At 42.9% G+C, this 121,896-nt stretch overlaps 2 protein-coding genes and 1 long non-coding RNA gene across 5 annotated transcripts; 1 reads left to right on the forward strand and 2 right to left on the reverse strand.

The window, feature by feature from the left end:
* Positions 1–60,811: 60,811 nt before the first annotated feature.
* On the reverse strand, positions 60,812–64,646 carry HSBP1 (heat shock factor binding protein 1). The gene is made up of 4 exons (XM_036390450.1): positions 64,565–64,646; positions 63,668–63,734; positions 62,984–63,103; positions 60,812–62,108 (listed from the first exon to the last, which is right to left on the reverse strand). Exons 1-3 carry the CDS (start codon positions 64,607–64,609, stop codon positions 62,985–62,987), a joined length of 231 nt encoding a protein of 76 aa, XP_036246343.1. The 5' UTR covers positions 64,610–64,646; the 3' UTR covers positions 60,812–62,108; position 62,984.
* A 23,414-nt stretch (positions 64,647–88,060) lies between these two features.
* Positions 88,061–114,913, reverse strand: KCNG4 (potassium voltage-gated channel modifier subfamily G member 4). Of its 3 annotated transcripts, XM_036390621.2 has the most exons (5): positions 110,722–110,765; positions 107,681–107,728; positions 104,358–104,516; positions 102,710–103,509; positions 88,061–90,452 (listed from the first exon to the last, which is right to left on the reverse strand). In XM_036390621.2, the coding sequence occupies exons 4-5, from the start codon at positions 103,457–103,459 to the stop codon at positions 89,667–89,669; spliced, it is 1,536 nt and encodes a 511-aa protein (XP_036246514.1). In that variant the 5' UTR covers positions 103,460–103,509; positions 104,358–104,516; positions 107,681–107,728; positions 110,722–110,765; the 3' UTR covers positions 88,061–89,666. The 3 variants fall into 3 exon arrangements, with proteins under 3 accessions (XP_036246514.1, XP_036246513.1, XP_036246511.1); XM_036390620.2 differs by lacking the exons at positions 107,681–107,728; positions 110,722–110,765 and adding an exon at positions 114,786–114,913; XM_036390618.2 differs by lacking the exons at positions 107,681–107,728; positions 110,722–110,765 and adding an exon at positions 114,786–114,913 and having other exon boundaries at positions 104,358–104,723.
* LOC129046814 (uncharacterized) lies at positions 103,738–121,450 on the forward strand. The gene is made up of 3 exons (XR_008508585.1): positions 103,738–103,809; positions 119,322–119,491; positions 120,815–121,450. It is a non-coding gene; the product is annotated as an uncharacterized LOC129046814 (long non-coding RNA).
* The last annotated feature ends 446 nt before the right edge of the window (positions 121,451–121,896 follow it).

Below are 121,896 nucleotides of genomic sequence, written 5' to 3' on the forward strand. Positions count from 1 at the left end.
GGCTGGAAAAATCTCTAAAGGATGGAGTGAAATAAGTGAGGGCCACAACCTCAATTTACAGCACACAAAATCAGAAATGGAAAGGCTTTTTGGGAAGGCACTGATTTTGTGAGTCCTGGTGTGTGTGTGTGTGTCTGCCCTTGTAAATGAGTGTGTAAATCTCTGAGGATGTGCAGTGGTGCTGCCCTGTTGCAGTAAGGTAGAAAAATCAGAAAGGATTCATAAAATCAGGCCTGCTCTCCTAAAATCAGTGCTGGCCTTGTCAAGCTGGCACTTTGCAGGTTCCCATGTGAAAGCAATGCTGGTGTGAGCAGTTCATTAACATTACAATCTATTCCTGGGTAAAAAAACAACTTACACCTGTATAAAGTGGTTTTACACTGTCAGATAGAAAAATTAAAACTATCTCTCACAAACAACTTTCCCTGCAGGTACACTGAGAGTTTGAGTGACCAAGCAATCCAGAATAACAATTTGTTACTGACCAATAAAGTAATTGGCAGGAAAGCTCCTGACCAATTGGAGTCCCACAAGAGGTCTGTAAAACTGGATAAAAGGAGTTTTGTGAATAAAGAATGGGCCTTCTCCACCATGAAGGAAATGGAGTCTGTGTGATTTATTCCTTTACTACCCTTCCTTTTTCCAGGGGTCAGAGGGTGGAGCTGATGGATTTGGGGGTTTCTCTGCAGGCACAGAGCAGGATTTTCACTTTCCAGCTTTCCAGAGGGCAGTGCTGCAATGTCCCTGATGAGGCTGTGGTGAGGTGTGTCCACATGGCTCAGGTGTTTCCATGGGAAACCCAGGGATCTCCTTCCAGCCTGTGGAATATTTACATCATCTTTGATGTGTGTGGATCAGTGTGTCCACATGGCTCTTTCCATGGGTAACCCAGGGATCTCCTTCCTGCCTATGGAATATTTCCATCACCTTTGATGTGTGTGGATCAATGTCCCCACATGGTTTTTTCCATAGGTAACCCAGGGATCTCCTTCCTGCCTATAGAATATTTCCATCACCTCTGATGTGTGTGGGTCAGTGTGTCCACGTGGTTTTTTCCATGGGTAACCCAGTGATCTCCTTCCTGCCTATGGAATATTTCCATCACCTTTGATGTGTGTGTGTGTGGATCAGTTTTCATGGGTAACTCAGGGCTCTCCTTCCAGCCTATGGAATATTTCCATCACCTTTGATGTGTGTGGATCAATGTCCCCACATGGTTTTTTCCATGGAAACCCAGGGATCTCCTTCCAGCCTATGGAATATTTCCATCACCTCTGATGTGTGTGGATCAATGTGCCCATGTGCTCTGCTTAGGAGTGATTTATGGGATAGGAACTGGAGGCTGATCCAGTGAAATAATCTTGTTTTACATATTAATTGCTGTACTATTTGATGTTTCCTTCAAAGTAGAAGCTTTTATCAGCAGTTTTAAGTTGAGTTTGGATGGATTAACAAAGATTAGAATGGAAGTTGGAAGGAAATATGAAGTGTAATACGTTGTATAATGTTCGTTCAGGACAAGAAAACACTTAAAAGATTAAGTAGCAGAATAACAATGAATGATATGATCTTTTTAAAATTAATAGAACTGTACTTTTTATCTTCAAAATACTCAATAAGCCAATGTCTACATTATAGATAGGCTGTAAGAAGAAATGCTGAAGTTTGAAGTTTCAACAGGAATTGCTGGAGTTTTCTGGAAAGTTCATTCAGAGCATGAAATTATTTGTGTGACACAGAGGGAGGAAGAAGGCTCAGGGCTATGATTCTCTGGTGGATGTTTTGTTAGTGCTTAGTGGAAGTGTTTGTTATATTCTCCTCTGCTTCCCTCTCTTTGCCTGTGAATTCATCACCTGCAATTGAAGTGTAATTGAAGTGTAATTCATTCTGTGGTCGCTGTTTCCTCGTGGATGCTGAGGAGGAGATGTGTGGGAACAGAAAAATTCATTTAATGTCACCTGCCTGGGTCAGCTGTGCCACTGAACAGGGACAATGTGGGCAGTAACTTCCTTTTTTCTAAATGCTGGACTTGCTCTGTGTACAGCCTTCCTCCCTTGACTACTGCTCTGCTCTCCTTAATGAAATATTTATTTGAAACCCCTTTCCCATTTGATTTTTTTGCTTGCATTCTAATGAGACGTGACAGGGGGATAGCAGACTGCTAAAGCATGGAGACCTGTAAATAAAGGAACTGTTCCATCTTATTAAATTTGTGAGGGGAAAAAAAAACCAGAGAGACCTGTTTCATATGCTATTAGATTATTTCCTCACAGTCACAGGTATTTTGGTGACACTGGTTCAGATTTAGTGGCTTTTTAATGTATCAAACTTAATTTTCTCACTGCAGCTCTGTCAGTCATGAACTAAAGTTTTCTCCTTTGCTTTTTAATTATTCCACGGATTAATATCTTGAAAATGGGCTCATTTCTATGCCTTAAATTAAGCTAGCTCTGTTTCAGCTTTTTTTCTCAATTAATCCTGTAATTAAGACCCATTAACCCATGGCAGAGAATAAAATAAGAAAGTAGAAACAAAAATTAAAAAGTGGAGGAGAGAAGCACCTATTTGGCTTCCTTAATCATAAATTGCTTAAAATTCTTTCTGGAACAGCCACTAGAAGGGAATTTATTAAGGAACTTGACAGTTTCTATGTAGTTTTGAGAAGAACATAAAGTTTTCAGACAATAGTCCCATCAGGGATGCCAGTTGTAAACAGTCTGGATGTACCCACTTAATTACATGAAAACCTGGCACGGTGCTCTGGGGAGGAATTAAAAACTGCTAAACCTGCATCCCACACTGCAAGTGGGATATTTCATCAAGTCAAAAGCTTCATTGCACCCTCTAGCCAGCCAAGTGAAATCCAGGCTGTTAAACATTTTATTAGGGCTGGTGTTCACTCCTGCCCATATATCAGGGCATGCTAACAGCAGCAGGAGGGTTTCTTTCGCCAGGGGAGGGTGGGACTCTGCTGGGTGAATTTTCCTGGGCATTTGGGGTGGTTTCTATGGGAAGTGGCCTCGAGGAAAGCCATGCTGGAGCTCTGAAGTGGCCCTGGCTGAAATGTGTGAAGAGGGTCTGGATGCTGCACAGGAAAGAACAATTGGTAAATGTGCACCATTTTTATTCTTTTAACACTGCCAGGCGCCATTAAGTGCATTAATGTAAAAATATGAGGGCATTGTAGTAACTCACTGACACACAGACTGTTTTTGCTCAAGCCCAAGGACACAGCTTAACAAAAATAGAGGAAAAACATGAGTTTTGCTTAAAAAAAAAAAAGAGAGGAAAAAACACGGGTTTTGCTTCAAAGCAAGCTCATATAACTGAAAAATATAGGGTTCCTCCTATGATGTTTGTGAAACCGGCTGTATTATTTATTTTTTCTAATGTTTTTGACCACTTTTAGCACTCTTTCCCTGCTTTGGCAAGCAAGCTTGGACACCGTGTAAGTTTGTGCTGCATTTCAGGTCAACACAGCTCTTTATTGGCTATAAATAATTTGTGAGGTATTCAGTGGTTTGTGATGCCTGCACTCGAGGGCCACCATAAAAGCAGTTATGCACATAGGATGTCAAAAATACATTTTTCATACTTTTGGGATCTCCTAGGCCATTGCTTAGGGATTATTGCACGCCTGTGTGCCATAAAGTGAAATGATAATCCTCCTCCTGAAATGTTTATCTCAAAACGCACTAAATTCAGGTCAAAACCTTTCCAGACATTAATGATCATTACCAAGTGTCATTGTCTTCAGCAGCTCAGCACAGATAAGCTTTAAATGGAAAATTAATGGCTCTTTTGTAAGCAGAGGCCTCAGCTGAAGCGGCTTGCAGAGGCCACGTGCACTGGTGGCACCCAGGGTGACTTCCCCAGGTTGCTGCCACCCACCCCAGGTGACAGCAGAGCTTCAGGAGTGCCAGTTGTGGTATTTTCTGGGGTCCCCCATGGCAGGGAGGAATGAATCTGACTCCATGTTCTCAAAAGGCGAATTTATTATTTTATGATCTATATTGTATTAAAGAATACTATACTAAAGAATAGAGAAAGGATACAGAGAGAAGAGTAAAAGATAATAATGAAAAACTCATGGCTCTCTCCTCAGAGTCAGCTTGACAGTGATTGGTCATGAAGTTAAAACAATTCACATGAAATCAATCAAACAATGACCAGTTGGTAAACAATGTCCAAACCACGTTCCAAAGCAGCAAAGCACAGGAGAAGCAGATCAGATAATTGTTGTTTTCATTTTTCTCTGAGGCTTCTCAGCTTCCCAGGAGAAAAATCCTGGCAAAGGGATTTTTCCAGAAAATGTGACAGTGCCAGGCAGTTGTTGAAAGGACCATGGGGCAGCTGTGAGCAGGGCACCCCCAAACCCCAGCTGAGTCTTCCCCTCATGGTCTGAGCCCGTCCCCAGGTCAGGCTGGGGCCCACAATTAGCACAGGGTGTGTTCACAGTTCATTAATTACTAGAGCATGGCTCAGTTTGCTCCCTGAAGAAGCAAGTCCGCAATGTTTTATCTTCCTCTCATTTGGTGCCTTTTGGAATCCCCATCTTCCTCCAAGACTCTGCAATAAGGAGGTCCCCAATGTTGCTCTTTGTTTGTGTTTCTAACCTGTTTGAACTTCAAATGGCCTCTTGTTTCTTATGTGCTACAAAATACAAATATGAATACAGAGGAGGGGGGAAAAACACTAATTACCTCAGCTGGACAATGATGAATTCCACACCAAATATCCTCTGACTTCTCACTTTTCAAGGATGAATTGTTCCAGTTATTGCTGCCCCTAACATGTGTCCACATGAAATGTGGCTGAGTTACATCACGGCAAAAATATTGGAATTTTCAGTCCAAAGGATAACTAAATTTAGATCTGGTGTATCTCTCAGCCCCCAAAACTTTAAACAGGGATATTTGGGGTTGGTTTTCAGGTATTTATTGCAGCTTTCTTAGTTAGAAACAAACAATATCTGAGCAGAAGACGATCACCCCAAAGTCATGAAAATTCCTGCAGGCACCTGTGTGGGAATGGGCATTGTTCAGAACCTTGGGTAGGTTCTGTAATTCTTTGGAACAGTTTTTCTCTGCCCATGCAAATGACTGATAGTTAATGATTTCACTGCCGTGGGTCACTGGGATTCTGCTGTGTTCATTTATGCACAGGAAATCAGCTCCTGATAAGGAGATTTGTATCTTTTGTAAGCGACCACAGCCTTGGCTGAATTGGGGGTTTCCTGCAAAAAGTGTCATTTTGATCTATGAATCTTCTCTGTAATGAGAGCAGAGAATAAAGGCACCACAAGAAAGAAACTAATGAAAACAAAAATCCAGCTGTAATGAGAGCAGTAGGAAGAGCAAGCTTTAGGTAATTCTGCCTTCAAAAAACTGACAGTTTAATTAAAATTCTTATTGGGAACTCTAGGTAATATAGCTTTGCATTTAATAGGAATATTTTGCAAAACAAGTGTGTGACTGTGTTTCAAAACATAAATTAATTGGTTGCTGGCTAGAAAAATGAGATGAGTGGGTGTTTGAGCCATCATCCTGCACCATTTGGTGTCCTGCCATGCTACAGGTGCTCCCTTGACATGGCCAGTTTTGCAAAATTGAGCTATTTCGATGTTTTCTTACTTCTAGTGAAGCCTTATGTCATGACAGGAAGGAAATAAAATATGACAGAAAGGTAATTAGTTTTTTCATTGCTATTGTCACAAATCAAAGGTGTACATACTGTCTTAATTTTTAATCAAAGTGGGGTGAGTTCCAGGTAGGGTTCATCTGGGATGAAAAATGCAAACCTTTTTGAAAGGGAATGTTGATATTTTCTCTTGAAACCTCACAGACAGAAGAGTCTGGGCTTATCTTTGCAAAGTCCATGCAAAGCCTGGTGTCTGTCCTGCTTATCTCTTGCATGTCTTGGTGCTTCAGAATTCCTGCCAATCTTTATTTTCCACCAGCACGAGTGGGTGAGAATTAATCCAGCTTTACAGGCAGGCTGAAAGAACAGAGGCAAAGTGATTTGCTCAAGGTCATTCAGAAGATTATTGGCAGAGCCAGGATTAAAACTTGCTTTTTAAATCCTGAAAGATGAGTGTTTTTAAGAGGTCCGAAGTGTGGATGTGGGGGTATCTCTCATGAATTGCAGCAAAATTGAAACATTTTCTTTTGAGCTCGTCTTGTCCACAGCAAACCATGTGGGCACACAAGAGAAAAAAAAATGGCATTTTTCATTCTCTTTTGGCTTTCCTCTTTAAATTGTGGTGCTTCAAGTCAGCTGTTGGGGCCAAACTCTTCAAAGCTTCTTTTCTTACACCCCCCCTCCTTGGAATTCATGTTTGCATAAAAGGGGAAGGCAAAACCACGAGCCTGCCTCATAATTCACAGTTCTGCATGCTTTATTTTTAACCTTGCTATAAATTGCTGCTGGGAGAAGATTAGAGGGGATGTGGAAATCTGAGGGCTTTAAGAAATGGCTGTCGGGAAGTCTGCATTGATAATTTCAGTCGGCTCTCTGCCAGATACCATTTGATTCTGCTGGTGAGCTGCTCCCAGAAAAAAAAAATAAAAAATCTGAATAGTCCTAAAAAAAAAAGGGATGCAAGAGATGTGTGTCATTAGTGAGATGATTGTTGGTGTTGAGCTGCAAGGGTTAAAAGCCAGTGGTTCTCTGGGTGTTTCCTGCAGGGGTTGGTTTTTATTTATGCAGTAAAACACGGTGAAGATCAGGAAGCTAAATGAGGGGAGAGAGTTGATTAGCACTTGGTTCTGCTGGTTTGCCCCTGTTTTTCTGTGCAGGAGCAAGAGTCTGTATTCTGGTTCAGAGTTCAAGCAAAACTCCTGGTAAAAAGGAACATAAAAGCTAAAAAGAGTGTAGAGATGATTGTTAAACAGCTGAGCCTGCCAAATGTCTGCAGAGTATCTGTGAGAGCATTAACAGAACAGTGCTTGGGCTGCTTTGTTTTAAAATTTTATTGCACTTGTTTCACACTAAAACCGCATTCAAGGTTCCAACTTTAAAATGTTTTGTAATGAATCCTTCTTGAGCAAACCTTTAGAGCAGAGTTCATTAAAAAGCTCCAAACCAGGCTCCTTCTCACCCTCCAGTGTTCATTCCTGTGGACTCCATGATGCATTTTAGCCCTTCCTTGCACAAAGAGCTCTGGAGCCCAGTTCCTTCATCATCATGCTGAAAGTTCCAATTTTATGTTGTGTCACCAAGGGAATTCCTTGGTTTTCTGCTCTGCTGTGCCACAGAATTTCCCTTCTTAGGAAAACCAGAAGCAATCTAGATGTTTCCAAGTATCACCAGGAAATCAAACGAGCAGTTGACAGCTCTTGCTGCTCAGGAACACCAGTGCTGTCAATTTTTTGAGAATATGTGGCTGTTTCCAGCAGTAGAAACTCTTGGTAGCATTAAGTGCCTTGAGATTTTTATTGCATGTTGGAGCAGAGTGCAGCCCAGACATGAAAACATCTATTTATTCATGGCACCTGTAAATCCCTGTTACCCTCAGGCTCTGCAATAGCTCATGGAAAGTCCAGGATGAATAAATATTTCTGTGCAAGTGAAGAAAGAGCTGCATGAAATATCTGTTGGTTAATTCCTGGGATGGAATACTTAGGACTGTTGATAAAGAGAACTCCAGGAAGAGCTATTCATCTTCAAACTGATCTTTTGGTTATAATTCTGTGTCTGTAGGAACTCTGCTAGTTTGCAAAAATAGTAACATCAGCAAAGCTTGATTGTGTCAATAACTTCCCGGGGATTCCACAACAACAATTTAATTAAAAGGGCGGCGATTTGAAGATTTGGCATGAAAATACAGGAGTGCAGAGTGAGCTGGATCTGTAAATTTTTTGAACAATCAGCTGTTCCAAGTTGCTGAACTTGAGCAAACTGCACATCTGGCATCACATCTCTGTGTAAGGGCTTGTTTGTCTCCTGATGGCTTATTAAAGCAGCAGCCTGAGCTTAGGCCTTGTCCAGCTGGGCTGGGATGGGGACAGAAATGTCCCTCTGGAATTTGGGGTGAGACATTCTGGCTGAGCACTTCACAGACCATCCCAGATTGGAAGGAGTTGCACAAATCACAGAAATATGAGCAGCATCTGTGACATTTAACCATGGTGAATGGGAATGGATGTGTTGACCCTGGAAGTCCAAGTGTCCAAGTCCCGGTGCAAATCCCTCTGGATCAGACCTGACGTGCACCTTGCATGGCAGAACTTTGGAACTCTGCAGCTTGGATGAGCTGTGCTTTAGCTTCTCAGCTGCTCATGGTCTGCAGAAATGGTTTCTTAGCAGAGGGTTTATTTCCTGAGAGGTCTGGAAACAAAACCAAATTGAGGAGCCAACAGTGAAGCTTAAACTACAACAAGTCTTTAAGTGTGTCAGGTGTCTGGTTCCTACTTTGGATAGAAACACTCCTTAGGCTTAGGAAAATTTGGATAAAAAGTAAGAAAATAAGTGCACTAAAACATGGAACTGCACTGAGCTGCATTTATTGGCCAGTGTGCTTATGTCATATTTATTGAATTTATAGAATCCTAGAATCCCAGCCTGGTTGGGGTTGGAAGGGACATTAAAGTTCATCCATTTCCACCCCCTGCCATGGCAGGGACACCTTCACTGTCCCAGGGTGCTCCAAGCCCTGTCCAGCCTGGCCTTGGGCACTTCCAGGGATGGTGGGTCCTAGAATTCCCTGGGCTTAAATATTTTCTCACAAGCCTTCATTTCCCCATCTCTGAAAAGAAACTCAACCTTTCTGTCCTTGTAACTCCTGACACACATTAAAAACTTTTCCTGGGTTCTTCCACACTGTGATGGAGAATTTGACAAAAGAGAAAAGAAGAAAAGGTGGAAAAGAAGATTACTAAAAAGAAAAAAAAACGTTCTTAAATCAGAGACCTGTCAATAGCATCATGCAAACTAAATTTAACAGCTAATTTACTGGTGACAGAAATATAATCCATATAATTTATGCATCTAATATAATCTGTCATTTGTGTTTAAGGAGGAGAGCAAGGCAGCATCTAATAAAATGTAGAAGAAAAATGAGTTTGTGAGGTGAGTGACAGAAATGTTCATTACCTCTGTTTTTTCCTGTGGCGTTCCTCTCTTTTAAAGCAGGAATCTTAAGAATTTGATCCTTATGAAGTAGAAAATTACTACTTGAAAGGACATTTTTTTCCTTCCCCTTTCTTGTCAAAACCTAAAATTGTTCCAGTTCAAAACCAATCAAAGAAGAAACAGAAGATTCTGACTTCATCCCTGTCCAAAGAGAGCAAAGAGAAAAGAGGCCAAGGGCTCCTTCAGAGATGAAAGACCTGTGGAAGTTAATTTGAAATCACCCTCGGTTATTCAGGCTCTGCATTAGGTGCACACAGGTGAGTGAGAGAGGTTTGGATGTCCTGCAGCCTGTGCTGGGTGAGAGGAACCCCAAAAGCTCAGACAGAACCCAGAATATGGTGCTCTGACATTATCCTAAAATGATTTCATACTGGGGTCGCATTTCGAATCACAAAGCAGCGGTGGAGAAACTGTGGGATAGTGAAAAGCACTCCAAGGAAAAGCTGAGGGGAATTCTGGATGGATTTTCCCATTGCTTTTGAATGTGGCATGGGATAATTAATGATGTAAAAGTCCTAAAAAGCAACACCCCGTGGCTGCAGCAGCACAAACTGAAGGGTTTTCACCCCATCCCAAGGGCAGGTCAAAAATTTTGCTAATCAGAGATTAGATCTGAGGTTTTTCATTGGCTGCAGAGCAGGGAAGTCAGAGGGCTGTGAAAATACTCCTGGGCTCTCACTGGCACTGGCTGATGGGGTCTCTGAGGTCTCTGGTGTCGAGGTGACCCTGAGGTGTTGGAAAGCCTCTTTTTCCCAGCCCTGAGATTGAAGAAGAAGACAGAATTCCTTGGCTCTGGTTCTCAAGGTTGTTTATTTTCTCTTTCCTGTTCCATTCTTTCTCTGACCTGCTGAGATCTGTCCAGCAGGTCGGGTTGTGGCACAGTCCCTGCCCTTGGGGTGGTGTTGGCTTTTTATACTAAGAACTACCTGTGCTTTATTTACAATAATTTTCCAATGCCTATCCCCTATGTTAGACAGTCTGGCTCTACTCTAAACCAATCCAGAAGTGCCACCATCACAGCAGAAGATGGAGGAGAAGGAGAAGGAGAAGGAGAAGGAGAAGGAGAAGGAGAAGGAGAAGGAGAAGGAGAAGGAGAAGGAGAAGGAGAAGAAGGAGAAGAAGGAGAAGAAGGAGAAGAAGGAGAAGAAGAAGGACAGGACATGCCCAGATTCCTCCATCTTGCTTCCCGAACCCCCATTCTAAATCCCCAAAATTCCACTTTTTCACCCTGTGACAAGTTAGCTATCATTCTATTCCAACTCCTGTGGTTTGTAACTCCTCACACAAAGCTGGGAATTGTTTCCATGGGCTAGAATCAAAGGCACAGGCGTTTGTGACTCCGTGCCAAGGTCTCTGAGCCCCCTGCCAGGGTTTTGAGTCATCCAGGGCAGCCAGAGCAATGTCCAGGGTTCCCACAACTGGCACGTTCCCTGCTTTGGGGTTTTGGCTCTCTGTAGGTCCAGCAGCCCCACAAAGCTGCTCCCTGTGCTTTCTGTGCAATCTGAGCCCCATTAATGTCACATCTGAGGGAAGGCACCGCTCCTCCAGTTCAGAGCATCTCAAAACAAGGTAAAATAAGGAGCTTCTCTGCACAATTGCGTGAAAGCAACTTCCTGAAAAATATAAATCTGGTGTAAAATCCTTCTGGCTGTGGCAGGCATTAATTCCTGGAACAATGTTTGCTATTTATTGCACGCTGGCATTTGGGAGTTCAGAGATACTGCAGTACATTGCAGGCAATGTGATATTTATGTGATGTGATAAACACATTTATCCATAGGCATTTCTCTATTAGATTAAGACAAACTGTTGATTTATAAAAGGAAAAATGTGGTGTTTGCAGAACAGACAATGGAGCAGACAACCTCTGGCTTTTTGTTTATTTCTGTTGTAATCTTATGATATTATTCCTTTAAAGCAGAAGGCCAGCTCCCTTGCTAATTGTATTTATGATGTTTAGCAATAACATGGAATAAATACAGCATATTTTCCATAGGTTATTCTTCTAGGGACATGAAAACTCAGAACTTGTGTGGCAGTTTTTAAAACTAATACTTCTGGCTAAGTACTTTTAAAAAATTTAAATGCCTCAAACACTGAAATATTTAAGCTTGAATAAACACCAACTTTAATCACTTTTATTTGAAATAAAAGGACGAAGCTGGAGATGCAGTGTTTCAGCAAAATTATGGCTGGATATTTCCCTTCAAGCAGTTTTATTTCAGATGTTACTTTGGGGAAAGAACTTATTGCTTTTGATTTGCACAATCCTGTTTTTCTACCCCTATAATCTGGTTTTCTGTAGGGCCTTTTAAAATAAATTCCACAAAAATCATCACTTCTGAGCTGGTTTCCTGCCTGTCTCAATGGCCATTTATTATTATTAAATGTGTATTTTTTTATCCAACATGGTTTTTAACATCCTCAGTGAGGTTTGGGGTTATTCAGTTACAAAAGCAGCAATTTTGAAGCTGGGAATCCAAACAGGGACCTGGAGGAGCAGAAGAAAAAAGTGACAAGTACAGTGCAATTATCAGTACCTGAAACCTTTCCAAGAACAGCTTGTCACAAAATAAAAAACCCAGTTTTTCCAGAATAGAAACTTTCCACGAGTCCATACCCACTTCAGGAAACTGTAGTTGTAGATAATTAATAATTAATGGCCTATTAACAGAAGATATCTCCTGGAGGGAGGATTGGTGGTGGAAGAGATGAAGAAAAACTGCCCAATGAGCAGAAAATAACTGTTAAATAGAATATACACCCCCATTTCCAGCCTGAGACAGGGGGTGAGCAGGGAATGGCTCTGGCTGGAAACTACAGGGAGGGAAAGAGCAAGGAAAGCAATGGTAAGTACACATCAGAATTTACATTCTGCCTGAGCACTAAAGCACCCAAACGAGCAGAATCCAGCTCCAGATTCTGCAGCACTCAAGGTAAACATATGCAAACTGCCACTTACAGCATTCACTTGTCTTTTGTTGACAATATAATCTCTCCTCTAATTGACAATCACAGTTACACTTAAAAACCCCGTTTGAGCTCACTTACCTCTCTGCAAATTTATCACTGTGATAAAAGCTATCAAAACAATAGCAACAGTTAGATATGCCTCATATCTAATTATTTCCACAGATTTAAATTGCTTTCTCTAACTGAAAGTAGCAGATTTATGCCTTTTTTTCCCCCCCAAATGTCCCCATAACAGCAGATTTCTACCACTTTGCTTTGTAAGCAGAATTCAAACATGGTAACACAGAATCCTGAAAGTTTCATTAAAAAGTGAGATACCTCGTTCTTCTGATGCTCTTTCTTTCCACATATTTATAGTTTCTTGCAAGGAAATGTAAGGAGGACATTCACATGCACTTTCCTTACATTGGATTCATATGTGGTTTCTTATTTTTCACTGTGGTTTCTTATTTTCTATTTAGAAAAATAGAGAAAGAAGCATCAATACCTTGAAGAAGCAGAATTATTAGAGAGAGAATTTATAACCCTGCATGGGTTTGTAGATGTCCCTTTTCAGATCTGCTTGTAACTGACAATTTGAACTAAAGGCTTAAATACATAGTAGAGAACTTTTTATTTATTAGGGGAGGAAGGCTCAAGAATAATCTTGACTCAACATTAAAGTTGATGTTCTTTAGACATTAAAAATGGGCAAGTGGAATTGTTGCACTGAAATCCATGTGACTATTGACCCAAATGCATAACGAATATAAATGATTTTTAAAATATAAATTATTACTAATTTTTTTTAAAATATGTATTTGTGGCTATAATTTTAATGAGTAAAGCCCATAAGCCTCTTCTCACAGGTAAGAGGAGTCTGGAGGAGAGGAAACTCCCTCAGGCTGTGCTGGGAAGGTTTAATTTAAATATATTTCCATGGCAGGAGTTGCCAAGCATTGGAATGGGCTGTGTGGGGATGTGGTGGAGTCACCAGACCTGGAAATATTCCAAAAACATCTGGGGTGGCACTTGAGGGCAGGGCTTAGGGGTGACCCTGCTGGTGCTGTGGTGATGGTTGGGTTTGATGATCCTCTCCTGCCCTTACAACCTCTGGCTGTTATTTCATTGTTTTTACATTCTTGTAAATTCTGTCCTGTCCATGACAGGCCAGACCGGACAGTGCTGAGGGACCAGGTAACTGCACCTTGAAAATATTTTGCTGCCTTTCAACTAATTTTGCAGTTTGGATTGGAGATTTCTTAATCACTGTGCATATTAAATTTACAATTAAATGTTTCTCTTCCTGTATCAGCCCTCAGCTGCTGGGTCAAGGCTGAAAAGGCAATAACAGTTACAAAATTCCAAAGTAGCTTTAATGGCCAATGGGCAGGAGCAAATTTTTTTGTGACTCACATAAAAATCAAAAGATTGAGGCAATAGAATTCTTTTACTTCTGAATTTGCAGTTGCAAGATCAGTGCTTAGCACATAGTGGGAGATGATAGTCTTTCCATGTAATGGTGTTTCATTAGCTTGCCTATTTATTCAAATTATGCTTTTACTGTTATAGAACTGTTCTGTTTATGTTTACATTTTATAGTCCTATGTTTACTTAAGAGAATAACTGGAAACCATTCCACAGATGCAGCAGCACTGAAAACCTGCCACAATGCAGTGAGAAAGTGCTTCGTTAGTAAATAGCATTTAATCAAAACCATTCAACTGTTAGGGAGAAAAACCCCACACACTTTTATGGAAATTGCAACAAATAAAGAATGTGCTGCTGCTTCTTGGCTGGGATGCAGTTGGGGAGTCAGTGCTCATGTTTTTCAGTGGCCTTGATGGGTGGTTGAGTGTCTGCAAGTGGCTGCTGAGGCCTCTGAAAGGACGTTTTAGGGAATATTAATATCATTATTAATATATGATATAATTTACAATAATGTAATTTATTTTTATAAATTATAAATAATTTATAAATGTATATAATTTATATATTTATATATGAATATATAAATTTATATATATTTATATATATAATTTATTTTTATAAATATAAATTTATAAAATTTATATTTTCATTTATTTTTATAAATTATATATAATTATATGTAATATATAATTATATATATGATAGATAACATATCATTATATATCATTATATAATATATAATATATCACATATAACATATACTGTTGTTGTGTTATGTATATTATATATAATAATATATAATATATAAATATCTATAATATATAATATTATATGTTATATCTTATATATAATATTATATCTTATTATAATATTATATAATGTTATATCTTATATAATATTATATGTTATATAACATATACTGTTGTTGTGTTATGTATATTATATATAATAATATATAATATATAAATATCTATAATATATAATATTATATGTTATATCTTATATATTATACATTACATATTATATCTTATATCTTATATATTATATATGTTATATATATTATTATTATTATTATCATTATCATTATCATTATCATTATCATTATCATTATTATCATTATTATCATTATTATCATTATCAGCTGAAACAGCAGGAAGCTGATGTGCTGAAATATTCCACCCCAGCTTCTGGAGAAACCCTTGGTTGATGTTAATGTCAGAGGGCTTCATGATGGGGGAGAATAAAAAATTAATGAAGTGCAATCCTTCTGCAGAGTAGCAGCAAACCCCAGAGTGAGGAAGACAAGGCAGAGGAGATCCCTGCCTCCCAGGTTTGGATTGCTCAGTGGCTCCTCAGCATTTGCCAATAAAGCTGGATTTTGAGGCTGTGAGTCGGAAGCTGGGGCACAGCCAGAGCAGGCTGTGCTGGGGTTGTATTTGCTGGGAATGGCCCGGGATTGGTGCATCTGGCTCCATGTGCTCAGCAGGCTAATTCATTAATTTATAATCCTAGATTATATTAAAGAATACTATCCTGTACTAAAGAATACAGAAAGGGTACTTACTAAATGCTAAAATGATAATAATGAAAACTCCTGACTCTCTCCAGAGTCCTGACACAGCTTGGCCCTGATTGGCCAAAGAGTGAAAACAACTCCCAGCAGAACGCAATGGAACAATCACCTGTGGGTGAACAATCTCCAAATCTTCCACATGAGCACAACACAGGAGAAGCAAATGAGATAAGAATTGTTTTCCTTTTCTCTGAGGCTTCGCAGCTTCCCGGGAGAAAAATCCTGAGCAAAGGGATTTTTCCAGACAATGTGAATGCCACGTGCTGGGTCGAGCTTTGGGAATGGTTTTTCCCCGGGACACCCAAATCTCCAGTTTTCTCCTGGTGTTTTGAACCCTTCTGTGTGAGGGAACAGGGATTGTCATGGTCTGTGCAGCAGGGAAATGGATTGTGGAAGCAGGAATGATTCCCCATTTGTGGGAGCAGTGTGGTCATTCCAGGTCAAGCTGCTGTAATTCCATAAATTGTCTCCTTGGCTCTGTTCCTGCTGCTCAAAGGGGTTTTTCTCCAATCACTGAGAGGCTTATGCAATGTTTTCTGTTTAAGGACCTTGAGAACTTTACCTGTTTTAGAGCAAGATGAGTAAAGATCATCATGCTTAATAAAATAATTATGAATTTAGTCATTAATCTTGCAAGTCTGCCATGTTCTCATCCATAAGGAGGGGGAAATGTGAAAGTGTTAATTGATATTTCTCATTAATTGACAACATTTGTAGATAAATCCCAAAATATGAATTTTGGCCAAATCCAGACATTTCTGCGTTATTGGTAACTGAGTTCAAAAGGTCTTCATTTTACATTTTGGCTTACTGAGTCTTTTCAAAGAAAACTGAAAGTTAAAAAGCTCATTTTTAAAATGTATTTAAATTAAATACCATTCTTTCAGCTTCAGGGTTCATAAATGTTTTCAGTCAAACCAGTATCTATTAGAAAATATTTAAACAGACATTACAAAAGTAAGTATAGAAAGAATTAATTTGCAACATTTTATCATAAAGGCATTTGCAAATTGCTTCCTACACTACTCGGCTATTTATAGTTATTTGTTCTTTTTCCACTGGAGCAGACTAAAATTCTCCTTTGCAGCTTCTTGCTGTTATCTGTGGAATGAATTGTGTTCCCCACACAGCCCCCACGATCGATGCAAATATGCTTGGATTTTTTTTCACCAAACAATTACCCCTAAATACCAGAGTTCATTGCCAGGTTAGTGCTTCTCCTGCTGCTGATTCAGAGCTGGAGGACTCATTTGTAACCACTTTCTTCTGGCATTCTCATTCAGGAGTTGAGTGATGTGATGCCTCCCTATCTGTTTATTTCCAAACACAGTGAAATGTTTGACTCCATCACCTGAACACAAAAATCCTTTTTTTCCCAATTCTCCGTGAATGCAGTGCTTCTGCTTGTGATGGGATTTGGGTTGTGAGGTCTCTTAAAAAGAGTGGAAAGCTTTGCCACTATTTGAGGAGCTTGGCTTAAATTCAGAAAGGCTGGTGAGGATGTTATAAAAAAATCAAACAGCACCAAAGTGTATTTTGAGTTAAACTCTGTAAAGTCACTGCAAAAGGTGAATTTGAGAAGAATTAACTGATGCAGCTAAAATATTGGTAATGTTTATTTAAGACACATAATCACAGAATAATTAGTGTTTGAAAAGACTTCCAAGATCATCCAGTCCAACATGTTCTTTGTCCTTTTGGAGGATACACAAATAAATAAACAAAAAAGCAAAATAAGGAAGTGTGCACAGAGAAAACAAGGGCTTGCTCATCAGCCTCTCCAGGTCTTCCAGCAAGGATGAGAATATCTGTGTCCTAGTGCAAGTGGCTGCTATTTTCTGTTTTATCAAATAAACTTCTGAGAGAGTTTTAAAAAGAAATTTGCACAGTGTTCGGGGAGATAAAGTGCAGCTCACTGAACTCAGAGCACTTCAGAGACCCCATTCAATGCCTAGTGAGGGGAATAAGAAAACTGTTTTCTTATCTCAGAGGAGGATCTTGGCTTTTTGAAGTGAAAAGTTGCCTTTTCCCCAAGTGAGGAGTGACTTCTATCAGCCTCCAGCCTCACTGAGCTGCTTTCAGGGCTGCTCTCATTACAGATTTACTCCTCACGTATTTCCCTTTGTTTCATGATGTTTCTTCTGTGCCATTTGCAATTAATGTCTGGGCTGATCCCCAGATTAATGAGTTGCTTTAAATGCTTACCCTGTGGACAACATCCCACCTGTATTTATTTGGTTTGGATTTTTGCCTGGAGCAAGTTATCATTCAGAGGGTGTTCAATCCCAAGTTATTTTCACAGACAGGAACCAAGGCAGAGACTTTCCTCTCTCTTTAATATCCTTTATTTATTGTTTCACAGCTGTGAAGGGACTGGTTCTACCACGTTTTTTGAATGAAATGGAGGTTGTTGCATTAAATCAATATCAAATCTGATAGTCAGCAGTCAGATCAGTTCTTGGAAACTCAGCATGGACAAAGGCTCGACTTAGGAATTTTTTGGGTTTTTTTCACCCCAGAATTATAATGAAGAAGACAAAAGAATGTTTTTAATCCTGGATCAGTTGCATATCAGTCACTTTTCCAAGCTGTTTGTTCTCAGCAGCTGAAGAGCTCACTTGTGAATTCCCTGTTCTGACCCCTTTGTGCTGAACCCCTCTGTATTTATTTGGCAAAACTCCCAAATGTGACACACTAGATCACCCCTACAGACTCGTAGAGGCTGGGAAGTGCCCATTTACTCACTTTTATCTGCCCCTAAACCTCTCTGTGGGTGTTGCAGGGATCAGAGCTAACCTGCCCCGAGAAGCAGCAAACGTGGCCAAGGCTCAGAGCTGGGGATAAATAAATAAATCCACGTCTGCACTCCACATCCATGCAGGCTCAAGGCAGAACTGCCCAGCCTAAACATCCTCCTGCAGGGTATTTGATAAAAACCTTCCTCCCTCGCTGCTTGGGGAGCCCAAAAAATGAGTTTGTGAGAGGCAAATCAGCTCCCAGGGCAGTGGCAGAGTCAGAGTCCGGCTGTGGCTGCTCTGCTGAAATCCTTCCCCAGCAAAGCCCTCCCTACTAACAGGGGGACCTGGGTCTGCAGCATTTTTCTTTCCTGTTTGGGTGATCAGAAAGTTCACAGGGAATTTCACAGGCTTGCTCAAGGTTGCTCAATGCCTGCCCACCCGCTGGGATTTAGTGTAATAATCAGATTAAACAAGTTCTGGATTGAAAAATGATCAAGCATTTCCCGCATTTGGCTCCCCAGGGTTTTCCAGGGCTTTTACACTTTAATTAAAAAAACCCTCACCATTTTATTTAAGTAGAAACAACCTACAGATCTGTGCTGCTGTCCCAATAATTGCTTTTTATTTTAAGCAGGCATTTTTCTGTAGTTAACCTTCTGCTATGCACATTAAAATGAAGTTCAGAGGAAAACTTCTGTAGTGATGGTGGCATCACAGAGCTTTGAGCATTAATTTGCTGCATCACCTGGAGGAGCAGTATTTATTTACAGGGTTTGCCTCTTGTGGGACACTTTTCTGAGGAGTATTTGAATAATTTTCCTGGTAAAAGCAACAGCTGTAAAAAAAAAATCACCTCAGTGCCAATCACAGACATGTTGTTAATACATAGCAGTGAAGCATTAATTAATTAATTCATTCATTCATTTTGAATTATTTCTCTTTTCATGCAAAGATATTGTTTGGTGATCTGAGCATAATCCTGGAAGCTGTGGTTTTCTGCAATACTGGAAATGTCACTGTCACAATCACAGATTGGAAATCTGATTTTCTGTATTATTGCAGTGCTTTATAAATATTCTGTGCTTTATGATCATTGCAGTTCTTTATAAATATTCTGTCTCCTATGAAATGAAGATCCTCCCTCAATGCTCTCTGCACTGAGAACAAATATTGAGGCTTTTAGAAATGAAAGGTTTATCACATTTTTTGACTTGGTGTGGCATGAAAACCTTTGAAAGCTGAATTTGACAGAGGGACAGTAGGGAGTGGAGTGAGCCAGGAAGGGCTGGGATTGTTTGGGGCAGGGATTGTTTCAGATCAGTGCTGAAATAAGAGACAAATTAGCCTGAAATCAGAGACAAAACCTGCCCTGGCCTTGTGCTTCACTGCAACATTCACAAAACCCAGGAGAAATAATGATGTCATGTGTAGTGAGAATAATTCCCTTTGCTATTAAAGCTGCCCTGGGTGATGGTTCAATGTGATAAATGTCTCTGTAGGTTTTTTACTTCTCTAAGGTGGAAATCAAGGAGCACTCAGGGTGGCTTTTGGCTTTTCCTGTCCTGTGGATTTGTCTTTTGGGAGCCAGGATCACATCCCGTCCCTGCCAGAGGGAATAAAGAGGGAAAACTCTTTTTTTGTTTTTGGTCCCCAGGGAGGTACTTGTGTGGTTGGTGGCTCTGTGGAGAGTTTGCCTGCTCTGCTCTGGGTTCTGTAACGAGTTTGGGAGCACTGATGGCTTCAGACAGGGTTTTATTGGGTGGCAGGGTGGCCTCTGATCCAGGTTTAGCAATTTATATCATTGACATTGTCCAACAGATCCTGCTGAATCGATTAGTGAGGGTGTATTGAAAAAGAAAATAAATGCATTCCTTCATTCTGCCAAGGGAGGTGTTTTCTGCTCCAGAGTAATAACTGACAAAAGGGCTGGGAGTGGGACCAGTGGAAGGAAAATTCATTATTTGAAAGGTTCTTGGAAGCTTTCATAGGAGTAACCCCCATTTTAAAGATGTGGCAGATCCATCCTCTCATACAGGTGGAGAAATAAATGAATTGATGGGATTTAATCAAAAATGTCAGTGGTCAGTCAAACAAAAGTTCTGCACCATACTTGATATGTGAAATATAAATTGATATTGATTTGGGGGGGTCTTGTACAGAACAGTTCCCAGTTTTCTGATTTTCCCCACCTTTAATAATCTTTGAGCACTTTTAGAGCAGGTATTTTGCATGAACTTAGCAATTGATTCAAAGTTAAACAAGAGGTGATGCAGGTAGAGAGAAAAAATTAAAATTTTATTAGGTTCAGCTGCATCAATCCTGATATATTTCCCACTTCATCTTTCTTTCAAGTGGAATTAAAAAATGCAGCTGTTCTTGACTAATTTTATTATTTTATAACTCGCTTCAAAAATTTATATAAACTTCAGATGCTCAGCATTTTTTTGCAAATGTTGACCCATGACTGGTCAATTTAAATTGCAACAAGGTCAGACCTAACCCCCATAATTCACATCATGAAATGCCTCATAAAATCTGAAAAGCCACACATCAGGAAGTGCAGAGGGGGCAGGATCTTCCTCAGCTGTTGGAAAAGCAATAAAAGTGCTGCAGTATTTCTCTGTGAAGGAGCAATAATGAAACCTTTCCAGCCAATAGTCTGACTTGGTTTTAAAGATTTTAAAGAACATTCAAGTTACTTTATAGTAAAGGCATTTTCTGCCTGTATTACAAACATAACACAGAACTGGAGCCCAGCCTGGATAAATAACGTGGGGATAAATCTGATATTTCTGTACAATCATCTCTGCCAGGCTTGGATTTCCACAGCTGAGTCTCTGTGACAGGGAAGGAGGATTGGGATTGAAAGACAAAAATATATTGTGGGTGAACAAATGCTGCCCAAAGTGCTCTGTGGGGTTTGCAGGATAACAGCAACATTGGCTTTATCAGCACCTTTGCACTCGAGGGGCTTCTCAGGCCACGCTGGAATCATTTTGAGCTGATTTTCTTGGTTTTTTCAGCTTGATTTTCTGCCTGCAGTTAAAACTGTGGTTTAAGAATGAATGTGGCAATTTTTTGGTGAAAATTGTTCTGAAATTTTATTAATTATGACCTGCGAGTTTTATTAATGCATTACATGTGTATGACTTAATGACCTAATGCCATCTCCACTGACAGCCTGCATTAATTTGGCTTTTCCTGAGCTGGTGCTGCTTTAATTGAGATCATCTGGGGCCCCTATTGCTCCCCAAGGATAAAGCAGACAAAGCTCTAAGAATATTTGTTGCCCTGTGATGCCCTGCAGTTGCCACAGCACAAAATAAACCCAGACCAACCCACAAAATATTGTCTCATATGAATAATTTCATACCTGTTCCAGGGCTGTGTAGTTCTTTTGTGCTTGTCTGTAGGTTGGAATTGCATTTTCTTTTATGTGAAGCATGGGCAGGTACCAATAACTTATTTATATCTGCATAGATCTTGGTGTGACAAAGCACAGAAGTCCCATATTGATCAGCAGGATTTAAGGGTGTGTTGTCCCTCCTGCTGAGCTGCAGCCAGAAATTTTAGTGCTTCGTGGCACTGGGGACAACTCTCTTCTGTAAGTTGTTAAATAAGAAAATTTGTGCGAGGAAATTTCTCTCCTATTTCTCCAACACTGGGAATTATTTACATTTATAGTTAAATGGGTTGCTCCTGTGTAAGGGAAATGGGATTATTTTGCTTTGCTCCAAGGTTGAACAGATTATGGTGGAGTTTTGGAGACTTGGCCAAAGCCTGAAACTCAAGTGGGAAGGGTAGAAACGACCCATTAGAGTGGTGTGTTGTGAAATGGATTTAAAAATGGATCCATTTTAAGGGAAAAAAAAAGGATAAAAGGCCAATAGACATAATGGCATTACTGTAATAGCAGTAAGAGTGTTGCAGGGCAAAAATTCCACAGTTTCAGCAGAAAGTACTCCCTAATTTAACATACTGATTATTATATAGATATAGATATATACACACACAGTTTTGGGATTTAGATAAACCAGATGCTACTGATATCACCTAGAACCCAACTTCCAAGCAGCAAATTGGAGCAGCAGAGAAACTGCCTTGCCTTGAACAATTATAGAGCTTTCTGAGGGTGTTTAAATGAAAGCAGTCAAAGGATGTGGTGCCTCCTGGCACTCCCCCCGGCTGAATTGCACCTCTTCGTGTTGGCTATTTTCATTTTCAGCTAAAAAGGTGTCAGTAACAGTAGAAAAAATAGTAATAGTAGGAAAGTAGCGTGCTGTAAGCTCTTTGTGGTATTTTCAGGGTCCCCAGGACAAAGGAGGAATTGAGAATCTGACTCCATGTTCTTAGAAGGCTAATTTATTATTTTATGATATGAATTATATTATATTATATTATATTATATTATATTATATTATATTATATTATATTATATTATATTATATTATATTATATTAAAAACTATACTAAAAAATAGAGAAAGGATCCTTACAGAAGTCTTCACAAGATATTAATTAAAAACTCGTGACTCTCCGGAGTCCCAATACAGCCTAACTGTGATTGGTCATTCCGTCAAAACAATTCACATGAAACCAATCAAACAATGACCAGTTGGTAAACAATGTCCAAACCACGGTCCAAAGCAGCAAAGCACAGGAGAAGCAATCAGGTAATTGTTGTTTTCCTTTTTCTCTGAGGCTTCTCAGCTTCCCAGGAGAAAAATCCTGGGTGAAGGGATTTTATCAGAGAATGTGAATGCCACAGGGTCCCACTAATTAATGCAGCTGCTTAAAATAATTAGGGATCTCTTCTTCTGTCAGTTCTGCTCAGGAACTTTGCAGAGGCATGAAAAGTTCTCTTTGTCCTCTGTAATCCACGAGGCTTAAGGAGTATGGGACCTTGGCAGGGAAAAGTTGGGAGCATGGGGAAAGGCAGAGAGATTAGTGCTGCCTAAATTTAGTGATGTATTTTAGAGAAATTAATCTTTTAATGTGATAAATAGGGAGAAGGGCCCTGAGTTAAGCTCAGACATATCTGATATAAGAACCTCCCTCTCTTCCAAGGAACTGGAATCCAGCCTTGGGAACTTGGGGTGGATGTTCTGGGTTTCCCTTGTAATTTGATGCATGTGGTAAAATACAGTGTAACAGACAGAGAATTGCATTCTCCATCTCCATATTTATAAAAATCAGGCAGCTTGATCACTTGTGAGCCTGTGGGTGATGTTTATGTAGAATTTCACTCAGCCTCCTCCCTGCCCTTTTCCTGCACAGTTGTTCTTTGGCTTACATAGACAAGCTTGGTTTTTGCCTCTTCATTCTGGGAAGAAGAAATTCTTCAGATCTTGAAATTGCATGGATGGTTCTTCTAAAGAGGATGAGAACAAAAATGCACACCCCTCATGCCTCTCCCACCTCTGCCCAGCCACCTTTAAATTTTCCCTTTGAATTTAGCATCGGTCTTGCACCACTCAGTTCCCATTTTTCAAGCTGTTGTGAAATTTGCAGCCTTTCAATAATCTTTGTATTAATTTCCTCACGCTGAAAATAAGTAATTACTCACGTTTTTCAAAATGTGGGCCAAATTAAGAGGCTACACTGCATCTTCCCTTGATGGTTATTTCAGGAGAGCTAATCTACAATGTGGGTGACCTTTTCCAAATTTGGACCCATCTGGCATTTTCAAATGGAATTGAGTATTGATCCCCACACTGTTAATTTATGGTTTAATTAAGAAGTCATCGTGCTGTGATGTGGTTTGATGGCACATCCTTTCCCACATCAGCCAATTAACGTGGAGAGCCATCACAAAACTATCACTTTTTATTATTTTTTTTTAATGGACCTTCCCAGAAATGGAGATCTTCTCTTGTGGACTAATGGTTTGGAATGCATTTCAGCATTAATGACCTGCAGGAGCTGCTGTAGGAAGTAAATTCTCAGTTTTTTATGGTTTGGGGAGGACCAAGGTGCTGCTTCCTGCCCTTGATGGAGTTTCTGGAGCAGCCCAGGTCACCAACACCTCTGTGAAATAGAGAAGTGGCTGTGAAGGACCAGTCAGAGCTGGGTTTGCTTATTAGGGAGAAGAAACAACATTTCTGCCACGAGGCAGCACCATCAGGGTTTCAAGGGTCAAGTTCCTTTCCTGTGGGTGAAAAAAATATTTACAGCAGACTTGTGATGTTGCCAAAGTGTTTCTATTTTGTGCATCTCAAAGTTTGCCTAAGCAAACGTGAGTTTCGTGTGTTTTCTGCAGAACATTTGTGTCTTAAAAGGCACCTCTCACAAGAGTTTATTGATCCTGCTTTGTGTTTTCAGGATTTCTGATTTTTAGTTGTTTGTAGGTGTTGTCTTCTGCCTTCTACTTAATGTTAACCCTACTTAATGTTCCATCCCAAATCTCCTGTGAACGAGCACTGAAAATGAAAACCCTGGTTGGGATACTTGGGCCAAGCACTTCTCTTACAGGCAGATCTTTGGGGTATATTTGAGTTATCTGAAATATTCTTGCTTGGCCAGGCCCATCCAGGTGTCTTCGAGGAGCAAATCTGATCATGGAAACTTAAATTATAAACAAACAGCTTTAAAGGAAACATTCATTTTTAAAAGGCTGCAAAAGCAATGCAGGCAGAGGAGTGGGAGGGATTTTTTTCCTTCTCTTCCTCCTCTTTAAAGTTTTGCCTAAAAGAATCAACATTTTTTCAATGTAACTTTTTTATTTCACAGTTATGAAATCAACAGCTCTTCTGTAGATTGCATTTCTTTTTCATTAGTCAGTTTTGAGGCAAAAATGACTAATATTTATATATTTATCAAGTCATTTCTGACCACGATGAAAAGTTACCCATAATATTTTGATTTATTAAAAGTAGATATATTTTTAATTACCAAATAATTTAGTAGAAATAATATGAGCGCATCTGGCACAAAAGCAGAAATAAAAGCCTGAAATAAATCACAGTGGTGTTAAATTTAATTTGGCCTAAACTTCAAACAGAAGTCATGATCAGATAATAACTTCAGCTTGGTTATTCAAGTCATCTCTGCAATTCCAAGTCCACTCTGAAATAAATAGCAAACAACAAATTGTCAAAACAACACACTGTTAGCAGCTCAGCCTAAAAGGAATTAAAGGACCAGAATCTCCCAAATCAGGGCACTTTTGAAATGAGGAACAAATTATATCAGTTCAAGGAGCACTATTAGAAAACCTGGCATCATCTTGGTGAAGAAATGAAACCTTGGTGGAGTTTTGGTTTTTTTTTGCAGGTAAAGGTTTGTGCAAAATTAAAACACTTTGAATTCAACCAATGAAAGCAAATTATCTTTGATCTTCTGAGAAGAGCCTGCAGCTTGGTGTTATTTAATATCTTAATTGTAATTCAGAATAAAAGAGGAAGGGAATCTGAAATAATCCCTCTCAATTGTATTTCTCAGGGAGTTTCAACTCTTGGAAGACAGAAAACAGACTTTTGCTTCTGATTGTGATAATGTTCTTTCCTCAGAATGCAAGTCCCTCAGTGATGCAGAACTGTGACAAAAGTGCACAGGGAAAGGATTGAAAACCTGCTGGGAAACCAAAATTATGATCTAAAGCCCACTGAAATGGAAAAATGGGATTCTTCCTATTGACATCACTGGCTTTTAGATCAGGCCCTTGATTTATTACCAGCAAAAAGATCTTAACATTTCAGATGCGGTGTCAAAAGCAGATTTCCTTTTAATACCCCATAAAGCACGGAGGGTTAGAAAGCTGCAGAATGACCAGGTAAAGCAGAAAAGCAAATGCTTTTTTAGCAGGTCAGAGCAAGGTCACTTGTTTTACAGTTAAGAAAGAAGCCCTCAATTGAGAGTGACAGCAAGACCTCTGCTCCTGCAGCCCAGGGAAGGTGCTGGCTGTCAGGGCAAGCTGCTTTTTCACCACTCTCAGGGCTGTGACATAAATTTAAGCCAGGGGAGAAGCTGGACAGGTGAGAAAGACTGAGAAGAGTTGGGTTTTAGGGAGCAGAAGTGTGGAGAGAAAGAGAAATGGCAGGCCTTTCTCACAGCAGCTTGAGGAATTTTGGAGTTGGAAAGATGTGATAACTTGTTAAGTATAAACAATTTGCAAGTGGTGTTTTTCTACTTCATCTTTCTGTTCTTCTCAAGGACAGTGTGTGAAGATGGGTTTGCTAGTTAGCCAATCAAACAAAACCTATCATATCACTCTATAAAAACCACACAGTTCCTTTGAATAAAACCTCCTCTGTCTTTTCTGCAACCCTGCCTCTCACCTGTTCCTGTCTCAATCTCAGCACAAAAGTGACACAGAAGTCCTCAGCAGCAGGGCAGGATGTGCCTGGGTGGGTTGGACAGGATTTTTGGTGGGTGCTGGGAGGATGTTCCCTCCTTCCCCTGGAGAGAACAGCAGGGAGGAGTCCCCAGGGCGGGGACAGCTCCTGGTTTCCTTCAGCAAATCCTCTCCACACAAGTTTCCTGCTCCCTGGGAGCACCCTGAGCTGGGTTAACTGGAGCTCCTGGTGTTGGAATTGCCCTGTGAAGGCTCAGAGGTGCTGCTGAGCGTTCTCCCTCTCTCCTCATCCCTGTCACTGTCCCCTTGAGCAGCAGCACTGCTGGGGGAGTTCTGTTCCTCTGCTCACGTGGGCAAACAGCACAACACAAACACCATCCCATCATTCTACCCCTGAATCCTCCAATTTATTGCTGTCTGTGGCAGGAGATGAGCCTGAGCCCCCAGTCCTGCCTGGTTTAGCTCCCGCTGCACATGACATCATTAAAGTGGGCATCTAAACAAAGCAGATCAGCGTCAATTCAGCATAAAGAGCTCCACAACCATGCCAGGTACTGAGGTATTATTGTAAATATTGCTGGGTTTTCAGCACGTGGACCTGAGTGATGCAGATGTACCCCAGTGTGCATTCAGAAAGCAGTGGGATCATAAAAACTCATTTTTCATAACCATCGGACTATGATTAATTGTAACAATACAACTTATTAATTAAACTTGGGAAGCAGCATAATGGGAACTAGCATTCTCAATTCACTTGAATGAGTTTCAGCATTTATTCTGCAGCTCTTTTAATGAGATGCTGAAATCATCTGTGTATCAATCTATTCATTACCAAATGAGACAAACGCAACAATCCTAAGTATTCATGAAAATATCTTCATTAGAAAACTCATATAATTAACCTGGAGTGTTCTCTAAATGAAGCACCTCAAATGTTACATATTTTCTTTCATAATTGCAATTTGAGAATATTATTTTCTCATTCTCCCTGATTATATTTAAAGTAAAACCAGCTTTCAGCATGATTTGAAATCTTTGGCACAAAAGGACAAACTTCAGGGAAATGCAAGCAATGGGGGTGTTGTTCCCTGTTGGTTTTGCTTTATTTACTGTTAATGTCCATTATCAAAGACTATTTCAGCAAGAACTGATGTGGTTGTGGGTCCCATCTTTGTGCTGGTGCCCACATGAAAGGTTTTTCAGTTAATGACACTTCACTGCCTTCCCTTCATCTCCAAACACTTCAGTTAAAACATACAAATTATCTCCATGCTGAAATTTGCCAAGAAATGTCACTGACTCAAACTCTGTGTCAGCTTGCCTTGTTTTTGAGGAAAAATCCTTTGTTCCAGTTGAAAACTTTGAATATTTCCCACTGATGGGGAACTGCAACTTTACTTAAAGTTTCGCACGGCACATCCTTGCCCCTCTTTCCCTTTGCAGCCAGCAGTGACACCACACAGAGTCCCTGCAGAGCCCTGGGTGAGGAGCATTTCTGGGGCTTGAAGAAGCAATCCTCACCAGCTGGGATATCCATGGCTTGTCTGGTGCCCAAGAATTTCCCAGAAACACCAACAGGGACCCTAAAACTGCTGCATGCTCTGGTTTCTGCTCCTTCCAGCACGTTCTGCCTCTCCGGGCTCTGTGCCCTTCCCCTCCTGCTCTTGTTTCCCCTCTGACATGGCACAGGATCATCCCCAGGGCTTTCTCATGATGTGATCCCATTTCCAGACACATCAAAGCCCATGGAAGAGCTTGGGTTGGCTTAAATGTGATACTTTTTTTGGGTTTTCCTTAAGGAAATGAAGGGATCAAGTGGCAAAGCCGTGCAGGGATCTGTCCTGGTTTCATTAGCATTAAAATTTGTTAACTTCAGTGCACAGAATTCCTGACTTTTTTGAGGGCAAGCAGATAACCCTGAAAAAATGATGCTAAAAAGGGAACTAAAAGAGACCCCACACAAAAACAAAGGGGGGAAAAAAATCCCCAACAAAATGCCTGAAGATATTTTCATTGCTACTGCAAGTAGGTGCTGGCATCCCAAGGACACCTGCTGTAAGAACAGCTGATGTGAGTGGTACATGTTTATTTTTACCTGGAGATGAGAGGATGAAAGGGAATGGAGCACTGAAATGGGGAAACATGACAGGCACAGAGCACAAAAGCTGACAGCCTGTGGGGAGTCTGACAGAGCAGCAGCACTGCTGATGTTCCTGGGAGCTTCATTCAGCACAGGGTGGCTGGGGGCTTGTCTGGCAAAACTTGTAGGGATGCAGAAACACTTCAGATCTCATTTCAAGATCTCTTAATGTTTTGCAAATGGTAACAGTCTGGCTTTTCCCACCCCTGTTAATACAGAGGGATTTCACTGACTCTTAATTAAGTGTTAGGGTATGAGGATGTTGTATATTAATGGCATGCTTGTCTCTAGAAGGCTGCAGAATTTTTGTAGTAAAATGGGGTTTAAAACATCAATCCCTTTTTATTTATAAGGGTGCATCACACAAGGAGTTAATAGAAGGGAAATTTTCATTTCCTGGAGGGAGCTGTGAACATGACTTCAAACAAATCTGTGCCCAGCTGTAACAAGTGCCTGAATATTTCTACTGTACCTGCTGGATGATTGTGATCTCTGTTTAAACAAAAGATTTCTTCTTTTTGATCCCTCTATTTATCCTCCTTTCAATGAAGGATTTTCAGCTCATTTAATTAGAAGCTGCTCTCTAAGAAATTATTGGGGCACCCACAGCTTAACATTATAACTTTGAGCAATGATAACAAACTCCCTCAAGGAAATGGACTGAAAGACACTTCCTAAAATACATGTTATCATCAATCATTATCATCAACAGGTGAAATTCTCATGTTCTGGTGTCACTTTTTTACCTAATACAACAAGTTATCTCTTTCCTTTTGGTTTAGTAAGGAAACGAGATTTATGAATTCACTGTCTCTTCGTTCCTCCATTTTGGATTTATTAGCTGTTTTCAGTGAAACTTGATAAAGAAATAGTGGAGAGATTCTCTGTTAACACTTCTGCAAAAGGAGGCAGCTGGGCAGGGATAAGGAAACCAGCCTGGGCTGGTGGGAGATGTCCCTGCCCATGGCAGGGGCTGGAGTGAGATGATTTTTAAGGTCCCTTCCCACCCAAACCACGCTGGGATTGATTCTGTGCTGCCTTTTGTTATCAGGCACCAGCCCATCTGCACAAGGCAGTGGAGCTGACAGGTTTATGGAGGCTCATGAAGGAGCAGTGCCTGTGGATAAGATAAAGAGCATTTTTGAGCAGATATGACATGTTTCTACTGCTGTTACCTCTATAGAGGAATTCTACACTATCTCGCCAAATTGGTGTCTGCTATTGCTCTGTGTTTTGAACCTATCTCTGGAATATTCCAATTTCCTCACTTTGGTCATTCCTGCATTTCCCTGAGTTTGAAACTGTCCCTTGTGGAACTCCTGCATGAAGTCAGGGGAAATTTGCTTCTGATTTTGATGAGAAAAAAAGACCTGAGTGCAATGTGAATTCACAGAATTCCAATTTTTGTCATGCATCAGGGCTGTGTGGAGCCCAGCCCACCAAGGGAAAGCAGAAAGACAAAGCAAGAGGTGACTGAAAAGCAAATCCTGCTCAGGTACTGCAGCTCCACAGGAAGCAGGATTTAAGTCTGAATGTTCTACCAGACAATTAAATCCAAACCTTGTGAAATCTGAATGTACTTACAGAAGGTTACTGATCACCCTGAGACAAAGTTTTTGGGGAAACTGCAGAAGGGAACATCCTGGGAACATTCCTGTTGAAAGACCTGAAATCCTTGGGGATGTTGGCATCTCAACACCCTGAGTCCTCCAGCTCTACAGGGTGAGAAATCCAGAAGCACTGCAGAAAGAATTGAGAAACCCAGAAGAAATTCAGCAGCTTACATCAACCTGAGGAAGGGAAGAAAAAAAATTAAGGTTTTCCAGCTGCCATTCCCTTTTGTGGGGTAGATCAGCTGCTTCCCAGAAACAAGCCAGCCATCGTTTTCCCTTCACGTCCAGGGCTGGGAGCCTGTTCCAGAACAATCCACAGGCACAGACCTCGCTGCCCTGTTTTATCCTCTTGGTAGAGCACACAGAGCTTTGCTGCCTGCCTGCCTCTGGAGGGATTTCTCTGCTGGCCACAAAGAAATGACTTTGCAAGCAGTGGTTTTATCTCCACCCCGCTGCCCCTCGTTTTCTTTGGCTTCAGGATTTCTCCTGCATTGATTCTGTGAGGTTTTTCCTACCACGCTCTGCTGGCTTGGACACTTTCCCCACTCCAAATACTGAGCCTGCAACAGGAAAAACCAAAAAACAGCTGCAAGACACTGATTTGACATTGTGAAATTTGTTGTGTTTAATGGGTTTTCTGCAAGAGGGGGTTGTTGAAGGCTTTCTGGCTCTTGGTCTTCCTAAAACATCGTGGAGTTCAATTGCTGGAGCAATATTTTCAATCAGAGAGAAGCTTTTGATTTTCAGGGCTGTAGATGGAGCATTCTGAGTAGCCTTAATCACACACATAAAGGTTTTTAGTGTTTCTTTGGTGTGGTATTTAATGTGTCAACCACTGTAGTCAGAGCCATTTCTGAGCTTGGAGATGGATCTCATTGCAGAGTTGAGATGAGAAATTTCCATCTTTATGGAAGATGCAACGAGACCTGGAATATAAGAAAATGGGGCATTTTATCAAATGATGCATTAATGAGGCTTTATATTTTCAGCATAGCACCTGTTTATCCTGCCAGCACTGGAGTCCATGGGTGGAACATTCCCATTTTGAATATATGGCTTGTTGCTGCTCTTGTTACAGCCTGATTATTCTGCTGTAAATGCACCACTGCAGGTAGATTCTTTTTTTTTTTTTTTTATTGTAGAACAGCCATCTGTGTTTTTAAAGCCTTGATGAGGCTCTGAAAAAGCCAAGCAGCATCAACTGCTTACAATAGCCCAATTTTGATAACTTTAGAATCAGAGCATTCAAAAATAATCTCCAGCAATGAGTGAAACTGGATTGTGTGCTGATTGGCTCTGTGTGCTCTCCTCAAGCATCTTTTTCCCCCTGCTTGCCAAATTTAGGTATTAGATAAAAGATTTTTAAAATGGTGCCCTAGGCTCCACTTTGGTGGTCTTAATTATTTCCTTCCCCACTTAAGTAATTGCACTAACAAATTGCAGTATTAAAATGTCTGTCTGAACAATTTGTAGGTGCAGCCTGATATTTAGATGCTTAAAGTGCTGCTCTGAAATCTACAGTTTATTGTGCATGGGAAATTACACTTGAAAAAGAGGAGTGTTAGGAGTGTTCCTGAAAAATCAGGGTCATTTGTGCAAATATATCCAGTGGTTGGAACCAGGGTAATTTGCATAATTATAGAAGAGTGCCGTGCTGGAACCCAGGGTAACTTCATCAGGGTCTGTGGTACCTGTCAGGTGGAATAAGATGCATTATAGCCTTTGCCTCTTAAAAATACACCTGCAAGTGATGCCTTTGTTGATCCTGCCTCTTTCCTGGGATTCAGTGCTGGCTGCAGACATTAATTTTGCACTGGGCACTGCTATTTCCTCTTATTGCTTTCACTTCTGGGGAGCTCTTGAGGTGCAAGCCCAGCTGAGGGAAATGAGGGGCCTTGCCTGGGGTGATGTGCACAGGCAGCGACAAACTCAGGCAAGGAACATGGATTTTTATTTTACCTCAATTACTCCTTTGGAAAAACAGATCTTTATCCTGTGTCTGTGTGGGAATAAACCACACAGAGTCCATTTTCTTCATGGTGCAAAAAGCCCATTCTTTATTCACAAAACTACTTTTATGCAGTTTTACAGACCTGGTGAGTGGGACTCCAGTTGGTCAGGAGCTTTCTTGCCAATTACTTTATTGGTTACTAACAAATTTTATTCCATCTTGATTGATCACTCAAACTCTCAGTGTGTACCTGCAGGAAAAGTTGTTTAGGAGAGAGTTGTTTGTGTTTGTTGTGTTTCTATCTAACTGTGCAAAACCACTTTATACAGGTGTAAGTTGGTTTTTAGCCAGGAATAGATTGTAATGTTAATGAACTGCTCACACCAGGATTGCTTTCACATGGGAACCTGCAAAGTGCCAGCTTGACAAGGCCAGCACTGATTTTAGGAGACCATGCTTGATTTTATGAAACCTTTCTTTATGATTTTTCTGCCTTACTGCAACACCAGGATCGTGTTCAGCCCTGCAGGAAGGTGTGAACTCTTTGCTGGATGCTCTAAAAGGGAAGGGTGGGATCCTTCAGCTGACTTCACTTTTCCTCAGGTGTCTTTTTAAGCAGGGTGTGGTGAATGGAAGAGAGCCCAGCAGGTGATGGTTCCATGCCCAGGGAGTGCCTGGTGCTCCCTGGACGCCCCCCTGCACCTCTGGGGGCAGTGGGGATGGGTGGCTCAGCTCAGGGGAGAGGAAAAATTCACTCTCACCCTGAAGACACAAGCTCTTCACTCTTTGCACAGCCAGTGGTGAAAAAGAGCTCCCAGGAAATGAATCGAGCCAGAATTTCAGGCAGAATCCAGCTCCCCTGAGCTTCCAAATAACTCTGCTTCACCACACGTGCTGAGAATGCTTAGAAGCCTCCTCAGAGGTGTCCACTGAGGGAAAAGCAGAGCCCTCAGTGCCTCTCCTCTTTTAAAGGCAGGTGAAACTCACTGCAGGCTCATGTGGTGGCACAAGGGCAGAGCTGGAGCTGCTGGAAGGATGGGCTCATTCTGGGAGCTCTGTCCTGCATCCTGCTGGAAATATGGGCACCTTCTGGAAATATGGGCACCTTCTGGAAATATGGGCACCTTCTGGAAGGGTGAGTTCCTTCTGGAAGGGTGAGCTCCTGCTGGAGGGATGGGCTCCTGCTGGAAGGATGGGCTCCTTCTGGAAGGGTGAGCTCCTGCTGGAAGGATGGGCTCATTCTGGGAGCTCTGTCCTGCATCCTGCTGGAAATATGGGCACCTTCTGGAAATATGGGCACCTTCTGGGAGCTCTGTCCTGCATCCTGCTGGAAATATGGGCACCTTCTGGAAGAGTGGGCACCTTCTGGAAGGGTGGGCTCCTTCTGGGAGCTGTGTCCTGCATCCTGCTGGGCTGGAAGGATGGGCTCCTTCTGGGACCCACTGTGGTGGTGTTCCCAGGTTGAGGGAAGAGATGAGACTCTTGACTCCACGTTTCAGAAGGCCGATTTATTATTTTATGATATATATTCTATGAAAAGAAAATGATCTATTGAAACTATACTAAAAGAACAGAAGAAAGGATTTCCTCAGAAGGATTGAAAGGAATAGAAAGGAATGACAATAAAATCTTGTGGCTGCTCACAGCCTCAACACAGGCGGCTGTCATTGGTCATCAAATAACAACAATTTCACACGCTGGGTAAACAATTCTCCAAATCACATTCCAAAGCAGCAAAACACGGAGAAGCTGAAGCTTCCCAGGAGAAAAGATCCTAACAAAAGGATTTTTCATAAAATATGCCTGTGACAACCCACTGTCCTGCACCCTGCTGCAGGGATGGGCTCCTCCTGGGAGCTGTGTCCTGCGTCTTGCTGGGCAGAAGGATGTGCTCCTTCTGCTGGAGAAGCCTTGGCAGTGGGATGGAAGCTGAAATGGGAACATCTTCCTGTGCCTGCCTGAAAGTCCTCAACAGCAGCACACTAAAAATAAGCACAAATACAGCATGAAGTAATGAGAACTGGTGTTTTGGGGAAGAGGGGGGATAATAGTAGCAGGAATTGTGGAGATTTATTTTTAAATTGAAGTATCTTGATAAAATCTATGAGTATAGAATCTGTGGTATAGAAAAGGGGTGAAAATCTAGCAGGAGCTGGTTTTTTTTCATCTGATTTGGTATTCTCAACAGTGGCAGCTGATGTTTGAAAGCATTTGCATTGCATCTGTCCTTAATGTTCACAACAAGATAACAGAAGCAGAGGGATCTGATCAAAGCACAGCCCTGTGCATCTCATTCTGAAAGCAGCAAAATGTTCCAGAAAAAGAAAAAAATTTAAAAAAAAAAGCTCAGGCAGGTGTACAGAAGCAAATTCACAGCAGATATGTGATGGCTCAGAGGAGATAGTGCAGGGGATAGAGGGGAAATGGGAGCTCTGGCTTTCAGCTTTCTGGTCAGGTTGGATATTATTTCTACTCTCTTTCCACGCAGTTAGGAGTGTTTGTCCATGTCTTGCAGGTGAGAGATGCCTGTAAACAAATCAGTGAGGGGAGAGGAAGGCAGGACATGTTCCTGCATTTAGAGTGGGATATCACCAGCCCTGGCTGTGTGTGTTTACAGCCCTTTAGGGAAGCAAAGATGACAGGCAGGTGATAGTGATCTGTGATTCCTTTTCCCAGTCCATCTTGTACTCCTGAACAACTTCTCCAAGGGTTTCTGGGTAAAGAAATGGAGGAAAGACCAGTTCAGTTCTCAATTCCTATCTTAAGAGTCTAAAAGATATTGATATTTTTAATATAGATGGGGGTTTCACACTAGATATCTTCTATAAATACCAAATTACCCACCAAAGTTCAAAGATGCAGCGGTTTGTTGTTTTGGCATCCTGAGTTTGGTAACAGATTTAATTTGTTTCACAACACCGTGGATAAAAGTAAAAATTCAAAGAATTCAAAGTCAGTGAAACTAAAACTTATTAATGAGGCAAGTGTCCTTGTTAAGAGCAAAAACTTGCTTTGTCTGTGGAAGGGACTTGTGTTTTCTGAGCCTGTCAGGAGCTGCAGGGCTGAGTGAAAGGAGATGACACCACCCCAGGCACTTCAATGTTGTCTTTGCAGGCTGCTGAAGCCGAGAAAGATTCGACTGGTGCCAGAAATAAAGCACTGTGTGGGGAGCCAAGGGGCATCACTTCATCTCCCAGCCCTGAGACAGTTTTGTCCAACTGTCTCAGGCAAATCACTGAAGGTCTGTGTCTGTTTTCCCCTCTGCAGGTTTGCAGGAGTGCTTTTCCAACTTATTGTGGTGGTGCTCTCATTTCTGGAGATCTTAACAGGACCAGAGTACAGAACACAAAAAAGAAAAGTTCTTTTAATTAATGTCATTAATTTTAATAATATTCCTCAGAACTTGTTGACAAGTTTGAGACTGAAAGGTGCAACTTGACTGAAATCAAGGGAGCTCTCCCAAGAACTGATTTATTCAGATTGTTTTAAAAATGAGATGCTTGTGGAGTGGTGACTGAGAGATTAGGGAACATTGTGCAAATCAGATCCAAGGCACACAGCACAGGGCTCCTGAAGTGAAATTTCACCTGAGTGAGAGGGGAGGGGAGCCCTTCACCTCATTACCTGAGGGGTGAAAGCCTCAGCTTGGTTGGTACCCACAGGAATTTGAGTTCAGAGGATGCCTGCCCTGAGGGTGGCGTACAATTGTGCTGGGGTGAAGAATTCAATATACATCTGCTGTCTTTTTCTACCTTTCCCTTTATCTAAAGATTCACAAATCTAAAAATGTCTCCTTGGGAGGAGGAGGAGCAGGAGAAACAACCAATATTTCCCAACCTGCTGTTTCTGGTTCTGCCTCCCCTTTTGCCAGTGAGGTTTCTGTGCCTCCGAGCTCAGGAGTGTGTGCTGCGGGTGAAATTCCCTCTGAGGAAGCCCAGCAGAGCTCCCAGGGAGGTGTAACAAGGCTCTGGAGCCGAGGGGCTGCTGTGACAGCAATTTCTGAGCTGTGAATAGAGCTCTGTGCTGATTGCATTGATCTGAAAGCCGCCACCAGCGCTGCTCTCATTGACATTCTCGTTGGCAGCGTGTCATGGAAGCTCCATCCATGGCAAAAGTGAGATGTGTTAGCAGCAGACTTGTCAGATGTGTCTGCACTGCCATGCAGGCCCTGCAGGATCACCACTGCCCCGTGTCCTGGGCATTCTGGGCTTCCCTTGAGCTGGTTTTTACTCTAGTCTGCATGGAACCATCCCAAATGTTTTCTGTCTTGCCTGGAAGAGCAGTCCCACCTTGTGGAAGAGGTTTTACAGTGACTTCTGTGAGCCAGGGAGAAGTTTGATGAGAGGATCCATGTTTACCCCTGGAAGGATTTCCTACCAAGGTCGTTGAGACAGAAACCAAGAAAGAAAGAATTTTAAAGTTGAGGTGTTGGGTCTGGGTTGGACTCAGTTGTCACAGACACATTTTATGAAAAATCCTTTCCGGGATTTTTCCTCCTGAGAAGCTGAGAGGCCTCAGGAACAAAATGCAAACAATGGTTATCTGCTGCTGTGGAATGCAACAGGGGCATCTGGGATTGGTCTCATGTGGTTGTTTCTAATTAATGGCCAATCACAGCCCAGCTGGCTCAGACTGTCTGAGAGTCACAATTCAATCCATTCCACAATTCACAATTATCATTCCATTCTCTCCTTTCAAGCCTTCTGATGAAATCCTTTCTTTATTCATTTAGTGTCGTTTTAATATAATATATATCATAAAATAATAAATCAGCCTTCTGAAACATGGAGTCAACATTCTCATCTCATCCTGGGACCCCTGTGAAGACCAGCACACTCAATGGTCTTTAAGGTCTCTTCTAACCTTGTGATTCTGTGAATTCTGTGAATAAATAAGAGAAACCTGCAACTGCCCATTCCAATCAGCACTTTGTTTGTCTCCCCTGACCAATGAGTAAAATGTAAACTTAGGAGTTTTGTAAGAATGTATAAAAAGCATTCATGCTAGACTAAAAGCAGGTTTGAAGCCTTCTGGAGATGGAGTGTGTTGCTTTGTATTGAGACCATCTCAGCTCTGACACCCCCAGCCCTTTCTGGCTCGCACCTGTGGGGGCTCCAGCCTTGCTCCCAGCAGGAAATGGGGACAGAACCTTTGGGTTGGGCTCAGCTGCAGCTCCTGGGCTGGCATGTGGGAACTCAGCACATCGCTCCCGATGTCCAGAGATGCCAGGAGAACCCTTGGGGGTCTCGGAAACCCTGGAATGTTGCCAAGAGTGTTTGGTGGCTTGATTTTGATCCATCCACAGAAGTGACAGCAGTTTGAGGACATGAGAATCACTTTAGAGTGAAGGGTGTAAAAGGGACACATTTATAGAGTGAAATATAAACTTTAAGGTTTTTGGTACAGGGGGGTTATGGAGACAAGATGGAGGAATCAGGGCGTGTCTCGTCCTTCTTCTTTCTTCTTCTTGTCCTCCATCTCCTGTGGTGATGTTGGCACTTGGGGATTGGTTTATGGTGAAGGTGCACTTGCCAACATGGGTGAAAAGTATAGGAAAATAAAGGTAAATATCATGTACGTAGATTTTAGTATAAAAAGACATGACCGCCCCGTGGGTGGTCAGAGTGCCCTTGGCTGCCTTGCAGATCAGACCTCTGTTGGGCAGACAGAAAATTTTGTAGATAAGAAACAATAAACAATCTGAAGACCGAAAAGCTGAAGAGTCCAGACTCGTCCTTTGGAACGCGTGCCAGCCAAGAACCACCCTACCCGTGTCGGGGCAGAGACAGACAGATGGACCCGACACTGTCCCTGCCCACCTTGGCAAAGCCTGCCCCAAGCTGCCGGCGAAGGCAGGAAATTAAATGAAATTAAATAAATTAATTCCAAAGTCTTTTTGAACACCTTGTGGGGCTGGCACTCTCCCTCGTCTCCCTGCAATAAGGAAAGTCTTTAACTTTTTTAATTGCTTCCATTTTTTTTTCTCCTTGATGGTGACATTTCTTCCCCAGGTGGCTCCAATGGTGGTTCATTTATCATTTTTTTTCCCTTTCCCAAGCCCATGTGACTTTGTTTTCCTTAATTTTATTTAATTGATTATAACTAATTGACTCTCGCTTCAGGGAATTGAGGTTTCTGAGCCTGATCTTAATTTATTTTTGGTGAAGTCTTTTTCTTCCAGTCTGGGCCTGAGCTGCAAGGTTATAATTTTAATAAAAGAAGGAGCTGAATGGAGAGATGCCTTAGCACAGGCTCAGTGTATGGCCTTGGAAAGCACTGGAAACTTACCTTGATATCCATGAACTCTTCTGTCTGCTTTTAATTTCACCATGCCTTGGAAGCAAGCACAGCCAGCTCTCCTGTGAATCAGGCTTTTAGATTTTATCTATATAAACATTTCTTTTCTTTCCTTTCCTTTCTGGAGCGTGCATATGTTGTATTGAAATCTAGGAACAAGGCACAGTCACTTACTCCAGGGCTTCATCTCCACAGCACCACAGCAGTTTTGCTCTTTTTAAAAGGAAGAAAAACAGATTTCCTTGGCAGGGAAGATAATTTCAGTTCAATCTCCATCCAGCATGTGGATAATTATATTTATTTTCTTATGTAAAATACTTGGAGCTCCTTGAGAGAAAATATTGTTTATTTGAGAGATGCATTTAAAAAAAACACTGAGTTTTTTTTGCATTATGATGATACCAGAGCATCCCAGGAAGATTTTGTGGTGACAGGGAATTTCTGGATGTGCTCTTCATGTTTGACCATTTCCCCTGCCCACACAATCTCTGCCAAATTTCTGCTCTGGCTTTTAGAGGACTCCAAGTCATCCTTTGATTCTGAACAGATCTTGATGGAACTAAAAAAGCAAAGCTATTTATTATTTTTGCTTATCATTTATCTTGATGGAGCTGCCAGCAGAGCTATTTATTATTTTTTGCCATTTTGTGGTTTGTGTTCATGAACCCAAAGGGGTGAGGGGCATTTCTCAGTGGCACAGCCCCATTTCCATTTCCTGTGCCTCCCTCTCTGCTGCTGCTGATCAGCACAGGATCCTCTGCAGGTTTACAAGAAACTGCTACACATGAAAGCCAAGGGAATCTTTATTTTATTTTATTTTATTTTATTTTATTTTATTTTATTTTATTTTATTTTATTTTAATTTTTTCTTATTTTTAATTATTTTATTTTAATTTTTTATTTTTATTTTTTAATTTCTAAAATATTTATTTTATTTTATTTTAATTTTTATTTTATTTTGTTTTTAAATTTTATTTTATTTTTTAATTCTTGTTGTTGCTGTTTATTTTTTATTGTTTATTTTTTATTTTATTTTTAATTTTTTTATTTTTCTTAATTTTTTAATTTCTAAAATATTTATTTTATTTTATTTTATTTTATTTATTTATTTTATTTTATTTTATTTTATTTTACTTATTTTATTTTATTTTTAGTCCAGACGTTGTGCTTTGCCCAAGAGCACCATCTTCTGGCTCTCCATGTCTGGGAGCTGAGCTGAATTCAGCTGCAAGGGAAGGTGCTGAGGGGAAGTTAAAGCTGCTGAAGCTGTGCCTGGTGGGGCATTTGCTGCCATTTCCTATTTAAAAACTCCAAAGCTCTCTCTGAACCATCTTCACTTGCTTTTCCTCAGAGTTCCTTGCAATTCTTGGCTGACTTTGGACACTTCTCTGCATGGTCCTGCTATTCCTGATGTCCTTGCAGTGAGTCCCCACTCCTGGGCTCTTCTGTTGCTCTGGCTTCTTTTTATTCCTCACAGCTGATTTTCTGACCACTAAGATCAGGGGATCTCGACCAGAAACACCTCAAGAAGAAATTCTCTTAAGAGCTCACTTTGATCCCTACAAAACCTTGCTGCTGTGTTAAAACGCTGCTCAGCTCATATTCATGCCAGTGAAATCTTTATTCTTGCCAGTGAAATCTTGATTTATTCGTGTTCCTGTTCCCAGCACAGACACTGCACGTCGTCCTAGCAAGGCTAAATAAGACTGAGCTTTCCAGGGTGCGTATCCTGAGGTGAAACTGGAGAATTTAGCAGGGCAGGCCCTTGGGGTGGCTTTTTGGAAGACTTTGGGCACTGTTCCGAGCACAGATCATCTCATGGGAAGAGATAAAATGGAGAATTCCTTTTGGAAACACTTGGAGACCTCCAGTGCTGCAGTTATCACTCCCTATCTCCCTGACTGACACAGCTGCAGAGACAGAATTACAAGATTTTATCACATGAATCTCATTAGAAAATGCCCACTAAAGGCTTTTCAAAGAGGTTTTTGTCAAAGCTTCCATCTCCCTCTTCCTAACAATTCATCCACCATGTTTCTGAATAAAGTCAATGAGAATGGAATGCACCCATCCTTTTTTTCTCTCTCTCTTTTTTTTTTGTAGCTCCCTTGATAAACCAATATTTCTCTACCATGAGCCTGGAAGAATAGTGCTCAAGTTGAACACGGAAAACATTGTTCAGCAGGACTCACTTTGGGTCCTACAAGCTGTAAATGAGGTCATGCATTCAAAAGGGATCTAAATGCTGAGGTTCCTGAGATAGGATTTGTATTGTGCTCTTGACAGGCAGTATTTATGCCTCTGTCAAAAAGTTCCTTGCAGATTAAAGTTACAGGAGCTGCTACAACCAGCTTCTGGGTCTATTTTTAAGCTGCATAATGTGCTGCTCGATATCCTTTGATTATAGCAGGGGTCGGGATTTGATTGGAAGAACATGCCCGTGTGTGGATGCGCTGCACGAGTTGCAAATCTATTATTTACAGCAGACACAGGGTTTTTCTTCGTTGCTTTTTGAGCCAATCCAGCCTGGCCCCTGTGCTGCAGCTCAGTGTGACACCATCTGGCAGCTCTGTGCTGATCCTGGACCTGTGTGAAAGCCACGAGCAGAAGTTTAAAATTGTGATGTTTTGGTTCATTTTAGCAAATATCCTCTTGAGACATTGAAGCTGCAGGATGAATTTTCCTGCAAAACCTCCTAATATGCCTCTGTTCACTCATTAAACCCTACTCAACATTACATGTAAGTGAGAAAAAAAGAAGATCATTCCAGCTGGCAACATTTGGGCCTGAAGGTTGAGCATCCACCAGCAGGATCTGGGCTGAGATCATTGGAATAGCAGCACCTCAGTTTCATAATGGTGGAGACACATTTCAGTTTAGAGAGACAGGAGTGACTGTTACTTAAATTCATATTTGGATCCTGAACATCCCAGAAGCTCTAGAGATATTTGGAAATAGGTTTAGCCTACACCAGACCCCTGGAGTGTGTGAATATTTGAGGTTATTTTAACCCCTTTGGTTTTGCCATCTTGAAATACCTTTCCCTATTCATTTTTCTTCAGGGTGCCCAGGATTTGGAGAGATATGGAGTCACTGGTAAAAGAGAGGTGAAACAAGGATTTTGTCTGGATGTCACACAGCCTGGAGGCCTCAGGAAATGAAATTATGACAGGGAGTAGTTTGTCTTGGAGGGACGATGAAGGGCCGTGGGTGACCTCTGTCCTTACAGATCTGCTGCTTCTCTCCATATTATTTCCAACTCTGCAATTCTATGGCATAAGCACGTGTGTTCCTCATGATGAGAGTATTTACAAGAGCAGCATTTGTGATGCTGTAAAACCTGAGATTATTTAGTCTTCTAATTTTAGAGCTGTTCCCTTCTCCCTTCCATGCAAACCTGGTGTTAGCAATTGTAAATTGGCTCCAGCTTCAACCCAGAGAATTTAAAACAGTATGAAACTGATTTTTTAAAAGAAGAATTATTCTTTTCCTCTATGTTGCCTTTCATGCAGACATATTCTACACTGTGGGCAGTAAGCACATCTCAGATTAAAGCTCCTCAAAAGGTCCCAGCTTCCACCTGAAGGAAATTTGGGGAAAGAAAAAAGGGGTCTCATGAAGTAATGGTTTTGTCAGGAAAATTAATCCACAAACACCAGAGGTTTATGTCCAAAAAGGAGACAGAGGAGTCCTTTGACTTCAGTCAAATAAAGGGAGAGGCCATGGGGCATTTCCCCTGGGGTCTCTCCAATTTTTGGAGGGCTTTTTATCCCAATTTCCCTTCTCTCTTTCCCTATTGGCTGAGGTACTTGAGAGGTTCAGACTTCCCAGAACACCTGATACCAAAGATTCCCCTCTAATGCATAACCCTCCCTTTTAATTTTAAATTCTTACGGAATTTAGGGCTTTTCTCCACTGTTTCTTTCACCTTTCAATATCCAATTCCATTTATCAGCAACCCTAAAGTTTATTTGTAAAGGCAAACATCTTTCTCCATTCACCAATCAGTGGAATCCTTCTTTTATCTCTCAGCGCTGGTTTTGTCTGCCAGCAGACCCACAGCTTGTTTGTAAAGACAAACCCACTGTTCCTCTCAGTTTCAGCCAGCAGACTCATGAAGTGGGGAAGTGTTGGTGGGACTGACAGCCTGCCCTGGGTTTGGCTGGCAGTGGGGAGCTCTGGCCATCAATAAAAGCCAACAGTGCAGCTCTGGGCTGAGTCCCTGTGGAGCAGGAGGGAATTCCATGTGGGAGCTGCTGTGTTGTATTTGCTGGCACCCCCATGGCAGGGAGGAATTATGGATCTGACTCCATGTGCTCAGAAGGCTGATTTATTATTTTGTGATATATTATATTATATTATATTATATTATATTATATTATATTATATTATATTATATTATATTATATTATATTATATTATATTATATTATATTATATTATATTATATTATATTATATTATATTACACTATACTAAAGAATACAGAAAGGATACTTACAGAAGATAATAAAATATAAAAGTCAATAATGAAAACTCATGACTCCTCCCAGAGTCCCGGCACAGCTTGGCCCTGATTGGCCAAAGAGTGAAAACAACTCCCAGCAGAATCCAATGGAACAATCACCTGTGGGTAAACAGTCTCCAAACACATTCCAAATCAGCAAAACACAGGAGAAGCAAATCAGATAATTATTGTTTTCCTTTTATTCTGAGGCATCTCAGCTTCCCAGGAGGAAAACCCTGGGCAAAGGGATTTTTCCAGAGAGTGTGAATGGCCCAGTGCTGCTGTCAGGATTCACCTGCTGCACGTCTGTGCAGGAGCTGGGGACTCAGCACAGGGGTTAAAGGCTCTCTGCAGGATGTCAGACCTCTGCTCTGTGTTTGTCCTTTTGCCAAAACAGATTTCGTGCTGGGGAAAGCTCTCAGCTCCTAGTGCTGGAGAAATGTGTCTTCTGTAGTACAGCTGCTCTGGGAGATTCCTCTTCCCCTTGTCTTCTCACCAGTCTCTCTCAGATCTGGCTTTTAATGAGGTTTCCTGCTCCAGAGAGCTACCACAGAAGGCCATTGGTCTGAACCTCTTCCCTCCAGAAGAATGCATGAATAATTCAAGCCCATTAGCATTCATCCACCTCCCACCGAGGCTGTTGCCCAAACGAACTCACTCCTGTCCTTTTAACTAATTATTCCTCCCTAACTACCTTTATTTTCCCTCTTCTTTTTCTGTTTTTCACTCTACCTCCCCCTCTTATTGGAAACACCACCTGCCTGCTCCCCCTGCCTCTTCCATCGGGCTCCACAGGGAATGCTGCTGCTGTGGGGACTTTGTGTGAAAGAGCCACCACCAAGAAACAAACAGGCTACTGCCCAACAGGCCAGCTCTGAGCCCTGCTGAAAGCTCAGAAGTGATTTTGGCAAGGGGGATTGTGACCGTGTTCACAGGGGTCAGAGGATGAGGGAAGAGATGAGGATCTGGCTCCATGTTTCAGAAGGCTTGATTTATTATTTTATGATATATATTATATTAAAACTATGCTAAAAGAATAGAAGAAAGGATTTCATCAGAAGGCTGGCTAAGAATAGAAAAAGAAGGAATGAATAACAAAGTCTTGTGTCTGGGACAGAGAGTCTGAGCCAGCTGGGCTGTGATTGGCCATTAATTAGAAACAACCACATGAGACCAATCCCAGGTGCACCTGTTGCACTCCACAGCAGCAGATAACCATTGTTTGCATTTTGTTCCTGAGGCCTCTCAGCTTCTCAGGAGGAAAAAACCCTAAGGAAAGGATTTTCATAAAAGATGTCTGTGACAGGGGATTCCCAGCAGTGTTGTTCATGCCCCAGCATTGCAAACCCCACAGCAGCAGGGAGCAGCTCAGGGAGCTTCCCCTCAGAAAGCACTGGCCAAAAAACAAATATTCCTGATCAAGGCCTTCTGCCTGTGTCAGCCCCTCTGCTGTGGGACAGAACATGTTGTCATCTCGGGGAAGGAAGCTCTGAACTTAAGAGAAGCTGGTAATGGGAGACACTTCTGTGTTTATGGCCAATTTCTGAAGAGTTCATTGCCAATTATTGCTTTGCTCTGGCACCATTCATTTCTTACGGTCTGCAGTGGTGGGAATACACTAAAGCCATTCCTGACTTTCTGGTGAGGATGTTTCCATTGCTGACACCTCAGTGGAGAACCTTTGGCTCATTTTCTTGTCTTCACCACCCCCTGTGCCCCTCACTCCACTGTGGCAGACATCTTTGCATGAAAATCCTTTCCTTAGGATTTTTTCCTCCTGAGAAGCTGAGAGGCCTCAGGAACAAAATGCAAACAATGGTTATCTGCTGCTGTGGAATGCAACAGGTGCATCTGGGATTGGGCTCATGTGGTTGCTTCTAATTAATGGCCAATCACAGCCCAGCTGGCTCGGACAGAGAGTCTGGGACAGCTGCCTTTGTTATTCATTCCATTCTATTCTTAGCTTAGCCAGCCTTCTGAGATGAAACCTTTTCTTCTATTCTTTTAGTATAGTTTTAATGTAATATATATAATAAAATAATAAATCAGCCTTCTGAAACATGGAGTCAGATCTACCTCTCTTCCTTCCACGTAAGACCCCTGTGAACACCATCACACTCCACAGCAAACCTGCCTGCCCACTCTTTTTCCTTTTTCTCCCTTTCACCTTCCTGTCTCAGCACTGCTCATTTTCCTGAAACGAACCCTGCAAAGATAAAGCAGGCAGGAACAGCAGCTTTTGTTTGGGTGGGTCAGGGGAAAGCAGAGCTCTGCCGTGGCTGTGGCACAGGGCTGGCACTGCAGCCAGCTCTCCTGACTTTGGCAGTGACTTCCTGAGGGACTTCATCCTGCAGGGACCCCAATTAGCAGCACTTCAGCCCAATTTAGCTCCAGGCTGCTAAATTCCTGTCATGTATCCTCTGAAAGGCCAGCCCCAGCCTGTCCTTGCTGGATTGGGTATGAATGGGCACAGGAAAGGTGAACTATTCTGTATTCTATTACTTATCCCCTTGGGCAGTGCAGTCTTCCCCTGTAAAGTTGAACTTTAAATATGATAGTTATTAAGGCTTGTCTAGGTTTGAGATTTAGCTCATATAAATTCTGACAGGAACAAATGGCTCTAAATTGTGACCAAATCTTTCTTTCTCCCCATTCTCTTGCCCTTCCAGGTCTGCTGCTCAAAGAGGAAACTGAATCAGAACAGCTGAGGAAGACAAACAGCTGCTTTAAAACAAAGTTATCCAGATCTCTTCCTAATAGAAGAAATTACTGCAACATGCCATGCTGCAGCTGAAAGCGAGATGCTTGTGACAGATCCTTTTCTACTTGAAATTGGCTTTTAAAGCAGGCAGCAAGTGGAGGGGACTGGAGCATGGCAAGCTGCATGCAGAGCTCAGGGGAGAGGGGCACATGGTGGGATTCAGTTTCCTGGGTCAAAGCTCCACCAGATAACACAAGAAATGATATTGGATGGAAAAGCAGGTAGAGCAAGGCAGATCAGTGAAACGTGGTAGGAAGCAGCAGGGTCTGGGAATTAGGACACCAGGCACGAGGGAGTGTTACAGGCATGTTTGATGAAAAATCTTTTCTTTAGTATTTTTTTTCTCCTGAGAAGCTGAGAAGCTTCAGAAACAAAAAGTAAACATTGATTATCTGCTGCTGTAGAATGCAACAAGTGCATCTGGGATTGGTCTCATGTGGTTGTTTCTCATTAATGGCCAATCACAGCCCAGCTGTCTGGACTGTCTCAGTCAGTCACAAGCTTTTGTTATTGTTCTTTTTCTATTCTTAGCTAGCTTTCTGATAAAAATCTTTTCTTCTATTCTTTTAGTATAGTTTTAATATAATATATATAATAAAATAATAAATCAAGCCTTCTGAAACACGGAGTCAACATTCTCGTCTCTTCCCTCACCCTGAGACCCCTGTGAACACCTTCACAAGGGAGTCTGGGAATTATTTCTGATTTGAAGGGCAGAGCATTTCCCCATTTGCTCTGCCCCACCTTTTTCTTTTCCCCGTTCATGCCAAAGAGCAGCAACTGTGGGTACTGCAGAATGGGATTAATGTAAGGTTTACTTGGCTCAGAGAACTGCAGTGGCAATCGAAACGCAGGGCAGGGCTGGCAGGGTGACTTTTGGTGATTTCTGGGGTGGGAGGGTGGCTGGCCCCAGCCCAGTCCATGCCTTCTCCTGAGCCAGGCTCAGTGCCCACCTTAGCCCCAGCCCAGGGCCAGCCCCAGCTCTGCCTCTGCCTGGGCTGGCCCTGCAGAGCTCCTTCAGCTCAGTTAAATTAGCTCAAAGAGATCTCTCATGTCAAATAGATGCAGATTTCTTACCTGTTCCAGGGCTGCTCTCAAGGATGTGTGTTCAGCACCCAGCCTGCCAGGGCTCTGAGCTCACCAGGGATCCGCAGGTACGCTCAGCAAGTCAGGAAATACAATTTTAGTCACAATTTCAGCCAGGTGTCCTTTGACTGCAGAGAATGGTGGTGTCCTTTGACTCCAGGTGATGCTGCTCTGTCAGGCTGCCCAGATCTGCTCCAGGCAATGGCCCCCTGTCAAAACCCTCAGTGATGCTGCAGAGGGGAGAGGATAAAACCTGTCAGGAGCCAGGACATTGCTCTGGTGATTCGAGACCCTGGCAGGGGGCTCAGAGACCTTGGCACAGAGTCACAAACACCTGTGCCTTTGATTCTAGCCCATGGAAACAATTCCCAGCTTTGTGTGAGGAGATACAAGCCACAAGAGTTTGAGTAGGATGATGGTTAACTTGTCACAGGGTGAAAAAGTAGAATTTTGGGGATTTAGAATGGGGGTTCAAGAGGCAAGATGGAGGAATCTGGACGTGTCCTGTCCTTCTTCTTCTCCTTGTCCTCCATCTTCTGCTGTGATGGTGACACTTCTGGATTGGTTTAGAGACAGACTGTCTAACACAGGTGATAGATATTGGAAAATTATTGTAAATAAAGTACAGGTAGTTCTTAGTATAAAAAGCTAACACCGCCCAGAGGGCTGGTCAGTGTGCCACAGCCCGACCTGCTGGACAGACCTCAGCAGGTCAGAGAGAGAATGGAACAGATAAGAGAAAATAAACTATCCAAACCCAGGACATTGCTCTGGCTGCCCTGGAGGACTCGAGACCAGCCAGGGGGCTCAGAGACCTTGGCACAGAGCCCAAGACACCTGTGCCTTTGATTTTAACCCATGGAGCAAATTACCACCTTTATATGAAAAATTACAAGTCAAGAGAGTTTAGGCAGAATAATAGTTAGTTTGTCACAGGGTGAAAAATAGATTTTTGGGGTTTTTAGAATGGGGGTTCAAGAGGCAAGATGGAAGAATCTGGGTGTGTCCTGTCCTCCTTCTTCTTGTCCTCCATCTTCTGCTGTGATGGTGACACTTTGGGATTGGTTTAGAGTAGAAGCTCAGTGTCTAACATAGGGGATAGGTATTGGAAATTATTGTAAATAAAGTACAGGTAGTTTTTAGTATAAAAAGCCAACAGCACCCCAAGGGCAGGGACTGTGCCACAACCCGACCTGCTGGACAGATCTCAGCAGGTCAGAGAGAGAATGGAACAGATAAGAGAAAATAAACAACCTTGAAAAGCAGAGCCAAGGAATCTCGAGTTCTTCTCCAGTTGTGGGGCTGGGAAAAAAGAGACTTTAATACCTCAGGAGCCATTTCAGCAACACAAAACCCGAGACCAGCCCATCCTGTGCCAAGTGATAACACCTCCTGCACATGGCTACGCTGCTGTCTTTGCCCTTATGATGCCTTTCACAGAGGATCTGGAGACATTTTCCAGGCGTTAGTTAATTAATCTCCATAACATCCCTGTGAATGAGGTGACTTATCTGCTGTTTCACAGACGTGTGAGCTGAGGTTAAGTGTCTTCCCCAAAGTTAAACAGTGAATTAGAGGGAAATGCTGAGAGGGAAATGAAGGGCCAGAACTCTGCCTAACAGCCCTGCTCTCTCCCCAGCACCCTGGCTGCCCAAGGAAGCTGCCTTCCCTCTACACCCCGTCCTGCCGGACAGCAAAGTGGTGAAGTTCAAATATTTCTTGCAAAACATGAGCTCATTAGCAAGTGTTTTACCTGTAATTTCAACTCCTGACACGGATCCGTGGGTATGGTGGTAGATTGTGCTCTGTAAAACAGTGATTTCTTATTCAAGGCCAATTAAATCTTCCTCACGAGGGAGTAAAACTGAGTTTAAAGACACCAACTGCATGTGTGTATTCTGACATGAAAGCATTAACACCTCAAACTGAAATGTATATTTTTTTTTTTGAAAGGCTTCCAGGTTTGCCAGTACAGGCTGTCTTGTTCCTGAGAGAAAAATTGATTTTCTACAAATGTTCAGCAGGATTTTTTTTATTATACTTCCCCCCCACCACCCCATCAGAAGAAGGAATTACTGATTTTCTTCATAACTCAGCAGACATTCTGGAAGTCTGAGAATACATGGTTTATATTTGCAACTTCTGACAAGCTGGGGAAAGGAAATAAGTATTCAATACCTGTCCCACACAGTATTGCCTGTCCAGATCAATAAATGCAACAGCAAGGGCAGCACTCTTGTGGAGAGCTGCAGTTAGAGTTGCCACCTGCTTTTTGGCAAGTCCCTACATTTACTGGCATAAAGCCCACTCGTCTCTGAAATGCTCCAGCTGCTGCTGCTCCATTCTATTTTAATAAGGTGTTTAAAAAGCTCCAGCTGTTCCTGAAGCAGCAGCTCAGAGGAGATGATCAGTCTGACAGGCACGGCGTGAGCGAGGGTGGCCTCCCAGACACCCCATGGTGGCTCTGGTGATCAGTTCTGACACGCTGGATTTGGCAGCTCTGATGGAAGCAATCCACTGCCAGATGGTGGAAGAATGGAGAGAAGGGAAGGCAGAGGGATGCTCCACCTGCAGATCCACCCTCAGTGGCACCCAGGATGGCACAGGGAGGGTGAGAGGCTCATCCGGCTCCTCCATCCCATCTTTTGTCCGTGGCAAACCCAGCAGAGGTCACCAGTTCCTCTGCCACTTGGGAAAAAAAGCATCCGTGGCCTCATTCCAACCCACAACAAATCACCTTTGTTCTCCCAATTACTTTCCCCTTCTGCTCAGTGTGTGGCACGTGTGTAATTAGCTCCAGAAAGGCAGAAATGTTATTTCAAAAAACTGTTTGAAACGTCCCAAAGAGGCATTGCAGCAGGCTTTACCCAGCGTTCCTTCATCTCCATTCCCTCTCTGATTACCAACGAGCCTCCTTCTTCAGTGCTGTTTTATGGAGCTCTTCTTTTCTTCCCTGTTGCTATTAGAAAGTTGCTGATGTGGAAAAAAAAAAAAAAAAAAGGAGGGGAACGTGTCATGAGAAGAGTCATGGCAGACTGAGCTCACTTTGAAAAATCCCTATTCAAAATTGAAGTGGAAGCTTGGGTTTTGGGTTTTTTTTTCTTTTCTTGGGTTTTTTTTGGGGTTTTTTATGGGGGGGTTGGGTTTATTTTGTTTGCTTGTTTGTTGTTTTGGGGGTTTTTTGCTTGGTTTTTTGTTGTTTTTTTTGTTGGTTTTTTTTTGTTTGTTTGGGTTTTTGTTGTTGTTGGTGTTGTTTTTTTTGGTCTTTTGTTTTTTTGGCATGAAACCCCAAAACCCTGGTGGACAGGGGTGAATGAATTCTCGGCAGAAGAACGTTGACTCTGCCATTCTTTCCTGGCTTTGCTTGGAAAAACAGGAGCAGCATGAAGGGTGGAACATCATCCCTCTTGATCACTTGTTCTGTCAGGAGACGGTGCAGGTACACAAGTACAACATAAATTTGATTTTCACTGCAATCAGAAACTGTACTCATCCCGTGTTTGTCAAGACAAAGTTTGAAATTCTGGTGAATATAGGAAGGCAGGAGGCTGTTATCATGCAGAAGTGAGATAACAGTGTGATCTGTGGCTCTTCAGTGCATTCCCTGTCTCACCACCCCTGCAGTTATGGGTCTTTCATATTCCAAGCTGTCACCTGAGCTGGGAGCAGGAGGAGGAGGAGGAGATCAGCCACACACCCATCCATCCCACCCCTCTCACGGTGCCAGCCCTGCAGAATAAAGGATTTATTCCCTCACACCCTTCTGATTCTGCCTCGTGGAAGTCAGTTGGTTTGGATTTGTGCTGGGATAATAAAACACAAGAGGGTTTTTAATTTTGGGTTTTTTTTGGTTTTTTTTTTTTCCAGAGGAACAAAAAGGTGATACAGGTTCTTGACTTGCTTGGAGAGAAGCTTGGAGCTGTCATTGCTGAAAGAAGCATTTTCTGCCTATTTCTGTGGGACAAAGTGGGCCAGAAATGCTGCTCCCAGTTTGGTCACCAACACAATCTCATTGCTGAGCTTCTGACTGATTTAACACTTAAATCACCAAATCTGCAGTAAGCAAAATCCCTCCTATTGTTGTTTTTATCCACAGCTGACGTTCAGCCTGGTCCTGGCTTGGAGCTCTGCTGTAAAGGATCCCATTCTGCTCAGTTTTAACACCGAGGGGAATTTGGCTGCAGTCTGACCCCAAAATGCAACACAGGGCACATCCACAGGGCTGCTTCCAGGGAAATGTGTCTGAGAGTCACTGCCCTCAGCAAAGGAAGCTGGCAAAAGGGAAGAAGCAAGCTGGAACCAGGAGGAGAGTGGCTGGGACAAACTGGAGGGTCGTGTCTTCGTTTGTTTGATCATGTAATTTGTAAAGCACGTCCCCAAAGCCCAAGGACAATGTGAGAGGTGCCACTTCACCCACAGAGGGTCACCCCTGGCACAGGCTGGAGGACAGCTCAGGGCTGGCACTGGCAGGAGCAGGGGTTTGGGACAGGGAGTGAATGGCACCACAGCCACTCAGCCCAATTCCCACTTTGTCGCAGACATCTTTTATGGAAAATCCTTTCCTTAGGATTTCTCCTCCTGAGAAGCTGAGAGGCCTCAGGAACAAAATGTAAACAATGGTTATCTGCTGCTGTGGAATGCAACAGGTGCATCTGGGATTGGGCTCATGTGGTTGTTTCTAATTAATGGCCAATCACAGCCCAGCTGGCTCGGATAGGGAGCCGAGCCACAAACCTTTGTTATTCATTCCTTCCTATTCTATTCTTAGCCAGCCTTCTGATGAAACCTTTTTTTCTATTCTTTTAGTATAGTTTTAATGTAATATACATCATAAAATAATAAATCAGCCTTGTGAAACATGGAGTCAGATCCTCCTCTCTTCCCTCACCCTCAGACCCCTGTGATCACCACCACACCCACTTCTCAGGAATTTGGGGGGCACATTCCATATCCAACCTACAGCTCAGCTGAGCTGCTGAGCCTGGGAGCCACCCTGGCTCCTGCCATCTGCTGGGGCCATCAGAGACCTGACTTTAGGGGAGCTGGGCACCTCATGGGCACCAGGAGCAGGAATCTGAGCACCAGGAGCAGATCTGAGCACCAGGAGCAGGGATCAGAGCACCAGGAGCAGGGATCTGAGCACCAGCAGCAGATCTGAGCACCAGGAGCAGGGATCTGAGCACCAGGAGCAGATCTGAGCATCTCATGAGCACCAGGAACAGGGATCTGAACACTTAATGAGCACCAGGAGCAGGGATCTGAGCACCAGGAGCAGATCTGAGCATCTCATGAGCACCAGGAGCAGGGATCTGAGCACCAGGAGCAGATCTGAGCATCTCATGAGCACCAGGAGCAGATCTCAGCACCAGAAGCAGGGATCTTAACACCTAATGAACAACATGAGCAGGGATCTGAGCACCAGGAGCAGATCTGAGCACCTCATGAGCACCAGGATCAGGGATCTGAGCACTTAATGAGCACCAGGAGCAGATCTGAGCACCTCATGAACACCAGGATCAGGGATCTGAGCACCTCATGGGCACCAGGAGCAGATTGAGCATCAGGAGCAGGGATCTGAGCACCAGGAGCAGATCTGCGCATCTCATGAGCATCAGAGAAGATCTGAGCACCTAATGAACAACATGAGCAGGGAACTGAGCACCAGGAGCAGGGATCTGAGCACCTAATAAACAACATGAGCAGGGATCTGAGCACCAGGAGCAGGGATCTGAGCATCCCATGAGCACCAGGAGCAGGATCTGAGCAGGGATCAGCAGGGATCTCAGCTGTATTTCAATTCCAGAGCTCCCTGAGCACGGAGCTGCCTTCATTGCAGAGGGGACAGTGCCATCTACAGCCCCGACTCAGCCTGGCTGTGGAACTGTCTCCAAACTGAGAGGATCTGGTGCATTTCTGGATTTAGCCTCTGGATTTAGCTGACAGCACCTTCTGAGCCCTGCTGTGGGCTCTGGTGCAGAGCACACTGCCAGTAAACCATGGACAGCACCAGCACAGCCACACAGGCAATCCAGGAGGAGTCACACTATCCCACCCACTCCCCTCCGTGGTTTTGTGTCATTTTGGGGACTGTTTGACAGGGCTCACAGAAAATGCCAGATCTTTATCCAAATCACTTCTATTTCCATCAGGTTTTGTATAGCTCTTGAACTCTGAGCGATCTGTGAGTGGTTATTGCAGATATTGGGGCTGCAAGACTTCCCAGTTACAAACACACACAGATCACAGCTGTTCTGAGAGAGGAAGGGAACGCAGAATCCACTTTGGTGGGCCCAAATCCCCCAGCAAATGCAGAATTGATTCTAAACTCAAACAAACACTGGGCCTTTCTACAGCTAATTAATGACACAGTGCTGTGCTGTAAGCCATGGACAGCACCAGCACAGCCACACAGGCAATCCAGGAGGAGTCACACTATCCCAACCACTCCCCTCCGTGGTTTTGTGTCATTTTGGGGACTGTTTGACAGGGCTCATAGAAAATGCCAGATATTTATCCAAATCACTTCTATTTCCATCAGGCATAACCCTAACCCTAAACCTAACCTAGGGTTAGGGATGGTCCCAAGGAACAAGCTGTGGAGGCAGCCATGTTGTGGCAGTTTTTGATTCTAAACTCAGACACTGAGGCTTTATTAATTATAGCTAATTAATGAAACAGTGCTGTCCTGGGTGCTTTTAAAGGCTGTACACACCTGTCATCCAGAGGAGAAAGGGGTGAGATTTGTTCTGTTCGTGTAACCTGGGAGTTTGGCTCTGTTTCGTTCCAGAATTCAAGGTTAGGTTGGGTCTGACCCTTGTGATCCCTTCAGAAGAGAATCAATTCCAGCAGCTACACCTGAGAAGTGGCAAAATCAAAGCAATGGCTAAAAGAAATTTGTGTGCTTTAAGTTTGCTCCTAAAAATCTGGACTAATTTCATTCTGAAGCTTCAGCTCTGTAATAGAAATGTAGCACCAGTCTGCTCAGGAAAAAAAAAAAAAAAGAAAAAAACAAAAAAAACCAATATATTTCTGCTCCTGAACCTATAGAAATATCTCCTGTGTTAGCAAGGATTTTGCCATGCAGTTGACAATTCTGTTCTAGGCAGTGGAGCACAGAGGGAATCAAATCAGATCACATCACCATAGGAAGAGGATTGAACATGGTAATGAGTAAGATGGGCTGGTGTTTAAATAGCAAGAGATATTTGGGTGAAGATTAAAGGATTTTTAGTCATGGGTCCAAATTCCATGGTTAAATAAAATTTCTGGTGACATTTGTATAACAATTCTGGGGAATTACATTGTGTGGGTTTAGTTTGTGATAAAGTTTAAGCTGCAGGATCTCCTACAAGGTACAAGAGCCATTTTTAGCATTAAAAAGTTGACCTGCTTGACCTCTTCTCAGTGGTTCTGGTCTTTGACCTTGGCATGCAGCATCCAAAGAATCACAGGATCAGCATCATCCTTGAGGATGGTCAGGAGTGCTCCAGGATCACAATCCCACTGGGATTTCTGTGACTGAGCATCTGTGAGAGTTAAATTACACCTGTCAGACCTCATGGCAGAGTTGTTCTTTGGAGCACACTGAGGGGCAGCTGACTTCCCCAGGTACTTTCTAATTTTCTATCTATTTCTTAAAAAATAACTTTAAAAGTTTAAAAACTTTCTATTATTCCAAAGACAGAATTAGAGCAAACAAAGCTCTCTGTTTATCTCCCAACACCAATTTTTCTACTCAGGCTCAGTTAATGCATGCTAACCTTAGTGTAAGGATTTTATTTTTTTTTTCCTAGATAACCTCCTTGAGGAAAACTTTCTGCTTGATTTTTGAGGCGTTGCTCAGCTGCAATCATGCAGAATTCTCAGGATTTCTATGACTGAGCATCTGTAAGAGTTTAAACCTGTCAGACCTCATGGCAGAGTTGTTCTTTGGAGCCCACTGAGGGGCAGCTGACTTCCCCAGGCACTTTCTAGGGTTTCTTTCTATTATTTTAAAGACAGAATTGGAGCAAACAAAGCTAGAAAACCCCTGCTGTGGTGAGTTTGTGGCTACCAACTGCCCCCATCACCAAAACAATCAGTTCTTGAGTCGGCCGGCGCTGTGTGGCCACACTTTTCCCATCTTTAAGAAAATCCCCAGTCATTATACATTTCTGCTGTGCTTTGAGTGCTTGCTCACCCATCACCCTGGAGCTGCAGGTACTGCTTGCAGTGCCCTGGGGTGCAGCATTTATCACCCCAGTCCCTGCAGCAAGGCCGTGTGCCCTGAACCCTCCCTCCCTCTGTGAGCTGAAGCTCTCTGTTTATCTCAAACAACCATTTTTGTACTCAGGCTCAGTTAATGCATGCTCACCTCAGTGTAAACATTTTACTTTTTTTTTCCTAGATAACCTCCCTCAGGAAAACTCCTTCTCCTTCAGGAAAACACTTTCTGCTTGATTTTTGAGGAGTTGCTCAGCTGTAATTGTGCAGAATTCTCAGGTGCAGAGGTGCCCTGCCTGCTGATGACAGGCACTTTCATTTTGCCTTCATTTTCATTTTTTTTCACTTTGCTTGGGCAAGGCCTCTTGAAGGACAGCTCTCTTCTTCCGCCATCCCTTCCCATCCAGTGCATGAGAAACTGCAGAACTTTTGCAAAATGTCCCAGTCCCTTTGCTCAGCAAAGCTTCCTTGGGAAACACACGGATTTTGCTCTCAAGAGTGAGCCACTTGTTTCTGTGGGTTTTGAGAGGTTGCTGGAGGGAGATATTTCCATCCTTTTCTGTAAATCAGTTAGAAAAAGACTAACTGGCCCTGATTCCTGCTCCTCCCTGGGCTGGGCACAGCCACACAGGGGAAAAGAGGAGAATGAGCAGAAAAAGAGGAGAATGAGCAGAAAAAAGAGGAGAATGAGCAGAAAAGAGGAAAAGAGGAGAATGAGCAGAAAAGAGGAGAATGAGCAGAAAGAGGAGAATGAGCAGAAATCCCTGGCAGCCTCAGGGTCTGATCCCAGGGTTTCTGTCCCCTCACAGGCTGCTGGTGTCAGATCAGCTTGAAGAGATTTCATTGATGCCTGACAACTTTTAACAGTCTGACACCTCCATCCTCCCTGTAGAGCTCTGCATTCATCTGCTACTGATGTTAAATAATCTTTTTTTTTTTTTTCCAGGTATAAAACATGGGGTTGCCAATGGGCAAAAGTAGCAGGAAAAGCCAGTGAGGTGAGAATGTTTGGGGATTAAACATGGCTGAGAGAGATTTCAAATTCTAATCATGACTTTTTTCTCAAGTATTTGTTCTGCCCTATCAGCTAATACAGCAATGGTGCATGCATTAACATCCTGAAATTGAAACAGAGATCAAGGGTATAGGGTATAAATTGGTTTTGGAGCATAACATTAAATAATCAAACCACGCTGGAGCAGCCTCTGTGACAAGATGACTTACATTTTTGGTGCTGCTTTTTAAATGTGATTATGCATTTTAATTGTTTAACTTCAGCCTGTAGAGTAGTTTCAAAGATGTTTTAAAATAACTTATGGCATGAAAAGCCTCCTGGTTTTTAAATATGCCTCGGGTTCAATGAATTTGTTTTTAATTTTGTGTGATGTGTGAAGCAGTGACTTTGTTCAGTGCTTCCAAGGGGGTGGAGCAGGATTTTCTTAAACACTCTGGATTGACGAGGCTACAAATGTGTAAAGACAGTAGAAATTTCCATTCAGTTTGTTGTTTTGTTACTCTGGAAGAACACAGAGCTCCATAAATTTCATGTTTGGAAGAGCAAGAATCTTCAGGGGCAAGTTGGACAAGGGCTTGGAGCACCCTGGGATAATGGAAGGTGTTGGGATGGGAAACCCATGGCAGGGTTGGGATGAGCTTTGAGGTCCCTTCAACCCACACCATCCTGGGATTCTGGGACTCTGGGAAGAGCTCTGGGACATAAAGGGACTGTGGATAAACAGGAAAAGGTGATGGGGTTGTCTTCCCCACTCCTTCAGCCATTCACCTCATCCTGCCCTTCAGGAACCAAAGAGACAGGGACCTGCTGCTCCTCCTCAAAAGAAAACACTTCTGTAAGAGAAACAAGTGCAATCAGAAAGCTTCATTCCCTGGGAAATTCATATTCTGAGAGATGAAGGATTTGGTCTGAGGAGGAAAAGGTAAAACTGGAGGAGCTGTGCAGGGGGAACACTTGGAGCTGGAGATGCTGGCAGGACCCAGCTGGGACGAGGCTGTTCCTGTGCCACAGGTGGCACTTGGGCCATTTGTGACCCCACGTGTGACAGAAATGCTGCACACAGAGGGGCTGTGCAGCACTGGGGGCGTCTGAGCTGAGCTCCAGGGGATGCAGGGGGCAGAATGAGATCCTTCCTTTGCACACAAAAGGGTCACAAATCACATTTGTCACATGCACACCTGCAGTTCTGGAGAAATTAACTCCATCGCTTCTCCAGCTGTTAATTCCTCCAGGATTGAATCTCTCGAGCAAGGATTGCACGTTGCACAGATCTGTAAGCTGCAGGTGTATGTGTCTGTGTTTATATCTGTATCTAACTACAAGAACTTCATAAACAAAAATGTCAGCTCATAGCAAAACAGTGTAAAAGAGCACTTCTATTATCACATGCACATTTTTCAGAGAGGCAATTCCTGGTAAACCTTTCTGATTTCAGAATGTTTGTGAGAGGTAAAGTGTCTATTCTCATTCTTTATTTTCCTAATTTAATTTCATTAACTCTACATCAGAGCGAGGAAAAACTATCTCAGCAAGCATTAGATCTTTTCAAAACAGCGAGGCTTAAAGCCCAGGAAGTGATTTGTGCACGCTCTTGATTTTCTGAACTGTAAACCAACCTAAGTGCAATCCCCAGAGCTCAGCAGCATGTGGCTCCTTACAGCCCCAGCCTCAGAGCCCCACATTAAAGGTGCCTGAGTGATTCATCTGAGCAGTGCTGCTCCTCGCAGTGCCTGTGCCACTAGAAGGCACTCTCTGCTAGAAAGTCGGGAAAAGAGAAGATTTTCATTAAATAATTCCGTGTGGACACCTCCAGGAAAAGTGCAGGCTTCAGGTTTAATGTCGGAGAAATGCTGGACAGAGGCTCTGGCTGTGGTCACAGCTGCTTGCCAGCCAAATTATAGAATTGACATTATTTCCCTTTGGAGGGCAGTGCCAAATGTATTTACAGTGTGAAGGACTGAATTCCACGAGCTCTGAGCTCTGGAGGAAGGGCCAGTGAGTGACTCCAGCACTTGCCCAGGATTTGGAGGACAGGCAGGTGACATCTACAATTCCACAGGAACCTCTGGCAACCCAATTCCCTGAGGATGATGCCTCAGGTTTATCTTTTTTTTTTTTAATTTTTGAGATTCTGTGCTGCTTCAGTGTGTGGGTCTGGGTTCACATCAGGGGATGCTGAGCTCTGGGCACAGAGCAGGGAGACAAAACAATTCCTGCTCCAGCTGGGCACCAAGGACAAATGATCCAAATCTCAGCCCAGGAGCACAAACACCGTGGGCTGGAGAGAGAAAAACAAGGATGGGACTGCAGGGGCTAAAGCTGGAATGGGACAATGAACTGCAAGATGCAAATGGAGCAGAACTGATCCAAGGCAGAGACCCCGGGAGCGCTCGGGCATTTTGGGACCATTTTGGTCCATCTTGGCTTCATTTTGGGACCATTTTGGTCCATCTTGGGTTCGTTTTGGGACCATTTGGGTTCATCTTGGGTTTGTTTTGGGACCATTTTGGTTCACCTTGGGTTCGTTTTGGGACCATTTGGGTTCATCTTGGGTTCATTTTGGGACCATTTTGGTTCATCTTGGGTGCAGCCCTGGCTGGGCTCTTGTGCTGCCCAAGGTGGATCCATTGAGGAGATCCTTTAATAAGTTCCTGCTTTACTCTAGCTCTGCCCAGCCTCTCTTCTAGCTCAGCCTTCCCAAGGCATCAAGGAGGGGAACCAAGGGCATTTTCCTGGGGGTGTTAAGAGAGTCAGTTTAAAGGAGGACAGGAAATATCAGCTGGCACAAAGGCTCCCTGCCAAAACCAGAGTGGCAGGATGGAGCCCAACAATTCCTCTGTCCCACAGCAGGCAGTGATGTGGGGGGATAGAATGTAAGAAAATAAAGATGGTTTAGAAATTAATCTCACCCCTAAGGAGTTGCAGCTGGGCCAATTATCAAAGATTAGGGACAGGCCTGACTTTAACAGGCCACAGCTGTACCCAATGAGAAGAAGAGTGCAATAAAAGAGTGGGTGGCTGGTTGAGAAGGGAACTGGAGTCAGTGGCTGCTTTGTGAGGAAGAAAAAGAGGCAGTGCTCTGAGAGCTGCCCACGAGAAACACCAAGAAGAGCCAAAAGTATGAAACTTTTGTGAGAGGAGACAACAGCATGGAACCCCTGCAATGAGATGAGAGCACAGTGACACCTGCCTGGCCCTGAGGGAGCTGGGCTCATCCTGTGGGAAGGGAGGCTCCCAAGCTGGCTCCTGCCTGGGGTGAGTGTCACAGGTCACTGTGTCACTGGCTCTCTCCAGCCTCATTTAGTGCCTGCACCAGATGCTGCTGGCTGAAAGCTGCAGTCTTATTTACTGTACATTGTCTTTAGGGCAGAGATTAAATGAAAAATCCTCTTAAGGATATCACAGCTCTGGATCATTTATCAGTAGGCAGAAGTGTTTAAAATATGCTTTTATTAGAATGCTGTTCCTCTGTGCAGAGTAACATTCCTGCTATAAAGACAGGAATTAGGAAACCAGAAGAGATGAAACAGCAATGTCAAATTTATTTGTGTTGCCCAGGTAAAAATACACAGGCCACACAGCTCCTGTGATATTTAACTTATTTCTCAGGTCTTAATTCAAACCCAGCCCTGCTGTTAAAGATTGCCTGCACAATCTGTGGCTGAAGACTTGCATTAGGTCACTCCTAATTTCTGTCACAGAAAAACACTGATTCTGTTTGCTGCTCCTAATGCAGATCTTTGAAAGGGCCTTGTCTTAGGTTGGAAATGCACGATGTGGCCAGGGCTGTGTGTTCTACTGCCATCTGTCAGAGCTGGGGCAGTTATCTCTGTTCATTGGGCAGTTTTTCTTTATCTCTCCCACACCAATCCTCCCTCCAGGAGATCTCTGCTGTCCATGGGCCATTAATTATTAATTATCTTCTCTCCATGGCCAGTGAGTGTCCCTGCATGGCTGATCCAATTCCATCATCCCATGGCGAGATGCTGCGCCCAGGGGGAGGAGCCAAGCATTCCTACCTGGATACAATCTGAGGTTTGGGACGCCAGAACAGCCTTTTCCACTGGATTCCCAGAGGAGCAGCTGCCTCTTCCACGGGACCTTCAGAGGAAAACTCCCCCCTTGTGCAGGATCCCTGCTCCAGCAGAACCACAGCTGGCACTGCAGGAGGGCTGAGCCCCCATGGGATGGGGCTGTGCCACCACCCTGACACACAGGGGGACAGGGACTGCCCTCACTCTGCAGTGTTGTTTTGTATTACTGTATTTTTAATTTTTCCTAATAAAGAACTGTTATTCCTGCTCCCATATCTTTGCCTGAGAGCCCCTTAATTTCAAAATTATAACAATTTGGAGGGAGAGGTTTGCATTTTCCATTTCAGGGGAGGCTCCTGCCTTCCTTAGCAGACACCTGTCTGTCCAAACCAAGACAAACAACTACAGCTGAAGTGGGGCTCTGAAGGCTCACAGGGGAAGAGAAGCAGGGCTGGGAGAGGATGGCAATGGAAACCCAGAGTAGGTGCAGGGAAAAGCAGCTAAAATCAGTCAAGTGTTACATTTATGAGGGAAAAATACCCCAACTGAACAATGGCTGGAATCTTTCCAGTGACTGGAAAAATAGAGCTGCTTCTTAAAGCTGAAATGATTTTCCTGGAATTTATTCTGCCAGGATAAACTTGAGGAAAGCAGGGTTACTGCTGCTGTACAGGGTGCAGGCAAATTCAGCAATGGCCATGGAGGAACACAGCCAGATTAGAACTTAGAACATTATACATCATATATATATATATATATATATGAGAATGTACATGTATAAACATCATAAAAAATTATTATCCACTTGAATATGCTTCCCTATATTCTAATTAATAATTAATTAGAATTAATTGTAATTTATTACTATTTCTAATTAATACTTTTCCTGTATTCTGATTAGCTGCTAAAGGCCAGATCTGACAGGGCACGAATCATCACCTTTTTATTATACAGAGCACACCTGGATTTTTGGACTTTCCTGTGAGCAGCAGCTGTGCTAAAGTCTTTTTATAACTCACAACTAAATATAATCTCCCATCTAATGATATATTTATGCTAGATTATGCTGTAACACACACAAGCTGGCTATTTGTTACCACATAACCGTTTATTAGATTTTTTTTTTTTGAAATGGCATTACAAAGGACCTAAGGCTGGTATTACAAGTCAATATTGATACATTTCTCATGTTCACAAAACTCCCCCGTTTTTATGAGCTTTTATTACAGTGAGTTTGGAAAAATGACCTGTCATATTGCCTTCACAGCACTCAAGTGCTAATTTGGTGGCATTTAAGGAGCAGCTGAAGTGTGGTGCAACTGCTGCCTGCCACTAGTGCTTGCTGAAATTTGCATTTGAAGCTGGAGGAGCATTGCAATGATTGTCAGGAATGGCTGACATTGGTCATTTTTCTTCACAAGTGACACAGTTTAAACTCTCCCAAACACACCTTCCACGGCCAAAATGTAATAAATACACACTCCAGGCCCAAAGATGTGGGCATGATTAGAAAAGCAAACAAAAACAATCAAATATTCTGAAGTTGCTATTCTGAGAGAAGCAAGGTTTTAAAAATCTACCTGGATTCTCTCATTTTTTGTTCACGTATCACTGCTTTGCTAGCAAACTGTATCCAACAGGGCAGTGATTGCCACTGAAAACCCCACACAGACATTGCCACAACCCCTGTCCATCAATCCCAACGCCTTCCAGCCAGTTATGGATCAAAGGTAATGCCAGAGGACATGTTAGAAACCTTCAGTCCCACGGTGAGATTGCTCTGTGAGCAGCTCCTTGTCTGCCCAGGTGTCTCTCATGGCCCATCTGCATCCCCTTGATGCTCCAGGAACACCAGCAGTAGGAGAGATGGTTTTGATGTTCAGTGCCTCTCGTTTCCTTTATTACATGGATGAAAGACAACACAATCCTCAACTAGTGAGTGCCTGATGCTCAGAGCTACAATTAATGCAATGAATTAAGTTTCAATCTTGTGCTTCACAAACTCACAAGGCAAGGTTCCCATTTGGAGGGAGTCACTAAATGCTGAGCTATCAAACATGAAACATCTACAAAAGTACAGGAAAGAGAAAAAAGTGACTCCACAAAAAAATACACCCAGGAGTTGAGATCCATAAGATCTGTGTTTTAATAACACAACCAAGTGATCCTCGTTACAAGAATTCAAAAAGTGAAATTACAGTACACAAAATCAAAATAGAAACTACCCTACCCCAACTACACAATGTACATTAGGAATGCAAGCTCTGTAACAATATAAAAATGCTTTCACACACTGGAGTTGCAAAAAGCCATTTTTTAATTCCAAGGATTTGTAGAAAAAAAAGAAAAAATAATCTTCCATGACTTATCTTAAGTTGTTGGCAACCTGTTGGGGCAAAATAGTAAGAAAAGACATTACTGGGAATTAAGAGAATGATGCTCACCAGAGATTTTCATTTCTGGGGTTCAGACTAATGGAAATGACACTGAGGGCAACAAAACCAGTAATAATTTGTGTTTCTAACAAGGTAACACAAAAATAGACACCTTAACAAGCAAGAACATATCTGTTCCAAACACAGGCCCACTGTAATACTGGGGCAAGGGGGCAATCAGAAAGAATAAGAAGAATATATAATATAATAGAATATATAATACAATAGAGATTTACTGGCAGGTGAATTGCATTCCTCCAGGGAGCACTGCCCAGGGACATGGATTGCCTCATGCCTGGGTGCCCTCCCACACAGCCAGCACCTGCAGCTTGGCAGCTGGGAGAGAGTCACTGCTCCCTGCAGGCTCCCAGATGGCACTCAGGAGGAATTTGCAGCTGAGGGGCTCCTCAGCAGCCCCTGGGGCTCCACCTGGGCAGTTGCTCCAAAGCCTGAGTGCCTTTTCCATGGGGAAATCCCTGCTGGTGTCCACCCTGAGCCTGCCCTGGCCCAACCTGGGGCTGTTCCCTCTCCTCCTGTTGTTGCCTGGGAGCAGATCCCTAACCCTCTAGCTGTCCCCTCCTGGCAGGAGTTGTGAAGAGCCACAAGGTCCCCCCTGAGCCTCCTTTTCTCCAGGCTGAGCCCCCTCAGCAGCTCCTGGAGCTCCATTCCCCTCCCTGGCCCTGCTCTCTTTCTCTTTATCACTCTCTCTCTCTCTCTCCCCAGCACAATCACCCAGAGCAGCCCCCAAACCAAGGAGCAGCTCCCTCTGTGTGTCCCAGCCAGCAATTCCAAAGGCCCAGGGGTCTGCTCCAAAGCCAGGATTTACTTTAGCCCTTGTTGGAAGCCGGGGTCTTGTTCTCCCCCTCGAGCTCCTCCACGCCCGCCTGCATCATGAGGTCGGCGATGTTGCGCTCCAGGTCATCGATGCGGCAGCTCATGTCATCGACTGCCCGGGGGTCAAGGGACAACAGGGACAGCTCAGGGACAGGGACAGCAGCCTCAGCAGGCACCTCAGAGCCCCCCAGCCCAGCCCTGGGCACTGTCAGAGTCGGGCACAGCCATGCCAGGCTCTCAGCACACTCACCGGGGCAATTCCTGATTCCCAAAATCCCATCTCAGCCTGCTCTCCTCAATCCGAGCCCATTCCCCTCCTCCTGTCACTCCAGGCTCCTATAAACAGTCCCATTTCACCTTTCCCTTCAGGCCACAATTAAACCACCCTGAAGTTTCACGTTTCCAGGTGAACAATCCCAGCTGTGCCAGCCTTTCCTCCAGCAGAGCTGCTCCATCCTCTGCTCACCCTGGAGCCTCTTCTGGTTCCTCCTTTCCCAGCCCCAAATGATAACATTCCCCTACAAGTGTCTAAAACTCCCTTGGTTTCATTGTTTTTATCCTTACAGCTTTGAGGAAACACTTATGGCCGCTTCAAATTTCTCTTACAAACCCCACTGGCCAACCAGATTTGGTGACACTTGTAATGCTGCCCCCATATGAGTTTAGAAAAGGATATTTCTTCCAATTATTTGGTCAGACATGGTTTGAAACTTGTCCTGCATTTGCTGGAGCAATGTCTGCACCTAATAGAAAGGGATAAAAAAGAAATGGTTTGTTTCCTTCAGAGGCTGTTACCCGATCTCATGTAACAACTACATTGATCTTTCACTGCTAAACTCAAACCCCTGTAGTACAGTTATACCTAGAAGTAAAAGTGCTGCTTAAATACATGTATAATGAGGTGTTACAGGAAACATTTGTAAAATCTAGAACCCGGCCGCCTCCCCAACCAGGACCAAAGTCAGGACAGCACCTCCATGGCCCCATAAACGTCCATGGCCCTGGTAATGTCCGTGGCCCTGTTAACGTCCATGGCCCTGGTAATCTGCGTGGCCCTGTTAACGTCCATGGCCCTGGTAATCGCCGCGGCCCTGTTAAGGTCCATGGCCCTGGTAATGTCCCTGGCCCTGTGAACGTCCATGGCCCTGTTAACGTCCATGGCCCTGGTAATCGCCGCGGCCCTGTTAACGTCCATGGCCCTGGTAATGTCCCTGGCCCTGTGAACATCCGTGGCCCTGTGAACGTCCGTGGCCCTGTTAACGTCCATGGCCCTGGTAATGTCCATGGCCCTGTGAACGTCCGTGGCCCTGTGAACGTCCGTGGCCCTGTGAACGTCCATGGCCCTGTTAATGTCCGTGGCCCTGTGAACGTCCGTGGCCCCGTTAATCTCCATGGCCCTGTTAACCACAGGGGGATTCTGTGGCGTCACAGACAGGGTTGTGATGAGGGCCCCCTCTCCTTCCACCCGCTGCCACGCCCAGCGACACCTCCCGCGGAGCAGCTGCTCCAAGCCCCATCCAGAAGCGGATTCTCCCTCCTTCCCCGGCTCTCCGCAGCCCGGCCCGAGCCTCACCACGGCCGTCAGGTCCTGGACGCTCTTGGGGTCGGTCTCGGCCATGGTGGCTCCGGCGGCGGCTCCACTTCCGGGCCGCGCCCCGCCGCTTCCGCCAGCTCTCGCGAGAGCGCCCGCACCGCGGCATTGTGGGAAATGTAGTCCTGAGGCCAGCCCCGGTAGTCCACGGACCGGCCCAGCAATTAAAGATTTTCGCTATTTCTACATTTCGGCTGAAAATTGTGCTGTTCTCTTATTAATTATCCTTCTGTCTTCTATTGGTTACTGCTGTATGAGCGTGGTGTCAAATCATTCTATGTAAAGAGCTTCTCTGCTCTAAGGATTATACATTTTTGTTTGAATGACTGCTGTTGTCTCAGTTTAACATGCACAATTTGGTTCCTGAAGTCCTCATTTCTTTACACAAAGAAAAATTAATTATTTATTTTAATAAATAATACATTCTTAAATTTATTATTTATTAATAAAATTTTTATGATTTAAAAATTATTATTTATTTTTAGTAATAATTTATTAATTATTAATTTTATTACTTTTTGTTTTGTTTTTTATTACTTTTTGTTTTGTTTTACTTCTTTTATTACTTTTGTTTTATTACTTAGGGTTTTTTTTTCTTTTTTTTTTTATGCACGATATTAAAATGTTCCTTTCTTTTACTTCTTGCTTCCTTCTGGATGAGCAGTTTAAGTTAAGCTTAGGTAGGTCTAATCTCTTGAATGCTAACAATCTACCCAGAATTAGATGAAAATTTAAAGGGTGACATTTCATGAATATCTCTTCTAGAATCCATTGGCATTTCTGCTGCTTTGCCTAGACAAAGCTGGATGATTTGATTATAAATAGTTCATGTGTGGAGGAGAATGGGTAATTATTCTCAGTGCCTGCTCCATTAAGATTTTTTTCCCCTCTGTTATTGAGTTAAAAGAAGTTTGGCAAATCACCCCGGAATTTCCAGCTACAGATCTCAGACTGAAATGAAGGGCACTTGAAATTTTATTTTCTCCAGGAAATTTGAAATGTGTCCTTCCAGTTCCAACTCTACAAAAGCAGGAGCAAGGCACCAATTGGAGATGGACAGAGGAGAAATCTGCAAAACAAATGGGCAGTGTGGAAGCCAGCAAGGAAAGCTGTCCAGGAAAAGGGACAATGACAGAGCTGTGCAGCCATGTCACCCTGCTCTTCTAAAGCCCTTCTCAGCCTTCTGATGTTTACATATCTGTAATGAAGTTTCTCACACACTGTTCATGTAAATAATGATGGGTTTGCATTCCTTTCTGGAGGAGGAGAGAATTAATGAACTGTTGGTTTGACCAGGGTGGTTGGAGAAGTAGCAATTTCATCCTCCAGTCCGTGGTCACTTTTGGAATTCTATAAATATCCAAATCAAGAAATAAACGAGCTCTTTTTTGCCTTAAACATCTCAGTGAGTGTCGTTCATTTCATGGGGTATTGTTGTATTTTCAATGATGGGAATAATGTGAATAATTGAGCCAGCTCAGCCAAATGTGAGGGGACAAAAACCTCCCAGAGCAAGGGAAGGAAGGTCGCAGGTTGTGCTTCTGCCCTGCAGAGCTGCTCTGCCATGGGCTGCTCTTAATGCAGTTTGCACTCAGATAAACTCTGAAATCAGGTTCCTGAGAACATCCTGGCTGTGAACAGAAAAAATGAGCAGATGAGATTTACTTAATTTTTTAATTGGCATTTCTTATAATCCCAAATGTCCACGGTGTTCAGTATTGTAATTTCTGGGGCCAGTGGGACCCTTGGTTGGGCCCATTTGGGTGGTGCTTTCAATAATGTGAATAATGTGAATAATTGGGGCAGCACAGCCAAATGGGAGGGGACAAAAACCTCACATAGAAAGAGAAGGAAGGGTCACAGGTTGTGCTGTGCCATGGGCTGCTCTTAATGCAGTTTGATAAACTCTGAAATCAGGTTCCTGAGAACATCCTGGCTGTGAACAGCCTGGCTCAAAGAATCTCTGGGTAGCAGAAAAAATGAGCAGATGAGACTTAATTAATTTTTAATTGGCATTTCCTATAATCCCAAATGTCCACAGTGTTCAGTATTGTAATTTCTGGGGCCAGTGGGACCCTTTTTTGGGCTGTGGATCAGGCAAGTGCTGCTGGTTTGGCTGGATCTGGAAAGGAGAAGGAAAAGGGGTTTTTATCCTTTAAACCAGAGCCAATGGCAGCTTTTCTGCAGGAAATCACTGCTCCCACAGGGAGGAACTCTTGGGACATTCCTCCCCCAAAAACTCCTTTGCTCTCAGAGGATGACAGAGCTGCTTCATCTCACAAATCTTCTCAAGTTTAATTTTTCTGCCTTCATTTATTCAGAGTGGGGAGCCCTGGAAATCCCTGGGGTTCCCAGGATCCCTGGCACTGAGGAGCTGCCCAGGTGGCTCCTAAAGCTGCTCTTTGCTCCTGTCAGAGTGCCCAAACTGGCACAGTTCTGCTGCTTTGTCAAACTGCCTGGAGCACCAGTTCAATGCCTGCTGCAAAGTCACATCAGATTGTCTAAAACAATCCCAGTGCTCTTGGTAATTTTCTGCTCTGAACAGTTTAGGAGAGCTCAGTGGTGCTGGGGCAACACAAAAGCAATTTTTGCAGGGTACCTGCAGCGTGCCAGAGCCAGGGTAATCCATCAGGGTGTTGCCAGCACTATTGATGGGGTCTGGGATGGAGTTTGACTGCAAAGATGAAGAGGAAATTAAGTATAACAGAGTGATAATGGAATGATCAATGCTGCTGGCTGCAGACTTGGTGTGTGCACTGGAAAGGAAGATTTTCTGTCCATTGTGGAGTGAGGGGATGAGCCTCTGGTCTGAAATTCAAAGCCATTAGTGGGGCAGGGGGAACCCTGGGGCTTTGCTGACAGAGCAGGGAAATAAAGAAGGATGGGGTGATGTCCCAGACTGTCTCTTTCAAGAGAGCAGAAATAGTTCTGGGGTTTGTCAGGAAATTCCCTTTCCTCAGTAACCACAGTTCTGTTTTCTCTCACAGACACTGAGTGTAAAGATGGGATTTTGGAGAAGTCCTTTTCCTCTAGCATTTGAGTAGCCTGGGCTGTGAAGCAGAAATTTGTTGCCATAAAACCTCTTTTGTTTTGTTATTAAAAGTCTGATTTCCATGGGAAAAAAAATCATCAGTTTGGGACAAGGATTTTCTTTTTAAGGGGACTCTCTGTAGAAGGAGTCTTTACTCAATAAGTGAACCAGAAACCTGTTGTCATAAAAACTCTTTTTTTTGTTATTAAAAGTCTGATTTCCTTGGATAAAAGTCATCAGTTTGGGACAAAGATTTCCTTTTTAATGGGACTCTGTGGAATGAGTCTTCACTCAGCAGGAAAAACTGTGCTGAGTATTATGGGCCTCAGAGTCATCCACCATGAAGCTTTTTGTGTTCCTAAAAACTGATCCTGGCAGGAAAATTTCTGTGTCCCACCTTGGGAGCCCTCCACAGTCTGTAGGACTGGTCTCTGTGGCAGACATGGCTGCAAAATTCTCTTTTGGGCAAGGCCATTTGGAATTTTTGATGATTTTAATGGCTCCCACAAGGGAAAAGGAAACTTCTGAGTGTCTGATTGCTTGTAGGATGGGGCATTCATTATTTATCCTGCATGCTTTTGTTGCTGCTTGCTGCTAAACATCCTCATCCTCGTGGGTTCCGGTGCTTTTATAAGATGTCAAGTTCTCAGGAAGTCATTCTGGGATTCATTAGGGATCTCCATCTCTTTCCCATCCTTCCATGCATGGAGGAGTCTCAGTGTCCCCCTCAGTATTGTATTTTGACTTGTTGCAAAGCCCAAGGGATGGATTTCTGCCCTCTGGAGTTTTCACCACAGCCACTGAGGTCTTTATTGACAGCATCTGATGCACCCTCTGAAATGTTTTCAGCTGCCTTCCTCAGGAGGATCAGATTTTGAACCAGATAATGGGATGGCTTTATCCCAATCATATGGTTTAAAATATCTTGTGGGGTCAAAATTTCATTATTTTAATCTCCCATTGACCATTACATGAACCCTGGCAATTCACTGTGGCTTTTCTACAAAACTAAATTGCTTAGCAGTGGCTTGTACCAAATCTTTTTATAACATCCTTGAAGAGTCAGTAGCTTTCTAAGACAAGATCTCCTTCTAAAATTCCTTTTCCACACAGTAAACTTTTATTTCCTAGCATTACTGGCCATTCAGATTCTGTGTCATTTACCTTTGTTTTCTGTTTAATGCTAAGCTGAGTTTTAAGCCATTCACAGGGCAATCAGAATTTCGGCTTTAACATTTGTGTAGATAAATTGCATAGAAAGTTTAATTAACTAATTATGTACCCACAGTGAGTCATAACAGCCTGGTAATTCAGAACTGCAGCAGTCTGACCATCAGCAGAGTAATTCTCTTTGTGCTTTAGGGGATGCCAATCACGACATCAGTGCTCTGAAATTGGCAGTTTTGGCCAAAACAGGAAGATTTGAGGCAAACAGAAGAGAATTGAATTGATATTTTGGGGAGCCATTTGAATATGGAAGCCAGCCACCAGTTTCAGAGATGATTAGGGTTTTAGAAGCCTGGGATGAGCAGGAATTTTTCAGAAATTGGGCATTCAGAGAGGAGCTCTCTGAGCAAGGGTGTCTCGTGAAGCTCCTCACCATCACCGTCCTCCTTGGGTTGTTTTCAACCCACTGTGAATGAATTTCAGTCCCCCAGCACACGATTGCATGGATCTTTATAGTTAATTGCATTCAAAGTAAGAGTGGTTGGGGATTTTCTTCTTTTCCCTCTATTTTTGTGAAAGGTTATTTGTAAGTATGTTCATTTTCAAACTGGATGCAACCTGAGCCAGAACTCTGGAGTGTTTACTGCAGAAATGTGGATTTGGTCAAACACTTTATTTCATATGTGCACACCCCTGATTTTTCCCATCCCTTCCTCTCTTGAAGCATCAATAGTAGTTAGTAAAAACCTCACAGAGCTGGGCTAATGATCCCTTCAAAATGAGCAGGGAATAAATTACAGCAGGAACCACACTAGGTAGATGACATGATTTAACTGAGGTGAGTCCCTGAAGGATTAGTCTGGTGATTATGGGAAGTGTCTTTTTAAATGAGGTAATTTGAAATTAAGTCTCTTTTCCATATCTGCTTAGCACAGTCTATTGTTCAGAGTCTGTGGCTCAGGTTGGTATCTGATGTTTGAAACAGCTTTGCCCAGAGAGTCTCCTGATGAGTTTAAAGTAATTTCAGACCCTTTCATTCCTGAATGCTACACCTGCAATGAGATTAGGCAGCAGAGTGGTTAAAAGGAGTTTTTCCATTGCTAAAAAAGGTACTGCTGTATAATTCAGAACTTCTCAAAAGAGAAAATCATTTAAAAGACTGGAAAGCTGAAAATAACCCACCTTGAGGGACTGCCTGCTGTCCAGAGCATGGACCCCAGCTCCTGCAAGCTGCAGCTCTCTTTGCTTTCTGCTATTCCCCATGGATTCTCCCAGATCAGGAGCTGCTGGTTAAAAATGTGCTGGGGAGCAGAAATGCAGGGAGAGCCTGGACATTGTGCTCTGTGCAGCTCACCCAGGCAGAGCAGAGCACTGGCACTGAAATAGCAAGAGATGTGTGATGCCAGTTGGTCAGGAATCTGCCTTTTACACCCTCCTGAGAGAAATCATTAGGGATCCACCGAAATTTCCCATTTCTCACAGTAAATTCAGATGGCTGGGACATTTAGTGGGTCTGCATCATGGTTGCTGCCAGGCACAGGAATGTTCTGGCTGGTGAGGGGGCAAAGAGCTGTATTATTATTATTATTATTATAATTTATTGTTATTATTATTAATTGTTGTTGTAATAATAGTAATTACTATTGTTATTATAGTATATAATATTATATACATAATATATATAATATATATAAGATTATATATAATATATATAATATATATTATATATTATATATAAATATATATATATAATTATGTATATAATTGTATATATAGTAATTATATTTTATAATATATATATATAGTATATATATATATTATATATATATATAATAAGACCCAGATTTTCCAGGAAAGTATCCATGATAAATGTTATCTGCCTCTTGAATCTGAGGATGAATTCAGGACCAAGCCTTCATGCTCCTGCTTGGGAAAAATCAAAATTGTCTGAGCTCTGTCAGCCCTTCCAAATTGCAATTTTTTGCTTCTGCAGCTGACTGAGGCCAGCTCCTATTTGTGCACTGGATGTGCCCAAGGAGAGGAGGGAAAGCTGGAGCTGCACAGTGCTGAGGTTGCAGGGAAATTGCACTGCCCACTCCAAACACACAGAATTATCACAAACCATTAAATGGTTTTCCCTTCTGCTGCACACTTTGTGTCCAACCTGTCATGGCAATCTCGCTCTGGAGCTTGAGTGAACCTCAGCCCCTGATTCCCATCCTCTGCAAGGAGCTTTCCAGCTTGGCAGCCAGAAACCGGGCAGCTCACAACACAAATCCTGTCTTGAGTTCCAAACTCTGGCTCTACAAATTGCACTTGTACGTAAAATAAAGCAATTTCTAACCATTGGCAGTGGATAGATGCTGCACTGATGGGCTGGATGTGTTTGACAGGCTGAAAGCAGCTGCCTTCCAAAGGAACAGTCCTGCTCCATGATCCTGTGCCAGATAAGCCTGCTTATCTTCCAGACTCAAGTAGATCAGGTTTAAATTCTGGGTTTAGCCATTTTAATCTTGAATGAAATGCATGCATAGAAACTGTAAATTTGTTTGTCTGGCTCATGTTTCTCTTGTTACAAGGCTGCTTATCAGAAATAATAAATCCATGCACTTTTTTCCTTCTGAAACACTGGCAAGGTCTAATTATATCATGATTTATTTTATAACATCAAGACCAGGACTTGAAATATTTACTCAGGAAAAAATTAGAAACCACAGAGAGTAATCAATCATTCACAAGTGGACAGCTGAAATTCCTTCTGTGTCCATTTGGTAGAGTGAGTGCAGAATAACCCTGTTATTGGGACCTCTGACAGAGGCAAAGAATAAAATTCAGCCTTTTTGATTTGTAATGCCCTTTCAGGCTGAGCCTTATAAAAGCACCTCATCCTGAGTAACAATCACAAACTGTAGTCCAGGCTTTTTAATCCTAAAAACACAAGGGATTAGTGAAAATAGTAACAATTTGGGGCCCAAATAACTGAGTTATATGGCATGTTGGTAGTTTTTGTTTTATTTTTTTAATAGTCAGATCTACTCCAAAACCTTCCAGCTCTGTAAGATTGAGTTTGGGTTTGGTGGAGGGATGTGCCACTGATTTTTCCCTGTGACTTTTCCTTCTCCAGGCCCTGCTGGGCACTCCTCATGGATTGCTTTCCTCCTGGGAGTGTTTGCAGATCCCAACCAGTTGCTGCAAACAGAAAAACTTCTTATGGCATTTACCTGTGTGGAGAGACAAAAGTGCATTAGAAATCCTCAATGCTTCCAGGGTAAAAAAGTGCCCACCACAGAGCTGAAATGGATGGGAACCAAGCTGATTGCAGAAAGAACAATCAGTCTGCCTCTGAAAGAATTATCCCTGTTTTCCAGCCTGAATTTTCAAGTAACTGTAGATCACTATGCAGAAAATTATTTTTCATATCTAATTTATGTTCACTAAAAGGATCATAAAATTCTCCAGATTCTGCTTCTCCCAATTTCCAGCTGTCTCAGGAAGACTAAGAATTGCCACCATAACTCTAACCCTTGATGTGTGTTTAGTTATCAAAACACTTTGTAACATCACTCCAGAAGCCTTGACATTAATGGTCAGTTCTTCAGCTTCTTTATTCCAGTGAAAGGTGAGCTCAAAGATATAAAACACAACGGAATCGGTGTCAAACTAATTGATAATTTAATGAAAATTCAAATAACTGAGCAGACAGATAAGCAGACCTGAATCACAGAATGGGGTCAGCTGCTGGGATGGAAATATTCCTGTTCCATAATTTCATCATTTCAGTGGGGTTGGTTTGTAGCCTGTTAAAAACGAGATGTGGTTTTGTCACAGCTCACACACTTAATTTCAGAAATTATTCACCAAATCTAAGGTTTGTTTTATTTATTTCATTGGGGTTATGCTGGTTTCCATCAGCTGGGGATATAATAGCCATTTCCTTGGATTTCCCACCAATTCCTGCAAATCCCATAGTGAATGCCAATAAAACTTTCTGACTGTGTAGGTTTTGAGTTGTGCTGTGTGTGGAAGGACTCTCAGCCCCATCTACCAAATATAAGCAGGTGCATTTTGGCCAAAACGGCCTGGAAATGGTGCTGTTGATATCATCTTTGGCTTTGAAATGGAACATGCCCAGAAATTAGAATGATGCAGTACAATTGAACAGATCTACCTTCTGTTTTGGAGTCTGTTAGGAAAGTTATATTTTAGTGGAAATAAACCGCAATTCTGCCATTTTATTCATACTGCAGGAGATATTAACCTCCCAAACTGGCTGTTTGCAAACAGGAATATCTGCTAAGTCCTTCTCACAGCTTGCTTTTTTTTTTTTTTTCCTTCCTCACTCCAGAGAAACATTTTCCAAATTTCCCTTCCAGCATGAGCTCTGTCATCTCACTGCAGGTCAAATGTAGTCTGTCCTTGCCTCTCTTTCCCTAAGAAATTCATTAGGGAGCCATAGAAGAGCTGATAATTAGCTGTGAGGGACTTGCAGCAGATGTTAAATATTGTAGCACTGATAGTTTTGTACTCTGAGATCTGAAGTGCTGGAAACCTCATTCATTACTGATCAATGGTTACTCTCATTTTCAGGGATAGAGGAATTTAGGAGCTAAGTTAGCAAGTGAATATATGAGCTGATTAATAAAAATTCCACAGCAGCCCTTAGCCTGGAGGAGGCTGAATTTAGAGCCAGCTCAGACCCTCAATTGTTTATGCAAGGATGCTTCAACACCAACCTGAAACTGCAAACCCAGGAGGGCTCCCCTGGGCTCCCTGAGCACCGATTTGGGTCGTGTTCCTCAAAAAGAGCTACAAGGCAGCAGCAAGTCAGGAACCACAGGGGGATGTGCAAGAGATGGAGAGCAAAGCCAAAAACAGATAAAAGGAACAAGGCCTGGTTCCTTTTTTCGTTGTTTTAAGCCTTTTTCCCCTTTGTTTTAAGCCTTTTTCCCTTGTTTTAAGCCTGTTGTAATTTGCCTGATCCCATTGAGAGGAATGTTTCACGTGCTTTATTTTGGATAAGCAATATTAAAATTTTTCTCCTGCAGGTTACAGTTGGAACCCTGGTTAATGAGAATTTTAAACTTTCTGTGCTGGCAGGCACTGACCCCCAAGAGAACACTGCACTGACCTGAGGCTGTGGAGAAGCTTCCAAAATGGAATGACAGAACTGGGATTGTGGGTGTGGAGTTTGGATAGAAATGTGTGATATCACAGGGTGGGAAACTCAGAGTCTAAGGTTTTAGAATATAATAATATATATAAAGCAAGATGGAGGTTTTAGGGCCAAGGCTGGTCCTTCTTCACCTACTTCTCCATGGGTTTGGGTGGTTTTGTGTAATTGGATAAAAAAGTCTGCATTGCATGGCACAGGTGGTTGGTTATTGGGTTAAAAGTGAAAATAATTGAGGTGTCATTTCTTAATTGGACAGTTTATCCTTTAAAGGCCTTGTAGAGAGAGAAATGGGTCTCCATTTTTAATTTGTTACAGTGAAGTGCTGTAGAACTCACAGCACAGTTTGTGAGATTAGACAATAATATAGATACTATAATATAATATAACATATGTTAAAATATAATTGTTTACATTATATATATTCGATATTAGTATATATTTATAAATTATATGTTATATTTGTATATTAAAATTATATTATTTCTAGATCAGAATTGTATTTTTCTATATTATATATTTCCATTATAGATATTATTCTATATTATATCTATATATCTATTATATATATTATATTATATCATATCTATTATCTATATCTATTCTATAGTATATCTATATCTATCTATTATATATCTATATAATAATATCTAGATATTATTCTATATTATATTTATTATCTATATCTATTATTATATTATCTAATATATATTATTCTATATTATATGTATAATCTAGATATTATATCTATATCTATCTATATCTATTATATCTAATAGATATATTATATCTATTATTATATATTATATCTATTATATATCTATATAATAATATCTAGATATTATTCTATATTATATTTATTATCTATATCTATTATTATATTATCTAATATATATTATTCTATATTATATATATAATCTAGATATTATATCTATATCTATATCTATCTATTATATATATTATATCTATTATTATCTATATAATACATAGATAATATAATATAGATAAGAACTAATAAACATCTGAATCCAAACAAGAAATACTGTCTGACACATTAAAATCTTGGCAAAAAAGAAGCCAAGTCCCCCTCAGGTTCCCACGACATGGTTTGCCAGCCTGTGCTGAGTCCCAGGCTCCAGGGACAGAGTTGTGTGCTGCCCAGCTGACAAGGAACATTGAAATCAATGAATTCAGGAAGTCAAAGCTGGTTCTGAAGCTGAAGCCCAAACCCCCAAACCTGCAGCATCCTCTTCCTCACAGGTCACTGCATCCCTGCCAGAGCTTCCCTGGGGCGCAGAGCACCCAGTGCCAGCTGCTGGGGCAGACCCTGCCCTGGGCAAGGTCTGAGCTCCCCAGTCCCTCCCTCTGAGATTATTTCTGATCCCCAGCACGGGCCTGGCCCTGTGCATGGCCGTCAGCATCCCTAATTTTATCAGCTGCATCTGTTTAATTGGCATTTCAGCAGAGCAGGGAGCCTGGGGGCAAGGGAGACATGGCTCAGACATGAATGGCAAATGTTTTAAAGCTTCCCTCTCCCCTGGGTGAAGCCTTCCAAGGACTCTGGTATTTGTGCTGCTCCCATTCCAGGCTGCCCTCCTGGGCTTGGATAAAGTTTCTTCCTGTGCAGAGAACATTTAATGGATGTACATGAGATCTACTTCATATGGGCCATCTCTCTGTCATACAGCAGCATAACCAACATTTCTCAGAGCTACTATAGAGATTTGTACATTTCAAAGGCTATTTTAGACCATTCTCAGGACTTTCTGCAGGAGCTGAGTGCTAAACTCATGGGATTCTCTTTGTTGAGAGCTGTCAGAAGTCCCTTAAGCACTAAAATCTCTTTACAAGAGCTTTTGGAACAAAATCTTTTGCAATTTTCCAAGGTCCAAAACCTATGCCACCTTCCAAAACCTTAAACATTTAGTCGTAGTTTCTCTGTGTTTTATGCTACTAAGAACTGTATTTATCCTTGTCACTTTTACCTGTTTATCAGTCCTGAATGCCACTTACATTTTGTAGGAATTTCTCTGTGTTTTATATTTCTAATATCTGTATTTATTAATGTCACTTTTACCTGTTTATCAGTCCCACATGCCACTGATATTGCAATAGAGAACTTGGTGGGAGATGCTGCTGAAAATGTACCAAAAATAAAATGCAAACCTAATGCAGGATTGTGCTGGGAGGTTGGCTCTACACTCACCATCCTTCTCATATAAAAAAACCTTAACATTTTCTTGCTAAATTATCATTTCTCACAGCATTTTGTCAGTGGTTTGCTCTCACCTCTCAAACTCTGCAAACCCCTTCAAACAAAACCTTTTGCAGTTGTGCCTGATCACTGATGCAACCAGAGGGTTGCCTGATTTATAGAATTAATAATAATAACAACAATAATAATAATAATATTAGTGCTAACTTGTCAAAAAAATTAACAACTTGATCCCTACTTGATCTGTACACACAGTTTTTAGAAAATGAATTATTCTGGAAGAAGGAGGTGGGGAAAATATTGCTGTTTAAAAAAAGTCACCTTACCAAGCCAGCTCTGAGAACCTGGGAACCCTTTTTCCTGAAAAAGAAACAAAGCATCTCGTCCTACTTTCCTAGAGATTAGCTTTTGTTAAATCTTCCAATCTTCTGGCATCCTGAACCACTGACTACTCTAATAACAGCATTCTGCTTAATCCTTATGAAACACGTAGTGATAATGCCTAAGAAACAATTGCTGTTTTACTTTTAGCTGCCAGCTAAAAGCTTGAGCTAAACTTAAAAAAAAAAAAAAGAAATGTGAAGGGTTTTTTCCCTTTTTTTTCCCTGTAAATTCTCTAATTATATACTCCAGTTATTTTTTTTCCAGTATATTTATTATAGATGGCCAGCTCTTACTATGTTTTATTTTATATTCTCTTAGAGCAGACCAAAGGTTCACCCCTCCACTTCATCATTAAACAAGTAAGAAAAGAAAACCTGTTAATTTTAGGAGGCCTTTATATATAAAGGAGGTCTTCATCTATAAAGGTCTTTTTAGATAAAGTTCTGATCTCACTTCACATAAATCAACATTTGTTGTCCTTGGAAGAAAATGGCTGTTTAGTAAAAAAATAGGTAAAAGGTCTGAAGAATGTCATTAATATTTTCTGATGATATGAGGAAATGTGTTTTTAGAAAAGAAAGTTCATATTAAATCACTCTGCCTCTTCTGCATGGCCTGGGAGCTGCTGTGAGCAGACACCATCCTCTGTACAGGTGACACACCCAGGGGAAAATCTGAGTAAGAGCCAGCCCAGGTCAGACTTGGTCATTTCAGCAGAAATGTGAAACAAAAATCTACAGGCCAGGTTGGGATGATGACCAAAATCACGTTTGCTCTGACAGGACTGACTTGAATTCTCCTTTGCTTTTGTGGTTAGATTTTTAATCTGGTTTAATTTCAGCCCAGATTTATCTGCAGAGGAAAGGCTGAGGTCTAAAGATCAATTCATTCTGTTCCTTCTCCCTGCCCACCTTTTCAGGAGTAATTTGTTTGCCTTTCTCTCAGCTTGCACACATTGTATTTGCATTGGTAGATGATGAAATACTTGACTGATTTTTAATACTTCTGTAATTTGGTCCACTTGTTCCCATCCATGAAAAGAGAGGTAATTTGTTTCACCAGGAGCTGCCAGGCAGCTTTTCTTAGCTGGAGCTTGCACTCTGGAAAGGCACTCATCAATAACCAGGTGGATCTGCTGCTGTCAGAGCGAATCCACGTGGAGGAGGCTGCACCAGAGCTTTCTCTGCAATTGATGCCTCTCAAGTGTGAAAGGGAACAGTACAAAGTGTGTGACAAACCCTGACTCTTCTAAAAAGGGGCAGAAAAGCCCTGAGTGTGCCTAGCACAGCATTCTGCTGCTGCACTGTGTCCTGGGACATTTACTGGGCCATTGTTCCTCCCTGAGGAGATCATCTTCACATAAAGATAGAGGTTTGGATGAGTGCCAGCTGGAGCTTTTCCCTTTTTCTTCTGCCTTTTGGCTCCTTACAGAGATCCCCAACCAGAGAAGAGATATCTCTGATTAATTAATTAATTAATTAATTAATCAGGCTTGGGGTGAGGGACAGCCAGGATTATTATAAATTCTTGGGGACAGTTTGGCCTTCATGGGGAATTCTGACACTTGGGGCGGAGGGGTTGCTGTGCTGGCTGGCAGGAGGGGAAAAAACTAAATCATCTTTTCTGTAGAGAATTCAGGCTGCAGGAAATGAGCTGGGTTTTCTCTCTCAGTCTTTAAAGTTAGAACCAGTTTCTCTTGTGTTATTTGTTGGCTGAGGGTGTCATTCCTTCTGAGTGCTGCAAGAAAACATTGCATACCACTTATCTCTGCCCTGAGACACAAAAGGCTTTCATTAATTAGGCTTGAATGATCTGAATGGAGAGGAAAAGCAGGCCTGGGGTCCAGTGTGCTGAGAGCTGCCCAATACCTTATCTTGGTAGCTGAACACAATCCCTGTTCCCTCCTATCCTATCTACAGCTTTTGTATCCAACAGGAGCGCTGGGCTAATGGATGTGCCTGATGCCAGCTGGGTGGGAGCTGGAGTAGGTGATGTGTTGGGGTAAATCATGCTTTGGGTGAGAGTTTTACCCCTGAACTCTGGCAGCCATCTGGGAATTAACCCATCCATCTGGGATTTAACCCCTCCATGTGCAGCTGAAGGCAAACACTGCAGGCAGCTGGTGTTCTGTGGGTGATATATGGAATAAACACACCTGGCTCTCAATTTAGCTCAGTTTGTTAGGGGGTGGTGCTAAAAATGCCAAAGGTGTGGGTTTGATCCCCATTCACTTCAGAGCTGGACTCCTTGTAGGTCCCTGTGATTCAAATTTTAAACATTTTTTCTTTCTTCCCTTAACAGCAGGATCCATTCCTGCCCTCTAGGTAAACCTGAATAAAACTTCACATTAATTTGCAATCTTGCCTTCATGCTAAGCTACCCAAAGTCTTTTATTGTTCATTTCACAGCTCTCAGAGCCTCAGCACCTGTAAAATCTCAGCCTGGTGAAGGATGTCTCTAGTTAGGAATGAGTGCAATGCTCTGCTGAGCTTGGAAATGTGCTCAGCTTTCTGTGGCTTCTGCTACTTTGTCATGCAAAGGAGCTCAGAGATTTCTTCTGGCTTCTGCTGGGGACCATGCAGAGCAAAGCTCAGGTGAAAGGAGGTAACAGGAGGGGAGAAATGAAGATAAAGGCAGACAAAGGCCTCAAGGTGATTCTGGTGTTGATGCCTGGTGAAGGCTGACCTAGAACAGAGAGTAGATGGAGCTAAAGAATAAAGTAGGGATTTATTCAGAGGCCTCAATGGATCCATCTTGGGCAGCAGCATCCCAAAATGGTCACAAAATGGACAACTGGTCATGGGGTCTCTCTTTTTATAACTTTTGCTCCATTTGCATCTTGCAGCTCATTGTCCCATTCCAGCTTTAGCCCCTGCAGTCCCATCCTTGTTTTTCTCTCTCCAGCCCACGGTGTTTGTGCTCTTGGGGCTGAGATTTGGATCATTTGTCCTCGGTGCCCAGCTGGAGCAGGAATTGTTTTGTCTCCCTGCTCTGTGCCCAGAGCTCAGCATCCCTGATGTGAACCCAGACCCACACACTAAAGCAGCACAGAATGTGAGGAAAGCAGAAAAGCTGAAGTTGCATTTGTTGGAAATGTTGTTGGAAAGCAACATGTAATGATAGGACAAGGAGGAATGGCTTTAAACTGAGAGAGGGGAGATTTAGATTAGATTAAGGAATAAAATCTTCCCTGTGAGGGTGAGGAGACCCTGGCAGAGGCTGGCTGCCTCTGGATGCCCTGGCAGTGCCCAAGGCCAGGTTGGACATGCCTTGGAGAACCCTGGGACAGTGGAAGGTGTCCCTGCCATGGCTGGGGTGGCACTGGATGATTTTTAAGATCCTTTCCAACCCAAACCAGTCTGATTCAAAGCAGGGTGCTCAGTCTGCTGTGGGCTCCCATAGGGCAGAGCCATCTTTTTGTCAGGGTAAGTGAACTCTGATTTGGTATTTCAAATGTGAACAAAATAGGAAATATATGAAATAAGAAGGGGACCCTCACAGTGACCTGACTGGGACTCCTGTTTGGCCCCAGTTTTGGGCTGAGATCTGTCTGTAAGAGAGCTGGAACACAACCCCTGGAGAGTGAGCACATCATCCATCCATCCATCCATCCATCCATCCATCCATCCATCCATCCATCCATCCATCCCTCCATCCATCCATCCATCCATCCATCCATCATCCATCCATCATCCACCATCCATCCATCCATCCATCCATCCATCCATCCATCCATCCATCCATCCATCCATCCATCATCCACCATCCATCCATCATCCATCCATCCATCCATCCATCCGTCCATCCATCCATCCATCCATCCATCCATCCATCCATCTATCCATCCATCCATCCATGCCTCCATCCATCATCCATCCATCCATCCATCCATCCATCCATCCATCCATCCATCATCCATCCATCCATCCATCCATCCATCCATCCATCCATCCATCCATCCATCCATGTGTGCTGGAGGAGTGGGAGAAAATCCTCAGCACTGCTGAGCTCCTGTTGGCTCAGCCCCAGAGCGCTGTTCCTGTGCTCACACTGGGGCACATTTGGACCATCTGTGATCATTCCTCAGTCATTTCCTTCAGCCTGAAAAGTCTGGGCTAGAGGGGAGCCAGGGTACAGAGGTTTCCAGAAGTGCAGCTGCAGGGCACAGCTGGGTATGTGGCAGCTTGGAAAGTGCCTGCCCTGGCACTCTGGGATTGGTGATTCTCCTACAACCTGGGAAGAAAAATGGAAAGGAAAAGGAAAAGGAAAAGAATTATGTCAATTATATCAATTATATCTGTGGAAACCCATGAACTAGAAATTGTTGTTATTTTGTTGTTTCTTATGAGCAAACCCACAGGTTCCATGAGGAAAATCCCCCATTAGTACACATCCCTCTAGACCTGCTTCCCTGCATGCCACACAGGACCTTGGGAGAATTTCCTTGGATAGATTTTGGCAGAGTTAAGCCCTGTGCAGAGTGTTAGTTTTATAAGCTACTTGATTTACCCACCACATTTTCCAAGACGAAAGCTTCCCAAACTATTATAAGCTTGATTATTCAGCAGAAAATCAGTTAGGAGAAATGAGTGCTGTACCTGCCTTGCTCAGCGCGCTGGTCCAGGGCTTTTTGGCTGTGTTTTCTTGCTCTCTGAATAAAACAGGAGGATCACATAAATATTGGCAGTCCTCAGTGGTGCTTTTTAGCCAGAGCTGAGCCAGCAAACAGCTCTGTCTGTGCCAATTTCTCTCTCTCTCAGGCTGAACGTGCCCTTGAGGAGCAGGTTCAGCACCTCCTTGTAGTTATAAATGGAATATATTGTCTCATACACAGGGACACAACCATTGCCTAATGGTTTACAGGTTGGGATACTCTTTGCTGTTGGTGGACCTTTTTTCTTTGTTGGAAACAGAACAAATCAAGAATTCCTTGGGGTTTTTTATTCCTCCTTCCCACTAGAATCAGCCATCCTGGAAATCTCTGAAGACCTCGTGAAATTCCCTCCCTTTTGGAAATGGAAGTGTTTGAGAGTGTTCTGTATGATCATTAGATATATGCAGTCAGTATGGTTTGTAAAATTACAAGATAAAAATGGAATGCAAAGGCTTGAGGTTGTGTCTGGATTTGTAAATCTTGTGAACAGCTTGCAGGACTCTCAGACCAACAAAACTTGTGAGCCTGGAGAGTTATCTTGGTGGTAAAAGAAAGGTTAATATTGATTCACCTTCCTGATTGAAGGTTTTTACATTTCAGAATCCCTCGAGGAGGATGAGTATGGGAATAAATGAATATGGGAATAAATCACACAGACTCCATTTCCTTCATGGTGGAGAAGGCCCATTCTTTATTCACAAAACTCCTTTTATCCAGTTTTACAGACCTCTTGTGGGACTCCAATTGGTCAGGAGCTTTCCTGCCAATTACTTTATTGGTCAGTAACAAATTGTTATTCTGGATTGCTTGGTCACTCAAACTCCCAGTGTACCTGCAGGGAAAGTCGTTTGTGAGAGATAGTTTTCATTTCTCTATCTCAGGTGTAAATCCAGTTTATACAGGTGCACGTTGTCTTTTACCCAGGAATAGATTGTAATGTTCATGAACTGCTCACACCAGCATTGCTTTCACATGGGAACCTGCCAAGTGCCAGCTTTCTTTAGAAGAACTGACAGGCCAGCCAGAGCAGGCCTGATCTTATGAAGATTTTCTTTCTGATTTTCCTACCTTACTGCGAGGGCTGAGGACAGCAGTGAACACACAGCAGCCATGTCAGGGTGCTCACAGCTCCTGCTGCACTGGGCTGAGCTGGGCTGAGCTCTGGATTCCAGGAGGACACAGATTTACACCACATCTGGGCTGCTTTCCTTCCTCTCTCTGCTGGCCCGCGCTGAGATAGAGCAGGCAGGGAGAAGCATCTATCAGAATCTCTGCTACTTGGATAAAATGAAGTATAGTCAAACATAAAACTTCACTACCTTATCATAATATTTAGTTGCACTCTTTAGAGATCTCAGTGTGCTGGGTGATTGAAGCTCTGTAGAGTTTCAAAAAGCTGGAAGCACTTAGCACAGGAATTATCCCAGAACCTGCAAAAATGGGCCTTTAATTTGCTGTTATTTCAATAAATAGGATTAAAGCCCAGCAAATTTATCTACTGACATATTTTTGCTCTTTTGGGAGATAATTTGAAACTTATTTTTCTTCTATGTGGTGTTTTCTTCAATAACCTTGCCCTAAAGATTAATTTCTGTGTGTTTTCATTGTTGGTTTGGGTTGTTTTTTTTTTAATCCCACTTGTGTAATAACACAGAGAAATGGACCCTTGTTACAGTTTTATTCAGAAATGCATCATTTCTGGAGTTTTAAATTCTGTTGGAACATTTCTCAAACTCTGAATCCCTTATGGGATAAATCTCTTTGACCTTCAGTTTTCCTCAGCTATCTTTTTATCAGCATGAAATGAGTTTAATTTGTTTAAGCATGCATACTCACACCCTAATGAGCTGATAGTGTTATCTTGATCAGTTCTGGAAATGACTGTTCTAAATCCTGCCAGCCTCATTCAAGGTATGAACCCTTGGATCTGGCTTGGAATTACAGAGAAAGTATATTGTTTCACCCTCTCTTTCCTAAAATATTCTCTAAAAACCATAGTAATTGTGCTGGAGGAATGTATTCATGAGTCTTTGCTGAAGTATGTAATAGTTTTTTTCTTTAATCGTGAGCTCATAGCTTTTTGTCTTTCAGAAGCTTTGAAATTTCCTGGACTTTGTTGTCTTTGAGCAGAGCTGATTTCTGTGAAATTCTCCTGTAAGAGTCTCTCAGAGGTAAAAGAGCTCTGACTAATTTAGTGTAGAACAAGAGAGCTCAGAAAGCTTCGGGACACTCAGGTGGAAGTAAAACATCAGACCAATGAAAACACAAATGATTTGGAAAATCAGACCCTCAAGGCATAAACTTGGGATTGTTACCTGCTTTGTTGCTCTGGTGAAGATAGTTCAAAACCAGGGATTTTGCAAATGAAACTTTAATTAGAAAATTTTACTGTCTATTTTCTTAAATGAGGATGCAACACACTTAAAGGGCAGTGCAAGAGCTGTTGGTTGAAGAACATAAAAGCACTTTCTTCATTTTATTAATATTCTTTATTCACGAGTGCAACCCAATTATCTTTAGCATTTCTCACACATCACCTTTAAGGTGATGAATTTTAATAAGAAATTTCTTTAACTTTGTGAGCAAAGGAACAATTCCTGTTGTGGGCAGGTGAAAATAAGAGAAGCCATGGAACTGGGGAGGGATTTAATCTGTGTCCTGTCTGCCTGGGGAGGGATGGGGGCCTGGATTTTAAACCAAAGGGTGGAACATCAGCAAATGCTCCTGCACTTTGTGTGAAATAAAGTGAAACATCCTTGGGTTCTCACAGAGGCTTCACTGCCCTCAAGTTCAGCATCAATTGTTCCTCATCTGCTTCAGATTCAGGCAGCAGGAAAATTCTGTATTGGTCCATTTGTTCTTACTGAGAACAGCTCCTGGAAGCTGATGGAATTATTTTGAAGAAGCTGAAACAAAACCTGTTGGCTCATCTGGCTGGTTAATATCTGGCTGAACATTAGAACTGGAAAGAAAGAAAGAAATTTTGGAAGACATTATGACTTAATTATATGCATGTCTGGAGTTCTGTGCTAATATATTAAGTCCTAAATTACTTTTTAAAGCAAAATTTGCCAGGTATGAAGCAGTAGAGCTTTTCATTAAAATCTGAAGTGTTGTTTCAGGATGAGTATGTTTTATTATTGATGGTATAACAGGCTGTAACTTTCAGAGGAGAAACACCTGAAGGGTCTTCTACAGCCCTTCCCTTTTAGATAAATGCTTGATTTTTACAGCTGCTGTAGTTATGGAAGGAATGAAAATGAAAATCATGAAATCTGAGTTGGATTTTTATCCCTCTTGCTGAATCTGCTGGAATAATCTGCTAAAATGCTCCTTAGTGCTGCTAATCCAGGCTTGGATTGTTGTGTGAGCTCATGGGATGCTGTTCTGGTTGCAGATCTTTCTTGCAGTGCCCAAGCTTTGGGTCAGGCTCTTCCCCCCTCTGTGAGCATTTCCATGGAATAAGGGAACTACAGAACACAAAACTTTGGGGAAAATAAGTTTTTTGAGAGCTGTCTTCTATCACAGGTGAAATGATAAAGACAGGAGCACAGGAGGAGGGGAAACACCTCAGTTCTTTCCCTTCATCTTTTTCTTGTGAGCATCATTTAATCATCCAGGAACAAACCAGAGTAACCCAGAGCATTAGGTTTCATCCTAACATTGCAAATTAAGGACTGGAGCCTGCCCAGCAGATCTGCAGCCTGTTCCTCAGGGCTTTGCTGGGTGTTGTGCCATGGCTGGCACTCAGGGAAGGGGGGAAAGCCCCATTGCTACCAAAATAAAAAGTTCACAGGAGGAATTAAACACTTTCAGTAAAATGGGCTGGAATATCTTCATTTTGCCATGCAGAAACTGCAGTGCACTTAGGAAATATGACTTTTGTATCAGCCCTTTATCAGTTTTAACTTCAACACGTGGCTAATAATTTATTCTTGTAGAAGTAAAAACTGGGAATGTGCTGTACTTCTTCCTCTCCTTGACCTTTTAGGTTTTCATCATTATTTATAGGTTACTGCAGTGTATTAAAATAATTTTCTGAACCAAAAAAAGAAGGAGAAAAGCTTTTGTGAGGGAAAAAACTAGAAGGGACATGCTGAGTGTAATTTGTGTTAGCAGATGTGCCTAATTGATCAAAATAACTGCACAACAGTGTTTGGGTGTGTTTGAAATAGAATTGTTGACCACTGCAAGTTTTAAATAGTTCTGCTATAATTAATACATGGCATATGCAGTCCAGTCCCTGAATTCTTTTACAATTTGCTCCTAAAATAAAACACTGTTCCCTCAGTGAATTTGTGGCTTAATCAACCTGGTAACTTTATGGTATGAATGTTAGTGCTGGATGCAAAGACAGGTGAAAAGCAAATTTCAGGAGTTCTAAGAGTAGGCTGAAATAATAAAACACAGAACCAATGAAATTAAAGGAAATTAATTACTGGGATAATAACATGTCCATCTTATGCAATGCTTGTGTGCCAGAGGAACTGGTGAAGGTCACAGAGGAGAAACAGCTGGAGGAGAGCTGGGAGGCACCAGGGCTGCAGAGAGACCTGGAACAGGCTGCAGAACCCCTGAGGAAATCAGAGTTAGGTCAGGAAAAACGTCTCAACCCCTCGGTGGGATTTCAACATCACAGAAAATTTGCATTTAGCCCCTGATCAAAAGTCATTCTCTGTGTTTGGGTCCAGGTGGGAGCATCCTGTGTTGTGTTCCCACAGGATTCCCACAGGCTGGGCTGCAGAGCAGGATCAATTCCTGATTTCCCCCAAAAAGCAGCAGGATGGGGTTTTTTGCAGGTTCCTACCACACCAGGAGGTGTTGCTGTGCCAGAGCAGCCATTAGAAGCTTCAGGGGAGAGGCAGTTCATTGGTGAGGGCTGCACAACCTGCATCCCCTGGGTGATGGGGGCTGCCCCTCTGCTCTTCCTGGGATGTAGGTCCAGGGGAAAGGCTTTGAAGTCAGGGAAGCTGGGTGCCAGGCAGCTCAACTGCTCTTTTAATTAATTCTGGTTAGGAAATGATTCGATCTTGGCAACAACAGGATCTGCTAATTGTAACTGCTTGTTCTGAATGTGTTACTCAGTTGAGTTACGCCGGCACTAAATGTTCCTCCTAACATGTTTTTCCCTCCCCTGTAACACCATGAATCATGCAGGACTTATTTTCTGGGAGAGCTGGTGCAGCCCAGACCCAGCTATTAGAGGAGATTTAAGTTAAAATCAGAAATAGGAGTGATGGTCCAAATTCAGCTGGACATTCAAACACTCAGCTCCTGTCAAGCACTGGTGTTTGTTTGTTTGTTTGAATTCTGTGATTCAGCACATTCTTGGGCTGTGTTTTGGAACTTACAGGGGGTTAAAGCACATTCTTGGGCTGTGTTTTGGAACTTACATTAGACTGAGTCAGGGTTTGGATTTCTGTCACTGTCCACAGTCCCAGCTACATCACAGAACCTGTTGGACATGGAGCTGTTATGAGCACTTGAGCAGTAAAACTCCCAATATTTCACCAGATATCTATGTTTTTATAGCCACGTACTGGGCTAATTTTATGTGCAACTATGTTGAACTAACTTCTTGTCTAATAAAGAAATTGTTACTTGGAAAAAGCAAATCAGCTGCCCCACCTGATTGTTTGTGTGTCCAAAGTGTGTATCAGTGAGAGAGGTGTTTGTTTGTTTTTTTAAAGCTGCAGCAATTCTGCATCAGGATTTGTGTCCCAGCAGCCACCAGTGATCAGGAGCAAGCACTGGATTTGGCACTGCCAGGCCAGAGGGGCAGAATCTGCAGAGAAATGCAGGTGGCATCACCATGCACAGGACCCTGGAGAGGACAGGACCCTGAAGAGGTTTGCTTCATAGTCCAGACCAGGATTTTGTCTGATTTATCATCTCACTGGACCTACTGTAGAGAATTGCCAGAAAAAAGAAAAAAAAAAACAAAAAAATTGTGAAAAATAAAAAATCAGATGGACCTGTTCATAAACCAGCAGAAATTGCATATTTGATGGAGGAAATATAAATGCCTGTCATCTAAAGCCAACTTGGTCCTCTTGTTGGAACATCCCCCTGAATAATCCCCTGCATTTCTCTGGTTTGAATCATAAGGTCAATAGCAAGATAAACCCAAGAGATTAATTCCAGTCACGCCATCCCAGTGGTGCCAACAACTGTGCTTTTCTGCACTCCAGCTGCGCAGGAGGGAGGGGAGCATCTCCTGCAGGAAGCTGCAGACCATGCAGGAGGCTGGGTTTCATGTCCAGCTGGGAGATGTGGCAGTGCCTGCGGGTGTCCCCAGGCTCCCAATGTCCCCAGGCTGGGCAGGAGGGGTGCCTGCCGAGAGCTGGCCCTGGGGAATGCTCACTCAACACTGAGCTCTGCCCCATCACAAGGACATGAGGACCTTGGCAAGATTTAAGAAACGGAGTAATGAAAGCTGGAAATCTGATTAAAAACTAATTTAGGCCTTGATTAAGCTCAGTGCTTAAATACAGTTCCGAAATTCAGCGTGTCAGAGCCCTGTGGGGATCAGGAGGGCTCTCACTGTGGCCATGAACACACAGGTGTGTGCACACCTGGCCTCTGGGACCTGCATGGAACTCACTGAGCACCTTCACACCATCTAAAGGCTCAAATTGTATAAAACCATCCATTCTGTCCTTAAAGGAGCATTGCTGACCTCTGCAAAGCCCTGTTGATTCCTTCTGGCTCTACATGGGTATCCCAAAAGGGGCATCTTCCATTTCCAACTGAAAAATCACTGCCACTGCCTCTCTGGCAATCATTCCCCTCATTCTTTATTATTTATACCTTTGGATTCTTCTTAGAAGAAGAATTTTCACATTTTCAGAAGTCAATTTTCACGTTTTTAAGAAGCATATTTTTTATCTTTCTTCCAGAGAAACCATCACCATTCAACACAAAATATAACACCAAGGCTTTTTTGATATGGTCAGTAAGCTTGAGCTCTTTTTTTTATTCCTCATTTTTATTTTAAATAATTATATGAAAAAGAAGTTTGAAGACTTTTGCTGTCTAGTATGATATGTTTACAGTCTGCATACCACAACTGCATTTCAAGCAAATGCTCTTGCAAACAGTGTTTTATACAAAGCAGTGCAATTTGTTAGGTACAGATTGATCATCTGGCTACAGGCAAACTTTGAAAGCTGTCACATACAGCAGTTTCATTTTATTTTAAGCTTGTTACTGGCTTTAAATACAGAATTTGCATTTGTGTCTGTATGCCTGGTGGATGAGCTGTGGATAGCCACACTGGTGTGTAGCCCTGAAAGAATGTGTCCTAACGCCTGGCTCAGGAAATTCACTGCAAGAACACTGGAAACTCAAAGGCAAATCAAATAACAAGTGTGTTTGTGCCAACAGAAGCTGGTTTGTTTGTTACTCATTCAGTGTTAGGTATTCAGCAAGATGCATGAGTGGTAGAGACAAAGTTTATTCTTCGTAGTCATGGAGAAGAATGAGCATTTATCACTGAATAAACTCTGGCTTTTTTACATTCTCCCAACCTCCAGCTCCATGGGGATTTTTTGGAGCTGGCTCTGTTGGGTTGGCTGCTGCTTATACCTATGCCAGGATAGCACTGTAACCTGTGCTGTTGCTTTGCTTTGTGTATTTTGCTGATGCACACGTGTGCACAATTCTGTCTGTGGTTTTGGGAACGGCCCAGGCCAGGCTCAGATCCCTGGGTAGATGTGTTTGATGGGGTTTCAGACTCAGTTCCCTGTGTAGATGTGTTTGATGGGGTTTCAGGCTCAGTTCCCTGTGTAGATGTGTTTGAGGGGGATACCAGGCCCAGGCCCCCATGTAGAGGTGTTTGATGGGGTCTCCAGGCTCAGTTGCCTGTGTAGATGTATTTGATGTGGTTTCAGGCCCAGGTCCCTGTGTAGAGGTGTTTGATGGGGGACACCAGGCTCAGTTCCCTGCATAGATGTGTTTGAGGGGGACACCAGGCCCAGGTCCCTGTGTAGATATATTTGATGGTGTCTCCAGGCTCAGTTCCCTGTGTAGATGTACTTGATGGGGGAGGCCTGACCCAGGTTCCTGTGTAGATGTGTTTGATGGGGGACACCAGGCCCATGTCCCTGTGTAGATGTGTTTGATAGGGGAGGCCAGGCCCAGTTCCCCATGTAGAGGTGTTTGATGGGGTCTCCAGGCCCAGGTAGGTCCTTGTGTATATGTATTTGATGTGGTTCCAGGCTCAGTTCCCTGCGTAGATGTATTTGATGGGATCTCCAGGCCCAGGTCCCCATGTAGATGTATTTGATGGGATCTCCAGGCCCAGGTCCCCATGTAGATGTATTTGGTGGGATCTCCAGGCCCAGGTCCCCATGTAGATGTATTTGATGGGATCTCCAGGCCAGGTCCCCATGTAGATGTATTTGATGGGATCTCCAGGCCCAGGTAGGTCCCTGTGCAGTTGTATTTGAAGTGGCTCCCAGCTCAGTTCCCCGTGTAGATGTATTTGATGGGGGAGGCCTGCCCCTCCAGGATCAGGCTGTCCGTCTCATTGAAGGTGTCGCTTTCCCCGGTGCGGTTGGCGCTCTTGGCTCGGCTCAGCCGCGACTGCAGCCGCTCATGCTCCTTGCGCAGCTCGGAGTAGGAGTGGGAGAAGGTGTGGAATATCGAGGTGGCGGGGAAGGACATGATGAGGATCCCGCTGAGGATGCTGCTCAGAGCCACCATCTGGCCCGGCACGCTCCGCGGCACCATGTCCCCGTAGCCCACGGTGGTCATGGAGATGATGGCCCACCAGTACGAGGCGGGGATGCTGGTGAATTCCAGCACTCTGCCCGACTCGTTCTCAGCCAGGTACACCAGGGGGGAGAAGAGGGTGACGGCCACGCACAGGAAGAGCAGCAGCAGCCCGAACTCCCGCGTGCACTTGCGCACGGTGAGGCCCAGGGTCTGCAGGCCCAGCGAGTGGCGGGCAAGGCGCATGACGTACAGGATCCTCAAGGCACGTAAAACCCGTAGCACCAAGCCCACCTTCTCCAGGTACGTATTGCTGCTCGGCCTGTCCTCCTCCTCGCTGGAGTCGTCCTCGGAGAAGATGAGGGAGGCGTAGTAAGGGGAAATGGCCAAGAAGTCGATGATGTTCAGGGGTCCTTTGAAGAACTGACACTTGCTCCTGGCCTGGATGAAGCGGAGGCAGAACTCCAGGGAGAACCAAGCCACGCAGATGGTCTCGATGACGAAGATGTAATAGCACTTCTGGGAACACTCACCCTGCCACAAAACAGAGAGGGAAATAAACAAAAGAACAGTCTGTGAACCAGCATCCAAAAACGCTGAGGGAGAGGCAATGTGGATCTGCCTGAGTCACTGGCAGCAGAGATAAACAAAACCAGCGCACAGGTAGTGTGGCAGCTGTCCTTCAGTTCCACAGAGAATACTGAGCACACAAAATAGCTGAACAAACAGCTCATTTGCCTCACTGGTCATGGTCAGGCCTCATTGGTCAGGTAGGCCATGAGGTCTACCTGCCTCATTTTACCCTGTTGCTTCTTCCAACTACTAGAATGAAACCCATCTATGTATAAAGTCCTGGCATGCAGGCTGTAAGTCCTGAATGTCACAGACAGATAGAAAAATTATAAAAGAAAGGCCTCATAAAATCATGCCTGCTCTATTAAATTAATAGCTGGCCTGTCACTTCTAAATGCAGCTAAGTACTTTGCAAGTTCTCATGTGAAAACATCTTGAAAATGAGAGTTCATTAACACAACAATCTATTTCTAGGGTGAAAAACAAGTGCACCTGTATAAACAATAAAATCTGTCCCATGAGAATCAGTGAACAAAATATGTAGACAATTCAAGAATAGAGAGATTTGATGGACAAGTAAAATACCTTTTACTAACCAATACAGTAATTGACAAGAAGTTATCAAATTACAAATTAAAGTTGCCCACGAGGTCTGTGAAAACTGTATAAAATGAGTTGTGTGAATGAAATATTGGTTTTTTCCACATGAAGAAAATGGAGTCACGGCAGACTTTTTACAACACTCAATATTTCCCACTTTCTGCTGCACTTGGGAGTAACAAGTCTTTCTGTGTTACAAAATTGGCCAGCAGAGGTTCCCCCTCAGGAGTGAGTTTTACCCTGCCCAGCCCTCAGAACAATTTAGCTCTGTAGCACCATTTGAGGATTTCTCCTTTCTGCACAGTAAGCTGCTGAGTCCATATTTTACCCCTAAAATGAAACACCACGGAAGCTTCATCAGCCCTGCCAGGGCTCTGCATGCAGGGTCAGGCTGTGGCTCCATTTGCAGTCAGGGCTGGAGCACATTGATGTTTGCAGAGCTGCTGACTGGGCTTGATGAGATTGCCTGCAATCAGCACTTGTGTTGTGCAGTGCTTACTCTCTCTGAACCCTGAATTATTTGTACAGTGCAGCCTGGACTCTGCACAAAACCTGCCTCTGGTCACCCCAGTGATGGGGCCTCTGAATTATTCATTGCTCCCATCAAGATTTGTTTAATTTTTTGTTAGCTGGGCTGAATTTCCAGTACATCTGTTATTTATTTGCCTTTAGACATTTGCAGGTGACATTGCTCTCAGATCATCATGGGGTTTTCCCTATTCCTTCCTTAGAAAACAGAAGAAATTTTGTTTAAGCTGGTTAAAACTTGCTGGTTTGTTAAACCTGGAAGGCTTAACCATTAAGATGCAGGCTGTCTTTTGAACTGAGCATGAAATTTCAAGGTGTAGCAATGTAGAGACTGTTTGGGAGATTTTTAATTCTTGCCACCCTCAGTAACTTCAGTATTCCCTATGGAAATTTATATTTACTTAGTGAAGGCAATTTATGCTGTCAGCATAATGAGAACATGCTCATTGCCTTCACATGGGGAGATGGATTTCATCCCAAGAGTTTGCATGTGAATGTTTTATATATTAGGAACATTTGTATATATTATGGAATGCACCTGACTTGATTTATGTAGAATATCCCTCTCTAATGTCAGTCTCTTCCAACATTCTTCATCCTTTTGAATGCCCGGTTCAAAAGCAGCAAATTTTGAAATAAGAGGGGGTGGGGGAGGAAATATCAAGCACCAAAGCCAATTCTGTTTCTCCCAGTAGTTTTGAGGATTTTTACAGCTCAGTGTTTTATGCTGCTCTCAGAACTGTTGTCCAAAGAACAGGCAGAACACACACTGACTTCAAAGCTCTGTTCTCACCAAAATACTGATGCTCCTGTGTCAGTGGGAGATTTCAAATTTTTTTTTGCCACCACATTCCCATTAGTTACTTTCAGTACAGCCCAAATACCCTGATCCATGCATGCCTTTTTTTGCCTAAATGGCAGATAAAGAAATCTCTGTGCCACAACAACTTCTGCACGATTCCTCTTTCTGAACAAGCCAGTCACATTTGGATATTCTAGTGCTCAGCACCTGCCAACACAAACCACAACAAACTCCCTCCCTCGACCTCACCATTAACTAGAGTAGAATTCTGGGGGTTTATTTCCAGATCTTTGAGTCAAATTTTCACTGAGCTCCTTCTCCTCCTGCTGCAGTTTTGCTCACGGTGGTGTGGGAGCTCTAAAAGCTCCAAGCTGGGGTGGTGATGACTGTGAGCAAGAGGGGAAGATGAGGTTTTATTTAGAAGTGACCACAGCATATTTTGGGAGGGCTCTTTCAACCAACCCATCTGACATCAATCTGTACTCAACCTGTCACTGACTTTGATGGGAGAACAGTTATGACAGGCCCAGCAGTGAGTATGTAACTCTTTATACTTTATTCATCCTGCAGATTTACTTTTCAGCAATGCAAGAATTTATCAGGATTTATGGAACTTGCCTCCAGCAGAAATTCTACAACCTATGATATAAATGTAATAAAATGAGTGCCTGGTATTGATCTTCTGTATGAAATGAGCATTTGGCTCAACAATGAATGAAACAATATTTTGTGTGTAAAAAGATACATACTGAGCCTGCTGCCTGAAATATTGAGTGGTTTCTTAGATTTATAAACTACCTCAAAGAAGCAAAGGAGTTGTTTCAAACTCCTCTACCACCAGAGATAGTAAAAAAATTCAAGCTTCCTTTTGATTATCCCACTCTGGTGTATAAGAGTGGCTTATTTTCCATGTTCTCTTATGTGCTGGAGTTTATGGTGTTACAGTGAGATTGCTCATTTTAGGATATTTCTGTTAAATTCTCTTTAAAGAGGGGAAAAAAAAAAAAAGTTAGTTCATGATAAAAGAGAAGAAGAGCAGTACTGAGTGCAGTTAACCCAGTACCCTCAGCTGCCAGAGGAAACAAGAGCCCAGGGGAACCCTCCTGGTTTCTGTTTTCCACTCACAGAATCCCAGAATGGTTTGGGTAGAAGGGACTTTAAACCCATCTTAAACCCTTAAACCAGGTTGCTCCAAGCCCTGTCCAACCTGGCCTTGGATACTTCCAGGGATGGAGCAGTAAAAAAGCAATTTATTCACTAATTGTGAATTCCAGTTAAATGTGCTTGAGATATGTGCCAGGAAACATTAATTAAAGTGTAATGACATCTAGGATAACAAACAGAACCAGATCCCAGGGTTATGCAGCACTAGCCAAACCTACAACAGGTATAAATCTCATCTAGTGAAAATAATATCTTTACATGCATCAATAATTTCAGTTATGCCCAGGGAGACTGAATCAGAATTTCCCCTGCAGAATATATCTCTCATCTATCCATGCTGGTTTCCAGATGCTGCTCACTTTTTTTTTGTGTAGACAAGGAAAAACTTGATTATTACTGAATAACTGTAAGACACCACCAAGGAACTCCTCTTGTTCCTTCAGGGTCTGCTCTGTGCTGATCATTTGTATCCCACCTTTCTGCCCTCTTAAGACAAATGACAATTAAAATATGCTTTGGAAAACTTGTTCTGAATCATTACCTGATCCACCCATGAGTTTGCTGCTGCCAGAGATTTACCCCAATACCTTTTGCAGTGGGTATTTACCCTTTATTCCCTCTTAATCTGAAGTACAATCAGGAAAGAAATCCTGTTATTCCCATTATGTTGGGAGTGCAGTGCTGCAGCTGTGTGAGGATAAAATTGGACAGGCACCAACTTTCTGCCCTGGGTGTGACTGACTCTAAGTGGAAGTTTGTTGGCAGCAGTCTGAGCCTGTTTTCTGTGGTGTGTAATTTGGGATTTCCCACAATCTAAAAACAGGGTGGAGTCTGGGAGGTAAAACAAGCAAAACTACAGGATTTCCTGTGATCTCCTTCCTGTGCTTGCCAGGGAGCTCTGCTCAGGGTGGTGTCAGTGATTCCAAGTGTTTCTTGTGTCAAATGATCTATTCCCAAGTTAAATAGCAAATAATCTATTGTGTCAAATGATCTATTCCCAGGTTAAATAGCAAATGATCTATTGTGTCAAGGGATCTATTCCCAGGCTAAATAGCAAATGATCTATTGTGTCAAGTGATCTATTCCCAAGTTAAATAGCAAATAATCTATTGTGTCAAGGGATCTATTCCCAGGTTAAATAGCAAATGATCTATTGTGTCAAGGGATCTATTCCCAAGTTAAACAGCAAAAGTTCCTCCAATGTTGTGGAACACTTTGCTAATAAGCACAGCTTGATCAGTATCTGGATTATTTCAGAATCATGTCATATTTCCAGAGCTTTGGAGTGGAAATCAATATGTACCTCAGCACAAGGTGTATGTGCTGCTTGCACAGCACACTGGTGAGAAAGGAATCTCGTGTTATTTATGAAGCCAAGCTGACAGAAGTCCTTGAACCCAGCTAGAAGTCATAACAGACCCCCTGTATGCAAACACTGTTATTCCCAGGGCATGTTTATGGGAACCAGCTAGCTCATCATCATCATCATCATCATCAAACAAATGAGCAAGGGCTGAAGGGATCTGAGCCCTGCTCCCAGCCCGAGCTGCAGCACTGATTGCTCCTGGGGAAAGGCTGCCCTGTGCTCAGTGACCCACACCCAGTGGAGACAGAACCAGGCAGGGAAAGAGCTCAGATGCTCCATCCTCTTGGAGTCCTAGAGGAGTTTCCCTGAGCACAGGACCTGCACCTTCTCACCCCTCAGCTGTGGAGGGACAGGCTGCCAGAATGCCACCGTTCACACCAGGAGCACGCCTGCCTCCGTGGCTGCTGCAAGGTCATGGTTCACATCTGCTAAATTTATCCTGGCAGGCACAGGTTTTGTTTGGCACAGCCAAGCTGCTGCTCAGATCCTTCCTGTGATGCACACACTGCTCTGTGGACAGAGGCCAGGGTCCACCAGAGAGGCAGCAGATGGGATCAGCCTGTCCTGCAGCTCCTGACCTGCCTTCTGCCAGCCTGTGCTGTCCAGCACTTATCCCAGCAGGACTGCTCTTCCTGCAGCCTGGCCCTTTGGCCAAAATCAGCCAGTCCTCTAGGTGCAGGATTTAGAAGAAAAACCAGCAGGAATTTCCCTCTCTAAGCCCAAGGCTGTCATTTCCTGGGTGGGGGCTGTTTTCCAGCCTTTTGCACTGCTCACACCTGGGCAGTTCATCCTGGTCTAGAGCTTCTCCCTGAGCAATTCCCTGTGTGTGAAAAACACAAACTAATGGCATGGTGTAAAAACAAGCTTTGGTTCTTCCCACAGACCCAAGGCAGTGGGAATACAGGGGAGGCTGCAGGTCTAGAGCAGGGTTAGGAAGGAGCAGAGGCAGAGCAAGAGCTGGGTGTAGGGAATGAGCTCCCCAGCTGGCTCCAAGCTGTTCTTACCCCGTTGACAGCAGGAAATGAACAGATACAGGGCAGAAATCCCTTCTGGCTGTGAAGTGATGGCTTGGTTAAGAAATGTGGTGGCACTGTGTGTTCCCTGCATACCTGAGCTCTGGGATGCAGCTGCAGTGCTGCAGGTAGTGCTGAATCACTGCGGCCGCATTGACGCTGGTATTTGAATAATTAAACCACGCTCTGCTGAATCAAATGGTGGGGAGGGAGAGCTTGAAAACCCTGTGTTATGGATCACACCAGCTCATGGATTTATGGTTTCAGCCTGGTGCAATAAAATCAGAAGGTTACAGCCTGCTGAGAAAGACTCTAACCTGATTTAGGGAATGATGAGCTTGTTAAAGCAGTGCTGTGTATTCTGAGAACACAATGAGCTCCCACTTGTTCTACTTGAGGGGAAAGAAGCCTGGACTTAGGAAAAGAATTACTACAATTACAGCATTTGAGGAAACTGAACTAATATTGGTATTGTATTAATGTGGACATTAGAAAGAACAGAGAAAGAAATTAATGCTCTGTGTCCAACAAATAATTATCCCCTCTGGGGCAGAAGTGTACCTAAAATAAATTGTTAAAATTATCTTTTAAACTTTAGTCTGCAGACACTGTTAGAGTCAATTTGAAGAATCTGGTTTTGATTTCAACCAGTTGGTAACTCCAAAGTGTTGGTGTTAGCAGAAAGATGTGAAAGAGTAAATTTTTCTTGTTTTTCTAGTAAGGAATCTAACAGACAATTTTGTAACTGTGCAGAGCAGAGCAGTCAAAATGACAAGGAATTAATCTGAACTTGGAAGGATAACCTTCAACTGACAGTTTTGCTGCTGGTCAAAGCATTTTGCCTGTTACTATTTCTTTGTTTCTTTTCTCACTGCATTGCAAATTCTTCAAAGAAATTCCTTCTTATTGTAACTCTGGAGAACAGGGGGTCCCAAAGATGGTTAAATCTGTTTTAAGGGGAGACACTGGCACTAATGAGAGGTGCTGACACTGTGGGAAAGAACTTGGGGGATAAATTAGAGAGTTTTCCAGAGATGGAAAGGCAGAACCCATCTCCCAAAGAAAACATTTATTAAGCACTCACCTGTGCTTGAGGAGAGCCAGGTGAGGGGAGTGAACAGGCTTTTGTAACAATTACAGCTCTAAAAGCAGCAGGAGGGGGAGAAATCCTGAATGCCAGTGAGGGCCACGTGCTGGCACACTGCACAGCTGCTGGTGCAGTGCCCAGTGCAGAACAGCTGGAGCAGCTGGAACAGCTGGGGGGTCCCCCAGGATGGCGTGCAAAGCTCGGAGCCTCAGCACTGCTGGGACACAGCCAGGAGGGGATGGGCATAAGGCAAACAAATAATGTCTAAATGTGCTCCCTGAACACTGGACCCTGGCTTTGGAAGGGCAGGCAGGATCCATTCCCTCCCTGGAGGGCCAGAGCTTGTGCAGACACTGACTGTGTGTGGCAGGGAGGGTGAGCTGGGGCACAGATGGTCAGCAGTGAGCACCCCCTCCGTGCCCTTTGGGCTGTGCAGAGCAGGGCCTTCAGTGAGATGAGCATCATCAGAGCTGTACAGAACAGACCCAGTGCTGAACTGGGCAGTTGTGGGTGTGGGTGCCTGGGAAACGGTCACTGATAATGTGGGACTCTGAAATCAGGGTCTTCACATGATGGTGGAATTTCCATCTCAAAGCTCTGGGTGTTGCTGGCCTCAAAAAAAGGCAGATCCCATAAAGCAAAAATCCATAAATATATATCATAAAGCAATAATTCATAAATATGTATCATAAAGCAATATTTCATAAACACATATCAAAGTCCCAGGCTTGAATATTCTGATTTCTGTTGTTTAATGCTTTCTTATTTAACCTTTCTTCAATCATTATTAATTTAACTAATTCACTCCATGAAGCACATAAATACTGAGTTTCACTGTGCTGAGCACACCCAGACCAGGAGGGTTTGGGGGCTCCAGTGAAGCACATTTTCCTACTTCCCTTGCTAATCAAAATGGTCAGAAAAAAATCAGAATTGCACTGGATGCTTGGACAATTTAAGAGAGAGATTGTCTGCAGAAAGTGACCTGATAAGAACCCAGAATAAAGTGCTTGAGCAGATGCAATAAAGCCAAAGCACATCCAGCTTTATTTTCAAGTAATTTCAAGTCATATGTATATAGCAGTATATTTATAGATAGGCATGTACACATATGCCTTTATAGTATTACACTTTAAATGAGCATTACATTTTCTTTCTCTTCACAATAAGGCAAATAAATTGGGTTTTTCTCCTGTAAAGTAAAATTATTCCAGTTTTAAAGAAAACCTGTTTCTTGGCAGTTTCCCCCAGTGTGCAAGCCAAACATTCTTTAGCATCATACAGAGAACTTCAGCAACATCAAGCATTAAAAAACTAATCAGGGCCTCCAGAATAATGGTGTAGAATATAAAAAATAATTTAAAAGTGGTTCTATTTGTTAAGTACTGGGTTCTCCTCATCTGTTCTGTTTTCTGGATTCTAAGTGCAACCAGAGACCAGAAACTTACTCCTTTAAAAGGAACTCGATTTTCACATAATCAAATGATCCCAGGAAAAGAAGCTTTAAAAAAATGAGTATTCTGTGTTTCAGGATAAAACCTTCACATGCAACAACAGTGGTTGCAGTGTATGATGATTTTGTTTCATCAGGTCCTATGAAATACCTAAAGCAATTCCAAGCTTCTCAAGGTCAGGTAAGAGCAAACACAAGAATTAGTAGTAACAAGGTCAGGGAATGGAAATATCTGGGGGTTTTCTTCCCCCCTGACCTTAATTTGCTGCCTTCCTGGAGGACAGACCTTGCTGTAGCCTTTCTGCTGAGTCATTTCTCCAGAGGATGCCAACTTTAGGGACTCATTAAATGAAGTATCTCATCCCGAGGAAAGTCCCCAGAGTACTTCAAAGTGATGTCCCTCTCCAGGCCCCTCTGCAGTGGTTTTATCCCAGACTTTTCTGGTGTAATGATGTTGTTGTTTTCCTTTGGGTTGGATGTGCTGAGCAGTGGCTGTTTCAGTGACCCCTCTTAGACTGTAACTCTTATGTGGGACTGGGACTTTTGGGGGGCTTTGATGGGACTTCTGTCCTGTCTGTAGTGGGATGATCTGAATTTCTTCATTTGAGAGTAACACTGCTGAATTTTGTCACTTCAGCTTTCCTATGCTTGGTCTCCTGTTCAGTTTTGCAGTTCTCTCAGGCTTCCTGTTCAGATCAATAACAGATTTTCTCACCTCTAAATATGCCTTTTTTCCTTATCTCTACATGCCTTGATTAGTGCACATTGATGATATTAAATCTGTTTTTTACCAAAGACAGTTTGGTAAAAACTGTTTGGTAAAAATAGCTCCATAAAGAACTGATGCAAATATCATGGACAAGGATATATTTCCACTGGAAAATGTGATCATTCTGTTGTTTTATTCCTAACTAACATAACCTTGTTACTGATGACTCCTCTCTCCTTAGCCTCACAAATAATAAAACCTTTTGTATATTCATTTCATGGTCAGACTCAACTGAGCTCACCAGAGCCGTTCCTTTGCTACTCCACATTTTTACTGAACTTTTTGCTCACCCTTCAGCTGGGACTGTTCTCTCTGGGTTGAGATTCACATCATGTCCGTATATAATATAAATGTTTGCCCAGATCTGGGTGGTTTTTTTTCATGAGGAGGTCCCTAAATGGCATTTGGCACATTCTGGAGTGTGTCAGTGATAACAACTCCTCCTTTATTTCTCTGCCAGCTGCATCCTCGACTCCAGGCTCCCCCTGCCATCATCCCCTCTGCTGCCCCTGGGCTGGTCCTTCCCTCCCCTCTGGTTGCCAGGGTGACAGGGTTTCCCTGATGCAGATGCTCTCTCCTGGCTCCCTGCCATCCCTCTCAGCCGAGTTCTCACTTTCCCGAGCACGCTGAGGACTCCTGGCTGCTCTTCTGCCTGCTCTTTCCTCCCTCCTGGGCAGACCTGGCTCAGCAGCTGCTCACAGGACCAGGGATCTGCTGTGCCTGCAGGGTGGGATCAGCAGCCTCTGAGCCAAGTGAGTCAAGTGGAAGTCACCTTGCATTATTTTCCCTTTTTTTTTTTTCCTCTGATCCATCTTGAGCTGGACTCCAGCCAGTTTTCACTCTCTCAATGTGGCTGTGGTGAGGAGGAACAGGACCCTAGAGTGGTAAATATGCAGCAGAGGTAAAGCCTTTTTTGTCTGTTTTTCTGAATGGGTAATATGGATAAATTCAATTTCCAGCGTTGGTGACATTGGAAAATGGATCCTTGCAGTAATTTTAAGGACATTTAGCTCAGAGCTTTTGCTAAGCTTTAACTCAGACCTGATTAAACCTCACAATAATCTTTGAATTCAAGTGTGGAATTTCAGGTTGTTCAGAAACTTTGCGAATGATTCTGTCACTGAGCAAACAGGTATCGAATCATCTTTGTGTTCAGCCCTAAAAGCAAAAATTTCAGGTCCTGCATGCTTGTTTCAGGTTGCTGGTAAATGTGGCCCCATCTTGGACTCACTCTCTGAGGTCAGTTCTGAGTTACAAATCAACAGACAGTTGATTTTGCTAAGTATGACTCAGCTGCAGCCAAGAAATCCTAATTTTAGTCAATTAACTTCATGCAGCTATTTGTCCAGCTCTAGTTAAAATGCTCTTTTGAGATATCAGTAAGGAAATCTTAGTTGTTGCAGGCTAAGAATTTAGGGATGGAAATTTAAGGATGCCAAAACTGCTTGTTAGTAGTTCAGACTCTCTGCTTTTCCACAAGGCATGAGTATTTTGTCTCATATATTCCCCTATTTTTCCTGTGGCAGAACATCACATAATTCATAGAAAAGGACTTTTAATACTCTGTATTCTGGGGCACAATGACAAAGTGCATTAGGCTGGTGCTGTAAGTGTAAATTATGGAATGTTTCCAAACGTTTGGACAAATGTGGTCCTCTCCTCAAGTTCATCCTTCATCCTCTCCCCTCACTTCCAACAATCCATCTTTTGAGCTTATTTCAATGCAGTTTGCTTGTTTTTAAAGTGCTGATATATATGCAAATCTCTAAGTAGTAATGTCATCCTTCTTTTATAGGAAATCAGGAACAGCAGCTTCACTGCAGCTCCCAGACACACTTATAACCCTCAGCATGCTTTTCTTTCTAACTTAGTTATTTTTTAAAACACACAACTCCTTACATCCAGCAGAGCTCTGCTTATGTGCTGGGTCCTTTACATGGGATTTATTTATCAAAGCTTTTCCTGCAGTGGTTGGGAAATGAAGACAAAAAGCCCCTTCCATTAACAAAGTTAGCAGGAAGCACTTGCTGGAGCAGAGTTTGTAATGTTTGTACATTGAGATGGAAGAAGGATGTTCTATATTTAAAGTGCTTCCTTGGAAGAAGCATTGGAACAGTTCTAACAGCTTTTCCTGTGAAAACAGTTTTTCCTTTTTTCAGCCAAAAAGTAATAGAATAGCTGTGAAGGCTGCAAGAGCACCAGGCTTATTCCTGACAGGTTGGAGCCTTCCTTAGCAAATGGAAGTTAATATTCAAGGGGTTAAAAAGGAACAGGGAATTATCTTAAATTTCAGCCTCCTGTGCAGTCCTCAGTTTTATCCAAAGACATCAAATATCAGGATTTATTTTAACCTTGATAAGGCTGCTTTGACCAGTAAAATAGATACAGATTTTTGTCTTGTACACACCAGGCTGTGCTGTAAACGTAAAAATGACTTTATTCATCAGTATGTGACACTCTGAGGAGTGTCTTGTCTCACAGCAGGGGTTGGGGCAGGGAGTTCATTTGACACAGATTTCCTCAGCACTTTTGGGAGGGCAATTTGCAAATGAAGTGCAGGATTCATTACAGAGATTAATCAAGGTTATTTGATGAATTTGGACGTTACCACATCTGAAATAACTTTGGATTCTTGCTCATCCTCTGGTCTATTATTACAAAAATAAATCTTTTAAATACTGAAATATTTACATTAATGTTATAGAGAAGATCCTTCATGTGTGATACAGGCTCGATTTATTTGCCCTGAATTAATGTGGATGAGTTTTTTGAGAAGGGTTTAAGTGCAGTTAGCAGTTCAGACAGTGCTTGGTATTGCTCCTACAATATGTACATATATATGGGGCAAACACAGAATTCTCTTAGCATGGAATTATGATTTTTTAGAGGCACAGCTTTTATGTATCAGTATGTGCAAAAATACTTCATCTGCCTCTCATCCTTCAATCTTTATGCAACTACTGAAATGTAGCATATAAAAATGTAACATATAAAATGTAACATATAAAAATTAATGAATATTTCTCCCTCTTTAAGCATCTGACAGTTTTATCACAAGGGAAGATACCCAGCTGTTTTAAAAGTAAAGATGTCAGAGGAAAATATTTCTGTAGCTGATGTGTCCAAAGGAGAGATTGCCTGTAAATAGAGAGTGAAGCATCTTGAAAACTCCACCATGTCAGTTTGAGAGCCAGTGCTAACAAGTTAATCTTACACTGGAAACTGCTTCTCAAGAAGGAAAAACCACCCTGTACTGGAGAGCTGAAATATCTGCTCTTTCCAAAAGCTTTTTTGTATTCTAGCCAAAAATCAGTCTAATATTTGTTCCCATTATTCTTAACATGATATCACTTGAAAATGATAGCACTAATTTGAGCCATAGCTGGGTTTTCTGTCCCAGTTCTGTGGTTAGACCAGTTAAGAAGGACTGACTTACCCTGTCTTCTTCAGCTCTTAAGTCTGGCATTGTGCTCACACAAAGGCTGACAGCTGTGGTGGCCACAAAGAGGATGGAGAGACAAGCAAAGACTTTGCCTGGCAGTCCTGACTGGGGATTTTCCACCATGTCTCTGAGTCTGTTCATGAACTGCCCAAATCTGGTTTTCTCATCCAAGACGCACGAAGCCTCCTTGCTCCTCCGGAGCTCCTCTTCTTTGCGGATCTCGGCCAGCTCCTGCAGCTTCTGGAAGAGTTTCCGAAAGCAGCAGTTCTCCAGGTTGGATTCCTCAATGCCCCAGTACCTCAGCTCCTCCTGGAAAGACAAGGCACACATGTCTCTCAAGAGCATCAGCTTCCCTGCTGCGAGGAAGCTGACGATCATCCCGAAGGCGTTGGGGTTCCTGTCAAAGAAGAACTCGTGGGTGTCCTCATCGTAGTCGTCGCACAGCTGGATGATTTCTTCATAGCTGCTGCAAAGCTTCAGTTTGCTCAGTCTGGTCAGGGGAAACTCGTCCAAAGTACTCCAAGGCAGCAGGTATTTGATGCCCCCAACGTTGATCATGATCTCTGTCTTCAGATCGACTGCAGACACTTGGTCAGGGTGGTAAATCCTCCTGGCCCTCTGGTAATGGACCCCCTTGACAGAAGGGGTTTCCACGCAGATGGGAAACAAGTGGCTCAAGGAATTGCAGGAGTTGTAGCTAATGTTGCTATAGTCTTGGTCACTGCCTCTGGAGAGAATAGGCATCTCTAAGAGTTCTCACCGGGACATCCAGAACAGCATCGGAGCAGGGGGATCTGTCAGCCAGAGGAGACACAGGGAGGAGGAGAAAACATAGCAGAGGTTACTGCCAGAGAAAAGGTGTCTCCAGCCACTTTCCTCAATCAGGAAATCAGTGAGTGCCTGTTTGGTAAGTAAAAGTCACCTCTGTGCCTCTTCCTGAAGCCTGCAGCCCGTGAATGAGCTTTGCTTTGCTGCCTCATTGGTTGTCTGGCAACACAGGCACGGAGCACAGCTCCAGCCTCATTCATAATTATCACCGAGGCTCGGGAGCCTGCAAATCCGAACGGGAACACCTCGGGCTCCTCTCCGAGCAGGTTTGGGCACCGTTACATCCTTATTTTATCCATATTTTGCGGTCGTTGTCACTTTGCTTTCTTATTCCTACAAACCCCTAACCACGGGCTGACTCAACTAAGCTGCTTAATCGTTATTAGCGACAGAGTTATTAGTTATTAGCGACAGGGCAATTACCTGCCATCAGCTGGATGCGAAGTTCTAATTGCTTTAACGGGACTGCTCAGATCGTGATTCCTCTGCTCTCGCTGCACGCCCGTTCTGCCTCTCGGGGGGATTGCAAGGATTAAAAATGCCTTAAATTCTGTCTAAATGATGACTGTTCTGATCCACCCGACCTCGTGCCAAATTACTGCGAAGTTAGAGAGGAATCTTTGCCCACCGCGGAGAAAACTTTGTTATAAGCAGGCAGAAAGTGTTTTCTCACCTCGGAGAATTTAACACTCCCCTCCTCCTTTCAGGGACAAACCCCTGCTTTTGCCTATAGTCCCTAAATATTAAAAAAACCCTTTTTTACCCCAAGACAGGCAAGTGCAAACTGCAAAGAAAGTTTCCCGAAGTGACTTACCGGCGGAGCAGGGGCAGCAGGCGGGAGCGGGGCTGCCCCGCAGGTGATGCTCACCTGCCGCACACGGCAGCGGCTCCCGGGGGCATCGTCCGCCTTTGCTTACATGGAAAATCCCTGGAGCCCTCTGGAGCTCTTCCCTCTTCCTCCTTCTCCTCTTTCCTGGAAGGGGAAAGCAGCCGTGCGTGTTGCTGTAACATATGTTGTGCTGAGGGATCCTCCCAAAGGTGTCCTGAGCCGCAGCTCCTCTCCTGGGCTTTGCAGGTGGAGGATGCTGAGGGAGAGCTGGTGGATCCTGCCCTCTCCCTGTCCCTCTTCCCTGCCCTCTCCCCGTCCCTCCTCTCTTCCCCCGGGACTGTCGATGTGGTCCTGGAAGAGGAGGGGAGAGGGAAGGGGGAAGGGCTTAGGAATAATCTCTCCAGCATCCCTCCGTGGATGCAGCAGGCAGCAACTGGGGAAGAACATGGAGTACAAGTCCCCGGCTAATGAGGTTTGATAATCAGTAAATTCTGGCAAATCTACTTAATAAAACAATTTCAGTGTCTATTAACTCCTTCCAGCATAGTCATGCTACCGTCGCTTGGTCTGGAGAAACCACTTCAATTTTTCAGCACTTTCCATGACCTGCATCCCTCTCAGAACTGGGATTTGCTTTTTAATATCCCTGGATGGAAAGGGGAATTTGTAAGGTCCATGGATGCTGTGCCTCAGCATTCCTTTGCCTGTTAGGGAAATGCTTTCCTTCCATAAAATAAAGGACCTCTGGCTTGTAAAGCAGAGGTCTCTTTTCCAAATCTGCAGTGCTTTTCCAACAGCCAAGAACTTTTTCCTTTGCTCTTACAGATTATAGGAAATCAAACCTTATCATTAATCAAACCTTTTCAAACCTTATCATGCTTTGCTCATGCATGGGCTGTAATGCTTTTGGATTCTGCACTTGGGATGGCACAGATTTCACACAAATTCTGTTTGCTTGGCCTCAGTCAGAGAGTCCAGGAAACCTGGGCTCAGATTCTGTGGACAGGTCCCCCCTGTGGGGCTCCCCAAAAAGCCTTGGCTGGTGGCTGTAGCCAGCAGGCTCTGAGCTGAATCCTGTCTCCAGAGGGATGTGTGAGTGAATCTGTGGGGTTGAAATGCCACGCTGGGAGTGTGAAGGTCACCAGGAGAAGTGAGATGGGCACAAAGTGCAGGTGCTCCTCAGCCCTGGGAGGTGTGGGGGGCTGCTGGAGCCCTGAGCTGCTGCTCCTCAGCTTTTATCAGCTCTGAGCAAGGCTGTGGCACAGCCCAGGACAGGAAGCCTTCGCTAATTGGGCTTTTGGGGCACATCTCTCTGGGCCCATGAGATGCCCACAAGATTAACTTCTTATCAGGCCTCACCACTGGGGTTTTCACTCAAAGCCTAATTATGCCATCCACAGAGAAAGACCAGATAGATGCCTGAAGGCTACAGAGTTCTGGGAGCACAGCTCAGAATCACTTAAATCCTGCACCTTTGTGCAGGACTCAGCTTGCTCTGCCCATCAGTCTTTCCTATGGATTATTTCTGTGAAGAAAAAGTAAACCCATTCTAATTAACTTTGGATGGATTGTTTCACAAAAGGATAAAACCAATTAGCATTTCCTTCCTACCTTGTGAAGCCCTTGCATGGTGCTGTTAAAGGTTATTTTTCTGAAGACAGCTGACAAGAAAGTGAATAAATCCAAAGCAATGAGAAAATTTTGTGTGCAATTGAGTGATTTAAGTGCTACATTTATTTATCAAGAAATACATGTACTTTAATTTCAAGTTTTCTTTTCGAAGAGTGGGTACTCTAATAGTTGTTTTATTTGGACCTGCAGCTGTGTCTGTAGCTGGATCAGGACCTTGTTGCTGGCTATAATCACACAAATATCTGTCAGAGACAGAGAATGGATAGAAATACTTCTATTGAAATAGATTAATAAATGCACATAAAAGAAAAATACCTGATTTGGTGTCTGAGGAACTCAGCTCTGAAGGACTTAAACATGCACCTCACCCCAGAGCTGTCCTGTCCTGGCCAGGCTCTGTTTGTGCCCCCTTGGACCCTTGTGCCACATCTGTGGGAAATCTCCTCAGCACTGATATCTCTCAGCAGGTGAGAAAAGCAAATTCCTGGCTCAGTTCTCACATTTGCTGAGGTGTTTTTTCACTTTCTAAAAAAACTTCATCACTGCTGCTGTAGTTTTCCTTTTAAATTCTCCATGCCCTTTTCAGCATGAAGTTGATAATCCTTAATTTCTTTCTCTGTTCTCTGTTTCCCTCACAATTTCTGGAATTGCTCCCTCCTTGCTCTTTAGCCATCTGGTTATATCAGCTCCTTACACACCCTTTATGCCTTAAATGCAGTTTCCATATGCCTCACTGATTTGTTGGCATGGATGACATTCCTCTCTCCTCCTTGTTTCCCTCCTTGGGTAGCTTTGTCCTTCTCCTGTGATTTGCTTTAGTCCTCTGTTGGAATCCTGGATGCTGAGAATTTTAAACTTTCTGTGCTGAAGGGCACAGACCCACAGGAAAATAGTGAAAATATTTGACCTGAGGCTGTGGAGAAAGCTTCCAAAATGGATTGATAGCACTGGGATTATGGGCGTGCAGTTTGATTAGAAGTGTGTAATATCACAGGGTAGAAAACTTAGAGTTTGGGGTTTTAGAATAGAGTAATATATATGGGGCAAGATGGAGGTTTTAGGGTGGAGGCTGGTTGTTCTTTTCCACCTTCTTCTCCGTGGGTTTGGGTGGTATTTTGTAATTGCACACAAAAGTCCACATTGCGACTTTGAGTGAGCAGTTATGGGGTTAAAAATGAAAATAATTTAGGTGTCATTTCTTAATTGGATAGTTTAGCCTTAAAGGACCTTTCATAGGAAGATAGTTAGCCATTTTGTAGCTTGTTAGAAGAACTCAGGACTTGTAATACAGATAAGAAATAATAAACACCTGAGTCTGAATGCAAAATATCGTCTGGAGAGCTTCGATCCCGAGGCAGAGGCAGAAAAAAGGAGCCCAGAGCTGGCAGCCCTTCCTCTCCCCCTGGTGCAGAGCAAGGACAGGGCGCTGCTGCTGAGGAAGGAGCAGAGCAGAAGGAGGCGCTTGCCCAGCAGGCTGGAGCCCTCGTGGCTGTGATGGCTCAGCTCAAACCCCGTCCCTGGGACAGGAGAACCTGGCAGAGCTGTCCTTTGAAGGCAGCACATTTCCCCCCCAGATTTCAGTCATTAGAGCCCTCACAGGACCTTTATTCAGGGACTGATAAGAGTTGATGCTGCAGGAGGTGGAAAGCTGGTGGTGTTCACTGTCCCTTGCTCACCTGTGATTTCACCTCTCCTGTTTTGCTCTCTGCAGCTATGCCAGCATCCTGTATGAAAAGCAGATACAGACAGAAAACAGAGATTTCTGGGTTTTTTCCACAGAGCACATAATAAAACTGTAGAATTTATGGGCACATGCTGCTGCAGTGGCCAAAAGTGTAAAGTATTTAGAAAAGAACTGAGAAATTTATGCAATGAAGGTTCCCTAGGCAGATCCAATGTCTGGCACAGACAGTCAGCAACCCACCTATTCCTGGGCACCAGGGAGATGTTTTAGCACAACCTGGATGTTTTTCCTGTTCTTTTTCCCCCAGAATTCTTGAGGGATGATGTACAGGGGGCTGCTGGTGTGACCTTGTGTTTGTGCTGAGACACCTGAGGGCAGCCTGGGCTCTCTGAGGTTGGTGCTGCACCTTTGGGTTGATCATGCCACATTTACCTGACAATATTCCTCTGTCAGAAGAGCCAAAAAGATCTGAATTATCTGTTTACATCCATATGTGCATGTATAGAATCTCCAGACCAATGATGTCTGTTTATAATGGGCAATCTCACTCAGAAATGCTCAGTGCTTCCAGCCTCCCAACCATCCTGCAGGGAGCAGCTTGTAATTTAATAAAAGCACTGTTGTCAATCCTCCTCCCTCCCCAAGCAGGCTTTTTGTGATGCTTAAATATAATACCAAGATAATTGCTTTGCCTGGCATCTCTAACACAAGATGCATTTCAGGCTTTTAAAGTCAGGGGGAAAACAAAAGTGCAAATCAAAATAATTATTTAAGGAAATATGACTGCACTGGAAAAGAGGAGGGAAAAAATGAGGAAAAGAAATTAATTTTCAAAGCCTCCTCATTCATTGGCTTAGAAATCAGCATCTTCAGTGCTGCATCTTCAGTGGGTGCAATTTCAACACAAAATTGTTTGATGCTCTTTCTTTTACTGATTGAGTGCACAGCCTGTTGTCTGTGAGCTCTGTTTCTCCTTTAAGCCTCAGCCAAGGTATAGGTCTGGCCCTTCTAAGGTTCTTTATGTTTGTGCCATGTGAATGCTGATGATAAATAAAACAATTTTTCGGTTATTTGGAAAAAAAACAACAAAAAATTACATGTGATTGAAAAGAGCATTTAAACGCCCAAGAATTCATTTAAATGCTTCCATTGTGTTCATTGGTGGTTGGCACTTCTGGAATTAATTGGAATTAGATAGCCTTGTTACATGGAAATTCAGCCTCTTTTCAGATCCCTCTGCTACTCATGGGCCATAAAGAATAGCTTGGCCTCCTTTTCTCCATTTAATTATGACATTACACATTGCAAGGTAAACTTTAAGGATTGATGCCAACGTTTTATTCAGTCCAGCGATGTCTGCTTCATGTTCCTGTTTATTCCCCCATAATTTGCCTTTATGAAGCAATAGAAATCCCCTCTCTTGCCAAATGCCTCGTTTGTATGAATAATTAAATTGACAGTAAAGCACTCGATCCACCTCTTCATTATTCAAGTCTTCCCAAGTTGCAGCATTATTGATTCCAGCAGAATAATGCTGCAATGGCCCAGGAACACGTGGTAAATCAGGCTGTGGGTACCCAAGGTTTGTTAAACATTTTATAAAATATTGCTGGTTCATCCCTGTCCTTGGAAACCCCAGCCGTGATCCACAGTTCTGTTGTGCCACAAATTGTCTTGGAAGACTGGGTCACATATCACTGGCAGTGTTTTATTCCTTATTTCCTTCATTGCCTTTGTTTCTTTTTTCTCTGAAAAGTTTCTTTTTTCTCTGTCAACTCTGATGAAAGCGGTAAAGGGGTCACATCTGAATTACCATTGAAGCAAATGAATGATTTGGGGCATTTCTTTGCTATGTAAATGTAAAATAATGTTCATGACGTGTAACACACACATTTCTGTGTCGTTTCTCTCCTCTCCATGCATGGAAACTGAACCTGTGCCAACTTTGCTGAAGTTTCCTCAAGTTTTCTGTGCTCTTTTCCTCTGGGCTATCTAGAAAATTATGCCTGTTAAAAACAGTGGCTGAGGAAAGGAATCCTAAAGGGATCATCATTCCTCCATGGACCCCAATGAATTTTGCATAAGGGATGAATCACTTAGGTTTAAAAGGGTTTAAGGAATTAAAATGTTGTGTGGCATGGGCAGAGGAAAAGCTGAGTGCCAGGCTTGGGGCTGAGTGCTGTTTCCTCTCCACACAGTGGGAGATGGATCAGGAGGCAATGCCCCGATGTTGTGGGATCAGGATTTAGACAGAGGCAGTCCCAGCTCTGCCCTGACTGGAGAACAGGACCCAGAAAATCTGAAATCTCCTGATTCCAGCTCTGGTGAGCAGCTTCACCCTGAGCTCCACTCACAAGCCTGGAGAAAAGGAGACTCAGGGCTGCCCCCATCACTCTCTGCAGCTCCTGAAAGGTGCCTGTGCTCAGCTGGGCCTGGGCTCTGTCTCCAGCAGCACTGACACAACCAGAGCACACAGCCTCAAGGGAAATACAGGTTGGATAGCAGGAAAAAGTTTCTCACAGAAAGGGTGATAAAGTTCTGGAATGTTCTGCCTGGGGAGGTGGTGGAGTCCCCATCCCTGGGTGTGTTTAACAAAGCCTGGATGTGGCACTGGGAGCCAGGGTTCAGTTGAGGGGTTGGGGATGGGCTGGACTCGATGATCTTGAAGGTCTCTTCCAACCCAGGGATTCTGTGAATTCTCTTTGAGGAAGGTAACCATTGGTTTGAGGAAGGTTTTCTGCCATGTCTGAGCACCTGGAGGTCCAAACCAAAGGGCACATCTGAGCACATGCACATCAGGAAACAAATCTGGTCAGCATTTTTGACCTCACTGAAAGGTTGGCAACCAAGTGGTTTGAAAGAGAGGCCTGGTGATAATCAGCAGGAGGCTGCTGCTGATAAATGAAGTTTTCCCTCCATTTTCTCTCCAGCTCTGCAGGCACATTTGGACTGTGCATTTTGATGTTTCTCTCAGAGCTGGAAACCTCTTGACAACATAAACTGTGAGGAAAACTATATAAATGCTTTTCTTACCGAGTGCTTTTTATTTCAGTTCCAGAGCATTTCTGAATCACACCATTCTCTTGACTGATACCAAGGGACTCATTTCAGTGGTGCAGCTCAGGATCACTGAAATACCACAAATATCCAATATAGAGCACAGGATACAGCCACAGAGATAATAACTTCTCTTTCTGGTGACCCTCTAAAACCTGATACTTGACTGTTTTGAGTGCCAAGATTGGGTTTTTTACCATTTTCATGCATTTCTACAGCCCGGAACAGCAGAGATGATTAAGACAGAAAAAGGTTTGATTCAAAGAGAAGCTGTCTGAAGGGTGTCTGCACAGGGCCAGGTGACAGAGGGACTGTCCCTGTGACACCATGAGTTAGAGAAAATTGCACCATTTCAGGATTTGAAGAGGCAAATGGACAGAAAAATGTGTTAATTTTCTAGGAAGAAAATCTGAAGAAGATTTTAACCAGATGTTGCAAGAGCTCTGCTATAGATGTGTCTGCCTACCAGTACTGTTATTTTTTGGGCTCTGCCTGTACACACAGACACACACCTGACTTACAGTGCACCCTGAAGTATCTGCTGTTGGCTGGTGTAAAATCAAAAGGGAAAAGGTAATATTGTGGTCACAATCCAGTTGCCATGGTAAAAATCTCTCTTTGTCATCCCAGCCATACCACTCAGTATCTCTGTGCCTCACTTTCCTAGCCATAAATCAAACAAATATAATTGCTGTGGTCTTGTAAGAACTGTGTTTGTAATACTGAAACATGAAAACAGACTCCCATTCAGGAGATATTAAAAAGTTGATCTTCAACCAATTCTGCTGGAGAAGACAGCTTTTTAACAGGTGGGTAAGTTACTAGAAAGACCGATTATTAAAAGTTATCTAGCTCAAGAATAAAACACAGAAGTGCTTTCAGCTTCCAAACAGAAAGAGAAATAGTGTTAAAATTCCATTAGCTACTGTGACAAACTGCCAGATTAAAACATGAATTGCTAAGCAGGTGAGGTGGGTTTGAATACTGAATGCTGTTGATTTTTTTCCCCACTCCTCTTATAATTTATTTCTCAAATAATTTAAAACTAGTGAAGGAAGGTCTGAGAATATTTTTTTTCTTTTAGTTTTTACTGGTGAGATTGATTTCTTCCTCTTGTTTTTCTTAATACCATACTTTTTAAATTACCATACAAATCCAGTTCTCCATTTATGATGCATTAAATGTAAAAAAAAAAATTAAAAAAATCATTCCAATTATGTTTCTTCCCAAGCCTTGAGACCTTGTGTTAAAAGCAATATGCATAAAACTCATTGTTGTGTATTTAGCACCACACTGTTCTTAAAAAGTACCCTTGAGCTCTTCTTAATAACTTGGCTGGTTCTCCTTGGGATCTGTATTTTAATCCATGAAATGTTAGCCTTGTTGAGGCTGAAATATAAAGATGTTATCTGATCGTGTAAGAACTCTTGGAAGCAGAAGCTGTGCTTGCAGAGCAGCCCCTGCAGAGCTGGGAGAGCAGCCCAGGCTCTGCCCCTGAAGGGCGCTGCCCTTTCCCCTTGGAGAGGGAAGGAGAGAGATTTTCCCCCTTGTGTGAGTCCCTGGCTCTGCTTTGGGGATGAATTTATGAGGCTGACACTAAACATCTTTTAAACTCCCATCACCAGGGGAGGAACCTGTTTAGGAAGGACATTGAGATGCTTGAGCACATCCAGAGGAGGCCACAAGGCTAGTGAGGGGCTGGGAACACAAACCCTGTGAGAAATGTTTGAAGGAGCTGGGGCTCTTTAGCCTGGAGAAGAGGAGCCTTAGGTCACAGACACATTTTATGAAAAATCCTTTTATTAGGATTTTTCTCCTGAGAAGCTGAGAGGCCTCAGAAATGAAATGTAACCAATGGTTATCTGCTGCTGTGGAATGCAACAGGTGCATCTGGGATTGGTCCCATGTGGTTGTGTTTAATTAGTGGCCAATCACAGCCCAGCTGTCTTGGACTATGGTCAGTCACAAGATTTTATGATCATTCCATTCTTTTTTCCTTTCAAGCCTTCTGATGAAATCCTTTCTTCTATTCTTTTAGTGTAGTTTTAATACAATACATATATCATAAAATAATAAATCAGCCTTCTGAAACATGGAGTCAACATTCTCATCTCTTCTCTCATCCTGAGACCCCTGTGAGCACCACCACGGCCTTGGAGGTGACCTTAATGCTCTCTACACCTTCCTCAAGGGAGGTTGCAGACAGTGGGGTTGGTCTCTCCCAGAACCAGAGGACAGTCTCCAGCTACAGCAGGGAAGGTACAGGTTGGATATTAGGAAGAAATTTTTCACTGAAAGAATAATGAAGTACTGGAATGCTCTCCCCAGGGAGGTGGTGGAATCACCATCTCTGGATGTGTTTTAGAAAAGCCTGGACATGGCACTGGGTGCTATGGTCTGGTCGAGGTGTTAGGGCATAGGTTGGACTCTGTGATCTTAGAGGTCTCTTCCAACCTCATTATTCTGGGATTCTGTGAACCAAGCCCTTCCCTCACCCCCCTCATCAGACCTCCAGCCCATCCAGCAGCCCTGGTGCTTTGCAGCTTTGTGTTTCAAAAGTGAATTTGCAGCCTTGGTTTGCCTGTTCCTCCCTCCACAGCCTTCCCCTGTGTGTTTGGAATTCCCATTCCCCACCTGGGGACAGACCCCTCCAGCACCCAGGGCTGCCAGAAACAAAACCCTGCACACTGCAAGCCCCAGAGGGTGGCTCAGGTTCCTGTCCTGCTGTCAATAATCCCACTTTTCCTTGACCTCTGGCTGCTTCATCACCCCTTGGTGCAGAGGAGCTTTTGCACTGATTGAAGGCACTCTAGAGCTGGCTTGGCACGAGGATTAGGAACTTTAGGAAGGTCTAAGTGCTCCTTGTGAGCTGCCCTGCCCAAAGCTGGCAGTACCTCCTGTAAAGTGATCATTCTGCTCCCTCCATCTGGATTCCCCACCTCCTCTTATCCTACAGAGTCATGAGGGCTTATCAGCTGTGGCTGCTAAAAGGGCAGGGAGGAAAAATAATCAGCAAATGTTTCATTCACCACAATCTAAAAATTGCCATCACACTGAGTCAGCAAAGGTGGGACTGGGCAAGGGATGGATCTGTGAGTCATGTTTATAACCCAGCTTTTGTTGTAAACACTACAAAGATGCATTAATTAACAATAAAATCAAGGGAAATGCCTGGCAGGATAGATACAGAGACAGAGCTAGAGAGATTAGAGAAGATGGAAGGCACTTGTAAACTCAGGCTGAACCTGAGGAAATGACTGTGTGTCCACTGTGGGGGATTAATCTAAAGCAAACCAGGCATGAAGTAGGAAGAGGGATGAATGCAATGAAAAGCAAGAGTCAGGAAAGCAGAAATGCTGGCTGGTTTTACAGCATGTTAGGCTAGCATACAGCAAAACAGAAAGTGACTCCATTTGTTCAGTTTATCCACCAAACAAATCAAAAGGTGCTTGTGGAGATTTTTGCAAAGATGCAATGGATCATGGATAAATGGGAGTACTGCTAAAACCTCACCTCCTGTGGCTTTGGATTTCATTGTTTGAAAGGGATTTACAGATTTGAAGTGAATGGGGCTGACAAAATCATTTAAAGACATGAAAGTTTTCTCTTATGAAGAAAAGGTAAAAGAATTTAGAAGATTATGGGTGACACCACCCATCCACAGCTGTTGAGTGGCTTTTAGCATGAGGTGAAAGAAAATCCTTCTCTCAGTGTTTCAGGGAAGACCTAAAATTTCATCTGAATGCCTGAACTAGACAACAGAAAATATCTTAAATAAAATACCACGTGGGCTCCTGAAGGAAAAGGAGTTTTTCCAGTGAAGTTGCTCGTCTCCCTAAAAGTTTTGTCCTCATCCAGTGCTGGTTTGGATGAGGTAAGCAGGGCAGGATGGGATTGGAGAGGATGGTTTTCCCCTTGGCTGGAGTGAGGACAAGACACACTGCTGCAAACTAAAAGCAACACCCCCTGCTCCCTATTAGGCAGCACAAACAGCACTCAGAGCATTTCCACATCCACTCATCTCTTTTAAGCTCTCTTACCTGGAGCTTAAATGACAGATCCTCCTGTTTCTGCAGTGCTTTCTTCCTAGCTCCTTTCAATAATTCATATTCATCTACACCTCATTCCTGGGCTCCTTTTCATTGCTCCTTTGATAAACAACAAGAGCTGAAGTGTGCAGGAGATGCTGAGCTATGACCGTGGCTCCAAACACTCCTGGTGCTGAGGGAAATAATTTCATTACCACTTGGGCTCTTACTGCTTGCCTGGGAAATATCCAGGCAGTGCCTGACACAGAAATGTGTGGCACCAAGAGAGGGAGAAAAGGGTCTACAGTGTTTCCTCATGCATTCAAAGCAGAATTTTCACAGCTCATTTTAACCATTTTGCACGGAAAAACACAATAAATGTGTCCTTTTCTTAAAGCAAGCAGAAATTATCATGTTATTTGTTTTTACCCTCAGCAGTGTTTAGACCCAGGCTGCAGAAACTCCAAGTCCCTTGGAATTTTACATTAGTGCATACATTTTGTTAGCAGCCTGTGCCCAGAACAAATTCTGTCTCCAAGATGTCACTGTTTAGAACTTTCCTTTTTAGCAGTGATGTGGAAGGACTTCAGTAAATGGCAGCACTTGGCCCAGCTCCATCTCACTGAACAGGGACTAATTTGAATTTTATTCATTCCAGACTATTTCTTTCCACAGCAGAGAACAAGAAACTACTTAGAGGGTGATAGAGATCTCTCCTGTTGCTTGTCCTTCCCTTCTGGGCATTTAGCTGGCCAAAAGGGCCTGTCTTTCAACCCTAATGACCTCCAATAAATAACTGCACTCAGTGGCCCAGCCCAGGCTTTGTGTGTGGGTGTCGATTTTCCTTCTGGTAATATTTAATCTGCTGAAGGGATTGGAAATAGGAAAAGATTTTGATTAGAATGAAATCACCCAAATTGCCCTAAGCTCCTAAAGTAATGCAGGCAGCAGAAGTGCCAGTGAGCTTTCCCTGATTCCATTCTTGGTGGAGTCCTTCAAGACAGCCCTGGTTTCTCACCACGTCCTGGATGAGTCTCCATAACCCTCCTCACTCTGCTGGGCTTTGCTGGAATAGTTTTGCACTATTTCTGCAGCAATTGTGCTGTTCAGAGGAACCTTCCTCAGCCTGTTTCTGCCCTCCAGGAGTCATCCCCGTGTATTGGACCAGGGAGATGGAACCAAGAATTAAAGTGTATTTTTTCTTTGTTAGGTGACAGCACAGGGTGCTCTTGTTTTGCTCTCCTCTTTTACTGCAAAACCTTGTGAAATCAGTGCAGGCCCTTCCTTCTCTCACCTGTAATTCCCCAGCAGGCAAAACCAGGGAGAGTGCTTGAGGTGATGTGATCTGCACAGCAGATTAGCAGAGGGTCCTCAGCCCGTGCTGAACAACGACAGGAAAATGCACTTGGCTGCTTCACTCAGCACCCCCTGCTTGGACTCAGGGGCAGAGCTGCTGCTGGGCCTGAGGCTGCTGCTCTCCTCCAGCCTTGGGGAAGCACAAGAAGCAGCTAAATCATCAATTTCTGCCTTGTCAACAGAACTGATCAAAAGGTTCAGGCAGAGTTCAGTGAGGAGCTGAGGGACCCAAGGGCAAGGAGGGCAGAGCTTGGACTGTGAGTTCTTCATTACTGGTGACAGGAGAAGGAAAAGCTAAAGCTGATTAGAAAAATAACAAGTGCTATAATGTTTTGCTGGGTTTAGGGTGAGATCTTAATTTTAAGAAAAGCTTTGGATCCCAAAGGTTATTTTCTGCTGGCTGCAGGGTTTTGGAAGGACTGGTGCATTCCAGATTCACATTCTGGTGGTGCTCCTAATTATTGTCCTGTTACAGAAGTGGTTTTGTTTTCATGGGAGGTGGTATTAGCCCATAACTTAAATGACAGCTCAGAGGAAGAAGTGTTTCAGGACATAAAACCACCTCTGTAGCACATCTGCCTTGCTGGGGACTTTCTGAGATGTTTTTTTATTTTAATTTCCAGCAAAACCCAATGTTTTCTTACTCTGATATTTCCCAGAGATCAATGCTGGCTCTCTGGTGTCTAATACGAGATTGTTTTCCCTTCAACTGGTCTTTAGTGGTGCTGCAGCAGAGCAGGAATGGACTGGAGCAGCCTCTTGTTTGGTGCACACACAGGACAAACAGATGGCTGTTGTCTTGGGAAGTTCGCCCTGGAAATAGATGCAGAAGTCTAAGTCAGACTAATGGGAAAATATTTCCCATTTTCAAGGCAAAACTTGGTCTCTGGTTTCACTGAGAGGCCCTGGAGTGAATCCCCATAATTGTCATTAATTGGCCAATTGCCTGATACAGATAATGGAAGGGCCAAATCCTGTTTTCCTCAGTCCCAGGGTTGTTCTTTTTGCTCCAGTCCCCTGTGAAGGAATTTTGAATGTCTTAGAGACAGGACTTCTGAGTTTTTTAGATGCTGCAGTTTATTGTTTTTATCTTTTACATAGACAGGAAGGGTGAGTTCAACTCTCATCTTTACTGTATGTTGAGAAGGTTACACAACCTCTAGTTACAAAGACTTTTTAAGGATTTATTGGCTAATAAACCACTGCTAACGAGAATATTTCTGTTTTTTACTTAATTTTTAAATACTTTGTCTTATGGACTCATGCTACAGTGTAAGCATTTTTAGTTAATTATGTTATGACACACAAACTTACAGTACTGCATTCTAAACTTCTTGTTTACTTCTGCAATTACTTTAAACTTTCTTCTCCTTAACGTGTCTCTGCTTTAAACTATAAATCCACATTCTCGCTTCTAGCACGTAAGTTTGGAAGACCTTTCTAAGTCTCTGAGTTTCTAAAACCTTTTCTATGGTCTTAGATCAAATCCTGTGTTTAATTCTAAACTTTGACTTAGAGTTGTGAGAATTGCCTGCGTTTCAGATTCAGGATGGTGTCCTGTAGGTGTGAGCAGAAAATGGGGACACGAGCAAGGCAAGCAGGGTCTGCCAGCACTGCCTGGAGGAGGGAAAGGCCCCTGTGTTTCCAGGGCACCAAAGTTCTGAGAATTCCCTGCATTTTGGATTTAGCAGCCTGGCTGGTGTCCTGTAAGTGTCAGCATCAGTCACAGCTTCAGCTCTAAATTCACTCCAGGCACTAAAACCCTTTGGCTGCTATTAACACATCTTAAGCTAATGAGTCCCTGGAATTGTAATTCCTTCCAGAAGCTATTTGCAATGGACTTAGCTGGCTAATGGTTATATGTTTGAACTTCATCCTTTCATAATAAATTCCACTGCTAATTCCTGGCTTTCCTGAAGCTTTGTTCTGCCAGATTCAAACCGTGGATCTCTCCTGGGATGCCTTCAGAGCAAGAGCAGGCTGCTGATTTGTAGGCAGGAGCCACACACCTTTATAAAAGATTCAAAATACCTTGTTTTAAAAAGGTTTTAATTTCATTACAATCACAGCTCTAACAAAAAGCTGGGTGCAACACTTACTGTTTGTTCAATAAGTGTTCTGATTTTCTGTGCCAGTCGACAGAACCTGGAGTGAATTTGTTATGAGGGGCGAGCTCCTCTAGTTGGAGATGCAGTCTGGAGCTACAGGCATTCCCATATACTTTTATTTCCATTAAATTCAAGTTTTTTAATATCAGTTTTACCCAGCTGATGCCAGGCACGCAGAATGCTGATTTCCTACTGGCCCTTTTGGGGTGAGCAGCTCACCCTTTGTGATTGTCCTTTATCTCACCCTGCTGAGGATGAGGGGGATGTGCCACAAGGGCAGCAAATTTTCTTTTCTTTATATATATATATATATATATATATATATATATATATATATTTGACTATGGTTTAGTTTGTTTAAGCTGACTTAAAGACAAAAATAGACCTTGTCCATCCCTTTGATTTCCCCTAAGGGTTATTTCTTAGTTTGAGTGTGGATTCTTCAGAAACACAGACCCATGAGTGACCCACTAAAGATGCAGAAATCATAAGAAAGCCCTAAAAAGTTCCAGTTGGTTTGTGATTAGCATTTTTTAATCATTGTTTGGTCATTTTTATGCAGAAGCCATAACCACCTCCATTATCTGCCTCACAGTTCAAAATTAACAGCAAAGTGATTTTATCAGCATTCCTTGTAACATCTGTTTCAGATAAAAACAAGAGGAAAAAAATCCAAATTAATTTGTGGATAGGTTTGCTTTGAAAATACATGAGACAATTCCCATGGTTCCATTTTCTTACAGCAGTCCCATGCTGTGCTGTTTATTATTCCTGTATTTCTGATATTTAGAATTCAGGGTTTTTAGGGACAGAAGTGCTTCAGTACCTGCATCAGTAAGGAATAAGTCCAGCTGAGTGCTTGAAGTTGCAGAGTCTGGAATGCCTGGTCCATGCTGGAGGTAAAATGAAGGCACACATTAAAGGATACTCAGCCTTCTAGGAGGTTTTTGGGTTTTTTGTATTTCTAGTTTTTAGGTGTTAATTTCTTGATCATATCTATCTGGGATTATTTCAGATGGTGTTGTTTAATACTGATTAACAATTGACCTTTAATTTTTGTCTATTCATTTGTCTTTTTACCTAGACAAAAATATGATTTCTGACAGGGTCCAGCTCTGACATGCTGCCCAGGAGAGTAAGTTGTGACTTTTTGGCATCATTTCCATTTGTAGCTTCATTCCTGCATCTGATTTTATCCCCTGAAGAGCAAAGCTATTATATTCCATGGGACTACACCAGCAAAAAGAGATTGAAGTGAGTAGAGAATCAGTCCAGGGATTTGGAAACATTTTTATTGCATTGACACATTTTCATTTAATTTTCTTGTTTTAAACCATTTGCTTGTGCAAAATATCATTATTGCAAAACAAATGGAATCATCACATTTATGAATGGAAGAGAACACTGCTGTCAATCTTAATATTCTTCATTGCTTCATCCTTTTTCAGTCTTGTCCCACTGTTGCTAATTTTGTTCTTTTTAAGGAAAAGTTGTTTTTACTTATCTGTTATTCAAGTTGATTCTGGGCAATTTTAACCCATGTCAGATACCCCACTCTGTCAGAGGAGGAAAGCTGGGCTCCTAAAATGATTTAATCCAGTGAGTTATCCCACAGGATAACTGGGAATGTTTCCAGGGGGATGGGGAAGCAATCGGCACTGAGCCATTGGGTCAGCCATGGCTGGCACCTCCTCTGGCAGGAGAGACCCCTCTCTCTATGAAAAACCAATAAAAAAAGGGGTCAGAAATGTCAGGTCACCTCAAATCCCTGTTAAACCCTCTCCAATTTAGTGCATTTTTCTTTGGAGGCAGCAGAGTTATGGTGACAAGAATAGTTTTACTCATTGCCAAATCTTGGTTTTGCTCAGTTTTTGGAACTTTTCTGCTCTGACATTTAACGAAGGAAAACACCTCTCCTGCCAAAGACAGTTTAACCTCCCTCTAACAGACAGCCCTGCTGCTGTAAAATATATTATTAATGCTTTAATCAAGCAGCAGTGCTTTGATTAATGTCTTCTCCTGACTCACGAGCAGCGAGGGAGCATCATTAAAACCAGAAGTTGAGTCATGGAAAGAGACATGGCAGGAGAGGAGATTCAGGGTCTGTCATCAAGGAGCTCATCTCCTCTCTGGTGTCGTGTTTGGAGTCACCTGGCTGGTGTTGTTTGCCTCCTTCCTCCCCCTCATCCCTCCTGCCTGGCTTTGTGCCCCTGGCAAAGCTGAAACCCGAGCCTGGGGCTCCCTTCCTGCAGGGATCCATCACAGCCCCTCTGTTGTGTTTGTGCTGCCCCCAGACAGGGGAAGGAATTGTGAATCTGACTCCATGTGCTCAGAAGGCTACATTATATTATATTATATTATATTATATTATATTATATTATATTATATTATATTATATTATATTATATTATATTATATTATATTATATTATATTATATTATATCACATTACATTACATTATATCATATCAGATCATATCATATTATAGAATGCTATACTAAACTATACTAAAAAATACAGAAAGGATACAGACAGAAGGCTAAAAAGATAATAATGAAAACTTATGACTCTTTCCAGACACTGATTGGCCCTGATTGGCCAAAGAGTGAAAACAACTCACAGCAGAATCCAATGGAACAATCACCTGTGGGTGAACAGTCTCCAAACACATTCCACATGAACACAACACAGGAGAAGCAAATGAGATAATTGTTGTTTTCCTTTTTCTCTGAGGCTTCTCAGCTTCCCAGGAGAAAAATCCTGGAAGGTGAAGGGATTTTTCACAGAATGTGAATGTGATGCCCCTGGACCTGCAGGAGAGCAGCACTCAAAAAACAGAGCCCAAAACCACAGCCAAATAAACATCTTGTTAGGAATCAAAGTGTTTTTCCTGCACTGGCAAAGATCATTTTTATACCGAGTGAGGAATTTGATAAATACTCCTATTTATGTCATTTCAAAAGCTTTTTATTTTTATGCAGAGGGTGATATATAAAGAATATTTCCTTGCTGCCATTTATGTATGGATCACTTTTATGCATGTTGGATAAGAAGTTTTCTTTGCCTCTACTATTTAACACTATATAACTTAATTTTCTTAATTCTTGTTGCTTGTATTGGACATCTTTATGAGCATAAATAAATACACTTGTGCATACCTACTCTAGGATATAGACGTGTCACCAATGGTGAATGAGGAATGATTTTGAGAAATATGAGGGGAGAAAAATCATTTCTCTAGTTCCTTTAACAAATTTTGGGGCTCTCCCTAGGCAGGAATGGGGAGTTTTCTCTTTAACACTGATTTGCAAACTGCAGAAATCATTTTCTGCATCATCACATTTCAGTGTTAGAATTTCCTTTAAAGGGATGTCCCATGCTCCACGTTATTTTCTGTTTTCAAGACAGTTATTTTGAGAGAATTCATGCCCTTTTACAAAGGAGAGAAATCAGGGGGCAGCAATTTCCCTGGTGGATTATTCACAGCAGAGAACCCAAGGGGTTGTTCTAGACATGGCTCAGAGCTCACAAGCAGCAAATTTCAGGCTCAGCTCTAAGTTTTGTCCTTTTAATACAAAGTTCCAGGTTCCGTGCAAACTGATGTGAGAGCTGGGCTGGTTTAGAGGTGTTAACAAAAGCCCAGTGATTACGGGCAATAT

Source organism: Molothrus ater, chromosome 12 (genome assembly GCF_012460135.2).
Source record: "Molothrus ater isolate BHLD 08-10-18 breed brown headed cowbird chromosome 12, BPBGC_Mater_1.1, whole genome shotgun sequence".
Taxonomy (NCBI): Eukaryota; Metazoa; Chordata; class Aves; order Passeriformes; family Icteridae; genus Molothrus; species Molothrus ater.

Bases quoted from the DNA above. Each gene is read 5' to 3' on its own strand.
- HSBP1 (XM_036390450.1), bottom strand. From the start codon at position 64,609: ATGGCCGAGACCGACCCCAAGAGCGTCCAGGACCTGACGGCCGTG. The intron at 63,735-64,564 runs GTGAGGCTCGGG...CCTTTCTATTAG, and splicing joins TCCAGGACCTGACGGCCGTG to GTGCAGACATTGCTCCAGCA. The intron at 63,104-63,667 runs ATATCCTTTTCT...ACCCCCGGGCAG, and splicing joins TGACCAAATAATTGGAAGAA to TCGATGACATGAGCTGCCGC.
- KCNG4 (XM_036390620.2), bottom strand. From the start codon at position 103,459: ATGCCTATTCTCTCCAGAGGCAGTGACCAAGACTATAGCAACATTAGC. The intron at 90,453-102,709 runs GTAAGTCAGTCC...GTTTTGTGGCAG, and splicing joins TAAGAGCTGAAGAAGACAGG to GGTGAGTGTTCCCAGAAGTG.